The sequence below is a fragment of the Clupea harengus genome, chromosome 6, assembly GCF_900700415.2.
Source record: "Clupea harengus chromosome 6, Ch_v2.0.2, whole genome shotgun sequence".
Lineage (NCBI taxonomy): Eukaryota > Metazoa > Chordata > Actinopteri > Clupeiformes > Clupeidae > Clupea > Clupea harengus.
The window spans coordinates 13,525,557-13,668,199 of NC_045157.1; the positions used below are offsets into that span (position 1 = coordinate 13,525,557).

At 42.2% G+C, this 142,643-nt stretch overlaps 10 protein-coding genes and 1 pseudogene across 14 annotated transcripts in view; 7 read left to right on the forward strand and 4 right to left on the reverse strand.

The window, feature by feature from the left end:
- Positions 1-14,307: 14,307 nt before the first annotated feature.
- si:ch211-107o10.3 (uncharacterized protein LOC407663 homolog) lies at positions 14,308-17,612 on the reverse strand. Of its 2 annotated transcripts, none has more exons than XM_031569079.2 (7): positions 17,317-17,612; positions 16,976-17,119; positions 16,641-16,832; positions 15,917-16,078; positions 15,250-15,366; positions 14,643-14,847; positions 14,308-14,485 (listed from the first exon to the last, which is right to left on the reverse strand). In XM_031569079.2, the coding sequence occupies exons 1-7, from the start codon at positions 17,399-17,401 to the stop codon at positions 14,389-14,391; spliced, it is 1,002 nt and encodes a 333-aa protein (XP_031424939.1). In that variant the 5' UTR covers positions 17,402-17,612; the 3' UTR covers positions 14,308-14,388. The 2 variants fall into 2 exon arrangements, with proteins under 2 accessions (XP_031424939.1, XP_012692046.2); XM_012836592.3 differs by having other exon boundaries at positions 16,976-17,116; positions 17,317-17,609.
- Positions 17,613-27,933: 10,321 nt separating this feature from the next.
- Positions 27,934-30,279, reverse strand: LOC105908071 (zinc finger protein 239-like). Its single transcript, XM_031568685.2, has 2 exons — positions 30,044-30,279; positions 27,934-29,594 (listed from the first exon to the last, which is right to left on the reverse strand). The coding sequence occupies exons 1-2, from the start codon at positions 30,276-30,278 to the stop codon at positions 28,720-28,722; spliced, it is 1,110 nt and encodes a 369-aa protein (XP_031424545.1). The 5' UTR covers position 30,279; the 3' UTR covers positions 27,934-28,719.
- A 7,080-nt stretch (positions 30,280-37,359) lies between these two features.
- psmc3 (proteasome 26S subunit, ATPase 3) lies at positions 37,360-45,740 on the forward strand. 2 transcript variants are annotated; one of them, XM_012836591.3, is made up of 12 exons: positions 37,360-37,463; positions 38,357-38,437; positions 38,533-38,658; positions 38,969-39,073; positions 39,368-39,430; positions 39,738-39,875; positions 40,151-40,294; positions 41,054-41,202; positions 43,838-43,934; positions 44,717-44,862; positions 45,254-45,335; positions 45,548-45,740. In XM_012836591.3, the coding sequence occupies exons 1-12, from the start codon at positions 37,428-37,430 to the stop codon at positions 45,656-45,658; spliced, it is 1,278 nt and encodes a 425-aa protein (XP_012692045.1). In that variant the 5' UTR covers positions 37,360-37,427; the 3' UTR covers positions 45,659-45,740. The 2 variants fall into 2 exon arrangements, with proteins under 2 accessions (XP_012692045.1, XP_012692044.1); XM_012836590.2 differs by having other exon boundaries at positions 37,363-37,469; positions 45,548-45,739.
- An 8,604-nt stretch (positions 45,741-54,344) lies between these two features.
- mtch2 (mitochondrial carrier homolog 2) lies at positions 54,345-61,061 on the reverse strand. The gene is made up of 13 exons (XM_012836575.3): positions 60,912-61,061; positions 59,816-59,900; positions 58,956-59,062; positions 58,003-58,026; positions 57,691-57,750; positions 57,160-57,217; positions 56,880-56,931; positions 56,660-56,719; positions 56,475-56,568; positions 56,327-56,374; positions 56,120-56,187; positions 55,613-55,688; positions 54,345-55,226 (listed from the first exon to the last, which is right to left on the reverse strand). Exons 1-13 carry the CDS (start codon positions 60,996-60,998, stop codon positions 55,140-55,142), a joined length of 906 nt encoding a protein of 301 aa, XP_012692029.1. The 5' UTR covers positions 60,999-61,061; the 3' UTR covers positions 54,345-55,139.
- An 8,790-nt stretch (positions 61,062-69,851) lies between these two features.
- LOC116220871 (low choriolytic enzyme-like) lies at positions 69,852-73,111 on the forward strand. The gene is made up of 8 exons (XM_031569837.2): positions 69,852-69,926; positions 70,132-70,168; positions 70,441-70,506; positions 70,742-70,894; positions 71,480-71,597; positions 71,992-72,170; positions 72,587-72,668; positions 72,979-73,111. The coding sequence occupies exons 1-8, from the start codon at positions 69,852-69,854 to the stop codon at positions 73,109-73,111; spliced, it is 843 nt and encodes a 280-aa protein (XP_031425697.1).
- Positions 73,112-76,886: 3,775 nt separating this feature from the next.
- On the forward strand, positions 76,887-80,516 carry LOC105908070 (low choriolytic enzyme-like). The gene is made up of 8 exons (XM_031569083.2): positions 76,887-76,967; positions 77,284-77,320; positions 77,593-77,658; positions 77,929-78,081; positions 78,666-78,783; positions 79,201-79,379; positions 79,809-79,890; positions 80,128-80,516. Exons 1-8 carry the CDS (start codon positions 76,893-76,895, stop codon positions 80,258-80,260), a joined length of 843 nt encoding a protein of 280 aa, XP_031424943.1. The 5' UTR covers positions 76,887-76,892; the 3' UTR covers positions 80,261-80,516.
- A 645-nt stretch (positions 80,517-81,161) lies between these two features.
- On the forward strand, positions 81,162-87,422 carry LOC105908069 (hatching enzyme 1.2-like). The gene is made up of 9 exons (XM_012836534.3): positions 81,162-81,236; positions 81,612-81,615; positions 82,383-82,454; positions 82,716-82,868; positions 83,060-83,177; positions 83,749-83,927; positions 84,108-84,189; positions 86,966-87,090; positions 87,278-87,422. Exons 1-9 carry the CDS (start codon positions 81,162-81,164, stop codon positions 87,289-87,291), a joined length of 822 nt encoding a protein of 273 aa, XP_012691988.2. The 3' UTR covers positions 87,292-87,422.
- A 91-nt stretch (positions 87,423-87,513) lies between these two features.
- LOC105908068 (low choriolytic enzyme-like) lies at positions 87,514-91,912 on the forward strand. 3 transcript variants are annotated; one of them, XM_031569081.1, is made up of 9 exons: positions 87,514-88,008; positions 88,328-88,370; positions 88,641-88,706; positions 88,913-89,065; positions 89,692-89,809; positions 90,458-90,636; positions 91,072-91,153; positions 91,503-91,665; positions 91,791-91,912. In XM_031569081.1, exons 1-8 carry the CDS (start codon positions 87,934-87,936, stop codon positions 91,633-91,635), a joined length of 849 nt encoding a protein of 282 aa, XP_031424941.1. In that variant the 5' UTR covers positions 87,514-87,933; the 3' UTR covers positions 91,636-91,665; positions 91,791-91,912. The 3 variants fall into 3 exon arrangements, with proteins under 3 accessions (XP_031424941.1, XP_031424940.1, XP_031424942.1); XM_031569080.1 differs by having other exon boundaries at positions 91,503-91,912; XM_031569082.1 differs by having other exon boundaries at positions 88,334-88,370; positions 91,503-91,912.
- Positions 91,913-94,167: 2,255 nt separating this feature from the next.
- On the forward strand, positions 94,168-98,326 carry LOC105908067 (high choriolytic enzyme 1-like; the record flags this gene model as incomplete). Its single annotated transcript, XM_031569088.1, has 7 exons — positions 94,168-94,195; positions 95,688-95,753; positions 96,006-96,169; positions 96,739-96,818; positions 97,225-97,403; positions 97,882-97,963; positions 98,200-98,326. Coding segments are annotated over 7 exons (726 nt in total), but the record flags the coding sequence as incomplete, so codon positions are not given.
- Positions 98,327-107,281: 8,955 nt separating this feature from the next.
- LOC116220872 lies at positions 107,282-109,785 on the forward strand (annotated as a pseudogene).
- A 31,941-nt stretch (positions 109,786-141,726) lies between these two features.
- Positions 141,727-142,643, reverse strand: part of LOC105892644 (high choriolytic enzyme 1-like) — a 3,857-nt gene continuing 2,940 nt past the window's right edge. The window contains exon 8 of the mRNA XM_012818941.3: positions 141,727-142,266. Within this exon, the coding sequence (XP_012674395.2) occupies positions 142,134-142,266 (133 nt within the window). The 3' untranslated portion in view covers positions 141,727-142,133. The remainder of the gene's footprint in view (positions 142,267-142,643) is intronic.

Below are 142,643 nucleotides of genomic sequence, written 5' to 3' on the forward strand. Positions count from 1 at the left end.
GCTGGTACCACCTCTGGTACCACAGACTCTGAGGTGACCACCTCTGGTACCGTTGTTATTATTGGTACCATCTCTGGTACCACTGTGGCAGAATTGCTGGTACCACGTCTGGTACCATTGCATCTGTGCTCGTTGCAGATAAGTGCACTGATTGTGTCTTTTTTGTAATTTAGTGGTATTACTCCTCTCTATACCATGCCTGACTTTCACGATTGCACGAACTGCAATGGAAAAATGCCGATTGAGGACAGCCACACCCTCTGTCACACCCTCTGGCGTGCCTCGGCCCGGAACATGCTGTCGCTTCAAGGGCAGACTCGTCCAGCTGTCCAAGCTGTGCCTCATTCTCCACTCGCACCCTGTCAAGTCGAGTGAACAAAGTTGCTGGTGGCAATGGATCTGTGTCATCAAGGGCATCTTCTGATGGTGGTTCACAACGTTCACCCCAGGCAGCTTCATTTGAGACCAAAGTCGGTGAAAACAAGGAGTCTGCCTCACCCCCCTCTGGTAAGAAACACAGAAAAAGGAAGCATGAGGCATACGAGGCTCTGGCCACTACTATGACTTCTTTGGCTAAAGAGGTGTCGTCACTGGCTGTGAATCAGCAGGGGATGATGCAGCAGCTGACTGGACGCCCAGCCGCCCCAGACGAGCATTCTGCTGGTGTCTTTTCTTCTCACTGGCCTGCCCCTCGGGGGGCCACTGATGACTGTGAAGGTATTTCACTGATTGCATCTGATAATCTTGAAGACGATTACATTGGCAACCGAGCTGCAACATCCCCTCATCCTTCGGATCTGGGCTCTGACCAAAGCTCATCCTCACATTCTGTGCCCTCTGACGCTTCTGCTGCACTCTCTGATGATGAGTTCATTGGCCTAATGTGCAAAGCTGCTAGGCGTATAAAGGTGGAGATGCCAGCTACAACACAGGCCCCACCATCTCGGTTTGACAGGGCAAGAGATGCCACAAGTACACCATCTTCTCTCCCTGTGCTACCAGATTTTGTCAGGGAAATGACATCTGTGTGGCAGCACCCTGAAGCTGCCACCCCAACCATGAGGCAATGGGCACAGTTTGCCAACATCAATGGGGCGGATGAGGTAGGATTTGGTGCATACCCAGCAATGGATGATTCCATAGCTGCTCTTGTACTCCCGCCTACAGCCCTCGTGGGGAAAGATCCTTCATGCCCAAATAAGCAGTGTCGCACGACTGAAAAATGGCTTAGGAGGACATTTTACAGTACAGCCTTTGGTGCACGCCTTATGAACACTATATCCGTTCTGGCGCTGTATCAAATGGAGCTCATAGAGGACCTCTCTGCTGCCCCCGCACAAGAGGTGGTGAAGGAGCTAAGGAAGGTTTCAGAGGTGCTGGTTCACCTTGCTAGAGGAGCGGCACACTCCAGCGGGCGTTCCATTGCTTCATTGTGGATGGCTCGGCGACATCTGTGGCTGGCTCAGTCAAAGCTCCCAGAGCCTGACAGGAATACTCTGATGAAGCTGCCCCTCAGTCCTGGCTTTACCTTCGGGCCTGGAGCAGTTGAAATGCTCCACAGAGCTAAGGAGTCCAGGGAGTCCAAGAAACAGTGGGACCAGCTGTTGCCTAGACCCCCGCCGGCAAAGCGCCCACGACCCGGGTGGGGTCATGCGAGCGCTCATGCGAATGGCAACTCTGTGCCTTTTTCAAAGAGCCGGCCCAATGCGCGGGAGCATGTACAGAAACATCCTGCACACTCCTCCGCAGCTGTAAGCCATCGCCCTGGAACCTTCACCAAGCCCCGACAGCGTGGCGGCTACAACCCCCTCAATGCTCGTCCGGCGGCTCCACCACACTCTTCCTGACACTTTGTGCATGGAAACTCATGCGTTCAGCCCCGCCCAAATTGTGGCTTGGGAAAGTTGTTCTCCTGTTCCATGGGTACTTTCTATAATAATGTTTGGTTACCGGTTGCAGTTCAAGCGCCGTCCGCCCATGTTCAAGGGCATTCCTTTCTCTCACCAACCAGACCCACAGCGGAAACTGGCTCTTCAAAAAGAGATCGATACACTGTTGGAAAAAGAGGCAATCAGAAAGATAAAGCAGAGCGAACAGCAGAGTGGCTTCTATTCGAGCTACTTCGTTGTTCCGAAACGGGACGGTGGGTTCCGCCCGATACTAGATTTGAGACCACTGAACGACTACCTCCGGCCGTTACGTTTCAAGATGCTCTTCATCAAGCAGATTATCCAGTCAGTCCAGGTGGGGGACTGGTTCACGAGCATAGACCTGAGAGATGCTTACTTTCACGTCTCTGTCCACCCCGATCATCGGCGGTTCCTCCGGTTCGCACTAACAGACAGAGCTTTCGAATTCAATGTTCTCCCATTCGGCTTATCTCTAGCACCCCGCACGTTCACAAAGTGCATGGATGCAGCTTTGAGCCCTCTGCGCCAACAGGGCATCAGAGTGCTAAATTATCTGGACGACTGGCTCATTTGTTCACCATCAAGACGGCACGCCGTGTCGGACACAGCAGCGGTCGTAGCCCACCTGCAACAGCTAGGCCTGTCTCTCAATGTGGAGAAGAGCCAGCTGAATCCGTCACAACAAATCATCTTCCTGGGGGTAAGTCTGGACTCCGTCACCATGTTAGCAGGTCTGTCAGAGCAGAGGATTGTCAATTTGTATCAATGCCTTTCTCACTTCTCGGGTCAAAGCAGTGTCCGGTCCCACGATTGCCAGAGACTTCTGGGCCTGATGGCTGCGGCCTCTCAGGTGGTTCGCCTCGGCCTGTTGCATATGAGACCCATACAGAGATGGTACTTGTCCAGGGCACTCCACCCTGTGAAAGATCGGAACAAGTTCCTTCTGATAACATCGAGGTGCTTAAGGGCTCTCCACTGGTGGAATACACCCCAAAATCTGAGCAGAGGAGTTCAGCTAGGCAGGGTCTGCCGACGCGAGGTCTTAACCACCGATGCCTCCCTTTCAGGTTGGGGAGCAGTGTTGAACGGTGTGGGAGCTCAGGGAGTGTGGTATCCTCCGTGGGACTCCGCCCACATAAATGTTCTGGAATTAAGGACAATCTACCTATGTCTCTGCCATTTCCTGCCGGCACTAAAGAACAAACATGTACTAGTGCGGACAGACAACATGTCAGCAATAGCTTAATAAACCACCAGGGAGGACTGAGATCTTCAGCGCTACACAGAGTGGCACAAACACTCCTTCTTTGGGTAGACAAACATCTCTCCTCCATCAGAGCGGTACACCTTCCGGGCTCATTGAACTCTGCGGCGGACCTGTTGTCAAGAGGCCGTCCGCATCCGAGCGAATGGAGGCTGCATCCAGCCGCAGTGCACCTGATTTGGGCTCGTTTTGGGAAGGCACGCGTAGATCTTTTCGCCTCAAAGGAGTCGGCCCACTGCCCACTGTGGTTCTCCTTATGCGGAAACGAGGCTCCTTTGGGGGTGGATGCACTGGCGCACGTGTGGCCTCAGGGCCTCCTTTACGCCTTCCCTCCAACCTCACTCATCCCAGCAGTACTGGAGAAGACGAGGAGAGAGAACTTGGAGGTTTTACTGGTAGCACCACACCGCCACCAAGCGCCATGGTTTGCAGAGATTCACAACCTCCTGTCAGGGGAGCCATGGGAAATCCCTCTGAGGAAGAATTTACTATCCCAGGCAGGGGGGCAGTTGTGGCATCCAGACCCCTCTCTGTTCAATCTTTGGGTCTGGCCACTGAAAGGGACACATTCCTGGCTCAAGGATTGTCCAGCGCGGTGACACAGACTTTGCAGAGTGCTAGAGCTCCCTCTACAAGAGCACTGTATTCTTATAGGTGGGAGACGTTCAAGACTTGGTGCATACGCCGGAACGAATGCCCAAGGTCAGGTCCACTAACGTCAGTACTTGAGTTTTTGCAGGAACTCTTTGAACAGGGCAAGTCCCCTTCGACCTTGAAGGTATTTCTTGCAGCGATTTCAGCCTGCCATGAGCGTATAGATGGCAACTGTGGGAGCTAACCCCTTGTCCATACAATTTTTTTTTTTTGGCCCGCCACCACCCCCCCCTCTTCGGAGGACATCTTTATTTATATTCCAGTGTAGTTACAATTAAATTAAAGCCGTTCCGAAAGCACCCACCCCAGTACAGTGTGAGACATTTAAAAAAAAAAAAAAAAGACAGACCAGTACAGTGTGGAAAAAAAAAAAGAAAGACAGACAAGTAGACAGACCAACAGACAGGCAAGCGGACAGACCAGTAGACAAATACACAAAACATTATACAGTTGCGGTAGGATTGTTGTATACTTTACCAGGCCATGGTAATGGGAAAGCTAAGAGTTGACAGGGGAAGAGAAGGAATTGGTGGGGGAGATCTATTTGATTTAAGGGAGATGAGATGTGCCTGCATTGATGGGGATTGTGTTGAGGACTGCACGTGGGTGTATGTGAACAAAGGTAAAAAGTAAAGCTGGAGAGAGAAAAAGAGAAGAGGTATAATTCAGGGTGCATATGTGTGTATATGCGTTTGTGTGTGTGTGTGTCTGATTATGCATATGATAGCCCAATGAGATGGGAAAAAGGGGGAAAGAGATGAAACTGGAGAAGTGGGAGGGTGAAGGGGATGTGCGTGGTTTATGCTACGGCTGAATTTGTAGAAAGGTTATAAAAGGGTTCCATATGTCTTTAAAGGCACATATGTCGTTATTCTTCCTAACGTGAATTTCTTCTGTTGATATGTATTCTGATAATAGATTGGACCAGTGTTTGAGATGACAGGATGTTTTGGATAACCAGTTCTGGAAGACTATTTTCTTAGTGATAGCTAGAGAGACGAGTACTGGGATTTTGTGTTGAGACAGGAGGGGGAATTCTGAAGTGTCTCCTAGGAGGCAAAGTGTTGGAGACAAGGGGACTCTGCATTCCAGGATGGTGGATATTGTTTCAATAACGGTGGTCCAAAATGAGTGAACGGGTTGGCAGTACCAGGTGGCGTGGAGATAGGAGTCTGTATTCCCTGAAGTGCATTGTGGGCAGATGTCAGTGTCAATAAATCCCATTTTGTACATCTTACTACGGGTGAAGTGGGTTCTGTGAATGGTCTTATATTGTATGAGTTGTAGGTTGGTGTTGGTAGTCATTGCAAAGATGTTACTGCAGATTTGTGTCCAGAAATTGGGGTCGGGAGATAGTGCCAGGTCATTTTCCCATTTTGTTTTGGGTAGTGTTATTGAGCAGTTAGAGGTAGAGATGAGTTTGTATATATGAGATGTAACTTTTTTGGGTTGGTTCACGAGTTTTAAGAGTTGTTCACTTAATTCAGAGGGCTGCAATGTGTTATTGGTTATTTTCATTTTGAATTTGACTAAAGATCTCAACTGTTGGTACTGGAGAAATTGGTCCATCCTGATGCCGCATTTCATGATAATTGAGGTGAATGAGATGAAGTGATGATTTTCGAATATGTGATGGAGGTGGGTGATTCCTTTTTGGTGCCATTTGGGGAAGTAGATTAGCCTGACGATGTCATACTCATAATTCTAGTCAGAATATGTGTCTGATACCGCTCCAATGGGCTGTGATTATGGGGCGTGTTTCAACCGAACCAGGAAAAAAAATGCCTCTTCGCTCAATTGGATATATCTAGAACCAATCAGAGCAATGTAGCATGACCATAACGTAGACCATGGGGCCAGCTGATACATTAAACTTTTACCGGATCCCGTAGGAAGGAAGGCAAAAACATCTTTTCGATCGACAAATGCCTTGATCGCGTTTCTCTGTTCCTCTTTCAAAATGAATGTGCTGTCAATGTCTTCTAAAACAGACTTGAATCACCACATTTCAGCTCTCCAACGGCAGCCATGTTTGTTGAAAACGAACTCACCCCAAAAGCTCTTTGGTGACGTGGTTGATTACGTTACGGTTGATCATCTGTCCATCATCGTATAAAGCCCGCCTTGACAATTTGATTGGTACGGCAATGTCTGTCCGCAGATAATTTCTCCTCAATGGAGTAATGCCAGACCGAACTTCCCAACCAAAAAAAAGTGGGCGGGGCTAAGTTCGGTCTGGTATCCAGGCTAGAAGTAGATGGGTGCATTGTGCAATTGAAAGTCTGGATTGTGCCAAATGGGGGTGAGTCTGCATGGTGCTAGGGTAGAATTGGTAATTTTGTTGGTTTTCCACCAAGTTGTCAGAGTTGAGGATATTGTAATGTTGTGATAGAAATCCATTTTTTTTATTGACTGTGGTAAGAAGGGGATGTCTGTGATAGAAACCGGAGAGCATAGGGATTGTTCTAGGTCGAGCCATGGGTAGGTATGTGTGTGATGTTGAGTCCATTTGAGTAAATATTGTAGTTGATTTGCCAGGAAGTAATGTTGGAAATTTGGTGCTTCAAGTCCGCCAAAGCTCTACCTTGACCATAACGTGACCACCTGGCTGTAGCTCAGATACCGTAGCTGGCTACCCTGTCATCCTCTATCCCAATAATATATCTCCAATCTCTGTATACCCTGCTGTCGTATCCTAGCTTATGTTATATCTGCTCCTACTGCCTCATTACCTCCCTCTGTATCTCTCAACGTCTTTACCTCTATCTTTCTCTCCTCATCTTTCCGTATCATCTATCATTCTCTGTCTCACATTTCCACTTTATCTCTCATCCTCTCTAACATCACAATCTTTCCCTCTATCTTTCTGTATGCCTATGTGTGTCCTATCTATCTATGTTCTGTGTCCATACATGATAAGCGTCTTGTCTATCAATGTGCTGTGCTCATACATGTTTAGTGTTTATATGTGTATCTGGTTTATCTATGTTCTGTGTCTGACCAAGCCAGCCCGAAAAACCCATCTCAATGAAATATGTAATACTTTGATTTGATGAAGCTACTTCATGCTGATCTTATTCGAGATATCTGTGCTATTTATTTTTTACAAATCATATTTCAAAAACTTTGTCAACCTGCATATCCTTGTACATGTCATCCCTGCGCTATACGCTTCACTCCTACTCTCCCAATTCCCCTGCCCCTCCCCCCCCCATTTCTCAATTCCATGTGCACCTGTGGAACAGCTAATACACTCACCAGTGTATATATATACAACTATGCATACACTTAACCTTGTAACATGGAATGTACGTGGTTTTCATACCTCCTCTAAGCAAATCAAAATAATCAATCACCTTATGAAATTAAAGGCAGATATTTGCTTCTTACAGGAAACCCATTTAACAGACACAGAGCTACAACATCTCCATTTCAAACAATTTGACAAAATATTCTCATCTACATTTAATAGTAAACAGAGAGGAGTCTCGATCCTTATCAACAAAAACATCCCATTCAAACTCAACTCATCCACCACAGACCCAGAAGGACGATTCGTTATAATCAATATCTCAATCAATCAATTAACGCTTACTCTTGTGAATGTTTATGGACCTAACAATGATGACCCAGCTTTTTTCCATAACCTCTTCTCTCTGCTGAACAACTCAAGTAACCTTATTATAGCCGGAGACTTTAATACTGTTCTCATTCCGTCACTTGACCGATCACATAACCATAGCAACTCACGACTGGCACTCATCAGAAATAATTAAACAATACATGGTTGACTATGGCCTTGGCGATTGCTGGAGAGTGAGAAACCCATCATCAAAAGATTATTCATTTTTCTCCCCAGTCCACCAATCATCCTCGAGAATTGACTTTTTCCTGGTAAGCAACTCCTTAATTCAACATATCTCAGAAAACAATATCCACTCCATTATAATTAGTGATCAAGCCCCTGTGTCCCTAAATCTAGCCACCCCATCACAAACCAAACCCTCCGCAAGATGGCGCTTCAACTCCTCACTTTTAGATTACCCTGACTTCACCACTCTGATCAAAAGAGAGTGGGCATCTTTTCTGGAGATTAATGACTCTCCAGAAATATCCCCATCAACTCTTTGGGAAACAGGCAAGGCAGTCATGAAAGGCATGATAATCTCATACTCATCATTCAAGAAGACACTAGAGGAAAAAATTAAACAGCTAAGCAATCTACAGTCAACTATCCACTCTGAAGAAACACAAATCCAGCTAAGACAACTCAATGCACAATTGGACAGCATCATAAACAAAAAAACGCAGTTCTGCATCCAACAACTAAGATACGATAAATTCCATCTCAGCAACAAAGCAGGCAAATATCTGGCAAACATGTTACAGCATAAAAAAGAAAAATCACTTATTCCATCCATTCTCGATTCCTCAGGCAATGCTACTCAGGACCCGCAAAACATCAACAATATCTTCCGACAATTCTATAGTAGTTTGTACTCAGCCGGTACTGAACCCACCCAATCAGAAATCGACAGCTTTCTAAATAATCTTGACCTCCCCTCATTAACAACAGACCAAGCAAACTATTTAGACCAACCTATCTCTTCTGAAGAACTCACCGAAGTCTTACACAGCATGCCTAACAATAAATCACAAGGACCAGATGGATTATCAGCAGAGTATTACAAACATTTTTGGGATCTCTTTGCACCACTTTTCCTCAGACTAATCACAGACATCAAAACCACCTCCACTATTCCCACTCACATGAATACTGCAGTCATCACTCTTGTACTAAAACCCAATAAGGACCCAACACACCCCTCTAGCTACCGCCCTCTATCATTAATGAACACTGACCTAAAAATCATCACGAAAACATTAGCCTCCAGGATAGAAACAGTCATCCCTTCACTAATTCACCCAGATCAGACAGGTTTTATTAAGAACAGACACGCATCAGATAACATCCGCAGACTCTTCAATCTCATCAGCATTGCACAAAAACAACAACAGAAAACCATAATTCTATCACTTGACGCAGAGAAAGCATTCGACAAAGTAAATTGGTCTTTTTTATTCACTACACTCAGAAAATTTGGTTTTGGAGAGTCACTCATCCACTGGATAAGAACACTGTACACCTCACCAAAGGCCACAATCGCCACAAACGGGATAAACGCTGGAACAAGCTCCCACTCACACTCATCGGTCGAATTGCTGCAGTTAAAATGAAAACCCTCCCTCAGATCATATACCTGTTCTCGATGATTCCCACCACCCCCACAGCCAAATGGTTCAAAACTCTAGACTCTCTGACAACCCACTTCTACTGGAAAGACAAAAAAACAAGAATTGTTTTCACAACCCTACAAAATATGAAAGAACTAGTCCATAAAATTCTTAAAGGGAGCTCAGCGACTACGCCCAAGACGGCTTCCCTCTGTGCCTGCATGGCAACTCAATGTAGTCCTCCAGGCACTGACAAAATCTCCATTTGAACCCTTGGCAGATGTAGATATAAAATGGCTCTCTCTGAAGGTAGCCTTCCTACTGGCTGTCACGTCTGCTAAGCGCATTGGAGGACTCCACGCCTTGTCTGTGCATGCAGATTGTTTCTATGTCAAGCCGGACGGGGCTGGGATTGTGCTGCGTCCTAACCCAGCCTTCGTGCCCAAGATCCTCTCAGCCCAGAACTTGAACCAGGTCTTGAACCAGGCCTTGGACCCATTTCATCCCCCTCCCTTTGGGTCAGAGGAGGATGAAACATTGAATTGTCTGTGCCCAGTGCGGGCCCTCCTCTGCTACGTCAATCGTACGCAAAGTTTCCGGGTAACAGATCAGCTTTTTGTATGCTACGGTGCAGGTCAGCAAGGGAAAGCCATTTCCAAACAGAGATTGTCACACTGGGTGGTGGAGGCTATTAAGTGCGCTTATGAGCTGTCAGGACTCTCTGCACCAACAACTGCGGTGGCCCATTCAACAAGGGGTATTGCTACGCCGTGGGCTCTCCTGAAAGGAGTTCCATTGCATGAGATTTGCCAAGCAGCTTGCTGGTCTTCACCTTCGACCTTTGCCAGGTTTTACTCCTTAAATGTGACATCCCGCTTGTCATTCGGGAATGCAGTTTTGAGTTCTAACTGAGTATCCTACAGAGTTCCAGGTGGATGCTCTTGTGTGCAGCGTTCAATAAAAGCCTGAAAGACATTTCTTTGTCCTATCGTTATTGAACTCTGCTGGGTGGTCCGTCCTCCGCGACGTTGTGACATACATGTATTCCAGCCCTCTGGGCTAGCCGTCTGGCAGCCTTTCTTGACTGAAACAGAACGTTGGGTTACGGCTGTAACCTTGGTTCTGTGAAGGAAAGAAAGGCTGCCAGACTTTGTCGTCGCTCTGGACTTCGCGTTCAGGATTTATATGAGGACGATTGTGTGCCGCGCTCAGCTTTATATAGAGTGACGCGGCACACCTACGTGAGTATTGTTTTGATATAAGTCTTCCTCAGAAATCGCGCATGCGCGGATTATATTCCAGCCCTCTGGGCTAGCCGTCTGGTAGCCTTTCTTTCCTTCACAGAACCAAGGTTACAGCCGTAACCCAACGTTATTAAGTGTCCTTAGCTAGCTAATTAGCTAACGTAGCAACAGGATAACCATCGCAACCAGGAAACACAATTTACCTACAATTTAAGTTTAATTTCCAAAATTAGCTCACCAATAAAAAGCAGTCTTGGGTTCAAAGTGATCACAACCACTTGTGTGATGTTAAATGGCTTCACATAGACATAAAACAATCCCAAGAGAAATAATGGGAAATCAACGGAGCTGCCGCTGTAAGTTCAAAACCAAATTTATTCTTGAGGTTCCAAACATGTTCAAAGGAATTTGGCTTTGAATGTGAGAAGTCGATCGAGTTATCTTCTGTCCCGTCGCTTAAAGCATACCTTTTAGCTCCGGCATGGGTCTCCCATTATTAATCATTTCACGTTTGGACTGAAAGTCCAGTTTTGAGAACTGCTTCAGCGCTCGATGGTGTTTTGAGCCCTCACCGTCGTCTTCAAGGCAGCGGCTGCCTGGAAGGTGGTCCCGCCCCCAAAACTCTGATCCAATCAATGCGCTACCCACTTGGAGCGCATATTCAAACTTTCTGTTTAGCGCTCTCATTCCACCTCTCAACCAACTGTGAAAGCTCCAAATTTTCAAAGGTACGTAGCTAATATATTTATATTTTAAACATGAAATAGCTAATAGTGTTTGCTTTAGGGCTGTACATGTAAAATGGGCCGGCTAATGTTATCTTTACCATGCAATATGTTAACCATATTTAAAGATAGATTATGCTACTTTTAGCTGTGGTAATGTTATTTCAACCTGCTAGCTAGCTAAATCTGGTTAAAACATTAGGTAACAGTAAGCCTACAAAGTAAGATTAATTACTGTAGATTAATCACTGTATAAAATGGGCCGGCTAATGTTATCTTTACCATGCAATATGTTAACCATATTTAAAGATAGATTATGCTAACCTTAGCTGTGGTAATGTCATTTCAACCTGCTAGCTAGCTAATTCTGGTTAAAACATTAGGTAACAGTAAGCCTACAAAGTAAGATTAATTACTGTAGATTAATCACTGTATTTTAGTGATTGTTAATGGTTAGTGGTTATCTTTCAAATGACGTTGAGACTGGTTGACTTCCAGGCTGCTTTGGAATAAGGACAACTCTGAGGCAGCCACCTGTCTTTGGATAACTCTGAGGCATCTTGAGTAGTGTTGACTGCCGGGCTGCCTAGTCGTTGGTATACAGGTTAACTCACAGGCACGTCCCTTGTTTTCTCCCGTCTATTTGAATAGGACATGCGCAAATTCAGCGATTTTGATTATAAAAATGTTCGAAATGATTGGAATCATGCAGAAATTACACCTATACCACAGATTAGTAGAGAAATATGAATATTTATTTTATAATTTTTTTAATAAAATATTTTATTTAATTTTTTTTACTTTTCAAGATGACAGGCTCTGCCTCACCTGCCTCATATGACCGCACGTCCCTGGCTGCCAGTCTCACGCAAGCAACCACCTGCTGCCAGTGTGGGTCTGATAATGCAAGGGGCTGCGCTCGCTCTCTGTCTCTTACATCTCCACCGCCGAAACTAAAAACGTATAAACTGAATTAAGCGTGCACATGCACATGGCGGCCTCTGGATCTGCTAGCTGTCTGTTTAAATAACCAGTTTGACTGAAATACAAGGTAAAACGTAGATAAAAAGGTAAAACATTGGGGGTTTTTTATGGAGGAAATTAACACATACAGCTAAAACGACAGGTGATGTGTATGTTTAGGGGTTTGGGTTTGAAACGAATCTGCACATGACATTGACGTCTCTTTCAGTAAAATGCTGACTCTGTGGGCGACAACAGAATATAGCGATCTCTTTTCAATAATTTGTAGTGAATGAAATTACTAGTCAGTTAATTCAAAGTCATATGTTGCAAACACAATGGGCATTTTTATCTTGTGGCCATCCACAATGATCGAATCATGGTGGCTGATGCAAAGACATGTTAGTCATTGAGCTGACTTTTTTCGGGTAGAAGAAATGTGTTTACATCACATTATCTCCTTCCTGAATAACGTATTCGGATGCATCCCTATACTGCTTTAAATGTATACCATATGTGAGGTCCTATATGTCCTTGAATGTTTAGCGTGTGTATGTGTCGGTGACAGGGACACTGCTAATAATTAGGCTCCCTGACAGAAGTTTCAGTTAGGGCCCCCAGTGAGATTTTCAGATTCAGATTGTAAGGGTTTCCGAGGGCCTCTAGTGGTGATTGGGGATTTTCAGATTTGGAATACCCTTTTCCCCTATAAAAGTCTGGTTATTTAGCAATGTATAGCCTACTCAGTTGTATCGTGCAAGGAAATTGCATTGCATGCAGGCTTTGCCTAAAACTGTGGGTAATGCCTCAGTGATGTTGCGTGTCTTTTTGCTCTTTGTCCTTGAAATTTCCAAAGCTGTTTTAGTCTGCTTATCCTGCTTTTCATTCTTTTACTGAACATCTGGTGCCGTAACTTTATTTAGTTATTCATTGTTTACTAAGCAGGGGTTGGGTGTCCTCTTGAGTCTTGAGGGAGGCTAGTCACCTGGTGGTGGAACCCTTTCACTGCATGTTTGGTTTGCTGTTGGCTGTGAACTGCGGTCTGGTAGGTCCTGATGTGCGTATAAGTACTCAAAGGTCCCTCAGTAGTGTTTAATAAAACAGCAATAACTAGTCAAATATGAGACAAGAGACAGTATGTGCCTTATATTTATTTATTACTGACATTAATTTAATTACATTTATAAAGATAGTCGTTGCATCTACAGAAGATAGAAACATTTCAAGAGGATTCTAATATAGTATATGCTGCCCTCTACTGGAGTTCTGGGACAATCCAGATACATTCCGTTTACTTCACTAAACAGAAACAAATCAGCAATCTTCTAATTTCTTGTGTACGATTTTGTACTATTTGGCTCAGCACCAATATACTTGCTTCTTTAGACAAGAATAGCAATTAGTATAATTACTAAAAGTACTAAAATTATAAAATACATAAATAAGTTATATAGAGGGCATATAAATATTAGAGAGGCATGATAGGAGCATTTTAAAGTGCCAGCATTAAGGCTAACAAAGATATTGTGAGAATATCAAGTGATGTAGATGAAGTAGTATCACTACTTATTAGTATTTGCACATTAGTATACTGTATTTGCTGTAAGCAAAACAGCAAAGCAACAAAAACAAATCTTCTTACTGGCCTGCGATAACACTAAGGCTCACATTCACAAAGCATGTCGGGGGAGAAAAAGGTCAAAGGTGAAATTCTTCTTTGCCAATATCAGCTCTACTTGATCAGAAACACATTTGGACAAGGCTGGTTGTGACCATGAGACCAGGTTTAGAGGTATTTACAGAATACTCTTATCTGACCTCGCTGAAGAAGCTTGTAGTAAAGGGACATTATGTTGTCCTATTGAGAGGGGTAGTGGTAGCGAGAATACCAGCAGATCTTATCTGAGTAGTTGCAAGTGTAACAGACAAATTAAATGTTAAGTGAACTAATTCAGTTAAAAGTACATTATTTACAGTGTATTCCAGGATACACTGAGAGTCAGTTGAGGATGCGTTCTGACTGCCAACAAGCCTGGCTCTTTGGCATTGCAGTCAGGGTGCAGGTTTGGTACCACGGGTTTGAGGCCCTGTGAGGCCACTACGACATGCAAGTAAAATGTTTAAATGCAAGATAGTACTTCAGAGAGATTCCACACATACACTAATAACATGCATGCCATCATAGCATGGGAAGTCACTTTGGATGGTGTGTTTATAACGAATTTGGTAGTGTGTGTGTGTGTGTGTGTGTGTGTGTGTGTGTGTGTGTGTGTGTGTGTGTGTGTGTGTGTGTGTGTGTGTGTGTGTGTGTGTGTGTGTGTGTGTGTGTGTGTGTGCGCGCGTGTGTGTGTGTGATATAGAGGAAGGGAGGGAATGAGTGAGTGAGTTTCTTCTTAGGCCAGTCCCACCATTGAGGCACTGATGTCCCAGAGTTTCTTAGCTGCAACATCATCACATGCCTGGGGTGCTGCCTGCTTAGGGCCACAGTCACTGCAAACACACACACACAAATTAGGACATCTTCACCTGGAACAAAAAATACTTATCTGTAATAAATAAGATATAACATGAATGTCACCACATGTGTCTGTGTATGTCTGCTTATGTGCTTGAAGTCTAGATTAATAATCAGCGCATCTCAGCTTACCTGTAGTAGAGCCCGCTGGTGTTCTGCAGGCTCTCGTCCACGGCGCAGTAGATGGTGGTCTGCGCTCCCTCCCAGGGCGACTTGATGAGCAGCATGAGGGGATTAAAGAGCAGCCGCTTCCAGAGGGCGATGGTGGGCCACAGGTGCCGACCCAGCTCCGTGCGGATCACACCTGGGTGGAGGCTGTACACAGTCACACCTGTGCCTGTATGGGACAGAGACGGAGTTACTGAGGAACGCTCCATCTGAGTGAGTGAGTGAGTTTATGTGTGTGTGTATGTGTGTTTGTGTCTGTGTGTTTGTGTGTGTGTGTGTTTGTGTGTGTGAGAGAGGTTCTAGTGTGTCCTTAGGAATCTAAAGGCTAAGGATTAAGGATTCTCTAGTGTGCACAAGAGTTAAGTCGACTCATGTGTTTGAAAGGCAGCTGATTAAAGTGAGTCATATCCTCATACATAAAACACACACATCAATGGCTTGTGAACAACTGGCCCACATTTGTGTGTGTGAGAGAGGGACCACAAGAACCTGTGTGTGTGTGTGTGTGTGTGTGTGTGTGTGTCTGTGTGTGTTCGACAGGCAAAGGCACATATCTGTAGGACAGAGTTACCCTCCAGGCTCTTTGCTAGCTCTCGGCTGAAGAGCACGTTTGCCAGCTTGCTCTGCCTGTAGCTCTTCATAGGATCATAATCTCTATCCAAATTTATGTCATCAAAGTGAATTTCTCCTGGGAAGCCAAAAGAACATCCTATGTAAACCACAAGTTACAATGAACGCTGAGCAACAGCTACAATCTCTGAATAGCGTATCTGACAAAAAAACGAGTTACATTTCTGTACCAATTGAAACAGGAGTTGACATAACTAGAGAGTGAAGACCTCTGCCAAGGCCAAATGTCGTATCTCGCAACCTTAGTGAAAGTGAAACTAAAATCGTTGAGGCATCCCATGAGTCTCATCCTCTAAAAAATGTAATGGGTTCTTCCTGGGCCTATGCTACAACATTTCACCAAATTTCATGAAAATTGGGCTGATAGTTTTTGCATAATCCTGCTTACAGTCAAACAGACAGACAAACTGTTCTAGTAAAACATAAGCTCCTTGGTGGAGGTAATAATAAGCAAGTATATGAGAATAAGCAAAAATAGTCATTTGAATGAATAACAAATTCACATTCAGGAAACAATGATGGAAATTGAATTAGTGTACGACTAAGTAGAAATGTACATATATGTAGGACATAATAAGTTGTTGCAACATCAAACCCCTATCGAGCACCTTTCTCGTGGGCCAGGCTGGACACATTGACCACACGGCTGGGGCTGGACTTCTTCAGCAGGTCCAGCAGACTGTTGGTCAGAAGGAAGTGGCCCAGGTGGTTCACCCCGAACTGCATCTCAAAGCCGTCCACGGTCTGCCATTTTGGACACATCATGATCCCTGGAAGCAAACAGGTGACTGAGGCCATTCGGAGCTAACATGTAGCCACAAGGGTGATGGCAGCCCAGGCCAGAGATTTTTAAGATATTCTGTCCTTATGTTGCCATTTAAATGGCACTAAATCCAACTTCAAATGTTTACGTTTTGGCACAAACATCATGTCTCCTTTTGCCTTTGCTGTGGTATTTACAAAGGAAGTCTTGAGTCCCTAACACCAGTCTAGTGTTTGCCAAATTCTTGCTGGTACAACCACTATCTTCTGACCTTTCTGTTGCCAATGCCAAAGTAATAATCAAGACCACGTCTTCTAATGGTTTACCTCATGGAAAATGCAATGCTTCATAGACTTTTAAGCCCAGTATTTACAAATTTTTTGCATTTGGAGTGAGGTGAGACTACCCGGACAGGTAATATGCTTGAAAACATTTGCAGCAAAATCAACCCCTCGATGCAAGTCAAATTAAGTATTTAACTGACACTAAATCAAATTTTAGGTGCCAAGGACATCGGATCCTCCATGAGTAATTGTGCTTTTGGTAGCCTATGGGAGCAAGGAGCACACCTGCATTGTTGATGAGAATGTCTAGACGGTCCTCACTGGTCTTAACATCAGCAACTAGTGCACGCACAGACTGCAACGATTCCAGGTCCAACTGCTTCACTACCACGTTCCCATTCCCGCTCCGGTTCCGGATCTCGTCCGCAGCTCGGTTCGCTCGGCCCATATCTCTACACGCCAGGATAACCCTCGCACCTGGTTTTAGAGAGGTACAGGGAGCACAATAGTTTGTACTTATAGACTAGTCGTTGCACTGATCAACTGTACGCCTATAACTTCTTTATAGCAGCAGAATAATTCTGAGTTAATTTTAAGCACAAAGGTGAAACCGAACCCACCTCTGCCGGCTAAATCCACAGCTGTCTCCTTCCCTATCCCTGTATTTGCTCCGGTGATCAGCACCGTCTTGCCATCCAGTCTGGCTTTACTGCGGCACACGCCACCAGCCATCCATCTGCGGGTCGCGATAAGGCCAGTACCTACCACATTACAAGAGTTTGGTAGTTTTGCACAACAGACAGTAGACCGTTCAATACTCTAACTCTATAAGTAAAAGTTCAAAATCTGGCAATCTAGTTAGTAAGACATGTAGGAAAAGTAAATTCAGTTAGTAGCCCAGTTAAGACACGCTCATTGTTGAATTATAAGCAGAGAATCAGTCGAGGCAGAGGACGTTTACCAGCTATGAAGACAAATGCGAGTCCCGTTGCATGCTCCTTTAAAAACTCTTTCGCCTGAGAGTAGACTTCCATGGGATTTGACATTGCAACCCAAACAAATGAGAAAAGTGGGGAAAATGGCGTAATGCAATGTAAGAAGTTTTATTCTATTATGTGTCCGAGTAACTTAGGTTGGTGTGGATCAGTATTATCTGCAATCCCTCGAAAAGTCCTTCAAATTCGGTTTGACAGTAGATTATCACGAAACGCTGCCCTGCGATACGACTCAAGTTTTGTTAAATAATAAATAAATATGAAAGCGCATCCGGGTTAGAATGCATTCGTCCAGTCAGTTCCGTTCTGCTAGCAACGATAACCCACAATAACCCCAGGAAGTAAAACGAAACGAGGAAGTAAAATGAGTTTGTTGTATCAAATGAAAAGTTTTTACAACAAACAACCCTGTTAATCGACTGGGTAATATAAAAACCTTTTTTATGGAACGAGTTTTATTGTTGCATTTGTCCTAATGATCGAGAAAATAGTTAAAAGCGTGTTTGAAAGTTATAGCAGCCTATTTGTCATTATAAAGTCCTAATCTGTCTACTCGCTAGATCAGACTTTATAATAGTATTTTGTTATCTGTGCATTATATTACCTTGCTTTAAAACAAGGTAAGATATAGTGAGTTAATTTTAAGCGTACAGGATACTTTAATAATGACTAAGCTGTAGCTGAAAATTGACAATTAATCAAAATGGGTTCAAAAGGATTCACTGATGTTACAAAAGTATGATTTTCTTGTTTAAATATAGGGAACACTGACTAAACAGGCAATATCGCAAATATTGTAGTAAGAAACAGTAAAACACACAACAATCTGCTGATAAAAGGAGTATGTCTTCATTAAAGTTGGTTGAACATGTTCAGAACACTGTAAAGAAAGGGTAAAAAATGTTTAGCAGTAATTATTCTGGCCATTCACTGTGAAAAAACACTTGACACACAGATCACACAGGTGAAAAAGGATTATATCCAATGCCAGGGTATTGCCATGTGACACGTATCAAACTTTGCTGATGAAACTAAAGATTGTGTCTCAATGAAAGGTGGGTTGAATATGTTCAGGACATTCCAAACATTAAATAAAATGTGTGAAGTAGTTGTGAATTACGTCCCTGAATGCTCCACAATACTTTAAACATAGGTGATCAGACAGGCGAAATCTCCAACTCCACTTGCAGAAATGCAGCCCCAAACTTGCAAGGAACCTCCACCATGCCTCACTGTTGCCTGCAGACACTCATTATCAGAGGTGTAAAGTAACGAATTACATTTACTCACGTTACTGTAATTGAGTAGTTTTTTTGTGTACTTTGTAATTTTTAAGTAGTTTTTTAAATCATTAATTTTACTTTTACTTAAGTAGATTTTGACTGAAGTATTGTACTTCGCTACATTGGAAATTACATCCGTTACTGAGTAAAAAAAAAACATAGTTCAAGGCAGGAAACCAAAAGGCGTGAATCGCGCACGAGTGCAGTGGTGGATGCTACATAGAGTGGATGATGGAGTCAATGCAAGCCGCCGGTGCCGAGTCACGAAAGATAGAGGGAGGAAGATGATAGTGAGGACTACCAACAAGCTACGGACGACCAACAAGCTGAAGCACCGAACTTTCCACCAGTTGAAATTCAGTGGTGGAGGAAGTACTGAAGTTTAGTACTTAAGTAAAAGTACAAGTACCCAGGAAGATAAAAGTAAAAGTACTACATCAACAATCCTACTTAAGTAAAAGTAAAAAGTACTTACTTTTAAATTTACTTTAAGTATTAAAAGTAAAAGTACTCACGCAATGGGTTGTCTCTCAATGTCTAGGCTGTGCCATTTTGATAAAGAAATAGCTACTGGTAATAAATGCCTCTATAGATGTCACTACTAGTAATAATTATAAGCAACAACATGTGTTAATTGGAAAGGTTGGTGTACTTATTGTGCCTACCATCTGTAATACTGTTCACACTATATCTTACAATTCTGCGGATGACAAGTTATCTACCAGGGATTATTTGCAAAGTTAATACCATTAAGCCAAACCAATAAAGACACCATGTGCTATCTTTAAATCTTTTATTTAATTGTAAACGTGTAAAAAAGGGAAACATGGAACATGAAAAACAAATGTGATTGTAAAACTGGACAGAACAAGGCACGCTAGCTTGACATAGTTAACCTACCAGCTTTATCTTACCACTACGTTAAATATATAATGAAGGTCCAATCATGTTTTTTTTATGCTATTGCTGTATGTCAACATGCATTTCGCTAGATAACATTATAATATCATGTCAGTAAACGAATTAAATACATATATCAATATTCAAAAGTCAGGGACATTAACTTAGCATAGCAATCACTCTGCTTACCTCGATATGCTACTTTAAATTTGAGGGCGAATTATTGAAGGCTAGCAACTCCTTTTTTTGAGGGAGACAGGAAACGCATTGAAACCTCCAGGAGTCATTCTTGGGGCCTTTGAACTCGAACATATCTTTTAAATAGGGCCAAGGGTGGCTCATATCAGAGGGCTCAGTTCAGGCCGACTCTGGATCCATGTTGAATAGGCAGTAGTCAGGCTGAATGTTCAACTATAACAGGCAAAGCTACCGCTAGTGCTGCTGCCAAACGCGCACTCTGATATCATTGGAGTTGATAGAGCCACCTGATTGGTTTAAACTTCCAAAACAGCAACGCAATCCATAGTTTTGTGTAGGCAACATTTTGGCGAAACTATGTTCATAAAATGTAACGAGTAACAGCACATTGTAGAAATGTAGCGGAGTAAAAGTATAGATAATAGCTAAAAAATGTAATGGAGTAAAAGTAAAAAGTATGCACTATTATTTTTACTTAAGTAAAGTACAGATACGTAAAAATTTAGTAAAAAACGAAGTAAAGTAACGAAGTAAAAATACTTCGTTACATTCCACCACTGTTGAAATTAAAGAAGATGAAGAAAACTCGTGGCCACATCTCAGCAAGCAGTTTGCCTTCCAACGTAAAAGAGGCAACAGCTATATGGGCCATTCTACCGAATTGGAGCAAAGTCAGGTTGGAAATATTTAGAAAATTTGTATGTTTTATTCCCAAAACTTTGTCCATATATATATATATTGTACCATATCTAAAGTACACATATCTAGTAAATGAACCGTCAATTTTTATATTGTATTTTCAGAATGTGTTGGAATGTTTTTCCTCTCCCAAAAATTGTCACTACCGAAACATAGTAATAAACTATAAGAAAACGTATTATTATTAACCTGTTCAGATTGTGTTTCCTTCCCTTCTCTGAAGAGTATTTTTACAAATATTTCTTGAAGGTTTTCACAATGAAATCAATAAAAATGAAATTTTTACCAAATTTCAAAGTTCAATTTATACAAGTCATCAAAATCTAAGTGCAATATTTCTTTGTAAAATGCAAAATACTGATCATATTGATTCCAGAGTTGATGATTGATGAAATTGAACATACATTAAACCAATCAGTATCATAACATTTTAGTTGATAACTCAATATACTTTATTTTTTACAAAACATCCAGTGTTTCGGTAGTGACTGCACTGTTTCGGTAGTGACAGCACTGTTTCGGTAGTGACCACAGTATTTTGTTTGCAAGGTTGAATCATATTTCCTCAACCTTTTTGCTTAACCTTAACTCATACCATCCTTTAGGTTGGGAATATTAAAAACACAAATGTTTTGTGCCCTTTGCTGTCTTTTCCTCCATGATTTTCTGACCTTCTTTTGCTCCCTGTTGGATAAATCACTGATACATTTCAACTTTCCTTCTTCCTTTCGTTTCTTATTTCTTTCTCTTTCCTTCCTTAAATATTATTGGTGTTTCACTGGGTCATCCTTCACTCTTTGTCGGTATTCTCTCAGCCTCTCTGCTCCACTTTTTCCTTTTGGCTTTGGATTTGTCTTATGATTCTTTCTCTCCTGAACAATTTCAGATAGAAATCAGCATTATCTACATTTTTACCATTTAGTCCACATAACACATTTATTTCAAAATGATGGGATTGAACTACTTACCATTCCATTTTGTCACTACCGAAACGATCATGTCACTACCGAAACTTTACCATATGTTTTGGTAGTAACTGTTTCGGTAGTGACTGTTTCGGTAGTGACAATTCTAGCTAAATTTGAGCATAAATAAATAATTATAGCAAGCACATGGCTAGCAAACAAATCGTTGTAGAGGTGTACACACAAACAAACATAATACTTTGCATAAAACCCAAAAAAGTTTACTTAATTGAAGAAAAAAAGGTGTTCGGTAGTGACAATTCTTAAGTTTACACACTGATTTTCAGACTTTGGAACACATTTATATCAAAAGTATGGGATCTAGCTACTTACCAATCAGCCATGAGGGACAGGGATGCAGTATCACTGCCTGGTTATAAATGCAGGGGTGTGGCTAAAAAACAGGCTCAGCCAATGGACTAAAACTCCTGTGTTTTGGTAGTGACATGAAAACTATGGACATGATTTTTTGAGTATAGTTTTTTTTTTTTTTTAAATTAAACCCACAATAAATCTAAATCTTCCAAGTTCTGTTTAAACTTAATCGTAAAGGTCTTTGAAATTACATCATTGAACAAAATCAAAAAAATCTAAAAAGTGTTATTTACAGACATTGAAATTTAGATGCCAGGGTTAGGGACAGCTACTTCCCAATAGAAAGTACCCTATAAATGATGATTTTGTATATATTTAGCTTATCCCTATCTCAATTAATGTCTTGGGTTTAAATAGACCATAACATATTCTTAGTAAATATCTATGTCTGAATACTTAATTGTTTTGTAAATAGTTTTTATTGTTGTGGGACCACACTTTGCACCAATTCGGTAGAATGGCCCATATAATGCTGTGTAGGCTGTGCCTGCCCCGCAAGACAGAACTTTCTGCTTATAAAAATTGATCTTCAAATCTGCGCAAGCATGTGTTGGTAAGTACAGTATTTGTTCTTTTCCATTAGTAGTTCATACAGCGTTTTTGTTGTTTTGTTAGCTTTGCTCCATTAAGCAAAATATGTGTTTCATGGCACTATAGCCTAATTTTGGCTAGCACTTGCAACTGCCCTGAGTATGCTAACGTCGACGATAGGCTAGCTATACACTAGTGTACACCCCTTGTGTCCATCCTTGTGTTAACAGCAGTCATCCAATAGACTAATAATAATTCCATCCCTGTCTTCCATTCGTTTCAGGTCATAGCATTATTTTGTTCAGTCTCTCATATTGTGTTAAAAACTGCAGATCAGTCATCAGCAATGAAATACACCACATAAACTGATATTAGGCTAATCATTTGGCTGCCTCCCATGCCCTGAAACAGGAACGATGTGAATGCGTTCCATCTTTGTCAGACAGTTGGACAAGTCAGTGTCAATGTGTATGTCGTTTTCTGGAATTTATCACGATTAGTCAGATATTGATAACGATAAGTGGTGGCTTTGCAACGTGTGCGTCTTTCATGTTCATGCGCAGGGCTCTCGGTTAGAAAGAATTGAGGATTATGAATTGTGATGCATGTAGAAATAGAAAATAATGCTAAAATTCTGTATACTGTAGGTCTGTCATCTAGAGTAGCTATTTATAGCTATTTCTGTGTTATGATGCACTCTTGATGGCAGATCAATACTTAATTGTCAGAAATGTTGTTTGTGATTCTACAGGTCTAGTCTATGTCAGACAACACCTTGACCGGATGGTGGAGGCTGGAGCAAGTTGGACAACATTCATCAGATGAAGATGATTTATTTTCCTCAATGAAGTCCAGAAGGTCAGCAGGTACAGGGGAGTTAGAAGGGTACCTAGCCTGCATCTCAGTCAATATGGATCTGCTGAACTCCTTTCAGAATATCAAAAAACTGTCCCTGAAACTCAATACTGGCCTACCTGCCTCGGCCGCCTGCGAGCGACTCATTGCTGTTCACTGCAAACCGAGCCCGGATGAACTCTACTCACCTTGAAAATCAGCTGCTGCTCAAACTCAACAAGAAGTTTGTAGACTAATGCTCAAAAGGTGGACACAAGTAAAGTAACCTAAGTTTAAATAAACAGTGGGGCAGCGGCATTTTAACTTTTTATTTTAGCTGTCATGTGGTTCATGTCTTGAAATTTCCTCCCAAAAGTTATTAAGTGTTGTGTTGACATGTTTAATGTTTAATGTTTTAGGATTCTCCTTTAATTAAAAATAACTAGTTTTTGTATTGGATTTATGACCCCTTGTCCTTTTTTGCACTATATAGGAGTGGCCCCCATGAAGTTGTTGAAAGTAACTAAGTAACTTTTACTTCAAGTACATTTTAAATGAACAACTTTTTACTTTTACTTGAGTAGATTTTTAGATGGGTAATTTTACTTGTACTTAAGTAAAATTTCATCAAAGTAATTGTACTTTTACTTGAGTACAACATTTCAGTACTTTTTACACCTCTGCTCATTATTGTACCGCTCTCCAGCCCTTCGGCGAACAAACTGCCTTCTTCTACAGCCAAATATTTCTAATTTTGACTCATCAGTCCAGAGCACCTGCTGCCATGTTTCTGTACCCCAGTTTCTATGTTTTCGTGCTTAGTTGAGTCACTTGGCCTTGTTTCCATGTCGGGGTAGAGCTTTTTGGCTGCAACTCTTCCATGAAGACCACTTCTGGCCAGACTTCTCCAGACAGTAGATGTGTGTACCTGGGTTCCACTGGTTTCTGCCAGTTCTGAGCTGATGACACTGCTTGACATCTTCCGATTTCGAAGGGAAATAAGCTTGATGTGTTTTTCATCAGCTGCATTAAGTTTCCTTGGCCGACCACTGCGTCTACGATCCTCAACGTTGCCCGTTTCTTTGTGCTTCTTCAAAAGAGCTTGAACAGCACATCTGGAAACCTCTGTCTGCTTTGAAATCTTTGTCTGGGAGAGACCTTGCTGATGCAGTATAACTACATTGTGTCTTGTTGCTGTGCTCAGTCTTGCCATATATGACCTTTGACATGAAACTGTCTTCCACAACCTCATCTTGGTAGCAGAGTTTGGCTGTTCCTCACCCAGTTTTAAGCCTCCTACACAGCTGTTTCTGTCTCAGTTACTGACTGTGTTTCAACCTACATGTGAAATTGATGATCATTAGCACCTGTTTGGTATAATTGGTTGATCCTACACCGCACTATAATCATACAAAATCCCTGTCTTTGTGCAAGTGTACCAATAAGAATTGATGATAGTTTGAAGGCAAAGGCTAGTGACACCAAATATTGATTTGATTTAGATTTTTATTTTGTTCAGTCACTTTGTATTTTGTAAATTGATACAAATAAACATTTATTGTTTATATTTTTCAAAGCATTCTTAGTTTACAGCATTTTTTCACCTGCCTAAAACTTTTGCACAGCAGTGTATATAATATGATTCAAACAACTATCAGATTCAGCGTTTGGCATTTATTTGTATCAGTTCTAAGCTAAATAATTGAACGTGCCGAAAAGTTGTTGTGCGAGTGGCTACATAATCGGTTGTCGGTGTCGCTACACGATGGTAGTCCTTTGGGGGATAGTAGTCCCTCACATTGCGCATGCTCAGACACAAACGGTTTATGGAATAAGGCTCAACATAATCGCGCATGCTCAGACAACAAAACGGTTTACAGCATAAGGCTCAACATCAACATCAACATATCTGGCTTGTCTTAACGCATAATGTAGGTTTATTTAACGTAATATTTAATAATGTTGTAAACGGTTTAAACGTCAACATATGGGGCTTGTCTTAACGCATAATGTGGGTATATTTAATGTTATATTTAATTATGTTGTAAACGGCTAACAGCATGAGGCTCTACGTCAACATGCATGCGCGGCTTCGCTGTCGACAGCAGTCGACAGTGTCGCAAAATGATGCATGCGCAATGTGAGGGACTACTATCCCCCAAAGGACTACCATCGTGTAGCGACAGTCGGGTTTTGTCAGATGTTTGTTTTCAGCGAGTTGTCAAGCCACTGCCGGAAATGACGTGAATTGGCCAGTCGAATTAGCGTTAAAATACTGGAAGTGGAAACTGATTGTAAAGTGCGTTCAATTTTCAATTAGGATCAAATACAATTTCAGAGCAAATTAATTACATTTTATATTACATTCAGTTTCAAGTTTATTGTAATTCTGTTCCAAATTAATACATTACATTTCAAATGATGCCATTCAGATTCAGTTTTCCAATGGACTTATTGAAGTTAAACTATGTGAAATAAAAGTCAGGTTTTTAAAGCAACATTATGTAACAATTTTACCTGAAAAAAAAACAGCTTCATTAAAAAAAAAATGTTGGTGGTACACTGACATGTAATACAGAGAATGGCGCTTGTGGCACAGCGTGGTATTGCCCTATGTTACTTTGGTGGACAGGGTGCAACACCTCTCACGAGAACTACATAATGCTTTATGGCACCACCTCACACAACAACAGTTAGACCCATCTGCTAGCTATAAGAAGCTAGTGGCAGAGGACATCATGGCAGAGGTGACACATGTAATAATATTTGACAGTCAACATGCTTCTTTGGCTTTTGATGTTGTTCAGTTTCTTCATTCTTCAGCTTGTCAACAAATACACATGTGCCACTTTCCATAAGGTGGTCTCAAAGCGCGATATGTATTAACGACAGTGGTGTAAAAGTGAACTACACTCCACAACTTTAGGGGCTCAGTAGCAAAAAATACAAATTCTCGCATAATTTTTCGCTTTAATGTAATTATTCATGTTGAGTAATTCAAATATAAATGATTCAAACCAGATTTCTAGGGACACATATTTCTGGCCATAATCTATGGGCATATCCATCCACTGTGTTAAACAAATTGTAAATGGATACTCCTCTAATCAAGGGAAGATTTGTGATCAGATGTGGGTTCAAAACTTGAGGTTGTCAGGGCAACTTCAACAGAAACACATAATACAATCTCAATCTTTCGACCTGTGCTTTGGTCGTCTGCCTGTTTTTTGTTCCCTTGAACCTGCATTTCCTAAAGGCCGAAATATACTTCTATGTCTCCGTTACTCTGTGGTCACGCAGTTGCCGCGATGGACTCGTTTTCATTTGTGGTTCTCTGACGGTTGTGGGTGTTGTAAAGCATTAATACTGATGTATTGACGGATTGATGGAGTCGGAAAGTTAAAAAAATTGGGAGGTGCACGTCATGCCACGGAGAGGTGCTCAGAGAGGGTTTGCAACGTCGGAGAGGGCTCTCCGTGTCTCTGTGCGTCTGTAAACGGACGACCATAAATCGGCCTTAAGTAAAACTCACTTTTGCTCTTCGTCTGCTGAAAAGGGTGAAAAAACTGACAACTGACTTTCATTGTTGATTTATGGCAATGACCAAAAAGCTGCTAAATGAATGTATATATACTCCGACTGTCAATGCCATTCCTATGCACAAAATAGTCATGGGGTCTTGGGTTGAGATGACAACAAAGAATCAAAATGAGCCAACTTCCTTATTCTTGTTTTTGACAGGCTTTTGTGATCACATAATTTGCTCCTTACCTGTTGATGTTCTACATAAGATAATCATACATTTGACATCATACATACTAAATATCACACACCAGATCAGGCAAATGCATGTGCACTCTTCAGTTTCTTTAATCCATTTGTCAGGCTGGTCACCTCAATATAAGTAGCGATTTCTGAGTGATTGGAAAGGATTATAGTGTCAAAAGACAGATATGATATTACATTTTTTTAAACATTTGTTCAGGATAACATACCTGTTAATTTATAGACAAGGCAAAGCAAAGCAAAACATGTTTCTTTGTTTCTGTCATGTTCTGCTTGATGTGTTTTGAGGGCTCCTTTATTACTGAAGCTCTTTTCACAGTACACACAGTGGTAAGGCCTTTCACCTGTGTGGGTCCTGTGGTGAATTTGGAGGCCACATCATTTACGAAAACATTTCCCACATTGGGAGCAGACATATCGTTTCTGTTCATCGTGGATACGCTGGTGTGTTTTAAGGTGCAGTGGTAAAGCAAAGGTCTTGCTGCACTGGGTGCAAGGGTAAGGCTTGTCTTTTGCATACAAGGCTGAATGGGATGTTAGTTCTCCTAACTGCCTAAAGCGCTTGCCACATAATGTGCAAGGATAGGGCCTTTCCCCTGTGTGGATCCTCTGGTGTACTTTAAGACCATATCTTGAAGAAAAGCCATTCCCACAGTGTTGGCAGAGATGTGGTCTCTCTCTAGTATGCACAATCTGGTGTCTCTCAAGATGTTCAGACCTAGCAAAGCCCTTACCACATAGACGGCACTGATATGGCCTTTCACCTGTGTGTTTATATGAGTGGGTTTTCAAATCTCCTAGGTGTCTAAACAGCTTTCCACAGAAGGTGCATTCATAGGGCTTTTCTCCTGTGTGTATTCGCATGTGCACTTTCAGACTGCTTGAGGATGCAGAAAAATGTCCACACTCGGCCCACGGAAAACGCTTTTCATTTGTATGTACTGACTGGTGGTTTTTCAGTACACTAGCCTGTGAAAAACCTTTCCCACACTTTAAACACTCTTGAGTCTCTCTCCAGTGTGTGTTCTCAAATGTACTTTAAGTCTACCATGGCATTTGCAGGTCTTCTCACAGTATGTGCACTGAACTGGCCTCTGTAAAGCAGGCCTTCCACGTTTCTTTCCACTCTGACGAACACGATTGAGTTAGTATGGGCAGTATGGGCATCATTGTCCTTGATTGCAGAAGACTGCTACCAGAACTACCTATAAAAAGAGTTTTATAATTGATACAGCTGCTAAAAACATGAATGAGAGATCAACAGATGTGGACCTTAGGTCTTCCCATGGTAAAAGACTGGGGGAAATGTTTGACTTGGGGACAGAGAGCTGAGGCTAGTATAGCACAATTTTAAAATTGCTTTATAATCTGATGTTTGTGTCCATATTTACACAGACAGTGCTTACACATACCGTTTAACACACTTGAGGTCCAGTATAAAAGAGCTGCAATTTTACCACCGCTGCTGGAGCCCTGATTGCCCATAAGGCTGAAATTAGCAAACTCTTTGACACCCTGACACATCTAACTTCTTGTAAGTGCTCTGTTATTTAAATTGCAGGACACAGCCTTTGTCAGGCTGGTAACCTCTATACAAGTAGTAATATAGACATTTCTGAGTGATTAGAATGGATCATGGTGTCAAAAGGCAGATGTGGTATCACATATATATATATTTTTTTCAGGATAACATACTTGTTAATTCATAGACAAGGCAAAGCAAGGAAAAGGCGTTTCTTTGTTTCTGTCATGTTCTGCTTGATGGGTTTCGAGGGCTCCTTTATTACTGAAGTTCTTTTCACAGTGTACACAGTGGTAAGGCCTTCTGGTGTTGTTTGAGGCCCCATAATTTAGGAAAACACTTCCCACATTGTGAGCAGAAGTATAGTTTCTGTTCAGTGTGGATACGCTGGTGCGTTTTAAGGTGCGTTGGTATAGCAAATGTCTTGCTGCACTGGGTGCAAGGGTAAGGCTTATCTTCTGCATGTGAGGCTGAATGGGATTTTAGGCTTGATAACTGGCTAAAGCTCTTGCCACATAATGTGCAAGGATAGGGCTTTTCCCCTGTGTGAATCCTCTGGTGTATTTTAAGAGCATATGTTGTAGAAAAGCCTTTCCCACAATATCGGCAGAGATGTGGTCTCTCTCTAGTATGCACAATCTGGTGTCTCTCAAGATGTTCAGACCTAGCAAAGTCCTTACCACATAGACGGCACTGATATGGCCTTTCACCTGTATGTTTATACGAGTGTGGTTTCAATTTTCCTGACTGTCTAAACTGCTTTCCACAGAAGGTGCATTCATAGGGTTTTTCTCCTGTGTGTATTCGCGTGTGCACTTTCAGACCTCTTAATGATGTGAAAAAATGTCCACACTCGGTACACGGAAAACGCTTTTCATTTGTATGTACTGTCTGGTGGTTTTTCAGTACACTAGCCTGTGAAAAACCTTTCCCACACTTTAAGCACTCATAGGGTCTCTCTCCAGTGTGTGTTCTCAAATGTACTTTAAGTCTACCATGGCATTTGCAGGTCTTCTCACAGTATGTGCACTGAACTGGCCTCTGTAAAGCAGGCCTTCCACGTTTCTTTCCACTCTGACGAACACGATTGAGTTTCACTTTAGTATGGGCATCATTGTCCTTGATTGCAGAAGGACTGCTACCAGAACTACCTATAAAAATAATGAATGATTAATAACAGACACACAAAATTATTGTGCTCAACTTCAAATTAAATTGATAACTTTTCACATTGTTAACCATTTTCTTATCAAAATAGAATATATGCATTGCATGATAAATGTGCAACTTGCAGTAACTGTAGATAAAGGTGAGTTCCATTTTTACGTCGGCCACCACTTATAAAGTGATTGAAAGTGCATTCCTGAAAGCATTGAATTTAATGTGACTTCTATTTTAGGATAAATATCACAGAAACAACTGCTCAAAAATGACCCATGCACATGCGACACGTTTTGTAAGGGAGTTTCTGTTTAGGTAAGAAAATTGCACATATCAAATTTCATACATAACTTCCTTCCCACAATACTTTTAGGGTCATTAAAAAAACACATAGGTGAAACTGAACCAACCAAGTCCACAGCTGTCTTGCAGAACTTACCAAGGGTCTCCACATCCTGTTCTGGAGCCACTGCTTCCATTTCAGTCATCTTCTGTTTCTTTATAGACATAGTTACTCTCAGATTAGGCCTCTTATCTTCCTGTTTCATGATGGACATTCCTAACATAGTTTGCTCCTTTTGATTGATCACAATAAGCTTCTGGTCAGGAATATCCTTTTCTTGTTTAATGATGGCTTCTTGGTAACCGTGGGATGGTGACAAACGGACATCCATTTTGACTATAAAAGATAAAACGGATAAGAATTGTTTTTCAACAGGGTTGTGAAAAAAAATGACAAATTCAACAAGTAGCCCACTAGGTCCAGCTATTGCTGGCTAATAACTTATACAGCCAATTGGTTAAGCTTTCAGTAGTGAAGGACCCACTAGCAGACAACACAGCTCAAGGATCAGTGTTAGTTTTAATAAAGTCTCGTAAGTCAACAGGCAGGCAAGAGGTCAAAAATGCAACAGTCAAACAAAGTCCAAGGCAGAAGTATCCAAAACACAGAATCCAACAGGGTCAGGTCAAAAATCAGGCAAGGGTCAAAATCACGGGCAAACAGAGTACAGTAAGACTTACTAAGCGCTGGACCGGCACAGGTAACAAACTGGCACGATCTGGCAAAGACGGATAGGCACACCGGGCTTAAATACCCACAAACCAATCATAACAAACAGAAATCAGGTGTGCTTACAAAATGGCAGGAAATCAAACAAAGACAGCTGCCTGACAGCTCGCTTTCTGTCTCTCTCTAATGTCCTATCTGATTAAAGGCATCACCTGAAATAGTAAAGTAGCAAAACAAATCGCCTTCCATCCATGACATGCTTTTGGGCCCCGGTGCACTGCAATGTTATATATTATATCCGTGAATTCTATTTTGATTACAATGTGTAGATAACACAATCAACCAGTCAGCATTGCAGATATGACAAATCACAAAGAATTTAAGAATCTTAAAGAATCCAACAATAAAAGAAATCTAAGGATAACAAAAAATATTAGCTACAGAGGAGTAGGCTTCTAGACCTTTCCTTATAGCAGAAAAGATACCTGAGAGCAAGAGCAAGCGAGCAGTTAAACTCCAGAGACAGGGAAAAACAATAACAGGTAACTAAAGGTTGATCGTTTTGTGCAGCGTAACCCAAGTCAAAGCTCTCCGTGACAGTTAATTCATACGGTTTTGAAGAAATGCTTTTCTTTTTTTTGACTCCTGTCAGTTATTCTAATGCACTATGAATATTCTCCTCATGAAATGAACACTGGCACTCAGTATAAATATAGTATACCGAAGGCTAAGTTTTGTGTTACTACACCTTAAAGTGTTTGGTGGAGATAAGTTTTCTTTTTACCGTGTGTAAGTGTGAAAGATATGCTCTTCCTTTCTGCCCCTGAGGACTGCAATATGCATTTCCTAACAAGGAACATGAGAAACATATGATCCGGACAATGGGGACCTCCTTTAGGCAGACATAAGCCACAATGTGACATACATGGCAAAATTTACTATATGCCACCAACAACCGCAAAGTAATTCGTTGCAGACCTGTTAAGCTGCAAATTTGGAAACAAAAATATAAACAAGTGAAATCACTCCTTTTTCTTGGCTATGTACGTAGGCCTACATGGCAAGTTTTTATCACTTCTGCAAAGCAAATGATAACCAAAATAACAGTGAAATATATAGACCTATTTCAGTATCTTAAATTAGAATCTACGTCACCATAAATACTACAGTCTGACATGCAAATTATGATTGGCTTTTTAATTACGTTTATTTTCAACACTCACCGTCCTTTCGTACCAAGCGTCTTGTAGGAACAGTTTTATGCTGTCAGCAGTTTTCGCCCGCCCTTGCCAAAAAACGTATGTCCTGTTGCTTAAACAAACGTCATGAGGCTGGATGTGTAGATCTGAAGTTTATTGCATCTCGGTGTGTATCTGCTGTGCAGGTTGTTTTAAGGGCACCTAACTCCTCCTATAATTGTATAGCCCAGGCTCACTCCCAGACTGCAACAGACGAGAGAGAAGCAAAATGATTTGGTTGTGACACTCTTTTGCAAAAGATAAAGCGCTGAAATTCTGATTGCTGGTCTCTGTCTCGTTAATATTAACGTCTTTATATAAATGTATCTAACAGCAGGTGATATTCCTAGAGACTGTTACTTTTTGTCCTCTGTTTATTGAGAGGCTTAGCAGTTCTTCTGGATATGATGAACCATATTAAAACTTATATTTGAACCCTCCCTCTGTCTCTGGGCTTTTAGGGCCAAACCCCCATTTTTGACGGCAACCGAGGCTCGGTCCGTCACAACCTTAATTAATGCCACCTGTATTTGCCATTCACTGTGTGATATGTGTAATTCATCAGTACATGTATCATTCATTGTTTCCAGTATAATTGCTTAAAAAATCAGTCCCCCCATAAAAACACAACACGTGTTCACCAAGTTCAACAGCGCTCTGTCCATTCTTGTATACAGTGTAGAAAATCATGGTTGTAATACAGTAGTGTGGTGAACATGAAGTAGTTTTGCAAGAACGAGTGTCATGTAAAGTCAGTCAGAGAGGCCTACGTGCAGAGAGGCCTGTGTGCAGAGATGAAGGTCAGGCCAAACAGAGACCTGTTTTCTAAGAACAAGACTACACAGTTTCCACAGGTGCAGGCTTGCAAAGACAGCCAAATATTAATTAGGAAGATTTATGCATAAGGGGATGCAGAACTATCAAAGAGCAGCTAGAAGTTCCTAAGACAGAGCTCATATATCATAACCGGGAGTGGTGAAACTACTGATAAGGGCATACATGCTCATTAAAAGTCAGCATCTTGAAAGGTGCCTCTGCAATTAATGAGCAGAATATTCTGATTGGCTGAGCTTGGATAAAATGTATAGGTTTGAGAGAATATTCTGATTGGTTCAACTTGAATACGTTTTGGGTTTTTGATTGGAAAAGCATAGTGACGAAATGTGCCATTTAAAAGTTAGTGCACAGGTTTTTGAGTCAGAGCTGCTCCATGGACCACCACTCTCGATTTGAATGAAAGTCTGCAAGATTAAATAAACTTCAGTTCATCGCATTCGGCCTGCTGACTCTCATTGAAGTATCAACTCTAAGATTTGAAGAGGTTGTTTTCACTACAACAACAGCTCATTTTATACAACTCATTATTTCAGTTATGAGGCATAAGATATGCTAGTCATGAACTAGCAGATAGCTAGTTAGAGATTAGCGGGACCAGAGTTGCTCAAGGCATTATACCAAATCCGACAGAGCAATGCACTGTTAGTGCGTTTAAAACCAGATAACACCAGGAAGACAGGATGCTTCTGAATATGATAGATGAATATGGATGGAATACTGACATATTGCACTGGTCCAAAGGCGATTGCACCTGACTGGGGTGCCGTCCAAGAATAGCTACATTGTAACACTTACACTAATGTTACACACAACTTTCTTTCGTTTTCGTGTACCAATTAATCTGTCAACTGGTGATTAAGCACTTCTCTGTTGTTTTGACGAACGATATTTGTCTCCTCATTTTGTGTTTTGTTTGGCAAAACAGGAAAAAGATCATCTCCCTCATCCTCAGATTTCTCAGCACTCCCCTCCATCTCATGCAGACACAGATAAACCCAAAAAATACTGCTGTTCTGTGTGTGGCAAAACCTTCCACTTCTGGTCTCAGCTCAGGCTGCATCTGTTAACATACGTGATCTCATACGTCATACGTTATGCGTGATGTTCAGTATAAATGTTGCCACGCAAATAAAGTCTTTCTCTTTTCGGTCTACCACTAACCGATTTGAGCTGTGTGATTGATTTCCTCCGTAAATGATAAGTTTATCCCTACATTAGCCTAGTGCATCGGTTCCCAAACTGGGGTACGCGAAGTGGTTCAGGGGGTACGCGGGGAGAAAATGTAGAAATGCAGAAAACGGGAGGAATTCGCAGAATGTACTGTTTGAAACAGAATTGCAACTTTCAGACGGAAACATCATTTTGTGCATCAAAATCGCCCAAATGTCCCCTGTACGCAGCTGGAGATTAAATGTCTGAAGGGGTACGGGACTGTAAAAAGTTTGGGAACCACTGGCCTAGTGAGAATGGCTATGCCAACAGCATCATTGGGGTCAGAGGAAAGAAGCTATACTCCTGCTCACAGAGTTGGAAGTATTCCACTGTAGCGGAAAATGTCAAATGACCCCAGCGCACTCACACAGGTCAAGGCCCTACTCATGCTCCCAAGTGGCAAGAATTTCATTATTTGGGAGTTATCAAAACATTTTAGCATATTCACACAAGAGAGAGGCCGTACTTTTGTTGTCTGTGTGGGAGAGTTTCACTCAAGAGGCCATTCTCAAGCAACATCAGCGCATTCATTCAGTTAAATAGTGTGGTGGAAATCTGATAATAACCAGTCTAATGCTAGATCAGTCTTATAATTAGAGATTAGTGATACGTTTATTAGTCTTCTACAGAAGGATCAGAAACACACAGAGTGAACAGCAAGCAGTCTGTGAGAATCGGATGAATTCTCTCACAGGCAGTGTCTATTTAAAAGGGTTACAGAGATAAGAAGAACAGGGAGTATCACTCTGTTCCAGCACACTATATTCTCAAGGACAGAAAAAACAATCACCCCAGTTCTGCTTAATATTTCACATGACATTCTTTACACAATAACCCTTGCAATTAGAATAATTTCTAATACAATACTTTGCCATATATTGGTGTGATTTTATTTCTAATCTGATTGGTGTGAAGATGATACCAGGTTAAATTCCCTCACTGGCAATTTGCTGTATGTTTTCATGGAAGCCAAACATTCCTGGGCATTCTCCACACACCCACAGGACTCTTTCACTGTCCACTCAGAGCAGTACAACACAATTGTGAGAGGAGGCCAAGTGGGTGTGAACCTAGTTCGACTTCGATTTGACATTGAAAAGCTTTCCTGCCACCAGAGTCAGAGTAAAAATATAATGTGCACAAGCTAAATTGATATATAATATTGCAAAATGTGTATTGTTACAGAGATTTTCACATCTTAAATCATGTAATTCAGAGGAAGCCCGGATTCCGCTAGGGGCCGCCACTGAAGCCTGGGTACACAGCATTTTTTATTTTTTTTATTTCTCCATTTAATCTAGTACAGATCACCACATCCAGAAAGTTGCATTTCACACCAAGGGCCACATTTATTCATACCGCTGGGGAGTCATAGAACACCCTATACATTACTGAACAAATTGAGCCTATAGACAGTGTTGAATATATATATATATATATATATATATATATATATGCAGCACAGAGTTGTGAGTTAAACTTCCTCTATTATGTGACCTATTTAAAATATCTATGGATATGCAACACTTATTGCAACACACACACAGAAATACATACATTTAATATAAAAACAGTGGTGGATGGTGAAAAAAAGATGACATTCTAACATTCCTTATTTTCTGGATACAGCTCCAGAAGTGTATTAAAGAGAAGAAAACATTATATTTTCACGTTATTTACCTCTGACTTTGTAACCTTTGCCTCCATATCAGTTGGGAAGACATAGGAGAGGTAGCTGTATTTCTGTAGGCGAAGACTGTAGGCCTAATGTACGTGACTCTGTTTGGGCTTAATATGTAAATAAATTGAACTACTGTCTCGTTGTTTTTGTGACAATGACAAATAAAGTACTTTGAACTTTGAACTTTGAATATGAATTTAAAAGCAGAATCTTGGAATTGTGCAACATTGCAAGGTTGCGACAATACCACGCATTGAATAGCTGTCCGTGGGCTGAAAACAGCCGTCGGAAAGAAACTGTTCACATAGAATAGAATACAATAAAATAGAATAAATGATTCAATTTCACTCCCATAACAAGGGGGGCAATTTGTTGTTTGCCACAAAGATTTAAATTCATTAGTAAGTGATGAGTGTAGACCTAGGGCCACATGGGGCCGCAAAAACAGCATTTAAGAAAATATATTTGCCGGAAAAACATGCGTACCTCTGCACATGGTCTCGAGGTGGTGTCGTATGTGTAATATGCTCGTAGCTTGCTTGACTGTTCTCTCCCTTGTACGTCGCTTTGGACAAAAGTATCTGCTAAATGACAAAATGTAAATGTAAATGTAATATTTGTAATTTGCAGATAAGCGACATCAGGAGGAACTAACGGTGATGCAAGTAGGCTATATGGTTCATGTATCAATCATTGCATCCTTGCACACATAAGCCTATTACTGCCGTAACTGACATGGCAGCGTGCCAATAATATGAAAGTGATCACTTAACTTCAAGGTATATTTAACAGTACAGATGCCAATATTCAGATTTGTTTTGCAGCACTGTCAGGTTTTCAGTGTAATCTGAGTAATTGACTCATATTCAAGGTGCGATCTGTGAAAAAAGGGGCAATGTTTTTGAAAAGATTGTATTCATGAAAATACATCCCTCAGACACTAAGATAACTCTCACTCCAACCCTCTCTTGCCTTTTATTACTGTTTTCTTAAAGATTTAAACTTTTTAAGGCCTTTTCTCTTCCTGTGTAGGTACACCACCACTTGTTTCTATTGAATAGAACCTGTTTGTTTTCCCCCAAAAAGGGGTGTTGCCATTTTTATTTACGCGACCCCTGCTGTAATCTATATGTCCCCTCAGAAAGTTCCATTCTGATCTTGGTAGCCATCAGTTTCTGTTGTCTCCCTTTTCTTCCTCAGTCACAGCTTCTGAAAAGGTATTCCACCAAACAAAAGGTTGACAATGCCAGGGACTGTAGGAAATGATTTCTACATTCTACTGAAACTGCTCCTGTAACTGAAGAACTAGAGTAGCAAAAGCATCTGCTCAGTTATCACTTCCGCAGCAGCAGCAGCAGCCTTTGATACAGTGAACCATGGCATCCTCTACACTTGGACCCCTCCTATTTTCTATCTACACCACTTAAGTGAATTCGTTTGAGGCCTACTTAAATACTAAATATAATAATACTTTTGATATTTGGTATTATTATTATGATTATTCATTGTTATTTTTAATTTTAAATAGTTTTTGTATCATTCTTGATACTTTTGTTGTGTGTAATGTTTTGTAAATCGCTTTGGACAAAAGCATCAGCTAAATACCTCAACTTTAACCTTAAAACTACTGATAGAATGATTGAAAAGACTGATAAGAATTATCAAAGTCTCCTCTCTTCCTGTTCGAACCATCATTCCTCTATGAAAGTCTCAGTACCGTGAAGGCAAAGCTTAATGTATATGCCACACCAGTAGATGGCGAAAATTGGTCGTTTTTTGGAACTGGTTGCAACAGTAATAAGCCGAAAGAAGAAGCGCAAAAAGAAGTCAGAGAATTTCCAAGATGTCGTCGCTGAATGACAGATCAGTGTGGGATGAGGTGGAGGTTTGTTTTTATGTATCATATTTCATAAGATACAAAATTTTAGTTGGTTTTGTGTCTTATGAAATCCATGGGTTCCATACGCATTTGGAGTAATTCAGTCTGGTATTACAAAAATACTGATAGTATACACAATCTAACCCTGTGAAGCTAGCTAGCTTATTAGCTACCCGGTTTTCAGCATGACACAGGAAATTAGGTAGCATAGAGGCTAACATTGTTTTAGCAAGCTAATATCTAGCCACTGAGCTTTGTGACTAAAAACAACGACTTGGCTTCTTAAATTGTCAGACAGCGATTATGTACTCGTTTTGTCACCGCGACCTCTATAACTATTTGATGTGTCAAGTCAGCGGTATTGATTTAAGTAATATATGTAGGTTAGCGTGCTAGGTAACGTCAACAGTTTTAAATACAATGATCTGGTTTAACGTTAGCTTCAGTGGAACACTGACTAGCTGCCTGTAAAGTATCAAGGCTCGGGGTCTCGCTAGCTAGTTAGCTAACGTTAGCTTGACCCTTTATTACATGACTTGGTATAAAGTGAAGACAAAACGCCATAAAAGTGGACGTAGTGTGTGTTATTTCCTTTCTTCTATCATCTTCTATAATGATGGTATCAGCAACTCCCTAACTTAACTAGCCAAACAGCGTCTTCAGGTAGATCTGTTCTAACGTTAGCTACGTTACCTAGCTTTCGTTGTATTTTCAGCAGGGTTCGTTAAACTCAATCTCACCAAGTGCCATTATCACATATACCAACAGACATTTTATTCTTATTGAATATTTAGTGTTCATTTTGTGATTTAACGTTATGGACGTTTTGGTTGCTATTTGTGTCATCTGGAGTTTTTTCAGGTTTAACTTATGTGTGACTTTTTTTTTTATAGGATGGCATTGGGGAGGAAGTCCTCAAAATGTCCACTGAAGAAATTGTTCAGCGGACGCGTCTTTTGGACAGTGAGATCAAGGTAGGATAGCTGAACTGCTCCTAATGTCCCACGAGTGATCGTCTGCATGTGTGTCAATTTGAAAACTCTCAAACTAAATCTAAACACCTTTTCAGATCATGAAGAGTGAGGTCCTAAGGGTGACCCATGAGCTCCAAGCTATGAAGGATAAAATTAAAGAGAATACAGAGAAGATTAAAGTCAACAAGACCCTGCCGTACTTGGTCTCCAATGTTATTGAGGTAATTGTTGGTTCATACCTTGTCACTGACCTCTCAATAAAGATGCATTTAAACATGTTTCGAATCTATAGTATTTTGCAAAACATATTTTACATAACAATTATTACTATGAATACAAGGACACATAGTAAGATTCATACTGTATCCAGATTGTGTTATTTGCACCTTCACACTCAACACACTCTTTTAACTTCTTAAATAGCTTTGCTACCATTCCTTCATCCTAAGCAATTGGGCTAAAACAAATATATTTCCACTGGGGTTGGCGTGCAGAGTTAATATTGAGCATAACACCCATTGTAATTGGCAGCTGTTGGACGTAGATCCCAACGACCAGGAGGAAGATGGAGCCAATATTGATCTGGACTCCCAGAGGAAGGGGAAATGTGCTGTCATCAAGACCTCTACGAGACAGGTGCGTCTTCATGACACTCAAGCGCAATGTCATGTGTAATCAGTCTGTGTCATCAACGAAGCATAAACACATTACACTGGACATGCTGTCAGTAGTTAATACACATCTGGGAACCAAACTAGTGGCATTTACAGTGTGAGGATGGTGCTCCATTAATTTCATGAAAGAAGTCCTGCGGTTTTATTCGTAGTATTAATAGGAGTTTGATTTGTCTGTTTAATTGAATATATGACTTCCACATTAGGTATTCACTTGTGTTTGTCTGTATATATTTATATATATTTTCCCTTATAGACATATTTCCTGCCAGTCATTGGTCTGGTGGATGCCGAGAAGTTGAAGCCAGGGGACCTTGTGGTAGGTATTTCATTTCAGGCAGAGAAGCTTTTGTTGGTTCCCATTAATACTTTTTGTTTTTCTTTGCTTGCTCTTGTCCTATTCAAAATGAAAGGCTTTTCCAGATTTTAGCCTCTTTTATCCTGATACCAGCGCTAATGATTTGGTTACCAGTGACATTGTCAAAAGCCCCTTGTTTAAAAAAAAAAATTAAATAAGAAGAAGCACTGAATTGAGATTTTAGGACCAGATTCAGGGAACAGTGCTTTATCCAGAATGTGTTAAATTGTGGCTTGATGGTGATGGAGAGTTGTTCGTTGGCACACAGGGAGTGAACAAGGACTCCTACCTGATCCTGGAGACCCTCCCAACTGAGTATGACTCTCGGGTCAAGGCCATGGAGGTGGACGAGCGCCCCACTGAGCAGTACAGCGACATTGGAGGCCTTGATAAGCAGATCCAAGAGGTACACTAACAATACTTAATCCCATTCCTGAACTGACTAGATAAATCAAAAACGTAACAATAAATAGCAGTAGTGGTGAATTGGTAATGAACTTGGTGTGGTTTGTGGCGCTGTTAACCATCCTCCTAGATTGGAAGTTTGTATTTTACAACTGAACCTAAAGTCATGAAGTTAAACCATTATCAGCCAGTAGTTCCTGAAAACATGCCTGAGTTAAAGGTGAATTATGTTTGTAGTTGAGACTGTTGTGGTGACTGTGTGATTGTTCCCTATAGTTGGTGGAGGCCATTGTGTTGCCTATGAACCACAAAGAGAAGTTTGAGAACCTGGGCATCCAGCCGCCTAAGGGGGTACTGATGTATGGTCCCCCAGGAACAGGAAAGACTCTGCTGGCCAGGGCCTGTGCTGCCCAGACTAAGGTAAGACGTGATGTGTTTGTGTGTGCGAATGGTGAGTGTGAGTGGTTTATGTGTTTGCGGTGGATGTGTTTGTGTGTGTAAGTGGTGGGTGAACGAAGAAACATTTAAGCTTTTCAGGATGTCTCTTTCTGAGATGCCAGGTGTAGGGATGGCAGTGGAAATTAACTCTGACACTATATATATTGTATGTGTTACTGGAAAGAGAACTAACACAGCAAAAACAATAATAAAAAAAACAACCTCTCTAGCCCCATGATTACAGAAACTACAGGTAAGTAACCATAGGCCCATTTTGATTACTGTAGATAAGCTTGCAAATATTGTCACAAAAATAACTTTAACATAATAAAATAATATGTTCTTAAAGTTGTGGTTAGAAATATTAAAAAAAAGTTTTTCAGGTATTTCCAGAAGTTTTCCCACATGTGTGTCTGATGTTCTGAAATTCTCAATCTTGAACTGGAAAACGAGGCGATTTATTCTAATAACTCCAAGATGAGGCTGTAGACCTAACATCCAACTATCCATACAGCCCAAAACATAATGCCAACAGCACGCAGTGGGAGAAATACAAACTTAACGGAACTGGCCACTGTTTTTCTAGAGGTCGCAGGTCATACCTGTGCAATATGGCTGTAGCTGAGCGTCTTCACTGGTGTACCTACCTTATAGATCATAAATGTATGTGTGGTTTTGTATATAAATGCTTGTTCATATGCTCTTATCCTGAACCTCTGTGTCTTGTTTTTCCCTTTTAAGGCCACCTTTTTGAAGTTGGCGGGTCCACAGCTGGTCCAGATGTTCATTGGTGATGGTGCAAAGCTGGTCCGTGATGCTTTTGCTCTGGCCAAAGAGAAGGCCCCATCCATCATTTTCATTGATGAGCTGGATGCTATTGGGACCAAAAGGTACAGTTCTGTATGCTTACATACATGCTTGCTCTTGTTGAGCAGCTGTTTTGCTGCAGGTATTAATGTATAGGCCATTTATACTTATTACATGCATTTATATACATTTGACATTCAGTCCTCTCGTATTGGTAATGAAGGTTTGTTTGGGATGGAGTTGGCCTGCTAGGACCTTGATGGGAAGTGTTATAATGAAAGCCCTGTATCAGAGCTGCCAACATACACGATTTTGGCGTAGCAGATACGATTTCCAGGCCCCAATTACGCTGCTACGCTTGACTTGAATATCCTACGCATTACCCAACAAATCGATATGATTATTCTAGCAGGCAGCCACGTGCATGGGTTGACATCCAACCAACCCTAAAGCTCACATATAAGTCGTATTATGATTCGTCCCTTGCGTCGGCAAAGAGCTAATAGGATCGGCCGTACTTAATTTTTTAAAATCCCGTCACTACTTTTAAAAGGATGCTATGCTGTTTTGTAGTTTAAGGATTCCCGCTGTTGATGAGGAATTCTATACATGTAGACGAGTGACGTGAGGTTCGTGGCTGGTCAGGCACTGACTTACAAATATATGAACCCTATAGAGTAGCTTAAATCACCATTCAATTGGCAGCTTGCACATTGACTACTGGATGTTTTTCATATTTCATATCAGCATTCTTTACACCCACATAGGTAAGGTACATACAGTTGGCAGCTGCTAGCTTGTGATGAACTCGTGTTAATATCTGTGAATATGAACTCTTTCATACGAAGTTGCACAGGCACCCTGAGTTTTTTTTATTTCTTTTTTTACCTTTTCCCATTATTATTTTATAAGTTAAATCGAGGATACCATAACATCAGCTAGATAACTAGCTATCATTTTATGCAAATTGGACTCTTCCATTTAAATCGTTAATGGTTATGTAAAGTGTCCTTAGCTAGCTAGTTAGCTAGCATAGCAACTAGATAACCTTATCAACCAGGAAACACAACTTAAGCTGCAAAGTTTAATTTCTCAAAATCAGCTCACCAATAAAAAGCAGTCTTGGGTTCAAAGTGATCACAAGCACTTGTATGATGTTAAATGGCTTCACATAGACATTAAACAATCCTCAGACAAATAAGGTGAAATCAACGGAGCAAGGGCTTACTACTCTGATATCAATGTAATGTTAGCAAATGAGGGGTGAGCAGGCCCTTGCTAATATTTAGTCTCCGGTGTTTGTCCAAAGCCAAATCTATTCTTGAAGTTCCAAAAAGCAATTTGGCTTTGAATATGAGAAGTCGATCGAGTTATCTTCTGTCCCGTCGTTTGAAACAAACCTTTTAGCTCCGGCATTGGTCTCCCATTATTTATCACTTCACGTTTCGAGTAAAAGTCCAGTTTCCAGGCCCTCGCACGCCCCCTTCATTGAGGCATAGGTACTGTTTGCCTCCCCTCTGCTTTTTCACTGCGGTTTTTTGTCAGATCAGCAAGACTAAATAGGTTCTACAAATACGTGAAATACGCTACCTATTCTATGGATAGAAAGGACATATAATAAAAGTGTCTACAAATATAACAGTGGTGACGAACAATGACAAAGCAAAAGTCATGCGCCCAACCCAGTTTGTGAGGGATTGCACAATCTGAGATGAGACGCAGCTTGTCGCTGCCTGCGTGTCTCCTCTCTGTTTGAACAGGACAAATGCGCAAATTCAGAGATTTTGATTACAAAAATGCTTAAAATTATTGGAATCATACAGTAATCAAAAATATACCACAGATCAGTAGAGAAATCTTTTTTTTTTATGTTGAACTCTGCTCTAATGTTCAGTGCTTAGTGACCACCATCTGACACTACAGTATCAGCACTGTATTTGGTAATTCAGTATGATTTCATGTGTTTGGGTAATAAAACACTTTTTTGTGTATGTCTGTGTATAATTTTGTGCAACAGTACAGGGAAAAGAGTAAATTATACACTCACAATACTGCAGTTATTTTGCAGAAAAACATGTCCTAATACGACCTAGATTGCATCTCAGATCACGTAAAGTCTCTGGCTTCTGGGGGCCTCGGCGCCCCCCAGACCCTCGCTTCGCTCGGCTTGCTACTACTTCAGAAAATACAATGTTGGCAGCTCTGCTATAATAACATGGATTAACACACTCATAGTATTATTACCTAGTTACCTAGGGATGGCTGTTGTGCATGTTTCTGTGCTATACATGTGGTACAGTGAGTGAGAAATGCATTAGTTTGGCCTTCCTGCCTAGGCTGAGATGACACCTGTGTTTACACAAACGTTCCAAGCTCTTGTAGCCTTTTGAGGCCTAAGAAGAAGGGTAGGGGGAATGTAAGATGTGGATAGTACGCGACTAATAATTACCTTGTTTTAGGCAGATGTGGCGTATATGTTTTGTGTGAGACTTCAGTAACATTTTTAGGGAGCTGAGCGGAACTCAAGAACCATTTCAGTGCACAACTGCACCTGAATCTCTACACTTGCTGCTCAGTCTTTGTATGATTTCAGTCAATTTTGACAATCTGAGTGGGTTGATTAAAAAGAGTCGCAGCACAACAATCTTACAAGCCCCCTCTTGTCAGGCACCTGTGAGGACGTATCTCAAATAGGCCACCTTTCCTCTTCTCCTGTAGGTTTGACAGTGAGAAGGCTGGTGACCGTGAAGTGCAGAGGACCATGCTGGAGCTTCTCAACCAGCTGGACGGGTTCCAGCCCAACATGCAAGTCAAGGTAGGTACCTGCATTCAAGCCTTATGCATACCCAATTCCCACTCGTCATGGAGGACTGAGTGGGAATGAACAATAGTTGTCCTTTCCGTGTCTCTTATCTGACACATTAATGTATTTCATATGTGAAAGGGGCTATAAATAGCCTCGATCATTTATCGTAGTGTTCCCTAGTTCTGCCCCCGCGATTAAAGAAACCGTTATAAACATTTAAAGATCGTAAAACCTTTAATCAATCAACCTTACATGTTTCGGTAGCGGTGGGTGTATAGATTACGACTGGTATCTGGATTGGATATCAACTGAAACATGTTCCCTGTTTTTTCGCTGTTGTGTCTAACCACACACACACATATGGCCGTTTGATACATGTGTCCTCAAATACATTTACAGTGAAGGTATACCCTTCAGCTCAGTTTTATGGTAGCACTGTGTTGTAACAGTTGAACTACTGCTAAATGCTAAGAGTGCAAAAACAAAACAGGAAAACATTTGTGTAACTACAGGATAAGGTCTATGTGGGCCATCCAGACAGGGTAGGTGCATGTGAGGTTTGCTTGTAATGTACTACACGGACAGGGTAGGTGCATGTGAGGTGTGAGGTTTGCTTGTAATGTACTACACGGACAGGGTAGGTGCATGTGAGGTGTGCTTGTAATGTACTACTCGGTATGAAACCAGATTTCACATCCTGGATTTTATTGTGCTTGCGTGAAATACAACAAAGCCTGGTCTGGCTGTATGCATGTTCATCACCCTGGTTTGGATTGGTCCTCTGCCTCCAGGTCATTGCTGCCACAAACAGAGTGGACATCCTGGACCCTGCGTTGCTCCGCTCTGGACGTCTGGACCGTAAGATCGAGTTCCCCATGCCCAACGAAGAGGCGCGTGCCCGCATCATGCAGATCCACTCGCGCAAGATGAACGTCAGGTAGGCTCAAGCTGCCCTACGGTCACGTGAAGAAATGGGGGGGGAGTTTTGTTTGCACAGGCGTCATCACCCTTGGCAAAGGTCACACCCTTATGTGATTCATGTACCAGCACAGGAGTTCTGGGAGATTCTTGAATTGTATGTATTTATTTTAGCTCACCAGATCCCAACTCCATCATGACATATTTTATCAATCTGAAGATTTTTCATGTTTTAACACGTGTGGTACATACATATGGTACTTCAGGTTTTATTTCGTAGACTGTATTGACATAGTTAATGTTTCAAGTCCATCGCGTGCAAAATGGGTTTTCATCCAAAGACTACAAGTGTCTATCTGGTGTGTGAGGTTCATTACACTTAGAACACCATTTCCCCTCTCCTCATCCAGTCCTGATGTGAATTATGAAGAGCTGGCCAGATGCACAGATGACTTCAACGGTGCCCAGTGCAAGGCTGTGTGCGTGGAGGCCGTAAGTATACTTTTACTCCTGCCACTATATCATAAGGTGCACATAAACCATTAGGTCACCAAATGTACAGTATGCCTGCCACACAAGGCTGTTGGCCGCACATTTAAGTGAGGCACTCCTCAAGTGCTTGTCTGTGCTTTCTGTCTTCGGGTTGCAGCGAATACTAGTATACATGCCCAGATAAAAATCATGTTGTCATTCTGTCTGTCCAGGGTATGATAGCGCTTCGCAGGGGAGCTTCTGAGCTTAACCATGAGGACTACATGGAGGGCATCCTGGAGGTGCAGGCCAAGAAGAAGGCCAACCTGCAGTACTACGCTTGAGTCAAGGGATGGCGTTCGGTGTCTGTATGTGTGTGTGTGTGTGTGTGTGTGTGTTTGCATTTGTACGAATGTGTGTGTGTGTGTGTGTGTGTGTGTGTGTGTGTGTGTGTGTGTGTGTGTGTGTGTGTGTGTGTGTGTGTGTGTGTGTGTGTGTGTGTGTGTGTGTGGTGGTGGTGGTGGTGGGGGAGGTTGTATCAAGCAGCCAAGTGTCACTCACATTAGGTGATCACTGGTCCTTGAATTGACAGAATGACCTTTTATAACCTTGTGGGGTAGTTCCCACTCTTGTGCATGACACAGAAGTGTTTCAGTGTACCAGTCCTTACTGTATTTGGACTGGACTGCTTTGAAAGTGACTGGTATGCCATCACATTAGTCCTTCCATTGATATAAAATAAATAAAACATTTTTTCATTGGTATGGCAGCCTGTTGTTTTCTTGCTTTGCCCGTTCTTCTTCGTCTGGGCAGAGTTGTACTCAGTGACCCATTTGTCTCAGAAAATGACATAAGAGTCTCTTTCCATAGTGACTGGGCAGCAGTAGTAGTGGTGAAATGAAGCTTCATGAAACCTTGAAGCTTTCCAGACAGATCTGTTGAAAAGTCGTTAGTTTATTGAGGCTTCAAATGCACTCTAAGGACACCTGCTGGTCAGTGAAAATACGGTGTAGAAAAGATTCTCGGGACAGTGAACTTGATATTCTATACATCATGGTCAAAGGCCTGCTACAATAACATGCATACACACAAGTATGGTGAAAAAATAAATTGGTTAATTTTAAGTATTTATGCTCAATGTAATTCCATAATGAAATTGAAACAGTTCATTTGATCTAGCCATCAGCCCTGGTTTCATACAAATATTGAATCTTTTATAGTAGACTGCACTCTGTGACAGTGGCGTTGTCGCTCTTCATGTGAAAGATCCCGTTTAGTTTCCGAACGTTATGAATTTTAATACGTCGCTTTGCATAAAAACGTCTGCTAATTATCTTTACTGTCATCTGCAGCAATGAACTCCATTACTACCTGTCTTTTGGTGATAAATAAGTGGATGAGCAATAATTTCTTAAAGTTAAACAAGGACAAAACTGAGATCCTACTAGTCGGCCCTAAAACAAAAAGAGAAATGCTGTTTAATACTCTGGGGAAATGAACTCCCTTGATTAAATCGGAGGTTACAAGTCTTGGTGTTATTTTAGATTCAAATTTAAGCTTCAAGTCTCACATTAACAAGGTGACGAAAACATCATTTGCTGAAAAACTGATTCATGCCTTTATTTCAAGCCGGCTTGATTATTGTAATGCAATCCTTACTGGCCTCCCAAAAAAAAAACAACTGAGAGACTTTAGCTCATTCAAAACTCTGCAGCTCGGCTATTAACCAGAACCAAGAGGAGAGAGCACATTGGTCCAGTTTTAGCTGCTCTGGACTGGCTTCCAGTAACTTCTAGAATTGACTTTAAGGTCCTTCTCCTAATATACAAAGCCCTTCATGGGCTAGGACCAAGTTACATTGCAAACTCACTAGTCAAATACTTGCCTTCAAGAACACTACGATCATCGAATGCTGGTTTATTGGAGGTTCCCAGCAACAGCCGTAAGAAAATCGGGGACGCAGCATTTGTCAATTACGCCCCAGTGCTATGGAACATACTGCCTATAGACATCAGGGAAGCCAGCTCGCTTAACATCTTTAAAAGAAAACTAAAAATGTACCGCTTCACATTGTTATATTCTTTTCTATATTCAGTCTATTATACTTAATTCTAAAGGGGTGGTGTAGTTGGTTGTTGCAATCAATGAAGCTGGAGCGGTTCGGATCTGAGCCAAGATATTTATTGTGGCAGACAAGAAATATCTCTAAGTACTTTACTGAGTCTAAGTATTCTAAGTCTAAGTGGAACAGAGCTCTGAGAGTCGCCGTGTGTCGGGGTCTTCAGGAGATGGATGTCCGTCTCTCTCTCCGCGAGCTGAAGTCTGAACGTGGAGCGTTGGGCACCACCTAATTTAACTATGGGTATTACGTAAACGGACACAAATGTATAACAATTCTTCTGACACGTACACTCGTACACATACATGGCCATGACAGTCCATCAATGTCCTTCAGCCAGGTCTAGGATGGTTCACAACATATACATTCCACAGCGGAGCTGTCTCCGGGTGGGTCGGCATATGGCCTCCCTCCATTCTAACACAACCAAGAATGTGGGCCCCCTTCGGATCAACAGGACGAGGGCCATATACAAGCTTTTAGGAACATAGGAAATATCACTGGAATCTAAAAACATTAGCCTTTAACTAGCTACCACTTCGCACGATATATACAGTACCAGTCAAAAGTTTGGACACACCTTCTCATTCAATGGTTTTTCTTTATTTAAATTTTTTTCTACATTGCTGATTAATATTGAAGACATCAAAACTATGAAGGAACACATATGGAGTTATGTGGTAAACAAAAAAAGTGTTAAATAAACCAAAATATGGTTTACATTTTAGATTATTCAAAGTAGCCACCTTTTGCTGTGATGACAATTTTGCACATTTGGCATTCTTTCAAGCAGCTTCACGAGGTAGTCACCTGGAATGGTTTTCAATTAACAGGTGTGCCTTGTCAACAGTTAATTTGTGGAATTTCTTGCCTTCTTAATGTGTTTGAGACCATCAGTTGTGTTGTGCAGAGGCAGGGTTGGTGCACAGTTCTATACAGTAAATAGGCCTATTCGACTACAGTTCTAATCCATATTATGGCTAGAACCACTCAACTAAGTAAAGAGAAACAACAGTTCATCATTACTTTAAGACAGGAAGGCAGGGGCGGCGCCAGGGGGGGGCTAGGGGGTGCTCTAGCTCCCCCTGGATTAGCCATAGCACCCCCAAGAAAATAATGGTTTATTTATTATTGTTATTTAATTTCATTCTGCGTTATTTATTGTGTGATAATAATATTTCACTCACAAAAGAAAACAATAACAGATTGAAATTAACAGATTGTTTTAGACACAGAGCAATCATTCTGTCATAACCTTTGACCCAATTTTCACGTCGCACGCGTGAAAGTTGACGTTACTGGACAGTTGAAGGAAAAAGCGAGCTAGTGCCTGGTAGTTTCAAGTTAACATCAACAATGCATCGGTTTTTGCTACCTAAATGTCCACGTTTGGAAGAACGATTAAAAAAACGAGAGTGACGTAGAAGAAGAAGAAATGCCAGGGGTATCTGGTGTGGATTCTTAAGGAGAGGAACGTTGTGGTCAAGGAGGTCAACCCTCCACCACTACTGAGGGTGCTAACCATGGTGCTAGCAGCATCAGTGACATTAGCATGAACGCTCAGGATGGTCCGAGAAGACCAAAACTCCCAAAATATCCACCTCGCATGTTTGGAGTCCAACAAAGGAGTTTTTGTAAAAGCTGGTTGGAACAATTTGCGTGGTTGGAGTACAATGTAACTAAGGTATTGTTGCTGTATAACATTAATGAAAGCTGTCTGATTTGTTGCATGCTTTGATTGCCCTGTGTCGCTAAAGACTCGTTTCTGTTGATTAGCAGCGAAGATGCCCTTTTTTTGCCGAAGATTTGAACTTTTTGCCTTTTTCCTCTTTTTTGTAATTTTTTTGGAGCCGCCTTAAAAAAACAGAGACTCTTTAGCCTAGGGCAAGCAGTCTGTCTGTGTGCTATACATAAGGTTCTATGTGATTATTGATGATTGTGAACTGAAATAATATATACCTTTTAAACGCATTTCTGACTCCTTGACTGTTTTAATTAATTTCACTCTGTCTGACATGGTAGTGGTCACCTGGCGCCCAACTTTAACCCTCACTACCAGAAGTTTTTTAAAGTAAGTTAAGTATTTGGGATTGCGGACTCTATAACATGCTGTATGCCTTTTGTCAGTGACCGTCGCGGATGTGGGCGTCCGTCGGAAGTAGCCTAGATAATGATAATAATAATAAAATCGGTTTGTTTAGCGCTTTTCATGGACCCCAAAGACGCTTCAGAGAGCAACCATGTAAACACATGATAGACGATATGGTGGGGAGTTGTTGTAGTAGTAGAGAACCATGTGACACACAGGCCATCACCCTCATTTCATAGCACCCTCGCTAAAACGCCGAGCTCCCCCATAGCACCTGCAGAAAAAAAATGTCTGGCGCCGCCACTGCAGGAAGGTCAGTCAAGCCGGAAGATTTCAAGAACTTTGAATGTATCCTCAAGTGCAGTAGTGAAAACCATCAAACGCTATGATAAAACTGGCTCTCATTAGGACCGCCCCAGAACAGGAAGACCAAGAGTTACCTTTGCTGCAGAGGATAAGTTCATTAGAGTTACCAGCCTCAGAAACCGCCAATTAACTGCACCTCAGATTAGAGCCCACATAAATGCTTTGCAGAGTTCAAGTAGCAGACACATCTCAACAGCAACTGTTCAGTGGAGACTGCGTGAATCAGGCCTTCATGGTGGAATTGCTGCAAAGAAACCACTACTGAGGAAGAACAACAACAAGAAGAGACTTGCTTGGGCCAAGAAACACAAGGAATGGACATTAAACCAGTGGAAATCTACTTTGGTCTGATGAGTCCAAATTTGAGATTTTTGGTTCCACCTGCCGTGTCTTTGTAAGACGCAGAAGAGGTGAGTGGATGGTTTCTACATGTGTGGTTCCCACCGTGAAGCATTGAGGAGGAGGTGTGATGGTGTGGGGCTGCTTTGCTGGTGACACTGTTTTGTGATTTATTCAAAATTCAAGGTATACTAAACCAGCATGTAGCAAAGCAAAAGGTGGCTACTTCTAAAAAGATCTAAGAATCTAAAATATATTCTGGTTTGTTGAGCATTTTTTAGTTTACCACATAATTCCATATGTGTACTGTACAGTACCAGTCAAAAGTTTGGACACACCTTCTCATTCAATGTTTTTTCTTTATTTTTAATTTGTTCTACATTGTAGATTAATATTGAAGACATCCAAACTCTGAAGGAACACATATGGAATTATGTGGTAAACTAAAAAATACTCAACAAACCAGAATAGATTTTAGATTCTTAGATCTTTTTAGAAGTAGCCACCTTTTGCTTTGATGACAGCTTTGCACACTCTTGGCATTCTTTCAATCAGCTTCATGAGGTAGTCACCTGGAATGGTTTTCCAACAGTCTTGAAGGAGTTCCCAGAGGTGCTGAGCACTTGTGGCTGCTTTGCCTTCACTCTGTGGTCCAACTCATCCCAGACCATCTCAACTGGTTTTAGGTTGGGTGATTGTGGAGGCCAGGTCATCTGACCCAGCACTCCATCACTCTCCTTCTTGGTCATATAGCCCTTACATAGCCTGGAGGTGTGTTTGGGGTCATTGCCCTGTTGAAATACAAATGATGGTCCCACTAAGCGCAAACCAGATGGGATGGCATGTCGCTGCAGAATGCTTTGCTACATGCTGGTTTAGTATGCCTTGAATTTTGAATAAATCACAAAACAGTGTCACCAGCAAAGCACCCCCACACCATCACACCTCCTCCTCAATGCTTCACGGTGGGAACCACACATGTAGAAACCATCCACTCACCTCTTCTGCTTCTTACAAAGACACGGCAGGTGGAACCAAAAATCTCAAATTTGGACTCATCAGACCAAAGTAGATTTCCACTGGTTTAATGTCCATTCCTTGTGTTTCTTGGCCCAAGCAAGTCTCTTCTTCTTCTTGTTCTTCCTCAGTAGTGGTTTATTTGCAGCAATTCCATCATGAAGGCCTGATTCACGCAATCTCCTCCGAACAGTTGATGTTGAGATGTGTCTGCTAATTGAACTCTGCAAAGCATTTATGTGGGCTCTAATCTGAGGTGCAGTTAATTGGCGGTTTCTGAGGCTGGTAACTCTAATGAACTTATCTTCTGCAGCAGAGGTAACTCTTGGTCTTCCTGTCCTGGGGCGGTCCTCATGAGAGCCAGTTTCATCATAGCGTTTGATGGTTTTTGCTACTGCACTGGATACATTCAAAGTTCTTGAAATCTTCCGGCTTGACTGACCTTCCTGTCTTAAAGTAATGATGGACTGTTGTTTCTCTTTACTTAGTTGAGTGGTTCTTGCCATAATATGGATTAGAACTGTAGTCGAATAGGCCTATTCACTTTATAGAACTGTGCACCAACCCTGCCTCTGCACAACACAACTGAGGGTCTCAAACACATTAAGAAGGCAAAAAATTCCACAAATTAACTGTTGACAAGGCACACCTGTTAATTGAAAACCATTCCAGGTGACTACCTCGTGAAGCTGCTTGAAAGAATGCCAAATGTGCAAAATTGTCATCACAGCAAAAGGTGGCTACTTTGAATAATCTAAAATATTAACCATATTCTAGTTTATTTAACACTTTTTTTGTTTACCACATAACTCCATATGTGTTCCTTCATAGTTTTGATGTCTTCAATATTAATCTGCAATGTAGAAAAAAATTTAAATAAAGAAAAACCATTGAATGAGAAGGTGTGTCCAAACTTTTGACTGGTACTAATAATAATAATAATAATAATACATTTTATTTCACAGCGCCTTTCATGTCACTCAAGGACGCTTTACAATTTAAAACAGGAGCAAACAAATAACAAAACAATTAAAATTAAAAGTGCAAGTAAAAACAGCATGGCAACTACAGTGAGGATGCAATCCTGAAAAGGTGGGTTTTGAGAGAGGATTTGAACTGAGGGAAGGAGTCAATGTTTCGGATGTCAGGTGGGAGTGAGTTCCAGAGTTTGGGAGCAGAGCGGCTGAAAGCTCTGCTCCCCATGGTGGTAAGCCGGGCAGAGGGGACAGTTAGGTGGATGGAAAAGGAGGATCTGAGGGAGCGGGTGGAGGTGGCAGTGTGAAGGAGGTCAGACAGGTAAGGAGGGGCAAGGTTGTGGATGGCTTTAAAAGTATGAAGAAGAATTTTAAAGTTGATACGGAAGTGAATTCGAAGCCAGTGGAGTTGCTGTAGGATGGGGGTGATGTGGTGGAAAGAGGGGGTGAGGGAGATGATACGAGCAGCTGAGTTCTGGACCAGTTGGAGCTTATGGAGGGATTTCTGGGGGAGACCAAAGAGGAGAGAATTACAGTAGTCGATACGGGAGGTGACAAGGCTATGTACAAGAATAGAGGTGGTGTGGGGGGTGAGGGAGGGACGGAGGCGATTTATGTTACGGAGATGGAAGTAGGCGGTGCGGGTGGAGATGTTGATATGAGATTTGAAGGAGAGTGAGCCGTCGACGATGACACCCAGACTCTTTACCTGGGGGGAGGGGGAAACTATGGAGCTGTCAATTGAGAGGGAAAAACTGTCAACTTTGAGTAGAGTGGATTTAGTACCGACTAAAAGGATTTCGGTTTTATCACTGTTAAGTTTGAGGAAGTTTGAGGTGAACCAGGTATGAAGTGCAGAAAGGCAATCTGTCAAGGATGAGGGAGGAAGAATGGAGTACTGAGTACTGTTTTTGAGTACTGTATATATAAATACTTTTAATTTAATTTAATTTAATTTAATTTAATTTAATTTAATTTAATTTAAATCTCTACTTGTGATATTAAGGGGTTAGATTAAATATATCTCTGCAGTTTTATTTTCTATCTTCTGCTATGCATTTTATGTATACAATTTTATAATTTTTTTTTTTTGCACTATACTATTTTTGAGTTATGTTTCTTTGATGTCTATTATGTGCATGTCATTTCTTTGTGCACGTTATGTATTTGCTGTAAAGCACTTTGAGCTGCATTCTTTTGCATGAAAGGTGCTATATAAATAAAGTTGTATTATTATTATTATCTGTATGCCCTTCAGACATGGTAGAACAGAGGGCAGTTAAAGTGCTTTTGGATAACTGCTCAGCAGGGCAGTGATGGGGTTTTTCAGACCGGAGAAAAGGGGGTGACCGTAATTTGTTAAACTGGACAGGGGGGCAGTGGATGTGCTTGTGTGACGAGGGGGGGAACCCTATTTGTTTTTATACAACGTTTTGGTTAAAAAAGATTGTTATTATTTGTGTTGTGAGTTCGAGATGGGAATTGTGACATCTTATAGTCGAAGCGCCTCGCCAAAAGTGAACCCCTTCTCGAAGCAGTGGACTCAAACGAGGCTTCGAACGTCACCACTGACGTTATTTCGCCAAAACCACACGGATATCTGGCTGGAAGTGCTTGACGTTCTCGAAACACGCTTCAATGCCTCGCTGTCAAAGGCACCTCCACTACTGGTCAGCCATTCGCTGTGCAATGAAGGCCACCTGGAACAGCCTTTCAGATTGTGTAAGAAAGAGACGGACTGAAACTCATAGCTTGTCCATCAGTCGCCAGACTTGAATTTCCAGAGCTGGTTTGGTCAACTGGACAGAAAGGTCGAGAGGTGGCTAATTAGTTAATCCAATTAATGAACAAAAACATATTTCATAAATGTTGAAAATCAATTCGATTTGGATTATTTTTTTTTTCATCAATATCTCACAGCGACTGAAATTTGCAACTGAAGTATTGGGACACGGAATTGTTGACCAGTGCTCACCTGGTCACCTCAGTACAGGAAACCATTTATCATCTACATATATTAATGTAGCTTTCACTGCATGCTTCTGCATGAAAAAAAGGTCTATTGAATGACAGATATCCCATACAATACATCCAGTGCAAACAAAACCACACACAGGACATGAAAATCCCCAAAAATGCAGTTTATTTGGATCAATCAGAATGAGCTCAGTGTTATGACATCTGATTTGAAGACTTCATCCAGGCATGGACTTGCACCTCTTAATAATTACTTGCACAACATATCAGCTTCCACTAGACTGACAGCTAGTGAGTGACAGAGTCGCCACATGGGCCCTTGTCTGGGATTTCAGCATGAAAACATTGTACACCACAATACTCACAATCAGGGCGGACTGGACAGCCCCCCACCCTCTTAACGTTAGACCAATAACATAGCTACATGCATTTATTTCCTTGGGTGGGGGGGGAAACATCTTGACTATCCAGGTCAAAGAACAAAAAAAAGTTGGTCATCTGGGGGAGCCAGGCGTGCATATCTTTGACAATCTCTCAGGAACTTCTTACCGAGCGCCAGATCCTAGGATTGGGGGCAGGACTGTGCCAGTCCTCGAGTGCTAGCCCCGACCCTCTGTGAAGCTGATTGACAACTTTGTCATTCTGTAGCCCCTCCCATTTCCCCACAAGTGAGATACCCCTGTTTCATTTAATCATTAATATAAATCTAATTATTAAAATAAAGCTCTTCACATTTCCAATGAAAGCAGCTCGAGTTGCGGTGAAAATGTTTTCATTTACTTGTAGGCAGACTTGACAGTTTGTTGTTAAAAAAAAAAAAACAACAAAAAAATAGTCTGTTATTGTAAACAAGTGCATACAAAGGATTAGAGGGTCCACCTCACCCACCCTGGCCATCATCATTTATATTATTACAATAAAATGCTATGCCGTCAACTTCTGGTTTAAAAAAATCTTTTCTGATCGATGGCGTACGTCTTCCCTGCAGGTAGCTTCCTGAAAAATAAACTGTTGCCTCGGCTCATATTTCCCTGTAGATTGAAAACAGACAAATTGACAGGATGAGTAAGAGCATTCATCTTATCTAATGTCAAGGCTCTTCTGTACTTTTGAATATGTTTTGAATGAAAAATTCTCATTTGTTTTGACTACATGCTATCGTCCACAAGATGATTGCGTATAAAAATGTACAGCTTCTGCCCTGAAACAGTGGTTTTCTGAGAAGTGTAACAATAAAGTACTATACAACGAAAATACAACAGTACAACTCGCCTTACTACACAGTATTACAGTGCTACACAACTATACTACACAGAAAGAAAAGTACAGCAATGTACTGTATTGTAGAAAGTGGTTATAACTTTAAGTTAATGTTGTAAAGAAGCCTAGTGGCTTTGCAAGTGATTGAGATACTGACCTCTAGACTGAGGTGTCTCCAGCAGTCCACCCATGTTGGGTACACAGAAGCATATGGGGGGAGGCCACCTGCAAGACTGCAATGCAAACACACAAAGATGGCAGACCGTTTAAAAAAAAAAAAAAAATTATAAAATAGACTGGCATGTTGAAAACCTTCTGTTCATTTTAAACAATGAACTTTACCTTCTTGACATTATTCATTTGTAAAAAAGAATTGCAGGTATATAGTTTTAATATATTTGTCTATTGTGTTCACAAACGTAATCATTTCTTGTCTTTACGGCTGAATTTACACAAACAAAGCGAGAGCATGCACTAGAGGCCCTCTTATCTTCTGCAGCACTGTGCTGATTGGCTTATTGCCTGACTGCCCCGCCCAATTACTAACTGAAGCGGAGGACTGCTGGTTATCACTCCATAACCAGGAAGTGGATATTTCATTGAGTATATTGAACATCACACCTGCATAGAACTGAATTTTCCAGTGTCCTGCTGCTAGTCTTACCTGCAGTTGTTAACAGCCATTAGGTTGGACACCAACACAAATGGGTATGTCAGCATACTGGCAAAAAACTGGAGAAAAGGAGGACAAATTAAGAGATGCAATTAGTCAATAAAAAAAAATTCTCCCTCCTCCAACGATACTCTTCTGCAGCACACACTTATGACACATACAGGAGCACAATGCAGAGTTTGAAAAACAAGCACTCACCCCAGTGACGGCTTGTGAGCAGTTTTTTATTTCTCCGGTGTGGCTCATCTATGACGAGAGGCAGAGGGTCAGTCTCTCAGAAGTCTTTCAGAACAAAGAGTCAAAGACCACTGTGACAGAGCGCGTACGTTATGGATGAAGGACTTACCGAGTCATCAATAGCATATGTGTTAATGAGATGGGCGAGCATGTTGCAGATCCACAGGGAGAGGACATCACCCAACAGACGAGGAATCAAGCCACTAGGAAATAAAAAATAAAAAACACTTTTTGCATTGACCTCAAGACCATTTGTGTACTGACAAATTTCTCATCTACAGTTGAGCTACATACGCGAAAAATCCCAGAATGCCTTCTTCTTTGTAGATTGTTACAACGGAATCAAACACACCGCTGAGGAGAACAAAAAGACTGTTAGTTTCTTATACGTTTTTTTTTTTTTAAGTTTAATACATATAATTGTATTGTTCATAGATGCAGTTTATCACAATAAACAATGCATTTCAAAAGTCTTCAAAAGATTTCAATATAAAAACAATGACTGTACACACACCTGTATTTGGTTTCTCTGCCAATGAACTGGACCATGCATCTCAGGGTAATTACTTGAAGCAAAAAAAACATAAATACATTTTCTTTTTAAAAATCCTATCAATCCAAATCTGATACATCTCATTGGTATGGCAAACCTACCACACCATTTAGGGAAAACCTTAAAAAAAACACTTAACTACGGTTAAATAAGTGACAAACTTGGTATCAAGTCATTGAATTGGTGTTCCATCCCACAGCTAAGCTAAAGAGCCAGAGAAAGCAATCAGCATCAAAGTTACCATGGAAGGGGTGGGTGACGATAGTGGCACAGGAGCGAGCAATCATCTCTCTGGTAGTCTGGGAAGAGGAAGGGTGAAGCGAGGAGAAGAAGAAGAAAAAAAAAAAAAAAAAAAGAGGAGGGAAAAGCATAATTCTGTCAGTTCTGTCACATATGCATGACACATATGCATGCATATTTTCAATATTACATGTATTAATTTAGTACAGTGGTGGTAAGAGTCTTTGCTACCGCTGTATACACCATCAGATTTGAGGGGCCGAATTGGAATCACTTCTGTACATAAATAAGCAAAATGTGCTAACTGGGCAGTGAACTGAACTGAACCATGGAAACTTAATAAAACCTAACCGGGATGATTTTCAGCATCATCAATGTGTCGTACGGACAAATAGGCAATAGATTTTACAGTAAAAGCAGCCCCTCATTTGAGACATCTCCACTATGGAGTAATTAAAAATATGAAGCAGAGAAATGTCTTTACAATTCATGCAATTTGATTTATTTTATTTTAAGCAACTATTGTACTCACCTCATTCACAACATGTTGAATGGATCCTTCCTCTTCTTTCTGATTGCTGCTCCCAATTATCTAAAACATAAATAATAATAATAATTAAAAAAAATAAAATAAAAATCGCAGAATTAAGACCTGTTGTCAAATAACTTGCATGAAAAAACATTTCTCTCTCAGGGATTGCCTTTCTACTGATTTAACATAGCATGATGAAACAGGACTTTATGAGACAAACAGCAACAGAAATGTAACTATACCAATCTCCTACAGTGAGTACAAAATACTAGTGTGTCATGTATGTTAAGGACTGTTTTTGTTCACACATACCTCATATTTACCCTCCTGGCATTTCTGAAAAACACAATAAAAGTAACATTAAATTCAGAGCAATCGCATCCAACAAAGCTGCCTCATCTGCTAACCATGTGAGGCATCGGTTGTCTCCTTATTTAGCTGCTGGTGGAAAGTGAAAGGGCATTTCAAGTTGGGTAAAGGGGACAGATATATATACCACCAACTGTGGTGAGTATTCTGCATGTCTAGCTGCTACATAGCCACATACTGTCATGTCAAACAGCTCTACAGTACCACAAAAACAAATTAATATTACTATACTATTAATGTGTCATTATGGAGATATGATTGTGGAGGGGATGCTAATACCTATTCTGGATGTGAAAGCTACTTGAGGAAATATAATAGCCTTCCTACACCACTCCCTTGAAACAGGAAGAGGATACGGCTTTTATCTTTGCTCTTCATGCAGGTAATTTCAACCTAAGTTATTTTGGGGATAGGCTTTTCCAATACATGCTTTACACAAGATTTTTTTTTGTGACAGTGCTCATCAATGTAATTTCAGAAGACAGGGTCAACAGTCGCAATGGTCAGTTAGATTTCAGTCCAACACCCATTGCTGATGAGACCACCTATGAACGCCCCAAAGAGGGACCGGAACTCGGTCCCCAACATCTCCGATGTATACTTTTCACCCAAACTTCTACGATAGCTAGCCAAATAGACAGCCAAACAGTCCAGCCGATATAACCTTAAACCCCTCAAAACAGAACAATTCCGGACAACTCCAGAGCATACTGGATATACTGTAGTGATGGGTGAATAATGGAGCACAGAGACAGCCCTCCAGCTTCACACACAGTGGTCACTCTAAGCCAAAACATGATTGAAGCAATCAACTGAAAGGCCTAAGGTTCATTCCCACTTTAATAAACAAGTAACATTGAACAAAAGTGTCTGCTAGAATGTTAACCAGGCTCTACCTGCAGGACACGGCTGTGAACGATTGTGCCGATGGTCCCCGCACAGAGTCGCGGTGCTAAGCCGTTGAACAGGCCTGCTTTGCCATCAATCTTCACAATGTGTTTGGCTAAAGGGAAATTAACATAGAAAGGTTAGGAGAAATAAAAGAACAACATACAGCCATGCACAACAACAAAAAGCAATTGCTAACAGTGAATTGAGGGTGACTTCACAGTTTTCCTATAAGGAAATAAGAGCAGGTAAACTACCTTATCAGCCCTTCTGTCTACTCAAAAGAAAACCACATTCCACAGAACCAACAATGGCTGTACATTGGGCCTGAATACTGGCAATGTATGTATAAAACACTGGTCTGTTTTATTGAAATAAAATGTGGTTGCAGAACTGTAAAACCTGTTCCATGTGACAACATGAATACTGACAATCACAGATAAGTACTTCACATCTATCTTGAATCTCAACACTTTGTTTAACTAAACAACTTTAAATATAAAGCAATACAATCATGGTACAGCATCACAATTACATAACAGATTATGAAAAGTTGCCGTATGATTTGTATTAGGCTATGTCATCATCTCACACACGTTTGGACAGTATAGCCTATATTTCAAGTACACAGCTAAAACACACTGTCTATGGAGAAAAATCCGGAATGCCCATCATACAAGTCACTGGATGTAAATATGAAGTGTGAACGATGAGTAAGGAAATTATGGCTAAACAGAAGCTCTGGTCCTTACCGAATGTCTGTTACAGGTTATATATACATATAACATATATATATATATATATATATACACACACACACACACACACACACACACACACACACACACACACAGTCGACGGTCCTTACCATAAGCAAAGAGTCCTGGCAACTGGTACACCTGTCGACCAAACAAATTTCTCCCTAATGAAGGAGGAAGAGGTTCATGTCCCACCTGTAATAGACCAGATTGGTTCAGAGACCAAAGATCATTGATTTCACATCTTTACTTAAGCTATTTCTTCAGAGTTCTCTACCTAGCAACGCGCAACACCCGCACAAGATATATCTTAATTTGACAACAATGTTTGTCAAATAAATCATACAAGTAAAACGAGTCAAAACACGCAATTTGCTAGTTAAAGGTTTAAAGACCGTTAAATTAGAAAGTTTGAATTCATAGTAGCATGTCAATCTAAATAACATCGCAAGATTACAGGCGTGGGGTCAAGACTTTCACTGAAAATAAGGACACCTTTAATAATATCTTGCAACAGAACTCAACGCCGTCAGGGCTGTGTGTTTGTTATCACTGCCAGTACGCATATCGCTAACTAGGTATGAACACAGTATTTGCAAACTTTATACCCCCTAAATAACCTTACAGTGGGCCAAAGGACACTTCCTGAAAAACTCGTTAGCTCAGAAGCAATTTCATGCTAGCCTGCAAGAGGTCCTGGGATGGAAAGATTAGCTGTCAAACATATCTTATAATCGTCCGTTCCATTCTAATTGAACAGGGACTTTTGAAGTAGTTCATGTCAAATCAAGATGATGTGTGGTCTACGTTAAGCTAATTAGCCAAACCCCAGTATTTCTGTTGAGAATCCACAAACCCTTGTACTCTGACCTTTAGTGACGTAAAGTGGGAAGCCGGCTAACAACCTAGCCAACGACGAAAGGCATACAGTTAGCGTGCTACCAAGCTTTTACGTTGAAAATGCCACTTTCTTGAGTACAAGCTCAGCTTTCAAAGAGATGGTGCACTGTTCTACTAATCTAATTTAGGCCTGACCACAAAATGTGTATAATGTCAAAAAGGTTTGCAAACAGGTTAGCTAATGAAAACCGAAAGTAGCGAGCTAAAAATTAGCTGACAGCGGGTCACCGTAAACACTTTTGCATCTGCTGACATGTTGTGCTCGTTTGCGAGGACCGCAATGCTACCGAGCAAGCACGGTCTTACCTGCACTAGAACTTTGATGTACATGAGAGGGTGGGAGAGGACAGTCAGTCCAGATCCCAGCAGAACTTGGCCACATGTGTCCGCCATTATGGAGACAATTTACAATAACCTCCTCCTCCTCCCGTAGAGGGAAGGAACGGATGAAACGAGAATTTGTCACGTGACATGAGAAACAGCCTATATCAGGTGATCAGGGAGGAAGACGAAAAGATGGCGATCTGTTTTTACTGTCACTACTGTGACTCTCGCCTTATAACCTAAATGCATCCAACAGGTGGCAACACATTATCACTATGTGCCCATCACCTCCTCACATTTCCTGAATATTCCACACGTTTTGAAATTTAGATAAAATGCCGTTAACTAACGTTAGCTGTACATTCTGTCTGCACCCCCAACACAGAAACCAGATTGAAAGATGACTTTTAGCACTTCTGATTGGGACCCTTTTCAGATACAGTAATTCGTATCGTAAGTGTTTGTTGCATTCCAGTAATTGCTCCAGATTGAGATTTATTTATTACAAAAATCGCGCTATACGATGTTGTGTCCAACAGATGCTATACAGCAAAGTTATAAATCGTGTGGATTGGAGATATGTCCAAATGTAACTAGATTAATCGCATGTACAGTGTGAGGTGTCAGCCACTGATGAAGGGTGTGTGCAGCCCTGGCCCAGCAGGGAACTGATGGACCTATGCTGTCCATGGTGCTGCCACATTTCAGGCTGATCAGTGTCCAACGTGGATTTCTATGCTTGGGCTACACTTGTCTAAAAGTAGCTTATGGAAGTCGACTGGAAGCTTGTAGTTTTTAGTGTTAGCATTTGAAAATCCTATGGAAAAAGGAATGGGTTTTTGCAAAATTGGTGAAAATAAGATGTGAGGTAAACAACGCCAGTAGAAAACCTAGGCAAGCAGTTTGGTGAGTTAAAATGTAGTTATCGGTTCGTCTTTTGTAACGCACTATTGTCTTGTCTCGTAAAAATAAAGATGTTGCTACCAAAATGCTAAACAGAAAAAGAATGGACAACATCGCGTCCCTTGCCCAAGGCAACACCAGGGACTCTAGAGTGAGATCCATGGTTACAGACAACTCTGAACTCACGCCCCATAGTTTCTTATGAAACGTAACGTTAAAGCACTATAGCGCCTGAAAAATCTGATTTATTTTACCAGATGTGGATTCATCCCCCGCATACAAAATGGTCGACGATCACTCCCACACGCTATTCTATTATTTACATGTGCAGCTCTATGACATCATGTGTGATGTTATCAGAATCCATTGTGACATCAAAGAATTCTTCTTGACAAAAATGGAACACACAAACGGGCATATCAGAGAACACACGCACGCACACAGGGAAATTGTCAGCACAGGCCTAAAGCAATTTGACGATTGTGCAGTCATACAGAGCTTGGAGGTCATCACTCTTAAATTCCATCAATGACCTGAACCTGTCTGCAAGCGAGAATTCGATTTGCTGACAAAATGGCTGGGCAAAGAATCCTCCACTTACGTCATACGGCTCAGATCAGTCCACATAGGGAACCCCAATGCGGCCCGGCAGATGGTCTGGGCGCGGCTGGAGGAAGTCTACTGTTTTCCAGAGGCCATTGAGCAGTCTCTTCTTAAAAAGCTAGACAACTTTCCCAAGATTTCCAGTAGGGACTACCACAAGCTAAGAGAGTTAGGAGAACTTCTAATGGAGCTGCTCTCTGCAAAGGCAGATGGGTATCTGCCTGGGCTCATAGTGTTAGACACAGCCCGTGGCATTAACCCCATAGTGGAAAAGTTACCCTTTGGGCTACAAGAAAAGTGGATCTACCAAGGGTCAGAGTTCAAAAGCGAACACAAAGTTACTAACCCTCCGTTCTCCTTCTTCATTGATTTTGTGTGTCTGGATGCAAAAATAAGAAATGACTCGAGCATTAGTCTGTCAAGCGTCAGCTTCAATCCACATGACAGGCCCACACCTAAATTCAAAAAAAAAACGGCTGTGACCGTGAACAGGTCATCAAAGGCTGCTGAGCTTGCTGTAAAGGACGGCGGGGAGGGAGCAGAACAGGAGCAATCCATTAATGTCAGCACAAACTGCATAGAGGTCTGTGGAGAAGGCCGCACAGGAAGATCATGTGCAAAGATTTGTCTTGTCAAAGTTTATCCACACGGGAAGCCACAAGAATGTATGCCATGCTCGATGATCAGAGCAATAGGTCATTGGCCAGGTACGACCTTTTCGACCTTTTTGGTGTTTTATACACTGAAGCGCCATACTCTTTAAAGACCTGTGCTGGTGTAGTGGAGACGAGCGGCAGAAGGGCTAACGGTTTTCGTATAGAACCAATTAGTGGTGGCAACAGCTTCGAACTCCCCACTCTGATTAAATGTAATGAAATACCGGATAACAGGGCCAAAATACCCATGCCTAAAGTGGCCATGCAACATCCACATTTAAAGTCCATTGCATCACAAATCCCACAGCCGGATCCAAATGCACACATCCTCCTTCTGCTAGGCAGAGACATGCTCAGAGCACATAAAGTCAGACAACAAATCAATGGGCCTAACAACGCCCCCTTCGCCCAGAAGCTAGATCTTGGCTGGGTGTTAGTTGGTGAGATGTGCCTGGGAACTGCCCACAAGCCAAAAGTTTACAGTGCAAAGACTAATGTACTGGAAAATGGACATCCCTCATTGTTCACTCCATCAAGGAGTTCTCACATACTATGAAAATCAAAGCAAAGGAAAAAACACTAGGAGATCTTGACTTTCAGAAAACAAAAGATGACAACAAACTTGCTCTTTCTATAGAAGATGAAAAATTCTTGAAAATTATGGACGAACACATGTATAACAGCTGGGTCCTGTCTTTTAAACATCCCAGGCCGCACCTCCCGAATAATAAAGAACAGGCCCTCAGTCGTCTTTCCTCTCTGCGCCGCGCCCTGGAAAAGAAACCAACAATGAAAGAACAATTCATAGGCTTAATGCAGAAAATATTTGTTAATGATCACACAGAGGTCGCACCAACGCTTCCAGAAGACCAGGAATGCTGGTATCTACCAACCTGAGGCATATATCATCCCAAGAATCCTGATCAGATCAGGATCAGATCAGGATCGTGCACAACACTACGGTGTTTCTCTGAACGACGTCCTACTGACCGGGCCAGACTTGAATAACAGCCTGATAGGCGTCTTGATCCGCTTCAGGAAGGAGCTCGTCGCCATAATAGCAGACGTCCAACAGATGTTCCACTGTTTTGTGGTAAGGGAGGACCACAGGGATTACCTACGGTTCTTATGGCATCGTGACAATGACTCCTCAAAGGACCTCATAGAATACCGCATGAAAGTCCATGTGTTCGGCAACAGCCCTTCTCCTGCAGTGGCAACATATGGACTGAGACAGGCTGCAAGAGATTGTGAACAGGAGTACGGCGCTGCTGCTGGGCATTTCATAGAGCGCAATTGTGTGTGGATGATGGGCTCGCCGCAATGCCCACAGAAGCCAAAGCCATTCACCTCCTTCAGAGTGCACAGGCCTTGCTATCTGAGTCCTATCTAAGGCTTCACAAAATTGCCTCCAACAGCTCTGCTGTCTTGAAAGCCTTCCCCAAAGAGGATCATGCTAAAGAAATAAAAGATCTCGACCTCAATGGAGAAACACCACACTCACAACGCAGCTTTGGACTTACCTGGGATACCGTTACAGACACATTCAGCTTCTAGGTGTCAGACAATGACAAGCCATACACAGACTGTAAACAGCCTGTATGACCCGCTTGGGTTTGCAGCTCCGGTGATAATCCATGCAAGGCTTTTGCTCAGAGAACTCTCAGTGGACAGCATTGAGTGGGACTCACCTCTCCCTGAGAACAAGAGGATGGAGTGGGAAACATGGCGTCACTCACTTAAGGACCCTGGACAGCTCCACATCCCTTGGGCCTATACAACACCATCTTTGTCAAAGGCCAAAAGAAAATAACTCTGCATATTTTCAGATGCATCCACCAAGGCAATTGGCGCTGTGGCCTACCCTACAAATCAAGGGAAACAAATCTCTGATGCTTCGCAAAGAGGCAAGGATGGACTTGCCGGATGTGGAAAGTAATAGAGAAGGAATTAAATGGCAGTGTGAGGCAACAATCAAAGAGGGATTTAGAGAAGAAAAACATAAAGAAATTGTATTAGTTAATGAGGCTGTCGTTGGCTCAGAGTGTGGTTACATATTCAGTGACGCTAAATCAAGTTGTCAAGTTGACTATGAGTGTGAAAGTGATTATGTCTCCCCAAACAAATCAGCTACTTCCTCCGCTCAAGAAGGTTTGAAAAAGCTGAGCTCAGGAAGTATCCAAAGAAACAGAGACTAATAAGGGTGTTGACGCTAATAAGGCTGAAACTCGCTTGAGTGACTCGGCTGATGGTGAAGACAAAGATACTGAGGATTATGATACCTTTCCAAGGTGCTCCGACAGCAACAATGTTGGAATTGTTGGGGGGGGGGGATACAAAAGGAGAAAAGATGCAAGAGAACTGGGATGTCTCTTGCTCGGGTGACTCGCATGATGGTGGTAAAGATGGATATGTTGAGGATTATGATCCCTTTCAGTAGACCTCCGACAGCACAGACATTGAAATGGACACAAACCATGATTTGAAAAACCTGACTGGTGATGATATGTCTGGGGGAAATACAAAAACAGAAAAGATGCAAGAGAAAGATTTTTCTAATGGTGAACATGACTACACAGATAATGATGGCTGGACTATCCATAGCTTGAGTGACTGTGCTAATGATGTAGAAAAATATGTTGGGGATTATGATACCTCTCCATTGGGCTGCAATAGCACAAATGCTGACATGAACCCATACCATGATTTGGGAAGCCTGACTGAAGTGTCAGAGTTAGAGGTGGAGGAAGGTGAGGAAAGTGAAAAGATGCAAGAGAGATATCCTTCTGATGGTGTGTGTGAATGCACATATGATGAAGGCTGGACTGTTTCTAGCTTGAGTGCCTCAGCTGATGATGTTGGAGATGATTATGATTATGATACCTCTCCGTGGAGTTTCGAAAGCACAGGTGTTGAAATGGACACAAATATCTGCAAAACATGAATGAACATGCCAAGTCAGAAGAAGGGGTACATGGAAAATGGGAGAGGATGCGAGCAAGATATCCCTTTGATGGTGACTATGAATGCAGAGGTGATGAAAACACCAAAAATGGAAATATCGTCCATTTTGACAAAATAGAACAGGGTGGACACAGTGAGACCCATGAAAATGGGCATTTACCTGGCCGGTTGGGCCAAGGAGATTGGATTGAGTCCCACATCCAGGATGGGACACAGTCTAAGAGCAGTCCCACATGCCTGAAAAATAAAAGGAAAATTAAAGGAGAAAGGATCACAGAGGGTGAGCCAGCCGAGGACAACAGTTCCTGCATCGAACAGGAAACAAAGGGAAATGCAACAGGAAAAGGTATTTGGACTTTTGCAAAGAGCCCACAAAAGTTCAGGTACATTAGATGTTTGGATGTTGCCATAAATAAAGTCCTGAAAGAACAGGAGCAACACGGAAAACTGACTGCAAGAGAAAAATGTAAGTTATGCATGTGCTTTTGGATTGATCGATACTGATATATAACAAATATATATTATATACTGTATATAAATACAGACATGGCACAGATTAGTACTTTAATGAAAATACAGCAAGTCAGACTTTACAATCAACTGTCTGCACAGGTATTGGAAAATCCTCTGTAAGCAGAGCCACCTGACATGTATTTCACTGTCCATACATGACAGTATACTAACATTCACTATTATCCCCTGGGGGATCTACGTACACCATTCCTGTGGTAACAGTGTTTTTACTCTAGCTCTGTCTCAACTTTGGGTAAGACCATTAGAATGTGTTTGTGTGTTTCTCCACGTATTAAGCAATTTATGTGGTTATGTCTGGCTTCGAAATATCTTCTTTGAGATACCCAGTAGTATAGATAGAATAGAACATATATAGAATATTCTGAAGGGATACATTACTGAAGTGTTTCCATTGTTTTCATATCTCATTGAAGTTGAAGTAGCTCTTTAACATTGTATTCCCCTGTTCTAATGCTAATTGTGTTGCCCTGTTCTAATGCTCATTGTGTTGCCCTGTTCTAATGCTCATTGTGTTGCCCTGTTCTAATGCTCATTGTGTTGCCCTGTTCTAATGCTCATTGTGTTGTGTGGTTCTAATGCTCATTGTGTTGCCCTGTTCTAATGCTCATTGTGTTGTGTGGTTCTAATGCTCATTGTGTTGCCCTGTTCTAATGCTCATTGTGTTGCCCTGTTCTAATGCTCATTGTGTTGTGTGGTTCTAATGCTCATTGTGTTGCCCTGTTCTAATGCTCATTGTGTTGTGTGGTTCTAATGCTCATTGTGTTGTGTGGTTCTAATGCTCATTGTGTTGTGTGGTTCTAATGCTCATTGTGTTGCCCTGTTCTAATGCTCATTGTGTTGTGTGGTTCTAATGCTCATTGTGTTGTGTGGTTCTAATGCTCATTGTGTTGTGTGGTTCTAATGCTCATTGTGTTGCCCTGTTCTAATGCTCATTGTGTTGTGTGGTTCTAATGCTCATTGTGTTGCCCTGTTCTAATGCTCATTGCGTTGTGTGGTTCTAATGCTCATTGTGTTGCCCTGTTCTAATGCTCATTGTGTTGCCCTGTTCTAATGCTCATTGTGTTGTGTGGTTCTAATGCTCATTGTGTTGTGTGGTTCTAATGCTCATTGCGTTGCCCTGTTCTAATGCTCATTGCGTTGTGTGGTTATAATGCTCATTGTTTCTTGCGTTTTCTGTTTTCAGATCTGAGGCCTTCTGCTCAGATAACTACCACTAAGTCTGCTCAGACTTCTACTCAATTAATTTGTTTATTTTATGAAAATACGATTGTAATAATAAAATAATATGAAATATGAAAAGTGTTGTGTCTGTGTTATATAAATGGTAATCGTAGTACAAAGAATAAGGTTTATTTGCGTGTCTCTGTGTGTTTGTCTCTCTCTGTGTTGGGGTGTGTGTGTGTGTGTGTGTGTGTGTGTGTGTGTGTGTGTTAAATGTTATCTCAAAGTATGAAAAACAGTGCAGAAATCATAATATCAAGTAAAATAAATGATAAATAATTTATAAATAATAAATAATATAAATTAATTCCAGTGGTTTTATGGCACAAAGAACTGTGTTTTTTTTAAGAAAATATATTTAACATATGAGAACTTGAGATTCCATATTATAAAATAGCATTATTTCAGACATGATAGCATTTTAAGATTTTAAGATGTGGGTTAATTAATTGGGGAAAGCAAATTATAGAAGCAAAAGATAAAACTAATATCTAAGTAATTCAAATATTTTTGAAATATAAATGTATTTTTGTAACTTCCTATCTAAATATATATATTCATATTACATTATATGTTCATATTAGATTATTAGTTACCATATTTTTCTTCATTTTTACTCTAGCTTGCGTGCATTGCTCTATTGCAGCAAAGTTTATAATTAATTGAGTCAACATTCACTGGCATATGTGACAGATCCAAATTGTGGTGCGGGTGGGGTATTTCAAAAGTTTTGCCACAGGCTGAGTTTTGAGGAAGTCACTTCTCTGAAAGGCTTGCAACAAGGCTACAGTGATTGCAGCAGTCATAAAGAGAAGTAATTAAAAGCATATAAATAAATTCAGCATAGCTCTGTCTGTTCATTACCTGACATAAATGACTGTTGTGTTTGCATTTGGAGTGCATTGTGTTATAGGTGTGGAATTTAGACCACATTTTCGTTTCCCCGAAGAGGTTGCAAATGGGCATTTTGCAAGACATCTGGTAAAGAAGTACTCTGTTTTATTACAAAATGCTTTTGAAACCCTCCCTGGTGGTTTGTGGTAATCTGTACTTTTTCATTTTTGCACGAGAACCGTGTCTGTCTGTGTCTGTGCATGTGCATGTCTGTGTGCGTGATGTGTGTGCATGTCTGTGTGTGTGATGTAAAGGTCTCTTCTCTGTAAGTATGTTGAAATCTAGAGAAGTGTAACAAAATGGGAAATGATTATCTTATCATGAACATACCAAATATATTAAACATACCAGTGATATTCCAATGCAACATCACTGGACATTATGGTTAGGATTAGGGCTAGCCTTTAGGGCCTCGCTTAGGAGAAATGTGTCTTGGGCATCTGAGAGAGAGAGAACGCAGTGTCTCCACATACACATGTACAGTCACACAACAGTTAACATTCAACATTCAGCATTTAACATTTTATTGCATCCATCACTTTTCTGAGATGGCTTATGACAATCAACTTTAGCACAATGTAGCAGAATGGTTTCCATGCATGTAATCTACCTTTCACATACAGTAAATGAATAATTGACATGCATTGTATGCTTATACAAAGTAGTTTTACATGCTTAATGCTTTAAAAAAGAATACCTTTTTAGCAATTATCACATGTCCACCCCTTCAACTATACACTTGTTAGTAGATTATCTGGTCAGATCATTTATGCAACTCTACACACTCCTGCACCACTAAACTATACACATTCAAAAATCTTTATTGGTTGTTGGACCAATGCTTATTCCTTACATTCATTTTTGACCCTGTATTTTCTAGTTGTTGGACAATTTGTCTACCATGGGAAGGGTAGATTGTACATTTTCACAGAGAAAGAGACAAGAGACAAACTAAGAATGGAAAAACGCAACTTCCTTGTTAGGTTTTTTACCCAAGCTTTGCCGCATGAATAAAATAATTTTAACCTAACCTGGTTTGCCACAGGATCCTCTTGTGTGCCAGCTTCAAAGCTTTTCTGCAGTTCTCACCCATATAAACCTGAGTTCTTCTCTCAGAGTGACTGAACCATTTCATCGGGGACTGGTCATGGCAACCTCCACAGTGATTCTGCTCGTCTGCCTACTGGGCACACTTAACACAGTCCAGTGTCAGCACGAAGAGGTAAGGGGCCTAAACTCTCCTGGAGCTTCGTGAGAGCAGGGATGAAGAAAGTCTCATTTTAGATTATCAGGGTTTTCTTTGGTGACTGATAACAAACAGTTAATGGAACTTCATGACCCAATCTGAGAAATATATTCTTGAAATGTTTTTTCTTGTAATTAGATGTATTGCCATCTGTGTGTTTCTAATATATTTGCAATTGCAGGCAAATCCAGAGGATGTTGAGAACAATGGCGAAATTGGTGAGTTTTCCCCCCACAAAATTTGGCACATATCTTACATTACAGGATATAAATGAATGTAATATTTGAATCCATAAGCTTTATTTAAAATAGTGTATAGGGTTGTGTACTTTGTAGTATTTTCGGGAGAGGTGTAAATGTAAAATGGAAATGGTCTGTGTCAAGAACAACACCCAGTCACTGAATCATTTAACTGTTAAGGCTAAGATCCTTGAGTCATTGTAGATGGGTCCTGCATAACCTGAAGTGTTTTATGGTATTTCATGCTCTAGACAGCATCCCTGTGGAGGAAAACTACACAGTGTCCGCTCTAATCGAAAGGGCCAACAAGAATGCAGGTAAGGAGGTGTTGCAGCTCTTAAAAGAACATCAGCAATGATGTCAAGATGTCACACCATTAATTAAACATACATAACCATATGTAACATAAACATAATATATAGAAGTATCACTATAACCATTTTGAGCACAAATAGACCTATTCATTCTGATGGAGTAGACTACATGAAATGTCCCATAATCTATCTCTTCTCATTTAATTGCTTAATTGCTGAATTCTATTTAATTTTCCAGGGCAGGAACTTGATGATCCGGAGATCGTGGAGGGTGATATTGCCGTGTACACTGGGCTCCAGAACGCTGACCCTTGCACCTCCCGTGGCTGCAAATGGCAACGCTCCAGTAATGGCAATGTCTATGTTCCATACGTCATCGCCAATCAGTTCTGTAAGGAACATGTGTTATTGTACAGGTATTATACTTCTTAAAGGTAGCGAATTGCTCCTCCCTGTCCATTCAGTGTTTGCGCTCAGAAAAAGGTCCGGTGTTCGCACACAGTCCTGGCTCTGTAAATGGGAAACAAACATAGTGGTTTGGACCAAGCCATAAAGAATCCCAGGCAATCAACATTTGATTTGATTTTAAATTTATATATCAACAACCTTTAGCGAAACCTAAACCGAATCACAATCTACCTTTACGCAATGTGGTTTTATTTTTTTATGAGAAACCACTGGTTTCTCAATCTATGTTTTCTCATAGATTTTTTCTCTTAGACTTCTCGCAGTGTGTTCAGGATCCTAGCTGAGCCTTAAAGGTTGTGTTCAGTCCTAGTGTGAGCATACTTTGGGACCCGACAACTTTACATGTGCAAGATGTGTGACTACTTTTAGCGACAAACATATCAGTCATAGCCAAGTTTCCAAAGGAGGTAAGGAGTCTCTAAATGCGAGAACATTTAATAAAACTCTATTTTCAGATATGATTGTGTATTTTTAAAAGATATGTTTTCTTTACTGTTTTTCCCTACAGCCCAAAGGGAGAGGGCCATCATTGAGAAGGGCCTGCAGTCTTTTGCCCAGTCCACCTGCATCCGCTTCACAAGACGCACATCGCAGAAAGACTATGTTAACATCCAGTCACGCTCAGGGTATTGACAACATAACAATACAATGCAAGACCTTAGAAGACCCTAAAATTGAGCTTTTAAAATTTTTGAGCAAGTTGTAGTTGAAATTAGCCAGGATTCCAATGCCTTTATTAATTATTTGTTGAACTTTGTTATGTCAAGAGTTTTGAAATATAAACCAGACTTTATTAGAAATATTAATGAAAAACCATCCACGATTAGTCCTTCCTCAAGCAGTCCTCAAAAGTGACATTTGAAAGGAGGGTGAATGCCCATGTGTGGTGCAATGTATAGCACTGCCATGTCAGAAATATTGGCAAAACATTTTTGATAGTTTAAATTCATAATTGAAAAATTGAAAGGATGGGCTGTTGTTTCCCACTGCAGTAATGTTTGAAACTTCTGCTGGCTTCAGGTGCTGGTCCTACGTCGGGCGTAGAGGTGGAGAGCAGGTGGTGTCCCTGGCTAGGAGTGGGTGTGTTTACCACCAGGTAGTCCAGCACGAGCTGCTGCACGCCCTGGGCTTCAACCACGAGCAGTGTCGCAGCGACCGTGACTCACACGTCCGTATTCTCTATCAAAACATCATCAGGGGTGAGCAAGACCTGCTGCTGCCTCCCCACAGAATTATCAACCAGCAAAATGTGTTCCTTGCTTCTTTCCCTTATTATAACATACTGCTATGTATTTTTTTAATTCTGGGAAGGAACTCTAGCTCTAGCCGGGTAGAATGTAAATTGTGTTGTTTTATTATTGTTATTGTTACTAATAGTAGTACACATGTGCTTGACAACTGAATACAGTGAATCATATTAATTAGATTAGATTAATGTCATACTTCAAAAAAGAATCATTGATAACCTTGGAGCCAGATGATGTCAGCTGTGTGCCATCTTTGATTTTGATTTCATGAGTACAGAATTGGAGAATAAGTCTCAAACAAATGCATGTCATGGCAGTCAGTTTGTAAATTACATGTTGCAGGTTCACTAGACATTGTTTTTTCTCAGGACTAGAGTACGCCTTCAATAAGATTAATACCAACAACCTGGGTACTCCCTATGACTACGGCTCAGTCATGCAATACGGTCGGTGAGTTTTGAGCCCCACACTCCTTAAGGAACACCAATACAGGCACATGGGCATACAGTATATGAACAAGTTTACTTTCTCTCTCTCTGTGTGTGAGTGTGTGTGTGTGTGTGTGTGTGTGTGAGAGAGAGAGAGAGAGATAAAGCAAGAAAGAGAGAGTGAGAGACTTCCACAGTATACACACAATCATGTTATGGATAATTCAGGTTTAGTCCTGGTCACACAATAATGACCATGAATAATGATCATGATAATGAGACGTCAAACAGTGCAGTAAACCCCTGACTTTAAACATTGATGTGCCTTTCAGGTATGCCTTTTCCCGCAACAGGCAGGCCACCATCGTCCCCTATCCCAACCCCAATTCGGTCATCGGGAAGGCCTCCCAGATGAGCCGCATGGACATCATGCGAATCAACCGCCTCTATGGATGCAGACGGTAGCATCATTGCTCACCCCACGGCCTTACTGCGGTAAACCATTAAACATCTGTATTCACAGTATTAGTATGTGGAGTTGTGAGTATGTGGAGTTGTACTGTATTTCAAGAAACTTTCAAGAGATGAGCTGCTGCTTTTTGCTTTCTGTTTTTCTCCAGAATGAAAGGCGCCATAGCTGGCAACATGAACACATCGCTCTAGGCCTTCACCATAAGAAGTGGCTTTTCCAGCTCAATTGCATAAATGAATGCAGGATGTTTGAATAAACAGTTTAATTGTGTGAGTTTGTTACTAGAATGTTTTGTAGTCTAATACTACAACTACATTACCCAAAACCTTTATAGCATAAAATTATTCAATTGTAAAGCCTTTAAGCTGAAGCCAATAAAGTTGCTTTAAGTGAAATCTGTCGCTGAAGTTCATGTTTCCAGTCTCATTAGTAATTTGCTTCTTTTGTCATGCTATATAAATAGGAAAAAACTACACCCATATCTTGTGAAGATTTGGAATATAAATACAATTCTTTGCATCGCAGGTCAAACACATTGGTTAAGACACAGACTTAGGCTACATACATTTTCACAGTATTGTATTCTTCACCTCTCTATGTATGCAGGGATGGAAAACCTCCAACAGTGGCACTCCCCAAAGCGTTACCTCAACCACTAATTATCCCTAACAGCCTAAAAAGGAGTCGCTAAACTCTGACAGCAGTTTGTCTTCAGAAGTTTTGTGGATTTTCTCCGACATGATTTAAATGTCGTGTGACTCAGGTTGTAGGGTCGCTATGGCTGGGTTTAAATTAGTAGAAGTGAGGGTTCAGGCATCTATTACTGTATATCTCACTGGATGAGCAAAACCAGAGATCAAAGCAGCATAAATATTTAATTTTCATTGGTTTGTTTGGTGTACAAAATGCCATTGCGTTTTTCGTTGTCTGCATGATGAAGAAGGCAAAATACGTCATAAAAATTTTATAATTTCAAAATGCACGGTACAGTTTATATTCATCAAGGAAATGATACACGCTGCGTATTCCTTCAACTCTGTCATTTTTTTAACTCCAATAATAAGAGAAGTATATATTTATGTTAATCACCCTACTGTTAAGTATTTATAGAATGTAGATAATAATGCTAAAATCAGTACAGAGAAGAATACATTAATTTAATAAACAATAATAATTTTCTGTCTATCTCCTTTATTACCCTCAGAATGGTAAGTGATCTTTTTATCCATGGAATATTCTCTGTGGAAGGCCAATGCTGTTTTGATGATACAGTATGTGACATATCCAAATTGTGGTGTCGGTGGAGTATTTCAAAAGTTTTGCCTCAGGCTGAGTTTTGAAGAAGTCACTCATCCAAAAGGCTTGCAACAAAGCTACAGTGATTGCAGCAGTCATAAACAGAAGTAGTTAGAAGCATATTAATTATTACAAAGTTTATCATAGCGCTGTCTGTTCATTACCTGACATAAATGACTGTTGTGTTTGCATTTGGAGTGCATTGTGTTATTATAGGTGTGGAATTTAGACCACATCTAACAACTTTCTCCAGCTAAACAGTAGCAAAACCGAAGCCCTTCTTGTTGGCACTCCACACCAGGTTCAGTCATCCTCCTTAACTCATCTCACCTTCGACAGCCAGGTCATCCCCCTCTCCTCCACAGTCACTAATCTCGGAGTTAGGTTTGACCCTCACCTGACCTTTAATGACCATATAAAACACCTGTGCAAAACCTCCTTTTATCATCTAAGAAACATCTCCAAACTCCGCCCCACTTTAACCCTATTAGATGCAGAGAAGCTTGTCCACGCCTTTATCTCCTCAAGACTGGACTATTGTAATTCGCTTTTCTATGGGATCACTGGCAAGAACATCCAGAAGCTGCAATACATCCAAAACAGTGCTGCCAGGATCCTGATGAGGGTCCGGAAATATGAGCACATAACACCAATATTACACTCACTACACTGGCTCCCTGTCTCTTTCCGGATTGACTACAAAGTCCTTATACTCACCCATACATGCATAAATGGGCATGCACCTCCCTACCTGCAAGAATTAATTACTCCCCAAACCTCCACCTGCACCCTCAGGTCTTCAAACAGCTCGCTCCTCCGCGTCCCCAAAACCAAGCTCCGCACCATGGGCGACCGGGCCTTTTGCTCGGCAGCGCCACACTTATGGAACAGCCTCCCGGACCACCTAAGGGCAACGCAGACGCCGGACTCCTTTAAAGCTGGACTAAAAACATTTTTATTCAGGAAGGCATTTCTGGCCTTGTGTTAAATCGCATGTTAAAATGTTAAAAGTTTTCTATTATGCTTATGTTAATTCATTTTTATTTTATTGTATTATTATAGTTAGTTTTTAATATGTTGGCACTCTGAGATTCTTTTGAATGAAGAGTGCATTACAAATAAAATAAATGATTATTATTATTATTACATCTTCATTTTCCCCAAGAGGTTGCAAATGGGGATTTTGCAAGACATCTGTTAAAGAGGTACTCTGTTTTATTACAAAATGCTTTTGAAACCCTCCCTGGTGGTTTGTGGTAATCTGTACTCTTTCATTTTTGCACGAGAACCGTGTCTGTCTGTGTCTGTGCATGTCTGTGTGTGTGATGTAAAGGGCTCTTCTCTGTAAGTAGGTTGAAATCCAGAGAAGTGTAACAAAATGGGAGATTCTGATGTAATCATGAACATAGCAAAGATACTAAACCTACTAGTGATATTCCAATGCAGCATCACTGGACATTATGGTTAGGATTACAACTAGCCTTTAAGGCTTCGCTTAGGAGAAATGTGTCTTGGGCATCTGAGAGAGTACACATGTACAGTCACACAACAGTTAACATTCAACATTCAGCATTAAACATTTTATTGCATTAAATATTGCACAATGCCCTACACTAAGATGCACATTACCGCCCCCCATTGCCACCCCAATACACATTTCACTGTTAAAATCAGGCATGAGCTCATACTTTTTGTAAAGGATGTGGTTTGGGTTGCAGCTCATTTCAAGACCCTGCTTTCTAACTGTCTCCTCAAATGTCTCCTGTACAGAAGACATACCAATCATTTTTCCATATTGCACATCTCATGACGATGAATTTGGATAAAAAACAAATTGATCTCCTTGGATTATTTCCCCCCCAAAATAAATAAATTTTTCAGTTCAATCACTTTTCTGAGATGGCTTGTGACAATCAACTTTAGTACAATGTAGCAGAATGGTTTCAATGCATGTAATCTACCTTTCACATACAGTAAATTAATAATTGACATGCATTGTATGATTACACAAAGTAGTTTTACATGCTTAATGCTTTAAAAAAAGAATACCTTTTTAGCAATTATCATATGCCCACCCCTTTGACCACATAGATTATCTGGTCAGAAGTTCATGCTACATTTATGCAACTCTACACACTCCTGCACCACTTAACTATATTTCTACTTTCACACATCTTTATTGGTTATTGGGTCCAATGCTTACTCGTTACATTTATTTCCACACAGTATTTCTAGTTGTTAGACAATGTGTCTACCATTTGAAGGGTAGATTGTACATAACTAAGAATGGAAAAATGCAACTTCCCTGTTAGGTTTTTTTACCCAAGCTTTGACGCAAGAATATTTTTTTTTAACCTAACCTGGTTTGCCACAGGATCCTCTTGTGTGCCTTAGCTTCAAAGCTCTTCTGCATTCCTCACCCATATAAACCTGAGTTCTTCTCTCAGAGTGACTGAAACAGTTCATCAGGGACTGGTCATGGCAACCTCCACAGTCATTCTGCTCGTCTGCCTACTGGGCACACTTAACACAGTCCAGTGTCAGCATGAAGAGGTAAGGGGCTTAAACTCTCCTGGAGCTTCGTGAGAGCAGGGATGGAGTCAGTGACCTGATCTGGCCCTGACTGAGTCAGATGGGGTCCAGTCCTGTTTCAGCATCAGTTGTTCTCTCGGATGCTGGAAGGAAGCTGATAGCATACTGTGACTTCACAGAAAGTCTCATTTTAGATTATCATGGTTTTCTTTAGTGACTGATATCAAACAGCTCATGGAACTTCATGACCCAATCTGAGAAATATATTCTTGAAATGTTTTTTCTTGTAATTAGATGTATTGTCATCTGTGTGTTTCTAATATATTTGCAATTGCAGGAAAATCCAGAGGATGTTGAGAAGAATGGCGAAATTGGTGAGTTTTCCCCCAACAAAATGTGGCACATATCTTACATTACAGGCTATAAATGAATGTAATCTTTGAATCCATTACCTTTATTTAAAATAGTGTATAAGGTTGTAGTATTTCCAGGAGAGGTGGAAAAAATGTAAATGTAAAATGTAAATAGTTTGTGTCAAGAACAACACCCAGTCACTGTATCGTTTAACTGTTAAGGCTAAGATCCTTGTGTCGTTATAGATGGGTCCTGCTTAACCTGAAGTGTTTTATGGTATTTCATGCTCTAGACAGCATCCCTGTGGAGGACAACTACACAGTGTCCGCTCTAATTGAAAGGGCCAACAAGAATGCAGGTAAGGAGGTGTTGCAGCTCTTAAAAGAACATCAGCAATGATGTTAAGATTTAAACACCATTAATTAAACATACATAACCATATATAACATAAACATCATTTATAAAAGGAGCCCAAGAAAATAATCCAAAGATGAGAAGTATCATAGCTATACCCATTTTGAGCACACATAGGCCTAGCCATTCTGATGGAGTAGACTACATAAAATGTCCCAAAATCTATCACTAATTTGTGAATTGCTTAATTGCTGAATTCTATTTAATTTTCCAGGGCAGGAACTTGATGATCCGGAGATCACGGAGGGTGATATTGCCGTGTACACTGGGCTCCAGAACGCTGACCCTTGCACCTCCCGTGGCTGCAAATGGCAACGCTCCAGTGATGGCAATGTCTATGTTCCATACTACATCGCCAACCAGTACTGTAAGGAACATGTGTTATTGTACAGTTATTATACTTCTTAAAGGTACAGTCTGTTATTCTAACCCCATACACTTTTTGTAAAATGTTGCGAATTGCTCCTCCCTGTCCATTCAGTGTTTGCGCTCAGAAAAAGCTCCGGTGTTCGTACACAGTCCTGGCTCTGGAAATGCCGGTAAAACAAACATAGTGGTTCGGACCAACCCATTAAGAATCCCAGGCAATCAACATTTAATTGGATGTCGAACTTATATATCAACAAACTTTCGCGAAACCTAAACCGAATCACAATCTACCTTTACGCAATGTGGTTTTAATTTTTTTATGAGAAACCACTGGTTTCTCAGTGTATGTTTTCTCTTAAAACTTCTCGCAGTGTCTGTTCAGGATCTTAGTTGAGTTTAGCCTTAAAGGTTGTGTTCGGGCCTAGTGTGAATAATTTTTGCGACAAACATATCAGTCATAGCCAAGTTTCCAAAAGAGCTTAGGAGTCTCTAAATGCCAGAGAACATTTAATTAAGCTCTGCTCTATTTTCAGATATGATTGTTTATTTAAAAAAGATATGTGATATGTTTTTCCCCTACAGCCTCCCAGCAGAGGGCCATCATTGAGAGGGGCCTGCAGTCTTTTGCCCAGTCCACCTGCATCCGCTTCACAAGACGCACATCGCAGAGAGACTATGTGTACATCCAGTCACGCGGAGGGTATTGTGCCTAATAGACAACATAACAATACAAGACCTTAAACGACCCTATAATTGAGCTTTTCAGATTTTTGATCAAGTTGTCGATGAAATAAGCCAGGATTTTAATTCCTTAATAAATAGTTTCGTTGAACTTTGTTATGTGAAGAGTTTTGAATTAGAAACCAGAATTTATTATAAATAGTAATGAAGGAACCATCCACGATTAGTCCTTCCTCAAGCAGTCCTCAAAAGTGACATTTTAAAGGAGAGAGAATGCCCATGTGTGGTGCAATCTATGGCACTGCTAGGTCTATAATATATTGGCAAAATATTTGTTATGGTTGCATTTTGATTATTAAATTCATTATTGAAAAATGTAAAGGATGGGTTGTTTTTTCCTACTGATGGTAATGTTTGAAATTCCGGCTGGCTGCAGGTGCTGGTCCTATGTCGGGCGTAGAGGTGGAGGGCAGGTGGTGTCCCTGGATAGGAGGGGGTGTGTTTACCACCAGGTAGTCCAGCACGAGCTGCTGCACGCCCTGGGCTTCAACCACGAGCAGACACGCAGTGACCGTGACTCACACGTCCGTATTATCTATCAAAACATCATGAGGGGTGAGGAAGACCTGCTGCTGCCTCCCCACAGAATTATCAACCAGCAAAATGTGTTCCTTGCTTCTTTCCCTTATTATAACATACTGCTATGTATTTTTTTTAATTCTGGGAACCACCTCTATCTCTAGCCGGGTAGAATGTAAATATAATTGTTTTATTATTGTTATTGTTACTAATAGAAGTATTACGATTACCATTGCAATACATTGACACATGTGCTGGACAACTTAATACAGTGAAACATAATAATTAGATACTTAAAAAAAAAAAATCATTGATAACCTTGTACCCAGATGATGTCAGCTGTGTGCCATCTTTGATTTTGATTTCATGAGTACAGAATTGTAGAAGAGGTTTTAAACAAATGCATGTCATGGCAGTCAGTTTGTAAATTACGTTGCATGTCCACTAAACTTTGGTTTTCCTCAGGACAAGAGCACAACTTCAGGAAGATTAATACCAACAACCTGGGTACTCCCTATGACTACGGCTCAGTCATGCATTACGGTCGGTGAGTTCTGAGCCCTGCACACCTTACGAAACACCAACACAGGCACATATGAACAAGTTTACTTTCTCTCTCTCTCACTCTGTGTGTGTTTTTGTGTGTGTTTGAGAGAGTGATAGAGAGAGCGAGAGAGAGGGAATGAGAGACTTCCACACAATCATGTTCAGGTTTTGTCCTGGTCACATAATAATGACCATGAATAATGATAATATTTCATGATAACTACTTCCTGCCTTTCAGGTATGCATTTTCCCGCAACCGGCAGGCCACCATCGTCCCCTATCCCAACCCCAATGCGGTCATCGGGAAGGCCTCCCAGATGAGCCGCATGGACATCATGCGAATCAACCGCCTCTATGGATGCAGACGGTAGCATCATTGCTCACCCCACAGCCTTACTGCGGTATACCATTAAACATACATATTCACAGTATTAGTATATGAGTATATGGAGTTGTACTGTATTTCAAGAAACTTTCAAGAGATGAGCTGCTGTTTTTTCTCCAGAATGAATGGGGCCATAGCTGGCAACATGAACACATCGCTCCAGGCCTTCACCATAAGAAGTGGCTTTTCCAGCTCAATTGCATAAATGAATGCAGGATGTTTGAATAAACAGTTTAATTGTGTGAGTTTGTTACTAGAATGTTTTGTAGTCTAATACTACAACTACATTAACCAAAACCTTTATGGCATAAAATGATTCAATTGTAAAGCCTTTAAGCTGAAGCCAATAAAGTTGCTTTAAGTGAAATCTGTCGCTGAAGTTCATGTTTCCAGTCTCATTAGTAATTTGCTTCTTTTGTCATGCTCTATAAATAGGAAAAAACTACACCCATATTTTGTGAAGAATTGGAATATGAATACAATTCTTTGCATCGCAGGTCAAACACATTGGTTAAGACATAGACGTAGGCTACATACATTTTCACAGTATTGTATTCTTCACCTCCCTATGTATGCAGGGATGGAAAACCTCCAACTGTGATAGGCACTCCCCAAAGCGTTACCTCAACCACTAATTATCCCCTAACGTGTCTCGTGGCTGCCAGCTATGAGAGTGATGTGTATATAAACACTCCTCTCAGTTACACTCACGGCAGGTATTCTCTCTACACGGTAGACAGAGGGTGAACGCTACTCTGTGTTTTCTGTGCTTACTATACACAAACATTTAAGACCTAAAGAGGAGTCGCTAAACTCTTCAAAAGTTTCATTAGTTTTCTCTGAAGAGATTTAAATGCTGTCGGTGTGCCTCAGGTTGTAGGGTCGCTATGGCTGGGTTTAAGTTCGTCACACCTTTTCTGGCTGTGTTGTTGGTCTCGTCTGTCTGGACTGCGGATCTAGAGGTGAGGGTTCAGGCATCAATCTCACTGGATGAGCAAAACCAGAGATCAAAGCAGCATAAATGTTTCATTTTCATTGGTTTGTTTGGTGTACAACATGCCATTACATTTTTGGTTGTCTGCATGATGAAGAAGGCAAAATATGTCATGAAGTTTATATTCATCAAAGAAATGATACACACCGCGTATTCCTTCAACTCTGTCATTTTTTGAATTTTCCAATTATAAGAGCAGTATATATGATATATTATGTTAATCACCCGACTGTTAAGTATTTCTAGAATGTAGATAATAATGCTAAAATCAGTACTGAGAAGAACAAATTAATTCAATAAATGTCTTTTTCTGTCTGTCTCGCATCTCCTTTACCATCCTCAGAATGGTAAGTGATCTTTCTATCCATGGAACATTCTCAGTGGTAGGCCAATGCTGTTTTGATGATAAACCATCTAAAGATACACTAACCAGCTGAAAATTGTTCAAGACCGCTTTAGTTACATCTTTGACTTACCCTCTTAATATTTGTTACACATTTCATCAATCAGGTATTAAGAAGAAATGTTGTTGAAACCTACTCCTGCTTTCGTCTTTCAAAAAGCAAACTGTCTGTTTAGACTGTGTAAATATACGTGAAAGTAATGTACAGTACATTAAAGTAACACTATCCAACAATTTAACACTTTTTGAGGATACGGTTTTATAGACAACTAGTTTTGGTACCTTCCTCAAATTCATTCTCAAACACATAGCATATGGGCAAAAATAGAAGAAAATCTTTCCAAGCATGACATTGCTAGCTATACTGCCAAAAGACACCAGTTAGTGTGTTGGTAAGCTTCTATCAGTGTCAACTGGGCTGTTAGTAGTGTTTGCAAGGTTTTTGCATGCCTTTTAGGTGGTTAGCTTGCTAGTTTTGGAAAAAAAATCCTTATTGCTGCTTTAAGTAACTAAAGAAGTGGCTGTGTAATATAACCTCCCATCCCTGCTTGTCTCCATATTGGCTTCAAAACTTCAGAAATCTCCTTAGCTTCATGTGCCTCGTTGAAATACTGGATGTTTTACTATGCTACTTCTTCACTTGCCTCAAAGAATTCACGTCAGTCTACATATTTGCTTCTGTCACTGTTGTCTCTCTTTTGTGTTCTGCAGAGATGTCTGAAGAGGAGGCCTCTGAGGATCTGCCTGTCTCTATGCAGCTGCACAGGGCTAACTTTGGCCTGAGTGAGTCAGACCGACACACAAGACCTGTCAATTAATGCTGTGTGGTGATAAATTACAAATGACAAAATAGTTTAAGTCTCAGTAAGTTACTTAACGACATGCAACGACAAGCACTATCTCCATAGTCTTTAACAATGCTAAATATATGCTGACAGCTTTGCTCTAAGGTAACAATAAACAGCACCACACACATAAAAGGTTGCATAAATCATGGCAGGCTTTGAATATTGTGTTTACGTGAAACGCCTATTCAACTCACAGTACATGCTGCTGATGAGCCCCCCCTGGTGGATGATATTACCATGGACTTTGTGACGGGCAGATTCTCTGACCCCTGCACCTCTCGAGGCTGCATGTGGCCAAAGTCCAAGAACGGAAAGGTCCAGGTGCCCTACTACATCAGCAGCGACTTCTGTGAGTGGCCTCAGCCAGGATAATGTGAGATATGAACACCACATCCAAGGAATACTGATAAACAAATCAACAAAATGGTAATTCACTGTTGTTAATAATCAGGAACTACAGGCTGGTGATATAAATCAGTTCATCGCTGCTCTTAGAGGTAATTTAGCTGCTTCCATTGCTTCCCTGGCCGTCCCCCACAGCTCCTCGTGAGAAGGCCATCATCCAGCGCGGCCTGGACTCTTTCGCCTCCTCCACCTGCATCCGCTTCAAGCCCCGTTGGGATGAAAGGGACTATTTGGGCATCTACTCCAAGAATGGGTGAGTAGTAACATCATGGAGTTAGGAAACACACAAACAAACCCAAACCATCATGCTCCTATGTAGGGCTGAATGATTAATTGCATTTGCGATTTAATCGCGATATGATAGAACGCGATTTTCTAACCGCAACGTTCGCGATTAAAAACGTAGTCTTCTTAAGATGGTAAATTTTGCACAGTGTTTAAAAAGTGCATGCCTTGTGTTTATTCTTACAATGACTTTGTTTAAATTACTAAAATGCACAGTGGCAAAGCCACCAATTTGTTGTTCTTGATTCTGTAATGAGCAGTTAAATAAGAATGTAAAATGTGGGAAATAATATTTTACACTAAATGTATCTAATATTGTGTTGGTCATATTTAAATCATTCATTACGATTTGTTGGGAAAAAAATTAGGATAAAATAAACAAAATCGCTTAAATCGCAAACGCAATATTGGGGGGGAAAATCGCAATTAGATGTTGGCAATTTAAAAAAGGGGAATTTAAAAAGATATGTAAAAATTGAGAAAATGGCCAGTCCCCAGAAGGATACTTTCAAGTGTATGTCCCGCTCTCTGCACCCCAGATGCTACTCCTATATTGGCCGTCGTGGTGGTCAGCAGATTGTCTCTCTGAGTCGTAAGGGCTGTCTGCACCAGGGCACCATCCAGCACGAGCTGCTACACACTCTGGGCTTCAACCACGAGCAGACCCGCAGCGACCGTGACAGATATATCCGAGTGATCTGGGAGAACATCATCGATAGTACTATATCCTCTCCAAAACGAAATAGCACAGGCATCCTTTTCTGTCACTGTTTTCATCATTTTTTGAACTGGTAACTGGACCTTTACCATGTTAGTGGCTTGCAGCTTGTACATTGAACCAGCTGAATTAGAATAAACAGGGACCACATTATCTTTATGTATTCATATATTCACACAGACAAGAGGCACAACTTCAACAAGATGAAAACTCTTAACCAGAATACCCCCTATGACTACAACTCAGTTATGCAGTACCACAGGTCAGTTCTTCTTTCTTTTATTTGTTCATTTCTTTTTTGATTGATTGATTCATTCCAGCTGAACACACAGATGAATGTTGCTGTACATCAGTTTGTTCAATTCATTCATTCTGTAATTTAGTGATAATTTTTCCTCCAATCAACTATCTTTGTGTATCTGTAGCCTGGAGCGTTTACAATCTGTACTGCATTCCAAATTCTAAATATTGGAGAGCATAGGACACGGAACCTACACGAACGAGCGCAACATGAAACTTTGACAATGGCAAGCGACGACGTTATAAGTAGTACACTATAAGTAGATACGTTTGCAGTATTTCTGTTGTTTTTAAATTACAAAGCAGCTCATGTGAATCTTGTACTCTGTCAGTGTTAGCTAAATACACGGCTGGCTATGTACGTTAGCCAAAGCTAAGCCTGTTATCCCTACAAGCCCACTGCTCTGAAAATAGGCTAGACACAGAAGTTGGAGTTACTTCTTTCCTGGCCCTCGATAATGATAACATATTGCTCAATTAACAGATAACGTATACATTATTTCACAAATATTTCGGAGAAGAAGCCTACTGTTCTTCCTTGTTGCAGCCCAATGCAGAGCTCAGTTATGAAGTACCCTCACCAGTGATAAGCCAGTGAGGGGGGCAGGTCAGGTGCTACGAGACGCAGAGGGCGGAGAGGATGAGCTAGCTAGAGAGAGGAGGAGGGGGAGGAGACAGTGCAGACCTTAGTGGTACAAGAAGCAGAGGATCTAGAGCAGGGGTCGGCAACCTGCGGCTCCGGAGCCGCATGCGGCTCTTTAGCCCCTCTGCCATGGCTCCCTGCAACTTTACCAAAAAAATAAAATAAAATAAAAATTATATTTCGTCAACTAAACGAGGGGCCGCAATTGCGCTACCGTGAGCCGCGCGCTGGACTCCTAGTCGGGGGGGTGGGGGGTGGGGGGTGGTGGAGGGAGTGAATGACAAAGCTCCGTTGATTTTTGGCCTCTGCATGTGGCTAATCAGTAGGATCTAAATCTTTAACTGGTGGTATGTGGCATCAGGAAGTACATGCCACAAGCAGGAGGCGGGACATGCCAGTAAACCGCCAATCAGCAGCTTTGCCCATTGACAGCCAAGTGCACGAACGAATACTGAGCGAGAAGTGTTTACAGGATTAAATTAAAGTTCGTAGTCAAAATGTTATTTAGCTGCAAGCTAATAAATGTTGTGGTAGACCTACCGTGTGTTGAATATTAAAGTTTCAGTACGTATAACATTATAGTTTGATGAACGATAACAAGCTCCTTTTACAGTCAAGTAGGCTATTGCTTTTACCATATGCATTTGGAGTCCTGTCCATCTTTGGATCCACATACTTATGCGAGCAGATTTTCTCAAATATGAACTATGTAAAATCTAAATATCGCTCGCGCCTCACAGATGTTAGCCTGCAATCCTGTGTAAAGATGAAAGTCACGTCCTACAGCCCCGACATAGACAAGCTCAGCAGTGATGTTCAGAAACAGAAATCACATTAAACAGGTGAGAACACTATCATTTAATGATTTGCGGCTCCAAATGATTTTTTTTTGGTGGGAGAGATACCAAAATGGCTCTTTTGATACAAAGTGTTGCCGACCCCTGATCTAGAGGAAGAGCAACAGAGAGAAGAGAGGTCCTGCATACCAGTTAAGTTAACATGACTGAAATCAGTGGTCAGTGATTGAAATCCGTGAATTTTTTTTTGCCTTCCCCACTGCCCATACACACAGAAGACAACATGTGCAAACATATTGTTACATTTGCGAGGCATTACAACAGGTCTTTTTCACCTCGAGATAAGATGTTCAGTGATGCTGAATATTGAAACATCATTGACTATATTAGCCTAAAACTGCTACACAGACCTAGTGACGTATAATATAGTATAGAAGTATTCAACATATAAACTAATAGCATTCGTAAATTGATTCAATTTAAAGTAATACTTTTCCGTTTCTGTAGTATATTTCTGTCATACTAGTTGTTTACGAGGTAGTAAACACCCGTGGCCCGTTGCACATCTGGTGTGACTGATAGCAGTACATTAGCGTGTGTTCGCATGAAGCTAGCCAGCTTTACTTGTGATCACTTCACCGACTGTGTCTCAATACTCGCTGCCTTGATAACCCAGCAGTAGGCTACACGGGCCACACAGTATGAATGTGAGTACTGGAATGTTGAAATTACGCACCAATCCCTACTAGTCGCCATGATAAATTAGTTAAGGTTAGCTAACCTTAGCTTAAGCTCCATGCTGTTCCGAAGAAAATGAGTGAACTCCGTCTTAAACCTTCTGGGCTCTTAGCTGTTTCCATCTTTCAAATCCATTTCTAACATTTACTCACATTTTACTACTTCTATGGTCATGAAGCTTTTTAGAGGGATGACGAGGCTTTTTTGGTCAGGTAGAATCAAACATTGTCTGTTGGTCCAGTTTGTGTGCATTCTTTCATTCTTATCTGGCAGTCCAGAGTGATAAAGGGGTACTGGAGAAATGGGTAAAGGGTGGAATCGCACAGGCCAAAACACAAACAGACGTGCCGATCTGTAATGGAAATTTAAAAAGGAGAATATACTGGCTGTAGCATTGTTGTCGGAGAAGCCAATTTTCAGTTTAGCATGTTTCGTTAATTTCTGATCACATATCATATTAATTTCATGATTTAGTACAGGAAATGTATTACATATTTGTCCTTTAAACATATCATTTTTAAAATGTGTAAATTTGGTCTTTGTGTCCTTGATCATTTCAGGTTCGCTTTCTCCAAGAACAAGAAGCCCACCATGGTGCCCGTCCCCAACAACGACGTGGAGTTCGGCAAGGCCAGAGAGATGAGCAAGAACGATATCATCAAAGTGAACAGACTTTACAAATGTCGTGAGTAGAAAAAAACACTGAGTTTGTGTGTATGTGTGTGTGTGTGTGTGTGGAGGGGGAAGTGCATTGTGTGTTTTGACATTGACAGTGCAGGTTTTAATTTTCCAAATATACATAAACTGTATGTGATTTTTTTCTCTGCCCTCTGTCACTTTCTTTTCTTTCTTGACAATGTTTTTCTTATCAGATAAACGTAAATAACGATGAAAGAATATCCTGAAGAACCCTTGAAGGGAAAGTATTTCCTTCTGTTGGGGAGCCACATGAAGGTTGTGGTCTTTACTTCCACTCAGTCGCTCATCTGTCAATAAAATCACAAACCATGACAGTTATCATGTCTGTTGATTATTTAGTTCACACACCACTGTAAAGAGGAAAATAGCTACTAGTTTCATTTTATGACAAATGTTTAAGAGTCTCTTGTGCAGTTAGTAGAGTATCTGGTCAGAAGTTCACAATATATTTATACAACTCTACACACTCCTGCACCACTAAACTATATTTCTACATTCACAAATCTGTATTGGTTATTGGTCCAATGCTTGTCAATGCATTTATTTACCCCAGTATTTGAGATTGTTGGACAATTTGTCTACCATGTGAAGGGTAGATTGTAAGGTTTCACTGAGAAAAAGACAAGAGACAAACTAAGAGGAGGACATGTTGCAAGAACTTATACTTATTTGTGCAACATTACAACTTCTAACTGTCATTATTACCGTAAGATGGTTTGCCACATGATCCTTTTCTGTAACTGAACTTCGAAGCTCTTCTGCATTCCTTGCCCATATAAACCTGAGTTCTTCTGTTGGAGTGACTGAAACAGTTCATCGGGGACTGATCATGGCAACCTCCTCAGTCATTCTGCTCGTCTGCCTACTGGGCACGCTTAACACAGTCCAGTGTCAGCACGAAGAGGTAAGAGGCCTAAACTGTCCTGGAGCTTCGTGAGAGCAGGGATGAAGTCAGTGATCTTATCTGGCCCTGACTGAGCGCATACCTGAGTCAGATGGGGTCCAGTCCTGTTTCAGTAGTTTTTCTCTCGGCTGCTGGAAGGAAGCTGATGGCATACTGTGACTTCACAGCAAGCCTTATTTTAGATCATCACGGTTTTCTTTGGTGACTGATATCAAACAGTTAATGGAACTTCATGACCCAATCTGAGAAATATATTCCTGAAATGTTTTTTCTTGTAATTAGATGTATTGTCATCTGTGTGTTTCTAATATATTTGTAGTTGCAGGCAAATCCAGAGGATGTTGAAAAAAATGGCAAAATTGGTGAGTTTTCCCCCTACAAAATGTATCACGTCCCTTACATTACATAAATGAATTTAATCTTTGAATCCATAACCTTTATTTAAAATAGTGTATATGGTCCTGTACTTTGTAGTATTTCCAGGAGAGGTGGGAAAAAATGTAAATGTAAATTGTTTGTGTCAAGAACAACACCCACAGTCACTATCATTTAACTGTTAAGGCTAAGATCCTTGTGTCATTGTAGATGGGTCCTGCATAACCTGAAGTGTTTTATGGTATTTCATGCTCTAGACAGCATCCCTGTGGATGACAACTACACAGTGTCCGCTCTAATCGAAAGGGCCAACAAGAATGCAGGTAAGGAGGTGTTGCAGCTCTTAAAAGAACATCAGCAATGATGTCAAGATAGAATTAAACACCATTAATTAAACATATATGACCATATGTAACATAAACATAATATATAGAAGTATCACTATAACCATTTTGAGCACACATAGTGTCCCATAATCTATCTCTTCTCATTTAATTGCTTAATTGCTGAATTCTATTTAATTTTCCAGGGCAGGAACTTGATGATCTGGAGATCGTGGAGGGTGATATTGCCGTGTACACTGGGCTCCAGAATGCTGACCCTTGCACCTCCCGTGGCTGCAAATGGCAACGCTCCAGTAATGGCAATGTCTATGTTCCATACATCATCGCCAAGCAGTACTGTAAGGAACATGTGTTATTGGACAGTTATTATACTTCTTAAAGGTACAGTCTGTTATTCTAACCCCATACACTTTTTGTCAAATTTAGCGAATTGCTCCTCGCTGTCCATTCAGTGTTTGCGCTCAGAAAAAGGTCCGGTGTTCGTACACAGTCCTGGCTCTGTAAATGGGGAACAAACATAGTGGTTCGGACCAAGCCATAAAGAATCCCAGGCAATCAACATTTGATTGGATGTCGAATTTATACATCAACCTTTAGCGAAACCTAAACCGAATTACAATCTACCTTTACTCAATGTGGTTTTATTTGTTTATGAGAAACCACTGGTTTATCAATCTATGTTTTCTCTTAGATTTTATCTCTTAGACTTCTCGCAGTGTGTGTTCAGGATCCTAGTTGAGTTTGGCCTTAAAGGTTGTGTTCAATCCTAGTGTGAGCATACATTGGGACCTGACAACTGTATATGTGCATAATGTGTGAATACTTTTAGCAACAAACATATCAGTCATAGCCAAGTTTCCAAAGGAGGTAAGGATGCGAGAACATTTAATAAAACTCTGCTCTATTTTCAGATATGATTGTGTATTTTTAAAAGATATGTTTTCTTTACTGTTTTTCCCTACAGCCTCCCAGCAGAAGGCCACCATTGAGAAGGGCTTGCAGTCTTTTGCCCAGTCCACCTGCATCCGCTTCACAAGACGTACATCGCAGAAAGACTATGTTAACATCCAGTCACGCCAAGGGTATTGACAACATAACAATACATAACAACATCAGATGGCTGCTTGTTTGCGCTGGCTTACCTCCATGACCCCTCCCCCCTCCCCGTTGCAAGTCTTGAGTTCTGTCATGTTGTAAAATGTATGTGCTTATGTGCTGAGGTGTTTTTTCCTGCTCCCACACTGTACTCCTTTAGGAGCATAGTCTGGGGGGAACCCTTTTTTTCTCTCCTCCCTTTCCTCATGTTATGCTGCAATTCTTCCCTTAACCTTGTCTTCCCGTCCTGTCTACCCCCTTGTCAGTATATGTATGGACGGGTGGATTGCCATTTTCGCTAGTTTACTATGCGACTATGATTCCAATTCCTTTATTAATACTTTTGTTGAACTTTGTTATGTCAAGAGTTTCGAAATATAAACTAGACTTTATTAGAAATATTAATGAAGGAACCATTCCGATTAGACCTTCCTCAAGCAGTCCTCAAAAGGGACATTTTAAAGGAGGCTGAATGCCCATGTGTGGTGCAATGTATAGCACTGCCATGTCAGAAATATTGGCAAAACATTTTTGATAGTGGCATTTTGATTATTACATTTATTATTTGAAAAATTGAAAGGATGGGCTGTCTCCCACTGATGGTATGTAATGTTTGAAACTCCGGCTGGCTGCAGGTGCTGGTCCTACGTTGGGCGTAGAGGTGGAGAGCAGGTGGTGTCCCTGGCTAGGAGTGGGTGTGTTTACCACCAGGTAGTCCAGCACGAGCTGCTGCACGCCCTGGGCTTCAACCACGAGCAGACACGCAGCGACCGTGACTCACACGTCCGTATTATCTATAAAAACATCATCAAGGGTGAGCAAGACCTGCTGCTTCCTCCCCACAGAATTACCAACCAGCAAAATGTGTTCCTGGCATCCTTCCCTTATAACATACTGCTATGTATTTTTTGTAATTCTGGGAGGTAACTCTATCTCTAGCCAGGTAGAATGTAAATTGTGTTGTTTTATTAATGTTATTGTTACTAATAGTAGTGTACCTATTACCATTGCAATACATTGACACATGTGCTAGACAACTGAATACAGTGAATCATATTAATTAGATTAATGTCATACTTAAAAAAAGAATCATTGATAACCTTGTAGCCAGATGATGTCAGCTGTGTGCCATCTTTGATTTTGATTTCATGAGTACAGAATTGGAGAATAAGTCTCAAACAAATGCATGTCATGGCAGTCAGTTTGTAAATTACACGTTGCATGTTCACTAAACATTGTTTTTTCTCAGGACTAGAGTACGCCTTCAATAAGATTGATACCAACAACCTGGGTACTCCCTATGACTACGGCTCAGTCATGCAATACGATCGGTGAGTTCTGAGCCCCACACTCCTTAAGGAACACCAACACAGGCACATGGGCATACAGTATATGAACAAGTTTACTTTCTCTCTCTCTCTCTCTCTCTCTCTCTCTCTCTCTCTCTCTCTCCTTCTCTCTCTCTCTCTGTGTGTGTGTGTGTGTGTGTGTGAGAGAGAGAGATAAAGCAAGAAAGAGAGAGTGAGAGACTTCCACAGTATACACACAATCATGTTATGGATAATTTAGGTTTTGTCCTGGTCACACAATAATGACCATGAATAATGATCATGATAATGAGATGTCAAACAGTGCAGTAAACCCCTGACTTTACACATTGATGTACCTCCTGCCTTTCAGGTATGCCTTTTCCCGCAACCAGCAGCCCACCATCGTCCCCATTCCCGACCCCAATGCGGTCATCGGGAAGGCCTCCGAAATGAGCCGCATTGACATCATGCGAGTTAACCTCCTCTATGGATGCAAACTGTAGCATCATTGCTCACCCCACAGCCTTACTGCGGTATACCATTAAACATACATATTCACAGTATTAGTATGTGGAGTAGTGAGTATGTGGAGTTGTACTGTATTTCAAGAAACTTTCAAGAGATGAGCTGCTGCTTTTTGCTTTCTGTTTTTCTCCAGAATGAATGGCGCCATAGCTGGCAACATGAACACATCGCTCTAGGCCTTCACCATAAGAAGTGGCTTTTCCAGCTCAATTGCATAAATGAATGCAGGATGTTTGAATAAACAGTTTAATTGTGTGAGTTTGTTACTGGAATGTTTTGTAGTCTAATACTACAACTACATAGTAGTACTGTCCGATGGCGCTTGTGTAGCGGCCGTGGAGATCTCGTGCAGGAGATAGTTTGTATACTATAGCCTGCATGGAGAATACCAAAACAAATTCCTCGTATCTGTATACATGGCGAAATAAAGTTGAATTGAATTGAATTGAATTGAATTGAATTGATAAACCAAAACCTCTAAGGCATAAAATGATTCATAAAGTCAATAAAGTTGCTTTAAGTGAAATCTGTCGCTGAAGTTCATGTTTCCAGTCTCGTTAGTTATTTGCTTCATTTGTCATGCTCTATAAATAGGAAAAAACTACACCCTTGATCTGGATTATAAATACATTTCTTTGCTTTGCAGGTCAAACACATTGGTTAAGACACAGGCGTAGGCTACATACATGTTCAGTGTACACTGTGTTCTTCACCTCCCTATGTATGCAGGGATGGAAAACCTCCAACAGTGGCACTCCCCAAAGTGTTACCTCAACCACTAATTATCCCCTAACGTGTCTTGTGGTTGCCAGCTATGAGAGTGATGTGCATATAAACAATCCTCTCCGTTACACTCACGCCAGGTATTCTCTCTACACCAGTGGTCACCAATCTTTTTTGGCCAAAGATCACAACCTCTGCCGTGGTGACAGGCAAGATCTACCTATTGAGGCGTTGAGAGAAAAAGACTGTCCAGACTCCAGACTGTACTTACAACGTAACTTTTTATTTAGCCTAATTGTAATTGAATGAAATTAAACATTTTTGTCCAGCTTTCAAATTGATGTGACCAAGAACACACTAAATCACTTAATTTCAGTGCAACTTAAAAAGGAAAATATTTGTTAACCGCACACAATATGAACAAGAAGAAACACATTTGCAATGAGCAGGCTGGATATGAACTGCTTTATTTATCAACTGAAGTTACAACACAACACTGACAATCTTTGTTTTCAGATCATTTGACAGTTGTTTTGAGGCCCCCATGTTGCCACTCTTCAGAGGAGAATCAAGGAGAAGCACATCTTGCAATTGGCTACCTTAGATAGTTTTTCTAATGATCGAATGCACCTTTCTATGGAATTGAAGGTTTAACAAGCTAATCAGACTAATTATGTGTTGCAATTATTCAGTATTGAGTAGTTACAGGTATTTAAATCATGAAAACGATTAGGGTGCCTAAATATTTGCACAGCCTATTTTTCACACGGTAGACAGAGGGTGAATGCTACTCTGTGTTTTCTGTGCTTACTATACACAAACATTTAAGACCACGTTCAAGGGATACAGCCTAAAGAGGAGTCGCTAAACTCTGACAGCAGTTTGTCTTCAGAAGTTTTGTGGATTTTCTCTGACATGATTTAAATGCTGTCGGTGTGACTCAGGTTGTAGGGTCGCTACGGCTGGGTTTAAATTTGTCAAACTTTTTCTGACTGTTGTTGGTCTCGTCTGTCTGGACTGTGAAGTGAGGGTTCAGGCATCTATTACTGTCTATCTCACTGGATGAGCAAAATCAGAGATCAAAGTAGCATAAATGTTTTATTTTCATTAGTTTGTTTGGTGTACAAAATGCCATTACGTTTTTCGTTGTCTGCATGATGAAGAAGGCAAAATACGTCATAAAATTTTTATAATTTCAAAATGCACGGTACAGTTTATATTCATCAAGGAAATGATACACACTGCGTATTCCTTCTACTCTGTCATTTTTTGAACTTTCCAATAATAAGAGTAGTATATATTTATGTTAATCACCCTACTGTAAAGTATTTTCTCGAATGTAGATAATAATGCTAAAATCAGTACAGAGAAGAATAAAATAATTCAATAAACAATAATAATTTTCTGTCTATCTCCTTTATTACCCTCAGAATGGTAAGTGATCTTTTTATCCATGGAATATTCTCAGTGGTAGGCCAATGCTGTTTTGATGATAAACCATCTAAAGATACACTAACAAGCTGAAGATTGTTCAGGACCGCTTTAGTTCCACCTTTGACTTACCCTCTTAATATTTGTTACACATTTCATCAGTCAGGTATTAAGAAGAAATGTTGTTGAAATCTACTCTTGCTTTCGTCGTTCAAAGAGCAAACTGTGTTTGTTTTAGACTGTGTAAATATACGTGAAAGTAATGTACAGTACATCATGGATTAAAGTAACACTATGCAACAATTTGACACTTTTTGAGGTATGGTTTTATAGACAACTAGTTTTGGTACCATCCTCAAATACATTTTGATAGCATATGGTCATGTGAAGGACAGATACACACCTGTGTCTTTGCTATCCAGGATATGCCCTATGTAGTTCTGTATACCGGGCTGGAATACCGCCTGCAAAAATGGCTGAAAGTGAAGCAATATTAAACACATCGCACAAGGTTTATATAGACAGAAGTTTAGCGTTCAGCAGGGATAATCACGTGGTGGATTTCTGACGTCCGAGGCAAGGATGGAAGTTTTGCAAGGTCGGAAGAAGCACAGTTCGACCCTTCTTATCACCTCTGGTCTAAACATGCTCTTGTACATATGCAGACTAAGTGGCACCTAATATTCTAAGTTACACACGCACACAGAAAAGCCATGTTCCTGCTTTCATAAGTACATGATTCATATAAGGTAATTAATAATACAAGGCACTTGATTATTATATTCTTAAGTCATTAACAGTGTTTGGAAATTATCTCCATCACACGTCAGTCTACATATTTGCTTCTGTCACTGTTGTCTCTCCTTTGCGTTCTGCAGAGATGTCTGAAGAGGAGGCCTCTAAGGATCTTCCTGTCTCTATGCAGCTGCACAGGGCTAACTTTGGCCTGAGTCAGACAGACACACAAGACCTGTCAATTAATGCTGTGTGGGGATAAATCTCCAGTCTTTAACAGTGCTAAATATATGCTGACAGCTTTGCTCTAAGGTAACAATAAACAGCACCACACACATAAAAGGTTGCATAAATCATGGCAGGCTTTGAATATTGTGTTTATGACTTTGAGACGGGCAGATTCTCTGACCCCAGCATCTCCCGAGGCTGCATGTGGCCAAAGTCCAAGAACGGAAAGGTCCAGGTGCCCTACTATATCAGCAGCGACTTCTGTGAGTGGCCTCATCTGTGTGGTCAAGGAGACCAGGAATCCACTGTTGTTTAGAGCAGTTATAAGCCCCTCCCCACACACCAGAGAACAGTTGAGTCTCACATGGATCCATAGCATGAAAGCTGTGATGTATTGGTAATAGCATTGACACACCACACCAGTAGGGGATGCTATGCTATGTTTAATAGTAGATGTATGCAATAAGAAATAAACCAGTGTAGAACTATAACCAAATGTGGTCGGTCGTCACTCAGAGTTGTCTTGCATACTGATGCTATATAATAGTGAATAAGTACACTATAGTTGACTAGGAAAGTCATTACAAATTGGCGACGAGAAAGGTAACCTACTCATGCCGTCGAATGAGGAAGAGAGAGACGTGATTGAGCCCCAACGCGATATTCAAGAGGGAACGAATGCGAAAATGGCAGCGCTCATCGGACACATTGATGCCTTCGATGAAGCCACGGAGCAATGGTCGACATATGTCAGTGCTAATGATGTCCCTCAAGCGAAACTTGTGGCTGTATTTTTGAGTGTAATGGGAGCCACTACGTGGTGACTGATAACAAACAGTTAATGGAAGATCCTTGTGTCGTTATAGATGGGTCCTGCATAACCTGAAGTGTTTTATGGTATTTCATGCTCTAGACAGCATCCCTGTGGAGGACAACTACACCGTGTCCGCTCTAATCGAAAGGGCCAACAAGAATGCAGGTAAGGAGGTGTTGCAGCTCTCAAAAGAACATCAGCAATAATGTCAAGATAGAATTAAACACCATTAATTAAACATATATAACCATATATAACATAAACATAATTTATAAAAGGAGCCCAAGAAAATAATCTAAAGATGAGAAGTATCATAGCTATACCCATTTTGAGCACACATAGGCCTAGCCATTCTGATGGAGTAGACTACATGAAATGTCCCATAATCTATCTCTACTTAATTGCTTAAATTTCCAGGGCAGGAACTTGATGATCCGGAGATCGTGAAGGGTGATATTGCCGTGTACACTGGGCTCCAGAATGCTGACCCTTGCACCTCCCGTGGCTGCAAATGGCGCAGCTCCAGGAATGGCAATGTCTATGTTCCATACGTCATCGCCAAGCAGTACTGTAAGGAACATGTGTTATTGGACAGTTATTATACTTCTTAAAGGTACAGTCTGTTATTCTAACCCCATACACTTTTTGTAAAATGTTGCGAATTGCTCCTCCCTGTCCATTCAGTGTTTGCGCTCAGAAAAAGCTCCGGTGTTCGTACACAGTCCTGGCTCTGTAAATGGGAAACAAACATAGTGGTTCGGACCAAGCCATAAATAATCCCAGGCAATCAACATTTGATTGGATGTCGAACTTACATATCAACAACCTTTTGCAAAACCTAAACCGAATCACAATCTACCTTTACGCAATGTGGTTTTTAATTTTTTTATGAGAAACCACTGGTTTCTCAGTGTATGTTTTCTCTTAAAACTTCTCGCAGTGTCTGTTCAGGATCTTAGTTGAGTTTCGCCTTAAAGGTTGTGTTCAGTCCTAGTGTGAATAATTTTAGCAACAAACATATCAATCATAGCCAAGTTTCCAAAGTAGGTTAGGAGTCTCTAAATGCCAGAGAACATTTAATAAAACTCTGCTCTATTTTCAGATATGATTGTGTATTTTTAAAATATGTGTTTTCTTTACTGTTTTTTAGTCTTTTGCCAGGTCCACCTGCATCCGCTTCACAAGACGCACATCGCAGAAAGACTATTTGTACATCCAGTCACGCTCAGGGTATTGTGCCTAATAGACAACATAACAATACAAGACCTTAAAAAGACCCCTAAAATTGAGCTTTTTAGATTTTTCCGTGAAATAAGCCAGGATTTGAATTCCTTTATTAATACTTTTGATGAACTTTGTTATGTCAATAGTTTTGAAATAGTAGCCAGACTTTATTGGAAATAGTAATGAAGGAACCATCCACGATTAGATCTTCCTCAAGAGGTCCTCAAAAGTGAAATTTTAAAGGAGGCTGAATGCCCATGTTTGGTGCAATGTATAGCACTGCCATGTCAGAAATATTGACAATTTTTTTTTGATAGTTGCATTTTGATTATTAAATTCATAATTGAATAATTGAAAGGATGGGATGTTGTTTCCCACTGATGGTAATGCTTGACACTTCGTCTGGCTGCAGGTGTTGGTCCTTCGTCGGGCGTAGAGGTAAAAAGCAGGTGGTGTCCCTGGCTAAGAGTGGGTGTGTGTACCACAAGGTGATCCAGCACGAGCTGCTGCACGCCCTGGGCTTCAACCACGAGCAGAGTCGCAGCGACCGTGACTCACACGTCCGTATTCTCTATAAAAACATCATCAAGGGTGAGCAGGACCTGCTGCTGCCTCCCCACATAATGAATTACCAGCTAAATGTGTTCCTTGCTTCTTTCCCTTATACTGCTATGTATTTTTTATTCTGGGAAGCACCTCTAGATCCTGCCAGGTAGAATGCACATATAATTGTTTTACTATTGTTACTAATAGTAGTATTGATTGAGGCATATATATATTTTTTTTATTATTGTAATTGGTACTAATAGAAGTATTACTATTACCATTGCAATACATTGATACATAGACACACAACTGAATATAGTGAAACATATTAATTAGATGAATGTCATACTTCAAAATAGAATCATTGATAACCTTGTAGCCAGATGATGTCAGCTGTGTGTGCCATCTTTGATTTTGATTTCATGAGTACAGAATTGGTAAATAAGTCTCAAACAAATGCATGTCATGGCAGTCAGTTTGTAAATTATGTGTTGCATGTTCACTAAACATTGTTTATCCTCAGGGAAAGAGCACAACTTCAGGAAGATTAAAACCAACAACCTGGGTACTCCCTATGACTACGGCTCAATCATGCATTACGGTCGGTGAGTTCTGAGCCCTGCACACCTTAAGGAACACCAGCACAGGCACATGGGCATATATGAACAAGTTTACTTTCTCTCTCTCTCACACTTACACACACACACACACAAACTATATCATGGATAGTTCAATAGTTCAGGTTTTATCCTGGTCATATAGACATAAGAATGAATAATGAAATGTCAAACAGTGTAGTAAATCCCTGACTTTAAACATTGATGTACCTTTTGCCTTTCAGGAAATCCTTTTCCCGCAACGGGAGGCCCACCATCGTCCCCATTCCCAACCCCAATGTGGTCATCGGGAAGGCCTCCAAGATGAGCCGCTTTGACATCAAGCGAGTCAACCTTCTCTATAAATGCTAACAGTAGCATCATTGCTCACCCCACAGCTTTACTGCGTAATAGCATTAAACATACATATTCACAGTATTAGTATGTGAAGTTCTACTGTATTTCAAGAAACTGTCAAGAGATGAGCTGCTGTTTTTTTGCTGTCTTTTTTTTCCAGTATGAATGTGGCCATAGCTGGCAACATGAACACATCGATCCAGGCCTTAACCCATAAGAGGTGGCTTTTCCAGCTCAATTGCATAAATGAATGCAGGATGTTTGAAAAAACAGTTTAATTGTGTGAGTTTGTTACTGGAATGTTTTGTAGTCTAATACTACAACTACATAAACCAAAACCGTTATGGCATAAAATTATTCAATTGTAAAGCCTTTAAGCTGAAGCCAATAAAGTTGCTTTAAGATAAATCTGACGCTGAAGTTCATGTTTCCAGTGTCATTAGTGATTTGCCTCATTTGTCATGCTCTATAAATAGGAAAAAACTACACCCATTGTTGTGTATTGTTATTCAATTGTGTTTGTTCCCTCGGGGCATCCGTAATGCCCCACTGGTAACCCGCATAGAATGCTGGTTATAGTTGTCCGATGAAATATACAGTAAAAGAATGCCCGCTATTTCAATCACAGTCTCATGTCCTATCATTACTAGTTATATAAGTATAGAGTGTGCTATATAACAAAACTGGCGACGAGGAAGAAACGTTCTCACGTTTGTGTTATTATTTTCGGTGAAAAGTCCGAGTTTAATACTTTTTTTTTTTTCGTGTGAAAAAAAGACGCAAAGAAAACAAGGAGGTAGCTGAGTGAAGCTAGCTAGCTTCCAACGGCACGTCAGCAACTGAGGGAAAGTTCGCCGCGGGAGATAAAGAAATCTTCGCGAGTGTTGAGAGAAAAAGGGCAGTGAGTAAAAGTGAGACAATGACTGCACTGATTGGAAATATAGGACCATTTGATGAATCTGTGGAACAATGGAGTTCTTACACAGAACGTTTTGAGTACTTTGTGTTAGCTAATGGCATCAAAGCAGATGTGATTGTGCCAACCTTTTTGACTGTCATGGGAGGAAAAACGTTCAATCTACTGCGCAGCTTAGTAACACCTGAAAAGCCTGGTGACAGATGTTATGATGAAATAGTGGCTACTTTGAAAGCACATTATTCTCCCAAACCACTGATCATTGCTGAGAGATTCAGATTCCACAAGAGAAATCAAGAGGAGGGGGAGTCAATCTCACAGTTTGTGGCTGTGCTGAAACAGTTATCAGAACACTGTGAATTTGGACGTTCTCTAAATGACACTATACGTGATAGGTTAGTGTGTGGCATGCGCAGTGGGGCAATTCAGAAACGCCTTTTGGCAGAGAGTAACTTAGTATTGCAGAAAGCAATGGAAGTGAGTACTTCAATGGAAATGGCAAAAAAAGATGCACAGCAGCTAAGTACATCAACCCAAGTGCATACCCCGCAAACAGGGGACGTCCCCAGGACGTTAACAGGACATTCGCTACGTCCCCAATCGTCCCCAATTGGTCCCCGCCACAACGTTCGCTAGAGGACGTTACCAGAACGTTTTTGACGTTCGTAGCAAGTCTACGTTTGGTCCTTCTCTGACGTTCGCATGAGCCTTAAATCGGACTTTTATGGAACGTTGTAATTTGGTCTCTCAGCACACGTCCCCAGGACGTCCTTCAAAAACGTCCCCGTAACCTTTATCTGTGGTCCTCTGCGTGACGTTCGCATGAGCCTTAAATCTGACTTTTAGGGATCGTTCTGATTTGGTCTCTCAGCACACGTCCCCAGGACGTCCTTCAAAAACGTCCCAGTAACCTTTACCTGTGGTCCTCTGCGTGACGTTCGCATGAGCCTTAAATCTGACTTTTAGGGAACGTTCTGATTTGGTCTCTCAGCACACGTCCCCAGGACGTCCTTCAAAAACGTCCCCGTAACCTTTATCTGTGGTCCTCTGCGTGACGTTCGCATGAGCCTTAAATCTGACTTTTAGGGAACGTTCTGATTTGGTCTCTCAGCACACGTCCCCAGGACGTCCTTCAAAAACGTCCCTGTAACCTTTACCTGTGGTCCTCTGCGTGACGTCCGCATGAGCCTTAAATCGGACTTTTAGGGAACGTTCTGACTTGGTCTCTCAGCAGACGTCCCCAGGACGTCCTTTAAAAACGTCCCCGTAACCTTTACCTGCCTGACGTTCGCATGAGCCTTAAATCTGGTTTTTAGGGAACGTTCTGATTTGGTATCTCAGCAGACGTCCCCAGGACGTCCTTTAAAAACGTCCCCGTAACCTTTACCTGTGGTCCTCTGCGGGACGTTCAGATTCGGTCCTTCAAAAACCTCCCACTGACGTTCGCATTCGGTCTTTCACCTCTTTTAACAAATAGCGTAACTTCTATACTTTTCAAGCGCGTCTGTGAAACATGCTCATGAACAGGGGCGGCGCTAGGGGGTGCTCTAGCTCCCCTGGATTAGCCATACTACCCCCAATAAAATAATGGTTTATTTATTATTGTTATTTAATTTCATCCTGCGTTATTTATTGTGTGATAATAATATTTAACTCACAAAAGAAAATGATAACAGATTGAAATTAACAGATTGTTTTGGACACAGAGCAATCATGCTGTCATAACCTTTGACCCAATGTTCACGCCGCACGCGTGAACGCTGGCGTTACCTCACAGTTGAAGGAGAAAGCGAGCTAGTGCTTGGTAGTTTCGAGTTAACATCAACAATGCATCGGTTTTTGCTACCTCAATTTCCACGTTTGGAAGAACGATTAAGAAACGACAGTGACGCAGAAGAAAAATAAATGCCAGGGGTATCTGGTGTGGATTTTTAAGGAGAGGAACGTTGTGGTAAAGGAGGTCAACCCTGCACCACTACTGAGGGTGCTAACCATGGTGCTAGCAGCATCAGTGACATTAGCATGAACGCTCAGGATGGCCCGAAAAGACTCCAGAAATATCCACCTCGCATGTTTGGAGTCCAGCAAAGGACTTTTTGTAAAAGCTGGTTGGAACAGTTTGCTTGGTTGGAGTACAGTGTAACTAAGGTATTGTTAGCTGTGTAACATTGATGAATGCTGTCTGATTTGTTGCATGCATTGATTCCCCTGTGTAGCCGAAGACTCGTTTCGGTTGATTAGCAACAAAAAGGCCCTTTTTTCCCTAAGATTTAGAGCCACCTTAAACTGTCTCTGTGCTACTGTATGTATACATAAGGCTCTATGTGATTATTGATGATTGTGAACTGAAATAATATATACCTTTTTTAACGCATTTCTGACTCTGACTGTTTTAGTTAATTCTATCTATTATTCCAAGATTCATTTCACTGTCTTACATGGTAGTGGTCACCTGGCGCCCAACTTGAACCCTTACTTCCACAAGTGTTTTAAAGAAAGTTAAGTATTTGGGATTGCGGACTATAACATGCTGTATGCATTTTGTCAGTGACCGTCACAGATGTGCACATCCATCGGAAGTAGCCTAGATAATGATAACAATAATGCAATCGGTTGGTTTAGCGCTTTTGACGCTTCAGAGAGCAAACATGTAAACAGATCATAGACGATTTGGTGGGGAGGTGTTGTAGTAGAGAACCATGTGACACATAGGCTATCACCCTCATTTGATAGCTCCCCCATAGCACCTGCAGAATCATAACAATTTTCTCTCCCTCAAGTTTTTATGTAACCATTTCAGTGGATTGATTATTCTAAGGATTGACTTGTGTTAACCCATAATGGTTGACATTCACATAAAATACAAAAATGCAACTGGGGTCAATCACCAACAAGAATAACATCAAAGGAAAATAGACATTTTTAGCAAGCTATTATGTGCGTTGTGTTCCAATGGGGCAAACATTTCTGGCTGGTTTTGTAAACAAACAAAAAAAACACTGACCCTTAATGCAGCTATAAGAACTTATACACATCTTTTAACAGACTAGGAAATGCACATTATACATACAACCTACTACCTTGTGAGTTCAGTAACAGAGTGTGTGTGTGAAGGTGGTGGTCTTAATTAAATGCAATACAATACAATATTCCTTTATACACTTTATTAAACCATGAGGGTACATTTTCATTTTCAGGTATAGTAACACAAAGCTGTATAAAATTAAAACAATGGTAAGATCTGGGGAAAAAAACCTTGTGCAGGTTGCCAACCGCCTAGAAGAAATCATAAAAGTAAAAATGAGGTGGGGATGGGAGTGTTTTGTGTAGGGTTCAGACAAACCTACAGCCATATCTACTGACTCCGTGTGATTCACGCATCTATCAGTGAAGTAGGTGGAGGTGGGGATGGAGTGAAGGGTGGCAGAGGCAGGGGTGGCCGGGATGAAAGTGAGGGTAGAGTGATTCCCCCTGAAAAACAGAAAATGTGTCCCAAGTCCCCTGCCTCATCAAAACCTAAGGACATCACCTTCATAAGTGGAATAGCAACACAACTATGTACACTAATGCAGGATTGTCTGGAATGGATGGGCAGATCCCTATCAGTAGAAGTCCGTTGTGTAACCCTGCTAAGGCCATGGTGTGAAGCTATTTTCAGGGTACTACGGTTGCAACAAATTTAACCAGAAGGGGGCCTGGGATGGAAGAATGCTCTACCCAGAGATGGACAGTGTCACCTTGAAGACCAACCAGTCCTTCAGGGAGTGTTGGCAGCCCGAACACCACCATGAGAGCATATCTCCCTTTTGCAGCCTGCCAATTGATATGGTCCATTCTTTCCCAGCTGACTATATGCACCAATGCTGCCTAGGTGTAATGGAGAAGCTGCTACTCCTGTGGACAAGAGGAAAGACTGAGGTCAGACAAACACCTGAATGTAAGTAATTCATATATACAAATGTGGCCTCTTCAACTATCAATAATTAGCCATACTAATATATATTAGCTCAACTCTTGCCATATAGTGGTTCAAAATGTTTTAGCGGTCTTACAAATACACACGTCAATTTTTTCTTTTCTTGCCCTGCAGTCGATTTGCAAGATGACACATCTGAAGGTAACTAAACAACTAGAATGAAAGCTACCTACATAATAAGTACGAAAAAAAGGTAAAATATTGTAAACTGCATTTAAACTGATGACACAGATGAAAGAGCGGCACATCCGCCTATGAAGAGGTCAAGGCCTTCGGGCCTACCCAGGGCTCCCCAATGTGAGTATAACACTGGAGAATATTTCTACATATGACTTAAACATATTTAGCTCCACCCAGCTCCCTCCTTTCTGCCTATGTTTTTACAGTTACTGAAAGTCCCCGGCAGCCCCTGGACATCCAGGAACCTCAAAGTAATAATCGCATTACATCAATGTTTTGAAATAAATTCTCATTTGTGGGAAGTTATTTTAAATTCAGGTTGGTCATGTAATATTTTTTTTGTCTTTACAGCTGTAGAATCAGAACCCATTGCTGGTGTAAGCACAACGCTACAACGAGAACGTAAATGTGCAGCAGGACTATTTAATTAGTCTGATATGGGGGCAAGGTCATGAAAAAGAATGCCAAGTGAGGGGACGGAAAAAAAATCTGAAAATTTGTAATAATAACTACATATACAGTAATAGTAGACCTACAACAACATATTGTATTTTGTAAATGCATCACAACAGAAGTGCATGAGGGCATAGCCAATTTCAAATAACAAGGATATTGTCTGGCCTCGTGCCGATAGCCCCACTCTCACTGTTTCAATAAGAGATTGATTGTTTTAACATACATTTTTACACCACATTTTAATTATTTCACACAGAGGTCAGTAATATGTTCGATGCATTTGAGCAGAGGATGGTGTTTAAGCTTGAAAAGCTGCACGAGGGCTTTGAGAGGAGGATGCTGTTGAAGCTGGAAGTGATGCAAGAGGGCTTCAACAGCATCCTCACCAAAGTGGTGGACCTCCTGGAGGGCCAGGGCTACAGGCCAGTGGCCAAAAAGGTACAAGACCTTTTGGAGCGGCCACTGGAGACCCTGGAGGAGATGGTCGAGCTATGCCACAGACTCCAGGCAGATGCCCCATACAAAAAAAAGATTGTGAGAACGATTCATTCCACATTTTCTCACCTGACTTCTTTCCTGATATGGCATTCTCATGACAGATCTTTTGATTTTTACAGATTCAGTACTTGAGTCTGCAGGCTGGGATGAGCATCGGAGATGGAGTGAGGCGAATGAGTCGGCAGCAATGGACTGTGGGGTCTATTTAGTTATAAGGGCAGAAAGGGGAAACTGGCGTTTCAGGATCTGCAGATCAGGCATTAATAAGTAAGTATGGAGTAGGTCATATTTACATAAACCCATCAGTGTTTTCACTCAGCCTAATTAATCCTTTTCCACTGTTGCCAATCTTGCAGGAGCATGTCATAAGGCCTACCCTCAAATTAAAGGCAGGTGCGTGGAGGACTGCATAGCAGCCACTTTAAAACACGCTCCTCACCGTGGCCAGGTGCGCTTCTCAACACATTCAAAAATAGATAATTACATTAAAAAAACATGAAATAAATGAGTGCAACGTAGGCCTAATGGAAATTACTTGTTGGACTATTGAAATGTCCACATTAGCTTTTCTAGCTAACTGAAGTTTGCTCGCTAGTTACATTTACATTTAGTAATTTAGCAGACGCTTTTGTCCAAAGCGATGTACAAGGGAGAGAACAGTCAAGCTAAGAGCAATAAAAACCTGGTATAACAATAAATACCACTTTACATAAGAAATAGAAAAACGACATAGAAAAGAAAAGGAAGTGCGGGAATGTAACTGCTGTAAGTGCAAGTTAAGCACTAGTCAAGGTGCTAGTTGCTGGCATATGCTTAAGTATTTGCTTTTGATACACTAGTTAATACACTACACAGTCTTCTCTCTATAATGTAGTCTATAATTCTTACCTTTTAAGTGGATTCTGATTTAAGGTGTTGTCCTCTTCTTTATGCAGATGCCCACATGTCCGCCCGTGGACGAGGAGGAGGACGAATTGGAAGCGGAAGTGGAAGACGAATTCCAAACTTGAAGATTTTATTGTATTATGAATTGTTGAATAAATTATGTTTTATCCTGAATATGTCTTTCTTTTAGCTTGGAGAAAATAAAATAGTATAAGTCTAGTACAAGTCACAGCGACAGAAACAAATAAAAATAATAATAACATTAATAATAAGTGCCATATAAGGCGACTAAAGGTCGTCAATAAGCACAACTAGCTTTCCTAAAACGGTAGTTACCCCAACGTCCCTGCTACATTCGCGGTGCGTCGTTTGAACGTCCTTGAATAACGTCCCCAGGATGTCTAAAAAACATTTCCCAGACGTCACTGCAATGACCTCGGGACGTTCTTTAAACGTCGTTGAATAACGTCCCCAGGACGTCTAAAAAACATTTCCCAGACGTCACTGCAATGACCTCGGGACGTTCTTTGAATGTCGTTGAATAACGTCCCCAGGACATCTAAAACACATTTCCCAGACGTCACCGCAATGACCTCGGGACGTTCTTGGAACGTCATGCAGAACGTCCCCAGGACCTCTAGAAAACTTTTCCCAGACGTCACCGCAATGACCTCGGGACGTTCTTGGGACGTCCTGCAGAACGTCCCCAGGATCTATAGAAAACGTTTCCCAATTGTCACCGCAACATCCTCGGGACGTTCTTGGGACGTCCTGCAGAACGTCCCCAGGACCTATAGAAAACGTTTCCCAATTGTCACCGCAACATCCTCGGGACGTTCTTGGAACGTCGTGCAAAACGTCCTAGGTTTGTCAAGGGAACCATACACATTTACGTTTTTGCAACGTTCGGAAAGACCATTAGAGGACGTTGAGGGGACGTCATTTTGCTTACAGGGTAAGGTGTCTACAGATTTCAGATACAAAACTGTAGGTGTCAAGCCATGCTATCGCTGTGGGAAACCAGGGCACCAAGCAGAGGAGTGGTGCAAAGACTTAGACTGCAGAAGTTGTGGCAAAAAGGGTCACATTGAGCGTGTATGTAAAAGCAAAAAGGGACATTCAACCAAAAATACTGAACAAAGGAAAAGTGACTTCAGGCAGTACAAAAAGAAAGTGCACAAACTGGCATACACAGAGGAAGACCAAAGTGACACCCCATCTGAAGGGGAAGAGTCTGTGCATTTTTTGTCTTTTTCAGATGATGGGAATGGATACTGGGTTACACCGCTACTGGACGGAAAAGCAGTACGGATGCAAGTGGACACAGGAGCAGCTGTATCCTTGGTGTCTGAGGTTGTATACAAGGAGAAACTAAATCACCTCACACCGCAGCCAACGAAGATCACGCTGAAAACGTACACTGGTGAGACTGTACCAGTGAGAGGAATCGTGACGGTAACAGTGAAGCTCAACAAACAGGAGGTAAAGCTACCACTCTACATTGTGAAGAGCAGTCAGCCAGCTTTGCTAGGACGCACGTGGCTGGAAAAGATCAAATTAAACTGGCAGGAAGTTGAGGACATAAACCTACCAGGAATATTGAGGAAACATGCTGAAGTGTTCAAGGGAGAACTTAACAACAAACAAGGCTGACTGCAGTCAGTTTTTTATTGCACGCACAACTCACACGTGTTATATATATATGGAGACGACCAGGACACACTCTACACACACACGCACACGCAGGCCTGAGGTCGCCGTGAATTTTTGCTCTGCCTTTAACCCATCCCGGATCGTCCCTCCTCCAGGATCCTCTCTCTTCTCAGTGCCCGGGGACCAAGTGAACCGTCCGTCTCGGTCAGGGACGGACAGGATTGTTCTGTTCTTTTTGCATGTTTTTCTGTTGGGGTTATTAGCGGAGGAAACCCCTTGTGAACACGGGGAGAACATGCAAACTCCACACAGAAAGGCCGGGAGATAGCCCACTTGAGCACTGTGCACTCTGGGGAGGACCTGCCCCCCAGAGCCAACAGCGCCCCATGCTAGTAGTACTGGTAGTATGAAGGACATTACAGTTAAATTGACAGTGAAACCAAACAGCAAGCCCAAATGCTTCAAAGCCAGGCCTGTCCCATACGCCATAAAGCCAAAAGTTGAAGCTGAACTGGACAAACTAGTCAAGAGTGAAGTACTGGACCCAGTAAGTGTTAGTGAATGGGCTACACCAGTTGTTCCAGTCATGAAGAAAGACGGATCCATCAGACTTTGTGGCGACTTCAAAGTCACTGTGAACCCCGTCTTGACAGCTGAACAATATCCATTACCCCTCATTGACGATCTGTCTGCTGGTTTAGCTGGAGGACAAAAATTCAGTAAGATAGACTTATGTCAGGCTTATCTTCAGATGCATGTTGACGAAGAGTCACAAGAACTGTTGACCATAGTGACTCACAAAGGACTGTTCAGGTACCGGAGGCTTCCTTTTGGGATCACCTCAGCCCCGGCCTTGTTCCAGAGAGCTATGGACCAGATACTGAGTGGGCTCACCGGTGTCCAGTGTTACCTCGATGACCTTCTCATCACAGGTAAAGACGAACAGGAGCACCTGAGAAACCTTGACGCTGCACTACAGAGACTGGAGGAGTACGGACTGCGGGTCCGGACAGACAAATGTGAGTTTTTCCAGTCTTCAGTTGAGTATCTGGGCCACATTATCGACGGTGCTGGGCTGCACAAGGCACCATCTAAGGTAAAAGCTGTTGAGGAAGCTCCATCCCCACAAAATGTGATTCAGCTGCGATCATTCTTGGGACTACTGACGTACTACGCAAAGTTTGTGCCGAATCAAACATGCTAAAACCACTGCATGAACTTTTGAACAAAGCCACACAGTGGAAGTGGTCAGACAGATGTGAGGAAGCTTTTAAGGCAGCTAAAAGAGCCTTAGTCCATTCAGAAGCCCTCACCCACTTCAACCCCGACTTGCCATTACAGTTAGCGTGTGACGCATCGCCTTATGGTGTTGGTGCTGTGATTTCACACATAATGCCATCAGGTGAAGAAAGGGCAATTGCTTTCGCATCACGGACTTTGAGCAAAGCAGAGAGCAATTATGCACAGATAGAGCGTGAAGCACTCTCTATAATCTTCGGAGTAAAGAAATTCCATCAGTTTCTGTTCGGAAAACGATTCACGCTGCTAACAGACCATAGACCACTCACCTCCATCTTTGGACCCCACACTGGAATTCCATCGCTCGCAGCCAACCGCATGCAGCGATGGGCATTACTGTTGTCTGCTCACCAGTATGACATCAAGTACAGAAGAGCTGAGCAGCACTGTAATGCAGACGGCCTCTCAAGGCTTCCCTTACCTGTCACACACACAAAGCACTCTGAGGCTAAAATCTTCTACTTCAAGGAAGTGAGCAACGCCCCAGTTACCTCAGCCCATGTGAAGAAGTTCACCCGCACTGACCCAGTGATGTCTGAGGTCATGGACATTGTCACTCATGGGAGAGAAAGAGAGCTGTCAGACAGCCTAAAGCCTTACCTGGTGAGGAGGAACGAGCTCACAGTTCAGGCTGGATGCTTGTTATGGGGTTTTCGAGTCATCATTCCGCCGCCACTGAGAAAGCAGGTGCTTGAGGAACTCCATTCAGGGCACTGTGGCATGGTGCGAATGAAAGAGATTGCGCGCAGCTACTTTTGGTGGCCAGGCTTAGATGCAGCTATCGAAGACAAGGCCAAGTCATGTTCTGCATGTCAAAAGATGAGAAACATGCCTCAGCTAGCGCCACTACACCCATGGGACTTCCCAGAGGAGCCTTGGCAGAGAGTCCACATAGACTTTGCAGGTCCACTGGAGGATCGTATGTTCTTAGTCGTAGTTGATGCACACAGCAAATGGCCAGAGGTCGCCATAATGAATAAGCACTTCATCAGAGAGAACCATCGAAGAGCTACGGTCCATCTTCAGTCGCTTTGGATTGCCCATGCAACTCGTTAGCGATAACGGCCCGCAACTGGTGTCTGAAGAGTTCCAGTCATTCATGGAAGCAAACGGAATCCAGCACATCAAGTCAGCTCCCTATCATCCCGCCACGAACGGCCTAGCGGAAAGATTTGTGCAGACGTTGAAGCAAGCTCTAAAATCATCACAAGGAAACGGATCGCTCAACAAGCGCCTAAGCACCTTCCTGTTGACCTACAGAAACACCCCCCATGCTACAACCAAAGTGGCCCCAGCGTCAGCCATGATGAAAAGACAGCTGCGCACACGGCTCGATCTTCTGAGACCACTGAAGACTAAGCAGGTCGTACAGACACAACAAAGAGCACAGGTGGAGAGACGGAGCAAGGCAAAAGACAGAAGCTTCAGAGCTGGAGAGAGAGTTCTTGCTCGGAACTACTGTAAAGGTCCGAAGTGGATACAAGCAACAGTTGTCACACAAACAGGCCCTGTGTCCTACACAGTTCTAACACCAGAGAATATCCTCGGGAGGAGACACGTGCAGGGCCGGCGATTGCTATAGGCGAACTAGGCGACTGCCTAGGGCGACAAATGGGTTGGGGGCGCCCTCTAGTGTCGCCCTTGGACCTACTTCCCATGAATCATAGTTAGAATAACAAGCAAATAAAAACATGTTTATTAATCATGATCATCCGAGGGCGCCCCTTCAGCCATACGTTTACTTCAACCTGATTTTTAGATTGAATTGATGGTTATTGTCGATGGGGGGGGGGGGGTTGCGTTAAGTTACGTTACGTTAGTTATGTGAGGCCTCCTGCACACTACCAGGGTGGGGTGAGCCGTGAGCGTGTCAGCTACGTGACATTCGCAAAAATGAAGCGGTCAAAACCATCTGGAGCACAGGGACGAAAACGAAGAAAGGAAGAAGAGGAAAAGAAAGCCAAGTATAGAGGTAAGTCTTCTCATCTCAGCCATTAAGGTGTCAAACGAAATACATGTAGTATTGTGCATCACCTAATATTGGACGTTTCATTGCTGTCACTTAGGCTAGCTATAGCTAGCTAGCGACTGTTATTTGCTAATTTGCTACGTAGGTTATTACTAGCAACGTAACTTCACTGATAACCTACATGGATGTAAATGTCAAAAGACCAGTATCTGGATAACGTATGCTAGTTATGAAAAGTACAGTTGCTGTCTACATTCATTATAAATTGCATAAGTTCTGTTTAGTGAATTCACAACTAGCAGGTGCATACACACACAGTAACCATTTTGGGGATAGTGGTGGTGTTCACCCTTCTGTACAGTTCCTCCCCAGGAATATACTAATAACATTTTTGTTTTAAATTGGCCAGATGCACTCAGGCAATTTTTGCAGAGGCCGCTGTAGAAAGGACGCCTGATTTGCCTCCCTCTGAACTTTGTAAGTAGCCTACACAACTAGTACTACTGTTGCTGTTTTTGTTATTGTTATTATTATTAGCAATTATTACTTTCATAATCACATCACATTAATACTACTAATTGTAATCAGTAGCCTAGTATTATTTAGCCTTGTGGCAGTAATTGTAATATATCTACTACAAGTTACATGGTCAGAAAAAATGTATTTGTACAATGCAACTATGTGGTAGGATGATAGAAATGACCAAATGCAACTGTGTAACGAACAGCATGGATGAACTCTGTGTTTAAATACAGCTGCAGGAGAAGGGACATCCAGTAGTACTCAAGGGGCCAGTAACACACAGCCTGCATCAGGTGAGTCTATTTAATAGTATTTATTCAAGCCACATCCATACTTTAAAGTACAATAGAAACATGTTAGCATGTATTAAATACAATAGCTTGTTTTCTTAAAGAAGTTCAACCACATTCATGATCATTTCATTTATTATATTAAACACCGCTTGTCTGGCTATACAATATGCTTGAATACAGGTGAAGGTGAAGGGACCTCCAGGACCACCTCAAGCACTCAGGGCACCAGTGAAACTACACTGCCGCCTGCAGACACCTCACCCTCCACAATTCCTGCTATCCAGGGAGAACCTATAGATCCTGCTGACTGGCCAGCCCTCTGTGATCTGGTAAGGACAGAGTTAGTTTGCAGAGGACCATACCAGACCAGTCCAGACTTTACATTTCCAAAAAGAGATGATGGGAGAAGCTGCCACCACAACCACTTCTACAGGAAATTAGTAAATGGGGAGAAAATCAAGAGAAGCTGGCTGGTATATTCAAGGAAAAACAATACTCTGTATTGCTTCTGCTGCAAGCTCTTTTCACAGAAAAATGACCACTTCATTAGGAGTGGCCTAAATGACTGGAAGAATTGTAGTGAGGTATTTGAGATATTTTGTAGTGGTACGTACAGTATCCATAAAAGCACTTTTGCCTTTGACAGACAGCTATATTTATTTTCCGATAATGATATTTTCGTAATGTTGCCATTTCGTGACTTGAAAACTGATTGCAATGGGCTCTGTAAGTAGACGATGGGTAGACTCAAAAACGATCCGCATACGGATGTAATTCTAGAATGTTGATTGGTTAAGATTTTGCACGCGAGTAGAACGTTCACGACAATGCCAAATAATACGGCTCACTTACTTCCAGCGATTCCGCTACTTTGTTTTATACCAGATGCCTGGCGGAGCTGCCAAAATGTACAAATAATGACGTCCATCGCCTGTGCAAATCGTCGTCAAAGGCACCCAGTAGCAAACTGGAGAAGGGTTTTGAAATGTACGCCTCCACGAATACGAAGATACTGTATCCTGTCATTCTTGTATTTTTGTATCTTCACGGTTAAGTAGCTAGTTGTAGCCTAATGTGTGTAATCTAAACATTGCTCTACCACAGCGATAGTATCGTTAGCAGGATAGGGAGGATTACTTTAAAAATATATTCCGATACAAATGGAACATTTGCAAATGAAGACAACAGAAAAGAGACATCAATAAAATGGCTTTCACTTCAGCGTATTCTGTAAGGGAACAATAAACAGCACCACACACATAAAAGGTTGCATAAATCATGGCAGGCTTTGAATATTGTGTTTACGTCAAACGCCTATCCAACACTTGTGTTCTACCCAGCATATGCTAGTGGTTGATATTACCATGGATTTTGAGATGGGCAGATTGTCTGACCACTGCATCTCTCGAGGCTGCATGTGGCTAAAGTCCAAGAACGGAAAGGTCCAGGTGCCCTACCAGTGGCGGCTCCTGAAAAAATTCTCAGGGGGGGCAATTTTTTTGATAATGATTAAGGCGACCCATTCAGTAGGTACATTAAGTTAGCTGATTAACTCATACAGCAATACCTTTTTGTCCACTATTGGCAGCACACAACAGTAATATGTCCCCTCTTGCTACATAGCTAGAGTAGCAAGTTACAGGTGGAAAGCTATGGAAGAAAGTTGCATCCAGGAGCCTTCATAAGCAAACATGATGTGGCTCCACATTAAATTATCCCATTTTTTCATTATCCACGTGTCTCAAATGTTGTATGATGTAACATAGCTTAACAGGACACATGATATGTCCAGTAACAACATAAAGAAGGGGTAACATATAAGTTAAAACCAACAATATCTATTGACTGATCTTGAAAGTATTGGCTTACAAAAGCAAAATAAGTCATCACATAAAAAATTATTCAGTGTTAGTGCAAGAAGCGAACTGTGAAACACACTGTGCAACCTATGAAAAGTGACAGTGGTATATTGAAATACAGACCGCGTTAGCCACTTCACGACCGCAATTTTCTTTCGTTCCAATTCTTGGATGTAGGATTTCCCTCCCTTTGTCGAAACCTTCATTGGTCATTTGGTCTAGGAAGTCCTAATTGTTTTGTTGTCAATGTATCTTCATTAGTACGCCGACTAAAAAGGAGTTTCTGTCAAAGAGCGAATCGAGTTGTTGCACTGAACAGATGCCATCTTGACAGAATATGCCTCTGTCGAAAGCTGTATGACGTTCGTATAGGCTTTTACGTCCATTACTTATGACACGACATGGAGGGGCGAGCCCTCCCGGAAGCCATAGAGAATGCATTGAGAGCTCTGTTTTGTGAAAAAATGGATTTAAGATGGGAGTCAATGGGAGAGGTCTGGGGCGATTTTCATTTCGCCCCAAATCGCCCCAGAAGGGGCGGGGCCATTTGAAGCACGACTTTAGGCTGACTGAACGACTGTTACCTGATTCGACAATGACATACAGAGGCAGATCAGACGGTCTAGTGGTAGAATCCGACAGAAAAATAAGTATTACATTTAAATTTACATGTCATTTACGCGACTTACAAGGATATTGCGTTTATACATCAGGAGTTTTTTTTTTTTTCCCTTTTCTCCTAGGCAGTGCGTCGCCTCAATCACCCTTATGGACGAGCCGCCCCTGGTTAGGAATATAGATCACTTCGGCTCTGGAGCAGTAAACAAAAGTCTCCCCTGTAATCTCAGACTACGATTAGCAGGAAAGGTTAACAACAGGCTAATTAATAAAATACAATACTTAAAAGACTAACAATACAATATTTATTTGTTTGAGTGTTGTTGTTTAGTGCAATGGGGGTGTATGATCGTTATTGTCTATAAAGGAAGGCATTGCAACGGAAAAATCTCCCGTTCATCGTGTCCATTCGCGCCCCAGGTAAATAAATAAACTAACGACTTCCACACACAAAGACGTCATGGGGTAGGCAAAAAAACGTTACTCCACCCACTGTTCTGGCGTTGAATCGCTTTGCAACACGCACAACCCTTGGGGAACCTAAAGGAACCTTAAGGAACTATAAACCAAAACGAGTCCCTCGATGCAACTGCGCGGCCAGCTGTAGTTGTAGTTGCAGAGGTGTAAATTTCCCTTTAGGCACAATGACTCGTGCTCCCCAGAGCACACACCCGTTCTGCACACTTAATTCATTTTTTCTAACATTGTATGCCCTGAACTCCTCTCCCTCCATTTCTTGTGGCCACCCCTTCTGCACCATCTCTCTAACTCTCGCCAGCACTGCATCTCTGTTAGTCCATGATCTCACTTGGTCAGCTGACACCAGTGTAATGTCCGAATTCTCCAGCATGAGCACTCTCTCCTCTGGTCCTTCTGCTTTTTGCACCTCAGGTAATGGCAGGCGGCTGAGTGCATCAGCATTTCCATGATCCTTCCCTGGTCTGTAATGGATCTCATATTTGTATGCCCGTAACGTCACCGCCCATCTCTGAATGCGTGGAGAAGCCATCTGGGGAACTGCTTTTAATTCATTGAACAATGACAGCAGCGGTTTATGGTCAGTCACAATTGTAAACCTACGGCCATAGATGTATTTGTGGAACCTCTGAACTCCGAAAATAACAGCTAAGCCCTTTTTATCTAACTGAGAGTAATTGCGCTCAGCTTTGCTCAGTGTGCGAGACATGAATCCTAGGGGCCTCTCTGCTCCATTAGGCATTTTGTGAGATAGCACCGCTCCTACACCATATGGAGATGCGTCACATGAAAGGATTATTTCCTTTGTAGGGTCATAATGGACCAAGACTTCAGCGGACTGCAGTAGTCTCTTTGACTCTTCAAATGCAGCTTGTTGTTCTGCTCTCCATCTCCACTCAGTGTCTTTACACAGTAGCTTGTGCACAGGAGCTAAAACAGTTGATAGGTTGTGCAGGAACTTATTGTAATAGTTTGGAAGACCCAAATAGGCCTTTAACTCTGTCACATTGGATGGTGGTGGTGCATTTTCAATGGCTCGTACCTTGTCTGATATTGGGTGCAGGCCCACTTTGTGGCCCAGGAAAACCACTTAATTTGCCATGAACAACTTGCTCCTCTTGAGTCGTAGCCCTGCATCCTGTAGTCGCTGCAAGACTACTTTCAAAGTGTGGAGGTGCTCTCGGTCATTTCTGCCCGTCAGCAGGATGTCATGCAGTAAAATCGCCACGTGTGGTATCCCCTGTAGGACTCCCTCAATCGTGCGCTGAAAAATAGCCGGGCTGGAAGAGACTCCAAAAGGTAAGACTTCATAGGTGAAAAGCCCCTTGTGAGTATTCACCATCACAAACTTCTTTGACTCCTCATCTAAAGCAATTTGATGATAAGCATGGCTCATGTCTAACTTACTAAATATTTCTCCCCCTGACAGGTTTGCAAACAAGTCCTTGATGGAGATAATTTCCAAACACTGTTAATGACTTAAGAATATAATAATCAATTCTTCCGACCTTGCAAAACTTCCATCCTTGCCTCAAGCGTCAGAAATCCACCACGTGGTTTTCCCTGCTGAACGCTCAAGTTCTGTCTATATAAACCTTGTGCGATGTGTTTATCATGGCTTCACTTTCAGCCTTGTGCTGGGAGTGAGCCCGATTGCAATTGTTGTTTGTCTAATAAATATACTTATATGCAGCTCCGGAGTCCTGAGGTAACTAGGGTGAATTTTCACCTAACATAATTGGGGGCTCGTGTCCGGGATTCCAACAACCTCATCGACTCTCCACACTGGGCTAATCATCAGGACCTGAACCGTCTAAAGACCTCCAACTTGAATTGGAATGAGGGCAGGCCTGCCAGCGAGGAGAGCCGAGAGTGAAGGAATTGAATTAGACTATAGGGGTTGGACTCCGAGCTGTTTGTGAGTATATTGTTTGTTTGTTGTAAGTGCACGGTAGTATATGGTTATTGTTTTTTTCGGTTTTGTATACACTTTTCTTCAAGTGGGGTTTGAGACTAACTTTTTGCATGTTTGCTGCGGGGTGTAAAGGGGAACAAAGATTCGCAGGAGAACTTTTTCCTGTATGCCTCGTGTGTTGAACAAATTGCTAAAGTTAGAGAGACTCCTGTTTGTAGTTTTCATGTTCTTGGAGTGCTCAAGGCTGAATGCTATATTCCTCTTCACCTTCCTGTAACACTGTAAAAAGGATAAATGGAAGGGTAGCGTTCATTTTGGAAACGCTAAAGGTTATAAGTAAATAGAAAGCCTGTTGCCAAAATAAAGGTTAGCGCGCGCTAGATTGATTATAAGCACTCTTCACCTTCCTGTATAAATGGAAGGGTAGTGTTCATTTTGGAAACGCTAAAGGTTATATATAAGAGCGCTGTACACCTCCTTTAGCGAAGGAAGGTGTCATCTGAAGTTGAAAACTCTCTAGGCCTATTTCTCCGGATATTTCTGTATATTTTCCTGTTCGCCTTGTTTGAAGGGAACAAACTTCTCAATTTCTGTTTTCCTGTAGGATCTCCTGATAAGCCTCTGGGTGCCTTAGCAAATAGGCTAGCAAGGGGTATAATCCTAAGTGAGATAATACTACAAAATGGGAAACAAGCAATCTAAAAAAGAAAAAGACATATCCCAGTTAGAAGGAGATATGAAACATATGGAAATACAAGCAAATGCTGACTGTGCAAACATACTGACGAACTTTTACCATGGGTAAAACACAGATAATTGTAGTCATAATTTATGTAATTAAAGACTCAGCATTGCGATCTCAAGAACAAACTATGAGAGTCTGAAAATAGAAACATAACTAACCCTAGTGTGAAGAATAAGATAAAGGTAATTTAAAAGCAGTTATTATTAGAGGTATTGTAATGAACTCTGTTTACTGGCCGCAGTGGGTACGCCCCGCCAATGGATTAATTATGACAGGCTGCAGGTGGGTGAGACACCTGTTGCCTGTTAAGGTTGTGTGATTGTTCCTGGAGTGGGATATAAAAGACAGTCTGAATCTGGGCGCAGGAGAGAACGCTTGGCAGCACTAAGAAGAGAAGCCCTAACCTTCTGTGGACTATTGTGAGATCGTGTGTTAGAGTTCAGGGTGAGTTAGCCCCCGGCCGGGGTTAATGGCCAGTCCCCTCCCCTAGTTTAATTCGGCCATAGAGAGGCTCAGTTGTGTTTGGGGTAGTGTAAATACGGGTGGTTGGGTTGTATGTATTTGACTATAAGTTGTAATAAACGGTAAAAGTGTATTCTGTGTTTTGTGTATGATTAACTCCTCCTCCGATAATATAATCATATTACACTGGTGGCAGCGGTGGGATCGGAGGAAGAGTTATTCAACACTATGCAGAATCCTGTAGATCCTAGTCGGCAGCAAAATGCTACTGAGTCTCGTTTGCAACCCACAGATGGTCGACCGCCAGGCACCAGTAGTGCAGCGACCGCACAACACACCCCGATGCGTACGACCGCAATTTCGTCACGGCCTGCATTTATGCCTGATAACTTTTCAGGTCGGGATAGGGAATGGGAAGATTGGGCGGAACAGTTTGACATGGCGAGCGACATAAATGGGTGGAACGACGCCAAGAAATTGAAAATGATGGCTTTACTACTGGTCGGTAGAGCCAGAGAAATTTACCGGGGATTAAGCCCAGCGGCGCGTACTGACTATAAATCGTTGCGGGAAGCTATGGGGAGACATTTAGGCCCCTCCGAACAAGTGGATTGGAATCGGGCCCAGTTACACAGTAGGCAGCGTACACAAGGGGAAAGTGCACGAGACTTCGGTAATGCTTTGCGAAGATTAGTAGAAAAAGCTTATCCCTCGGTTGATTTCAACACACGCGACATGCTGGCCAAAGACCAATTTATCGCTAAAGTCGGCAGTGGAGATGTACGGGTTCAATTGCGAAGCGCAAAACCTGGAAATCTAGAGACCGCTATGGATTTGGCCTCCGAATTCGAACAGATAAAATCATTAGAGAAAAAGGAAACTGTTGCAGCTTTAAAAATGTTTTCAGCCGAAGGGCCACCTGATGGCATTACCCCTGGTGCGATGTTTACTGAGCTGCGTAAATTGCAAGAAGAGGTATGTGCATTACGGAGCCTGGTTAATCCAAGCGGAATGAATGTAGCAAACCATGGCGGACAACAGCGAGTAAACCCTGGTGGGCGTGGTAGGGGAGGTCGTTGGCGTCCAGAGGGAGAGGGCCCATCTAGAGCTTGTTGGGAGTGCGGTTGCACTCGCCATATGCGGCGTGATTGTCCGTATGTGTCGGGAAACGCAAGCGGGTGGCGCTAGAGGGCCAAGTCACCACCCCTGTTCATAGTGGCCCTGTTGGATGTGCTGTTAAAATCGGGTCTGGGTCAGGGTTATATCTTGAGGGACATGTTCATGGACAACCATGTAAATTATTGGTTGATACAGGAGCCATGGTTTCCATACTAAGCAAATCTTTATGGTACGACCTTGATCCCCATGCTAAATTGGCTCCATATAGTGGTAGTGTGAGGGCCGCAAATGGTAGCTTGCTGGGGGTTTGGGGTATCTGGAGTACAGTGTGTGAATTTCACAATTTAATTTTAAGCTGTGATTTTTTGATTGTAGACGCGTCAATACAGGTGATTTTGGGCACCAATTTCCTGTCGCGATATCAAGCTATAGTCGATGTGGGTAAACGTCGTTGCAAGCTCATGGGGAAGGATTTTCCTTTAGTTTGCACGCTGAGTACAGATGATGTTAGCAAAGTCACACTGGCAGGAGATATTACTATTCCTGCGCGGGCAGAGGTCCTCGTAAACGGCAAAATCGACGGGCTCTATGAGGGATCTGATGTGGGCATGTTTGAGCCTAATAACATCTTGTCTGAGCGGTATGATGTCCTGGTTGCGCGGGTCATCGCCAGCCCAGCCCCCGAGCAGATTCCTCTTCGTGTCACTAACATGTCTGCCGAGCCCATTAAATTGCACAAGGGTACACACGTTGGTAGTTACGAGGTGGGTGTGGCCGTTTTGGAGGAGGGTGGCAACACTCCCTGCTCGGAGGACAACAAAAATGGTTGGAGTGTAGACTCTTTGGCGGCTGCTCTAAAACTACCAGAAAAGGGCTTGACTAGTGACCAATACACACAGGTTAAAGAGATCCTTTGTCAACACCTCCCTGAGTTTAGCACAGGTGATGCAGACTTGGGCCGTACTCACCTGACGCACCATCATATACACACTGGGGATAATAGGCCTGTCAAGATGAACCCTAGAAAAATCCCAGTGCATTTTGAAAAAGAGGTTGAAGCTCAATTAGAACAGATGCAACGTCAGGGGGTCATACGCCCCTCTCAGAGTCCATGGGCCGCCCCTGTGGTCCTTGTGCGTAAGAAGGATGGGGGTTTGCGGTTTTGCGTCGACTATCGGCGCCTCAATGATCTCACGGTTAAAGACGCATACCCCCTCCCCAGGATTGATGATACACTAGACGCATTGGGGTCTGCTAAATGGTTTTCTACACTGGACTTAGCTAGTGGCTTTTGGCAACTGGAGGTTAATCCACAGCACAGAGAGAAGACCGCTTTTGTCACTAAACAGGGCCTTTGGGAATTTAACGTTCTTCCTTATGGCCTTACGAACGCGCCCAGTACATTTCAGCGCCTAATGGAGCTAGTACTTGGTGGGTTACAGTGGATAAAGTGTCTCGTTTATTTAGATGATATAATTATTTTTGGGAGGACGTTTCTTGAGCACATCTCGCGCCTGGGAGAGGTATTGGGGCGGTTAAAATCTGCCCAGTTAAAACTCAAGCCTGCCAAATGTAACCTATTCTCTCGAGAAGTGACATATTTGGGTCATGTAATTTCTGCAGAGGGCGTTTCCACAGACCCGGCAAAAGTCGAAGCTGTGTGCTCGTGGCCTACACCCGCTAGTGTTCACGATGTTCGGAGTTTCCTGGGGTTGGCCTCATATTATAGGCGCTTTGTGGCTAATTTTGCATCTATAGCACAACCTCTTCATAAATTGACTGAGAAAAAGATCCCCTTTCACTGGACGAACGAATGTCAGCAGGCCTTTGACATTTTGAAAAATAAATTAACTACAGCTCCTGTCCTGGTATATCCAGAGATATCCAAGCAGTTCATTTTGGACACAGACGCCTCTGACCGTGGCATTGGGGCTGTGTTGTCTCAAATGCACGACGGCCAGGAGCGAGTTATCGCTTACGGCTCCCGGGCATTGTCTAAAGCAGAGCGTAATTATTCTACTACTCGGAAAGAACTATTGGCTGTCGTCTATTTCACCAGACATTTTCGCCATTACTTGTTGGGGTGTGAATTTTTATTACGAACGGATCATAGCTCATTGCAGTGGTTGCATAATTTCAAAGAACCAGAAGGGCAGGTTGCCCGATGGCTAGAGCAGTTGTCATCTTTTCGTTACAGTATCCAGCACAGACCGGGGAAACGTCACAGTAACGCTGATGCACTATCTCGCTGTTTGGGGGAGCGCGAGGTGGGCGAGGTCCGTGTGAGTGACCCTGAGTTTGAGTGGGAATTGCCCACTATACAACGTAATGATTTAATTTTACAACAGGTGATCTCTGCTAAGGGAGAAGGCGGTAGCTTTGCACCAAAGGAATGGACTGCTTGCCCCCAGCTAAAACCGTATGTGGCTCTTTGGGGTAGGCTTCAGTTGTGCGGGGGAGTACTGACATTCATTGAGGAGGGGAAAGCTAGTCGCGCCGTCATACCAGAGCCTATGGTCCCTGTAGTATTACAAAGTTTACACAACAGCAAAACTGGGGGTCATTTGGGGACAGAGAAGCTGATGGATAGAGTTCGGACACGCTTCTTCTGGCTTGGATGGGCAGAAGGCGTAAAGATGTGGTGCAAAACTTGTCCTGACTGCGCTTCAAATAAAATCAGCGGACCGGCACGCAGGGCGCCGTTACAAACCTTCCAGACATTCCGACCCTTCGAAAGGGTAGCTATGGATATATTGGGTCCTCTACCCCAGTCAGATAAAGGTAACCGGTACATCTTGGTAATTGCTGACTATTTTACAAAATGGGCTGAGGCTTTTCCTATACCCAATCAGGAGGCTAAGACTGTGGCTGAGGTATTTGTTACGGAGTTCGTGTTGAGATTCGGCGCACCCCGCACCTTACACACAGACCAAGGGAGGAATTTCGAATCTGAATTGTTTCGGCATGTTTGCTCTCTACTCGATATACATAAAACAAGAACTACCCCATATCATCCCTGCTCGGACGGGCTGGTAGAGAGGTTTAATCGTACTTTGACCACAATGCTTTCAAACTTTGTAAACTCAAATCAATCTGATTGGGACGTGATTTTACCATATGTGATGATGGCGTACCGCAGCAGTGTTCAGTCCAGCACCAAATTTACACCTTATGAAGCTGTGTTTGGCCACCAGATTGTGTTGCCAGTTGACTTACTGTTGAACCGGGGTGGTGAGTGTTATGAAGGGTTGAATGGGTACGTTAACTGCATGAAACAGAAGTTGTGCTCAGTGGCAGAAGCCATACAGAGACACCAACAAGCAGCATCAGAAAGCCAAAAGGGGTTTTATGATTTAAAAGTTTCACACCAGTATTATGAGCCTGGGGAGAAAGTGTGGGTGCGGGACCAGAGAAGGAAGAAAGGACAATGTCCAAAGCTTAAGAAGAAGTTTAGTGGCCCTTATTTAGTTTTGGAGAGGCTCTCTGATGTTCTTTACCGGCTTAAGGGGAGTACTGGGGAAGCAGTCGTGCACTTTAACCGACTAAAGCCCTGTTATGATAATCAAAGTTTAGTCCCTCTCAGGGCAGGCGCCCAAGAGGGTGATGGACAATCTGCCAGAGGTCAACCCAGTGGGAGCGGACTGCTACAACAGGGGAGATTCATTATGCCCCCCTTGCCGCCACCAGTCTTGGTCCAGCCAACACCTGCGGACACATCGAGGGCCCCTGTCGTGGGGGGAGACCAGTCTGCTGAACGGGCCAGCTTGACCGAGGAGGATCATCCCTTTACATCAGCAGCTGAGCAGCAGGGAGAGCAGCACCAACCGAGACCCCCGCATGATTCTGTTCCAGGAGGTCAACAGCAGGCCCAGCCAGTGTCTGAGGCTGGAGGGCTTGAGCCTCATGCACAGGATACTTCAATGGCTGTGGGTCCCCCTTTACCACAGAGACAACAGGGGGCTGAGCCAGCAGCAGAGACTGGGGAACTTGGGTCGCCTGCACGGGATCCTGCTTCGCTGTGTTCGGAACCTTCCCGGCCCCAGAGGCAACGGAAACAACCCGGATGGTTCAAAGACTTTGATGTGGATGTAAATAATATTGGACGCGAGGGCGCCATCCTCTTCAAAGGAGGGGGTAGTGTAATGAACTCTGTTTACTGGCCGCAGTGGGTACGCCCCGCCAATGGATTAATTATGACAGGCTGCAGGTGGGTGAGACACCTGTTGCCTGTTAAGGTTGTGTGATTGTTCCTGGAGTGGGATATAAAAGACAGTCTGAATCTGGGCGCAGGAGAGAACGCTTGGCAGCACTAAGAAGAGAAGCCCTAACCTTCTGTGGACTATTGTGAGATCGTGTGTTAGAGTTCAGGGTGAGTTAGCCCCCGGCCGGGGTTAATGGCCAGTCCCCTCCCCTAGTTTAATTCGGCCATAGAGAGGCTCAGTTGTGTTTGGGGTAGTGTAAATACGGGTGGTTGGGTTGTATGTATTTGACTATAAGTTGTAATAAACGGTAAAAGTGTATTCTGTGTTTTGTGTATGATTAACTCCTCCTCCGATAATATAATCATATTACAGTATTAAGAGAAATACATAAAATAACTTAAAAAATGGGAAAAGGTGCGTCAAAATCAGAAGACGTACATGATAATGGCAATAAGAGGTGGTTTAAAATTTCAAGAAGAAGAAAATTGTAACACTGATTTGAAAATGTTTTTACATTATTGGTTGCGCCAAACAGAGCAAAGCTTACGTTAATGGTGGCAAGAAAGCCAATGATTTTTTGTTTCGTTTTGTTTTGTGTGACTGATTACTTGAATTAGATGCCCAGAACAGTAAGGTTGTAAGAAGAAAGAGACATCTAAAAGCAGACTCTGAAAACAGGAGAGATATTTAAAATACAGATTATGTTTCAAAAACATGCCCTACAAACTTATTAGGAAGAGATGTGATGTGGGTTGGGCATTAGAATTGTTCCAACAATACATGCCGGACTGGTAGAAAAGAATGAACCAAACTATTAAAAGCAATTTGAGAATCTTAGAGTGAAATTAGTGAAATTAGTGAAATTAAGCATGCATGTTGTTATCACTGTTTGAAATGATGTATGGAAGAATCTACACTGCCTCAGCACTCAAACTATTTGCTGAAACAGACGAAGAGATTGAATATACATTTGCAGAATTTATGTCAAAGATGATGTCGAAACTAAATGCACTCAGACTTCTCTCCCCTACACAGGAACACTGTGAGGCTGAATTCAAGGTTGGACCAGGAGATTGTGTCCTAATCAACAGCCTCAAAAGAAAACACTGCCATTCGCCCAAGTGGGACAGACCATAACAAGTGCTACTGTCAACACCTACCGCAGTCAAAATAGCTGAGAGAGCCACGTGGATACTTCTGGCTCAATGCAAACGGGTAAGCCTGCACACGGCTGAGGCAGAGGAATAAAGATCATCTTTCTTTGCTGTTTCCAGGGTGTGCCCACTGTGACAGAAGACCAGCCTACAAAGGGGTTTAGATGTTTAGATTCTATTCGTCTCAACCGCTGCCAGAAGATACAGTACTGTCCTGGGGGATTAGAACCTAGTGGAAATTGTGGAGTAAAAGGTCTCTTCCTCTGCAAGGTCATGGGAGGTTACGGAAAGTGGGCCAAAGGATGTGGGGGACTCTTAGCAACGACTGTAGGATTTTACATTGTTGTTCTAGTAACATACTTATGAATGATACAGCAAACACAGGCCCTGGACGAATATCCACGATGGGACCTGGCTAAAGATCATCCGTGGTGGAAATGGGTAAATCAGACCGTCCGAACGCACATACCACAAGGTGACTGTTTAGTCTGTGCAGGGCCCAGGGTGCCGACCAAACCACTCCTGGCGACGCCTGTACCTTATGACATAGATCACTGCGACAAAGAATTTAGAGAAACTGAAGCCTGGAAGAAACATGTCAACTTACTCTTAGCTATCAAGTGCACGTGTAAGATGTGCCATCTAGGACACCTCGTGTCGTAGAAAAGAATGTTCACATCTTCCTGCCCAATGTAACTACATACAACAGCCAATGTGTTCTGCAGAATGTTTGCTGATGATGGGAAATAGGGTGTTTAATGATACAGCTATACAGCATGACTGTTCACATTTTAACTGGCCCTACATGCCAGACAATGCTGCCCCACCTCCACACATTATTAGAAAAGATGCTCTGTTTGAATGCTATTTAAAACCTGGGGAAAAGAATGATGCACACCTAGGACACTGGACACAATGTAAAACCATTACACATGTGATTGATAGTGGGAGAGAAATACAGTTAAATACTTCCACTGAATGTAGAAAAGCGGGGATGTGTTTGAATGGCAGACTTCTTGAAGTACAGGATATAGCCATAGCTGATGAGTGGGGATGGTGAATTAGGAGCTACACTGCCTGTGGGTTGGTCTGGGCCTTGTGCTAGAACAATGTTGGTACAACCTTTTCAGATTACCCCCAGGTCGAAGACTCACCAGTACCTGAGGCATTCCAGACCACTACAAATCCTTGAACCCAGCAACCAATGGCCTGGCATCTACCCTCTGCCCCTGGTGCGTCATCGGAGCACGCACACACAGATTGGATTAACTTCCTTTACTACGCTGAGATGAAGTTCCAAAACCTGACCAGAGACGGACTACAAAAGATCAGAGAAGAACTACACGCCAACTCCAGGTTAACGCGGCAAAACACAGCTGTGCTTGAAATTCTCACTGCCATGAATGGAGGCATTTGTGTCATGCTTGGTACTGACCAATGTTGCACATATGTCCCTGACAACACCCGAGATGGGAAAGACTTAGATCTGATCCTACAAAAGATGCAAAAAGTTGTCCAACAGAATGCCTGATGGGAAACAGGGCCTTCAAGGACACAGCAAAGAAACCTTGTTTGAATGTTAACTGAAGCCTAGGCGAGCTAATGACACACACACAGTCGACACCCACTATGTTGGCCTACAAATGCAAAGTATACAAATGTGTGATGAGAAATATGATGACATTTTAAATGATTGACTTATTATGATATGGAGTGATGCACAGTAATGATCTCTGTTCCGAAAATCCATGTGATGAAGCTCAGAGTGATGATTTTTAGGTTATCCATTGAAATTGATAATTGACGAATTAAGAAAGATGATTTGTGATTTTGATTGTGATTTTGAATTATCCATTGAAACGGATAAAAGGAGGGACTGATGGAGATCATTTCCAAACACTGTTAATGACTTAAGAATATAATAATCAAGTGCCTTGTATTATTAATTACCTTATATAAATCATGTACTTATGTAAGCAGGGACATGGCTTTTCTGTGTTTCTGCGTGTGTGTAACTTAGAATATTAGGTGCCACTTAGTCTGCATATGTACAAGAGCATGTTTTAGACCAGAGGTGATAAGAAGGTTCGAACTGTGCTTCTTCCGACCTTGCAAAACTTCCATCCTTGCCTCAAGCGTCAGAAATCCACCACGTGGTTTTCCCTGCTGAACGCTCAAGTTCTGTCTATATCAACCTTGTGCGATGTGTTTATCATGGCTTCACTTTCAGCCTTGTGCTGGGAGTGAGCCCGATTGCAATTGTTGTTTGTCTAATAAATATATGAAGCCCGGGTATAACCTGAGGCTATTGTAGTTCTATATAATTAAAGATGTTATACCTAAAGTGTACAGATGCTAATTAAATAACTCTTGAGAAAACAATAGGATATGGTTTAGCAATTAATGTTTACAAAGTTCCAGTTATAAGTTAAAATAGCAAACTAGTGTAGCTTGGAGTCAATCTAACGTGCTAGTTAGGTGAAATGGTCAACAGTTGGTGGTAGTGTCCATCACTCACGAATAGTGACTCCCTATTGGTTGAGAGGCGGGATCTAAAAAAAATAGAGGAGAGAAGAGAGCTCTCGAAATAGTGTGACTAGTTAAGACGATACCGACTGCGTCGAGGTAACCCTTAAGAATATAAAAGCGAAATTAAGAAGACTACTACAGCAGTAGTTAGAAGGTTGATCCACTTTTAGTTTTAGTGTACCTAAGGTTTTTTTGTTGTCATTCAGCCAACGAAAGGACACAGTATTTTATGTTTGGTTGTGAATATTAGCTAGCTTGCTCAGCATGGTGAACTGTTAGCTAGTGCTAGCTAATCTAGTAGAGGAGTACTGAAGTGAATACTGTGTACTGCCGTCATTTTTGCAAACGAACGTGCTGTGGTTCCTTTGAGGCAGCCTACGTGGGAGCCACGCCACTGAATAGCGCTGCTAGCTACCAGGACCGTTAGCAGTTCCATTCAGCTACGTGGGAGGACCAGTTTGCCAGGACCGATTGGCGGCCAGCTACGTTGGATTGCAACAGACAGACTGGATGCAATATCAACGGTGCACGCTGCACAAACGTGGTGGTCGTGAGTAGCCCTTATTGGGCGCAAAAGAACACAGTTAACAGGCCTGCAACGGGGGTTTGAACTGATTATTTTATTTGTTGTTTTCCATGCCGGCTTTTGTATTTTCTTTTATATCTGTATGCATGTCCCTGTTTGTAAGAGGTGACTGTAATTTCACGTGAACACATGCCTAAAGTTTTGTTAAACTAGGGAGAGTTTTTGACAGTTACTATTTTGTGTGGCGTATTATTAGCTCCCTTATTGATAATTTAGTTTCAACTGTAAGTTGCTGTGTTACTGCAGTTCATTGATTAGGGAGGTTGCTATTTTCATTATTGACCTAGTGCCCATATCAATTGAGTTTGCTATACATTTCTTCAATATAGTCTAAATAGCCTAAACATAACAATCTTATTTGTGGTAGGGAATCATTATTATTTCAAATACATGATTATTTTTGTTAAATAAATTCTTTGTAAAATATTGTAAAGGTGTTATGGACTCCACTCACTTCAATTAGTTTACATTTATTCAGGTGGCACAAAGTGAACTCAGGTAACAGCCGAGTCTTAACAGGGAATTGACTCTAGGGCTACATATACTTATATGCAGCTCCGGAGTCCTGAGGTAACTAGGGTGAATTTTCACCTAACAGTCCTCTATCCTGGGAATCGGGTATTGCTCAAGTTTTGACACTCTGTTAACAGTCAATTTATAATCCCCACACAGCCTCACAGTATTGTCGGGTTTCAAAACTGGAACCAGAGGAGCAGCCCATTCAGAATATTTGACTGGCTCTATAACATCCTCTCTCCGCAATCGATCCAATTCAGCCTCAACCTTTGCTCTCATTGCATACGATCCTGGTCTTGGTTTGAAAAATCTGGGTGCTGCTTCCTTGTCCACATAGAGTTTTGTTGGTGGCCCCCTCAGCTTACCCAATTCCATTTACATTTACTCATTTAGCAGACGCTTTTATCCAAAGCGACTTACAAGGATGTATACAATTTTTTTTACATTTACACTGATGGCACAGTGCACATCAGGAGCAATTAGGGGTTCAGTGTCTTGCTCCAGGACGCTTCGACAGGGAATCGAACTAGCAACCTTCTGATTACTAAACGACTTCTCTACCTCCTGTACCACTGTCGCCAAGCGCCACTCCTGTAGCGCCCCCTAGTGTACAGCTGACTACGCCACCCCTTGAACTAAATCTGTCTGTGCTATTGCCAGAGCAAGGGGAACTCTGTCCCAATAATCTGTACAGACACAGGTTCTTAGAAAAGTATAAAAATTAGGGCTGTCAATCGATTAAAAAAATTAACTAATTAATCGCACATTTTGAAATTAATTAATCGCGATTAATCGCAATTAAAACTTTTTTTTCTTCTTAAGACTAAATCTTAAATAAATTAACGAGTAATCACTTCATACAGCGTGTATTTTAGACACTTTTGTTTAATTGTATTTTTTTTTTAACACAATGGTGCCCCTCGACGGTAAATCGTAAGAATTTCCCCTGAAGCAATTTGAATCACCTCACAGCCCACTGTCCTCAACTATGTTGATGGGCCGACAGTCACCGGCAACCCAAATGGCAACCTTTTCACGGACTGGTCTAGTTATTTTCCTAGAGAAGTCATGGAGTGTGGGTTGGCGATCATCTAACCTGGGACTGCTTTCTGTCGGGTGCTTTGCATTAAGGTGATAGCTAAATTCACCTTGACAAATGCTACATACAACTTTAGTTTTGTCGGTTGTTCCGTCATTTTGGCTCTTAAACAGAGACTTTCCGCCCAACAATCCCTCAGCTCTCTCCATCTTGAACTACCGCAGTGGTTCTCAAACTTTTTCTGTCATTCCCCACTTTGAACAAGGGGGGCTATTCAAGCCCCACCTGTCCCTCATCGCTCCCATAAAATGGTAGGCCAAGCCCCCTACTTACGGGCTACATTGCCCGAGGGGACACAGGTTCAAGTCTGGCCTAATGTCATTTCCCAATCCTCTCCCCACCTCTTCTCCGCCTCGCTTCCTGTCATAACTTCATGTCCTATCCAAATAAAGGCATTAAAAAAAATATATATATAATAATAATATATTTTTTTTTTTTAAGTTGCATTAATTGCGTTAAAATATTTTATCGCTTTAATCGCGGCCGCATTAATCGCATAGATTAACGCTGACAGCCCTAATAAAAATACAATCTTTTATTAATACATGGTCTAGGTGTTGTTTTGGTTGGTCAACAGGTAAGTATAAAATACATAAACAGTAAATAAAGGGAGGGAATCGCCAAGCTAACGGCACAGGAGCCAGAGAAGACAATGAGAACCACCAATAGAAGGGTTAGGGTCCCAATATCACACGTGATCACTGTCTATAGACACACTGCAACTAAATGTCACTCTGATAAACTTGATTTAAGGACTTTAGACTTTACACTTCACAGCAACTTCCTGTCACACGTCTAAGCTACTCATTGAGTGCAAGAGGGGGAAACTAGGGAGATTGCCTTCTCAAAAGGGCCCTGTATGTTACCCTGGCTCCACCACCACCGAGGCTGGCTACACGAGAGGAAGGGGGGACAAAACAAAGGAAAAAAAACCACTCTAGCCTGTGATGTACAATACCTGCACTCTCACTTACAATACTAGTTACAATCACAGGCTAGAGGAAAAACAAACCAAAAGCTTGTGAAGTTATAATCAACACCACAATCATACATGTAGAGAACAGCAACTAACAATTCCCATTAAACACGTCTGCCGCTCACGTTAGTCAGTGAGGAACACTACGTTTGTAGCAGGTACCCCACGGCAGCCACAATACCCAGCGGGTGCTGGTGGAAAAACTAGTGCTGTCAAACGATTAAAATATTTAATCGCGATTAATCGCATTTATGTCATAGTTAACTCAAAATTAATCGCGATTAATCGCAATTTTTTATCTATTCTAAATGTCCCTTTTTCCATCATTTTATTTTTATTTTAATGCCCTTATCAACATGGAAAAGTGGATTGGCTTGCTTTATGCAAATGTTTTATTTTATTGAAAACCAACATTGCCAAACAGGGCGGTACAAAATAAAATTATAAAGTGCACATTTCAGGTAAACAAGGACCCAGCAAGGAATCAGCCTAAAGTGCAGTTAAATGATGCTTAATATTTTCAAGTTCAAGTTTGCTGGGAACATAGCAGTCAGGCCTCTTATTTCAGAAACAATGAACCATAACAGTTAGGTTACCAATAAAAGGTAAGCCTACTACTTCAGCCAGCTGCCTGTTGACATTTTCGGACAACAGTGAAGCTTGCTTTTTTTGCACAACACAACTTTTAAAAGTAATCTTTCCATTCAGAAGCTTTTTATCATCCATTTCGCCGTATCGCGCTCATCATTCACTCAAACCGTAACGTTAGCATACTACACAGTTTGCGAGGCCAAAAAGAACGTTAATCTAAATATATATATATATATATATTTAAAGAAAAATTCGCGTTAATCTCGCGATAAAAAAATGAACGGCGTTAAAATGGGTTTGCGTTAACGCCGTTAATAACGCGTTAAACTGACAGCACTAGGAGAAACAAATACAAATGTTACAATCCGTCAGTTAAAAACAGTGTACGACAACAGTTATGCTTGGCGTTACATTATCGTACCTTGTATAGGGAAATGGTCACGCAAACACTGGTAAAACACGGTTCGGTCAGCGTCTGCTCCCACACACAAACGCTATTAAAACAAACATTCCTTAGATTGCTAACCGCAGAGAAATCAGCATTAAGAAGGTGTAAGGACCCCAGGTGTCTATATATACGCCTACCTCTAAAGCATTTAGATGGCCTACCAGATGCCCACTCCACCCCCCAATTAGTGACGTGATTGGCACTAGGAAGAGAGCGCTCAGAGGAGAGAGAGACTAACGGAGCATTCACACGCTTCGGTTGGAATGCGTTGCGCCAACGGATGGCGGAGGAGGAGTCTGGCGCATGGGGTTCTGTTGATACCAGAGACGTTATAGTGAGATTGACAGGTCAACAAACCAATCACGCCACTAGCAAGCTGCTTATCTTGTAAGCAGTAGCATGCTAACATTAGATAGGATTTGCGAGGTGTGTGAGCACCCTATCAGACGTATTTTTCAGTTACAATAAAGGGGTTTTTACATTGTACACTGTCTATTTCTCGGTAAGTTTTAAAAAATCTAAGCAAAAAAAAGTCAAACAAACAACTTTTGGGTACAAATACGACCATCTACGGCAGGGCTCTTCAATTAGTTTGGAGCTGGGGCCGGTTCATGAAACTGAGGAAAAGTCAGGGGCCGGAGGATATGAGTAATCACGGTAACAAATAAAGAAATTACAACAACATACCGAAAGAGTCAATATATTCTATTTTGTAAGTGCTTAACAAAATATGCCCAAGAGGCCGCATAGGCCCAAGGATTCAAAAATCAAACCAGGTGAGCAATAACCAAGCCATATTAACAGACAATTAGAGAAATGCAATTAACTAACAAAAACATGCACTTCATTGTACATAGCTGTACCAACACAACCTTACTGGTCATTATCCTCAATATTTAAGATTAAACTGATTTGAGTGACAGACAGAATCAAATGTATCTCCACCAACAAAATGCATTGTATGGAACTGAATAGAATTGCAACAACTTAAAAGTGCATGGTATTCTATCAAGGAAATGTGTTTCAAATTTGATCACTCAGTTCAGGTGAACTGTATCAGTTGTTAAGAATTTACTGGCAAACAACTTCCAAGTGCACCAATTTTTTTTTTTTTACTATTCTGCCCCCTCTTCTGTGTGTGTGGCGTGGTCACTCTAGCCTGCTACATTGGCTCGGCAGATAGATAACAGTTTCCCCAAGAGAAAGTCTGAAGCTTGAAGTTCTTTTCAAACCATTACTTAAGAAGCACTGTAAAACTGAGCAGACATACAGAATACATCTTAGTAATCTCATATCGTAACATTCGTTTCTAAAAACAATCACTTAGCATTGCATGTTTAACTGTGATAGAAACTACGTTAGCTTAATGCTTACTTATAGGAGAAATTCCATAGAGACCGCGCTAGCGATTAGCATATTCATCAAAGTAAACAATTCGAACAAATTCGGTTCATTACAAGTGGTTTTTCACAAGAAGTAATGTTTCTAAGTAATAACTGAATGAGGCTACCGGAGCACACTCCGGGGGCCAGTCCAAAGCAGCTCGAGGGCCGGAGGGCCACCTATTGAAGAGCCCTGATCTACGGAGTTTGGTCGCCATCTTTTTTTTGTTGAGCTTGCCGCTTTCTAGACGTGAGCATATACGGGATCTGATTGGCTAGCGCCTGTACCCTGACGGATCAACGCATTCCAACGGAAGCGTGTGAATGCTCTGAAAGGGACCTAATCCTAGCCTGGTGCACAGAATACACTCCTTAAACACTTCCTCATTTTGTGTTAGCACATCTTGCAATGTTTGTGCTTTTGCGCCCGTCTTATTGAGCTCCATTCTAAGCCCAGATCTTTAATCCAGCCTCTCCCAAGCAGGTTTGGTGCAGTGCCTGGCACTACCACCAGCGGCAAGTCTTTCCTTGTTTTCTTGTGTTTCACAGCGACAGTCACAGTTCCTAATATTTCCACTTTCTGTCCCGTATACGTCCTCAGTTTAATGGGACCATCTGCCAGTTCTGGCCTGATTTTCCCTGACCACAGCTTTTGGAAATCCGACTCATTCATTACTGTCACCCCGCAACCTGTGTCTACTTTCAAACTTGGTTTTCTTGTCATTAACTGTCAATGTCATGGTGAGAGGTGCAACTTTTGGGATAACAGTGTCTCCTATGCTCTTCATCACAAACACATCCTCTTCCTCTGATTCACTCTCTTCTCTACCACTGACATGATGTGTTCTCTGGGTTTTCCCCCATTTTCTTGTCTGCTGTTTTTCCCCCTTTTTATCTAAGGATACATCCAGTGAGAGTCTAGACTTACAGATTTTCTGAATGTGCCCTGCCTTACCGCCTATGTGGCACTTTGCCGAGATGAAACGACAGTCATTGGACATGTGTTGTTCACTGCCGCACCTGTAACATGCTCTGCGGTGCTCTCTTCTAGTTTCTGATCGCGCAGCAGCCATTTTGTGCACGTCCTGGTTGCTTGCAGACGAGGACTCCGACAACTGAGTCTGCAATTCACGCACGTCTTTGTTGGCTGCTTCTATCGCCAGCACGATTTTTAGAGCATTATCAAAGGTTAGCCCAGTCACTGAAAATAAAGGCGTTGTATCTTTTCCTCTCCAATCCCACACACCACTCTATCTCGCAGCATTTCGGTGAGCCGGTCTCCATATTGGCAGTCGCTCGCAATTTTCCTCAAAGTCGCAACATACTCCAACACAGTTTCCCCTGATTTCCTGGCTCTGGAGAAGAGCTTGAAACGCTGAACTATTTCATTGGGTTTTGGATTGAAGTGTTCCTTTTAATAGATTCACGAGGTCGTCATAACTTTTATCTCCTGGTTTAGCAGGACTGAGCAAATTCCTTATTAAACTGTACATCTGGCTCCCCACTGAGCTTAACAAAATAGCCCTCTCTGGCTCTTCAATTTTATTGGCATCAAAAAAATGTTGCAGGACTCCACAATACTCTTCCCAAGATTGCTCCTGACTATTGAACGGTAACGTGCTTCCTACCAAACTGGCCATGTTGCTCCTAGAAGTTCACGTCGTCCTTTATCCAACCGTTTGGTGACACTTTTCCACAGAAGCTTCTTCACTGTGCTTTTATCCTCGTCAGACACCTGTCCATCAAGAGATCAAGGATTAAGACAGCTATCTAAGAATTCGAACACAGCCTAAATCCGCAGTGCGAGACCAACAACACAGCCAGAAAAGGTGTGACAAACTTAAACCCAGCCATAGCGACCCTACAACCTGAGGCACACCGACAGCATTTAAATCTCGTCAGAGAAAATCCATAAAACTTTTGAAGACAAACTGCTGTCGTGCTGCTGAGTTTAGCGACACCTATTTAGGCTTTATCCCTTGAACGTGGTCTTAAATGTTTGTGTATAGTAAGCACAGAAAACACAGAGTAGCGTTCACCCTCTGTCTACCGTGTAGAGCAGACCTGGGCAAAGTGCGGCCCAAGGGCCATTTGCCCGTTGGCTGTCCCTGTGCGGCCCGCGGAGGTCAATTGTAAATTAGGAATCAAACCTAAATACCTGTACTTATTATACCATAGACGTATATATGTCTATGTATTATACGGCTCTTCAGAATGTTCCAAAAAGTTCTGTTGATTTGAATGGGCCGTCCCAACGTTCGCAGGTCTGTCATTTCTTTTTATAAAACAATTGGGTTCTATTGAATTATTTAGCTGTTTCTGATTGGAGGAGAGACGTTCCATGAGTTGGAATATCCCAGGACATCCCAACTCGGACTTTTCACAGCTAATAATAAATCACTCCGCGATGAAACATTCTATAGCATGTTGATACAATTAAGCGATAACCGTTAATTCAAAGTTCTTATAATTCCAAAAGACGTTGACAATGGAAATTACATTTTTTTTAATCAATAACTTCGTGTTTAAATGTGAATTGGTTGACTATAAAATTGTTTTATAAAAGCAATATAGTACTCGTGCGAGTGGGGTAGGTAAGGGATATTCCCACGGGTGGTGTTCGGCCGTAGCCACAACACCCGTGGGAATATCCCTTACCTACCCCACTCGCACGAGTACTATATTGCTTAAATATTCACTGCTGCGAAAAATGTATGACTGCTGTCATTGGCAACAGGTTACGTGCTTCTAATTCACATTTTTTATATCATTCCGCAACGCAAGTAGTCCAGTCATTTATTGTAACTGAAAGTCATTCAAACTTGTCAGAAGGTGGGTTGCTTTGCATTTGCGTGAAGAACTAAATGGCAACAAAATCATTAAAAAGAGGTATTTTGGAGAAATGTCTTCTATTGTTTTGGCAAGTAACCGTATAATAAGCGGGATATTTTTTTATTTCCGTAGGCCTATTCGTGCGTGTGGGCGTGCCTGCGACCATTTTCGCTGATAAAAATTGATATTACTATTAATTTGTATACTTATACTATTGCATTGCAAGCTTGCTCTCGTGTGTGTGTGTGTGTGTGCCATGTGTATTGATCGTCTGGGAACACCTAATACTGCAAAAACATGCTCATTTTCAAAATCGTTTTGGTGACTGTTGATTAAATAATGTTGCCGTTTTTACTATGCCTGCACCACATTTTTTTGATAGCCTAAATGCAACATCTACTCTTACCAGTAGCAGTTAATCAAAACTGTAATGAGCAGGTTTTGCTATGTAATGAGTGTTCAGACAGGCTTGAAGTTATACCTAGTAAATGGTCTCCCTTATGCCTTGGTCTCTGGTCCATTCATTATTAATATAAGTTCCTTATCGCAGTTCACTGCGATATAACAGTATGGTACATGACGTCAGTCATGGCTACAAATCAAAGCATTTATCTATTCACGCCTGAAAGGCCGCGAGATCTGTCAGCGCGCGCTCCTGGCCCCGCCTGCCAGGAGTACTATAATATCATTACGCGCCCTCAGATCTGCCTCTTTTGAAACTTCGCAAGACGGAGTGAACATCTCCGAGCATATCTCAAACGCTCTACCACAGTCAAAAGAGTTTTGTGTGCTTTCGCTCTCTACGGGTTGGTGAGTTATCCGGGTTCCTTAACCCTCCCTAGCTCAGGGCGCTACAAAATTCATTGGCTTAACTTAATTTTGAAAGTAGTGGCTGCTATCCTGGCTGCCTGGCTGGCTAAGTCTCTGACTAGCCTGCTAGCTTGCTAACAACGTGTTCGTTGCAGATAGTGTGCTTGTGTTTTAACATTCTTCTCTACTTTCAGATTGATAAAAGATGGCCAGACACTACCCCGACTGCGGTCACGTCCGTCCCAAGGGCGACCGCCACCGTCGGTGCGTGACCTGCCTAGGCAGGGACCACGCGGAGGGCGCGCTTTCGGGCAAAGCCCCTGTCTGTTCCATCTGTGCTAGCCTCCCGCTAGCTAAGGCTACCAGGCGCCTTGCGTTCTGGAAGCGCAAGGACGCCGAGGAGACTGCACTAGTTCCATCCGGGGCTGACGCCCCCGTAGGAATGAGTGCGTCTTCAGCCTTGGACTTGGTGAGCGTGAGCAGTCGCCTTGCAGCGGCAGCTCCGCTCCCGGGTCTCTCCCCGTCTCCGCCGCCTGTCAGCCCTGGGGCTGCGGGCAGCGAGGCTGAGGAGCTTCAACCAAGCGGTGTCCAGCCTGAACTCGAGCTGGACATCAGCCTGGATGATGATAGTCTGCTAGACTTCTCCGATGAGCACAGCTCAATCGCTGAAGCAATGCAGACGAGCCATGACGTGAGGATGCGGGTGGAGACACCTCCTACCTCGTCTCGGCTCCTGGGCCAGCAACTCCACGAGGTTGCGCTGAGAGCAGCCAGCTGCCTCGGGCTCCCTCTCCCTCCCCCTCCCAGTGTGCGGTCCTCGCTGCTGGACGGGGAGTTCTATGCTGGCTCCGCCGCGTCAGTTCCCAGCTGCATCCCCTTTTTCGAGGAGGTGCACGAGGAACTGCAGGCGACATGGGCGATACCCTACTCGGGCCGAGCCCCAGTGCCGGGGTTCGCGCCCTACATGCAGCTCCACATGGCTAAGGAGAGGGGCTACCTCTCCTTTCCTCAGGTGGAGGATGCAGTAGCGGGCTATCTCTCGTCCGCATCCCCCACGATGCGTCTCGGCCAGAAGCCTCTCCTGCCCACGCGGGTGGGCAGACACCAGGCTCAGCTGGCAGAGAAGTCCTACTTGGCTGCAGGGCAGGCTGCCTGCACGACCAATACGGCTGCATTGCTACAGCGCTACCAGGCAAAGCTCCTGACTGAGCTTGCCTTGTCGCTGGGGGAAGATCACCCGTCTGTGGCAGAACTCCGTCGCGCGACGGATCTGTCGCTCAGACTAACTCGGTGCACGGCACAGGCACTGGGGAGGGTGATGGGTGCCGCGGTGGCTACCCAGAAGTCTCTGTGGCTATCACTGGCTAAGCTGTCAGACAGAGAAAAAGCACCACTCCTCGACGCCCCGGTCTCTGTCCAGGGCGCCTTCGGGGAGGCAGTGGTCACAATGGCTGCCAAGTTCGAGGAACAGCAGAAGAGCAGAGAGGTATTCCAGGCTTGGATGCCTCGCTCTAGTGGCACGGGTGAGACGTCCTCCTCAGGACACACCACACCCGCACCGGGCCAGAAGAGAAGCGGGTTCCGCTCGCCAGCGCCTCCAGCAAAGGTATCCACCGGGCGAGGCTGGCAGAGACACCCTTCCGCCCTCCAGCGCAGCCTGCAGCACAGCGGCCAGCTGCGCACCCTGCCCAGGGCGCAGCCCAGGCTCCCCGGCAGCACTCCGCTCGCCGCGGGCGAAGCAGAGGGAGACCTCAGGCTTCCTGATCGTGACAGTCAGCCACTCGTCACGCAGGGGGGAGCGGTGGAGTCCACACCACCTCCACAGAAATCAGCCCGTCGCTCACATGTGGAAATCATGTCCAGCACGGTAAGCAGGTTTTCACAAGCACCACAATCATATGTCCTAACTCCTGTCCCAGATGGCGCAGTGCCCAGGCATGCTTGTGCAACTCCCCCCGCGATGCACACAGTGCAATCGCACCCCCAAATTTTTTTCAAAAACATGAGGGGGCAGCCCCAGATCTCGTCTCCCTCCCTAGGCGGAGTGGGTGTAGATCTAGGCTTAGACTCATTGACCATGAGCGGGTTAGTCCCCGACAAATTCAACTCAGAGCACAACCTCCCTGGTTGTGCGGAGAGTTGGCGCGCATGCGCAGTGTCACCATGGGTGAATCACAAAGGGTTACGTGCTGCAATTCGCCCGTTCCCCTCCGCCATTCAGCAGAGTGATACAGTCTGTGATGCAGCGAGAACAGTCTCACTTCCTACGGGAAGAAATAATCTCCCTGCTCAGAAAGAAGGCTATAAGCAGAGTCCCTCCCAAGGAGAGAAATGCAGGCTTCTACAGCCGTTACTTCCTCGTACCCAAAAGAGACAGGAATTATCGGCCAATATTAGATCTACGTGTGTTAAACAAAGCCCTCATGCCGCTACGGTTCAGAATGTTGACCCCACGCAGGCTTGTGCAGTTTATAAGGCCAAACGATTGGTTTATCACGATAGACTTAAAAGACGCGTATTTCCACATTCCGATCCACCACAGACATCGGAAATATCTGAGGTTTGCGTTCGGAGGAATAGCGTACCAATTCAACGCACTCCCATTCGGCCTGTCCCTAGCGCCGAGGGTATTTACAAAGTGCGTAGAGGCAGCTATCGCCCCATTACGTCTACGCGGCTTACGCGTTTACAATTATTTGGACGACTGGTTAATTGCTTCTCATTCAAAGGCTGCAGCAGTGCAGGATGGCCATCTAGTGGTGGCACACCTGTATCGACTGGGCTTTGTTCTAAACAGAAAAAAGCGTTCTCTGCCCCAGGCAAGTTACGCATTTTCTGGGTATGATCTTAGCCTGACCTCCATGGAGGTGGAGTCTGTCTCAAGAACGGATAAATGCTTTAAAACATGCGTGCGCCAGTTCCGACGGGGACAGTCAGTCTCGTCGCTGCGCTGCCAACGCCTGTTAGGGATGATGGCGTCGGCCGCTATAGCGCTACCGTTGGGGATGTTGCGTATGCGGCCATTCCAAATATGGTACCTGTCTATGAGTAGTGGTGTCCTCCAGATGCAGGAAAGCCCTGGCGATCTGGAGAACCCCCTGGTTCCTCGCCGCGTCAGGCACTATGGGCATAGTGTCGCTTCGCGTGGTGGTGACCACAGACGCTTCCACCAAAGGCTGGGGAGCTGTCTGCGAAGGGAGAGGCGTGAACGGTCTCTGGTCTGTGACAGAGGCCGCGTCTCACATAAATGTGTTAGAGCTGCGAACAGTAGTCCTAGCTCTACAACACTTTCTGCCCAGGCTGAGTGGTCAGCATGTACTAGTGAGGACGGACAACACTGCGACCTTGGCGTATATAAATCGCCAGGGCGGAGTGCGCTCCCCGTCATTACACCATTGGGCGACTCGCCTGCTCCTGTGGGCAGCGAGGCACGTCCTGTCCCTCAGGGCAGTTCATATACCAGGTCACCTCAACTACGGTGCGGACCTGTTATCGAGGGGCGATACTCGAGCAGCAGACTGGTGCCTTCACCCACAAGTGATAGGTCAGATCTGGGTGCGTTTTTTCAAGGCGCAGGTGGACCTGTTCGCGAACAGGCAGAACACCTGCTGCCCGCTCTGGTTCTCGCTAGGGGGCGACAATCCCCCACTAGGCATAGACGCGCTGGGCCACCAGTGGCCAGCTCTACCCCTATATGCTTTTCCCCCGATCCCGCTCCTCCAGCAGGTGCTGTGCAGGATTGCGGACGAGGGCAGGGAATTGATATTGATAGCCCCCCACTGGCCCAACCAGCCGTGGGCGGCAGATCTGGTCAATATGTCAGTGCAGCAGCCTTGGGAGCTGCCTCTACGGAGAGACCTCCTAACGCAGGCACACAGGACAGTGTGGCACCCCCATCCGGAGTGGTGGCGTCTCAGAGCCTGGCACCTGAAAGGTGCAGGCTCATAGCGTCAGGCTTGTCGGACGCGGTGGTGGCTACAATACAGAGTGCCCGAGCTGTATCAACACGGGCTCTGTATACGCTGAAGTGGCTCGGTTTTGAGTGGTGGTGTGCTGTGCGTCGGCACGACCCCATTAACTGCGCGCTGGGCGTTATTCTAGAATTCCTTCAGCAGTTGTTTGATGAGGGGAAGGCGGCTTCTACTCTCAAAGTGTTCGCCTGGCAGTCACCCGCTAGCGTCACGCTTTATGGCGGGGGTGAGACGGCTCAGGGTGCCAGAGAGACACCTCATACCCTCTTGGGATCTGCTAGTGGTGTTACGTGCTCTCACAGGGCCTCCGTTCGAGCCCCTGGAGACAGTGGACATAAAGTTTGTCTCTTTAAAGACCGCGCTGCTGCTGGCGTTAACGTCAGCAAAACGCGTTGGTGACATGCAAGCCCTGTCAGTCAGTCCATCGTGCCTTCAGTTCTCGATCGCTGCTGACAGAGTGGTTATGCGACCTAATGCTGCTTACACGCCTAAAGTGGTGGTAACCCCATTCCGCAATCAGGTGATTGAATTAGCAGTTTTCTCGCCTCCTCCTTTTGCGTCAGCAGAGGAGGAACGTTTGAATAAACTCTGTCCAGTGCGCGCTCTCCGCTGTTACGCAGAGCGCACTAGAGCTTTCAGACAGTCAGATCAGCTATTCGTGTGCTTCGGTGCACGCGCAAAAGGCAGACCTCTATCAAAACCGAGCCTCTCCCGTTGGATAGTAGAGGCTATCGTGTTGTCTTATAAGAGCTTGTCTTTAGATCCCCCGGAGAAGTTGCATGCGCACTCTACGCGGGGGGTCTCGTCTTCCTGGGCCTTACTAAAGGGCGTCTCAGTGGAAGATATTTGCAAAGCTGCAAGCTGGAGTTCTCGCCACACTTTCATTAGATTCTATATGTTAGATGTGGCTGAACCTAGTTTTCTTCATAGCGTTCTGCGGGCAGGCGATCTCTGAATCCCTTGGCCTGAGAACGATATATATGATAAATGTGTTCATTAGTGTCTACATGTTATGTTGCACATGAAACATCCCAGGGTTTTCTTACGGGCGCAGGATCACGGATCCCTGTCGCCTATGATAAAGGTGGCCCTGTTAAATTCATGGTGTTCTGCAGGCAAGCGATCTCTGAATCCCCTGACCTGAGAACGATGTATATGATAAGTGTGTTCATCGGTGTCTACATGTTTGTTGCACATGAAACACTCCAGGGTGGTTTCCTACAGGCGCAGGATTGCGATCCTTGCCGCCTATGACAAAGGTTGCCCTGTTAATATGTTCACCGCCAGCGGCCGTATGAACCTCTATGAGGGCAAAGGCTTCAGTAGAGCTGGTGTGTGTAATTGGCTGCCACTGTATTATCACGCGGGAATGTATAGGGTCCCATACTGTTATATCGCAGTGAACTGCGATAAGGAACGTCTTGGTTACTTACGTAACCTCGGTTCCTTAAGCAGGAACCAGATATAACAAAGTTGGCGTGTACAGTGTTACCTTGGATTGATTGTCTTGCTCAGTTTCTTTCCAAGGCAGATCTGAGGGCGCGTAAATATATTATAGTACTTCTGGCAGGCGGGGCCAGGAGCGCGCGCTGACAGATCTCGCGGCTTTTCAGGCGTGAATAGATAAATGCTTCGATTTGTAGCCATGACTGACGTCATGTACCATACTGTTATATCTGGTTCCTGCTTAAGGAACCGAGGTTACGTAAGTAACCGAGACGTTCTATAAAGTACAAGACAAAAACCATATAATTTAATGTTTTTTTATGAAGAGAGACAACTTATATTGAGCAGAATTGAGTTCAGCCTATTGGTCCGACCCTCCACAACAGTCCCACTATCTCATGTGGCCCCTTGGGGAAATGAATTGCCCACCCCTGGTGTAGAGAGAATACCTGCCGTGAGTGTAACGAAGGGGAGTGTTTATATACACATCACTCTCATAGCTGGCAGCCACGAGACACGTTAAGGGATAATTAGTGGTTGAGATAACGCTTTGGGGAGTGCCTATCACAGTTGGAGGTTTTCCATCGCTGCATACATAGGGAGGTGAAGAACACAGTGTACAGTGAAGATGTATGTAGCCTACGTCTGTGTCCCTGGGGACAAAGGCCTGTTAGACTTTTTTAGGTAGCCGGACATGCCTTGATGTTTTTGTATATTTCCTCTAACTAAAAACATTGATGCACAAGTGGCATCTACCGGTATGTAGAAGATTAAAGGTTTCTGGGGGTGTTCTTTTTATGACTCTAGGACAAAAACTCACAGAGCTTTAAATGCATATGGACAACAAGAACAAACATTTAAATATCCCTTCACAGCGATATGGTTCCCAGAGGGACCAAAAAATGTGTTTGATCTGTGATGCAAAGAATTGTATTTATATTCCAGATCTTCACAAGATATGGGTGTAGTTTTTTCCTATTTATAGGGCATGACAAATTATGCAAATAACTAATGAGATTGGAAACATGAACTTCAGATTTCACTTAAAGCAACTTTATTGGCTTCAGCTTAAAGGCTTTACAATTGAATAATTTCATGCCATAAAGGTTTTGGTTGATGTAGTTGTAGTATTAGACTACAAAACCTTCCAGGAAGAAACACAGAATTAAACTGTTTATTCAAACATTCTGCATTAATTTATGCTATTGAGCTGGAAAAGCCACTTCTTATAGGTTAAGGCCTGGAGCGATGTGTTCATGTTGCCAGCTATGGCCCTATTCATACTGGAAAAAAACAGAAAGCAAAAAAACGCAGCTCATCTCTTGAAAGTTTCTTGAAATACAGTACAACTCCACATACTCACTACTCCACATACAAATACTGTGAATACAGATGTTTAATGGTATAGTGCAGTAAGGCTGTGGGGTGAGCGATGATGCTACTGTTTGCATTTATAAAGGCGGTTGACTCGCATGATGTCCCAGCGGCTCATCTCGGTGGCCTTCCCGATGGCCACATTGGGGTCCGGAATGGGGACGATGGTGGGCTTCCCGTTGCGGGAAAATGCATTCCTGAAAGGCAAAAGGTACATCGATGTTTAAAGTCAGGGGTTTACTGCACTGTTGGATGTTTCATTATCTTATGTCTATGTCACCAGGACAAAACCTGAAATATCCATAACACGATGTGTGTGTGTGTGTGAGAGAGCAAGAGAGAAAGTAAAATAGAATAGACTTTAATTGTCATTGTGTAGTAGATACACTCAACGAAATGAGCTTGTGCAACCACAAAAAAAAACAATGCTCACATCCACATACACACTAAAGCACATTAAAGCATGCTTGCATCCACCCACGCACTCACACATAAATATATTAAAAACATAAATTAGGAAATCGTCAAGACATCACATATTGCACATCCCTGAGTCCCATATTGCATTGCATAT

Bases quoted from the DNA above. Each gene is read 5' to 3' on its own strand.
- LOC105908070 (XM_031569083.2), top strand. From the start codon at position 76,893: ATGGCAACCTCCACAGTCATTCTGCTCGTCTGCCTACTGGGCACACTT. The intron at 76,968-77,283 runs GTAAGGGGCTTA...TTGCAATTGCAG, and splicing joins TCCAGTGTCAGCATGAAGAG to GAAAATCCAGAGGATGTTGA. The intron at 77,659-77,928 runs GTAAGGAGGTGT...TTAATTTTCCAG, and splicing joins AAGGGCCAACAAGAATGCAG to GGCAGGAACTTGATGATCCG.
- LOC105908069 (XM_012836534.3), top strand. From the start codon at position 81,162: ATGGCTGGGTTTAAGTTCGTCACACCTTTTCTGGCTGTGTTGTTGGTC. The intron at 82,869-83,059 runs GTGAGTGGCCTC...CGTCCCCCACAG, and splicing joins CTACATCAGCAGCGACTTCT to CTCCTCGTGAGAAGGCCATC. The intron at 83,928-84,107 runs GTACTATATCCT...ATATTCACACAG, and splicing joins CTGGGAGAACATCATCGATA to ACAAGAGGCACAACTTCAAC.
- LOC105908068 (XM_031569080.1), top strand. From the start codon at position 87,934: ATGGCAACCTCCTCAGTCATTCTGCTCGTCTGCCTACTGGGCACGCTT. The intron at 89,066-89,691 runs GTAAGGAACATG...TTTTCCCTACAG, and splicing joins CATCATCGCCAAGCAGTACT to CCTCCCAGCAGAAGGCCACC. The intron at 89,810-90,457 runs GTATTGACAACA...GGCTGGCTGCAG, and splicing joins AACATCCAGTCACGCCAAGG to GTGCTGGTCCTACGTTGGGC.
- mtch2 (XM_012836575.3), bottom strand. From the start codon at position 60,998: ATGGCGGACACATGTGGCCAAGTTCTGCTGGGATCTGGACTGACTGTC. The intron at 57,218-57,690 runs GTGAGTACAATA...TCCTCTTCCCAG, and splicing joins TTCAACATGTTGTGAATGAG to ACTACCAGAGAGATGATTGC. The intron at 56,375-56,474 runs GTAAGTCCTTCA...CTCTCGTCATAG, and splicing joins CATATGCTATTGATGACTCG to ATGAGCCACACCGGAGAAAT.
- si:ch211-107o10.3 (XM_031569079.2), bottom strand. From the start codon at position 17,401: ATGTCAAATCCCATGGAAGTCTACTCTCAGGCGAAAGAGTTTTTAAAG. The intron at 16,079-16,640 runs GTGTGCTCCTTG...GTTTGCTTCCAG, and splicing joins CATTCTCATCAACAATGCAG to GGATCATGATGTGTCCAAAA. The intron at 14,486-14,642 runs GTAAGCTGAGAT...GTGTGTTTGCAG, and splicing joins ACCAGCGGGCTCTACTACAG to TGACTGTGGCCCTAAGCAGG.
- psmc3 (XM_012836590.2), top strand. From the start codon at position 37,428: ATGTCGTCGCTGAATGACAGATCAGTGTGGGATGAGGTGGAG. The intron at 38,659-38,968 runs GTAATTGTTGGT...TGTAATTGGCAG, and splicing joins TGGTCTCCAATGTTATTGAG to CTGTTGGACGTAGATCCCAA. The intron at 43,935-44,716 runs GTAGGTACCTGC...CTCTGCCTCCAG, and splicing joins AGCCCAACATGCAAGTCAAG to GTCATTGCTGCCACAAACAG.
- LOC116220871 (XM_031569837.2), top strand. From the start codon at position 69,852: ATGGCAACCTCCACAGTGATTCTGCTCGTCTGCCTACTGGGCACACTT. The intron at 69,927-70,131 runs GTAAGGGGCCTA...TTGCAATTGCAG, and splicing joins TCCAGTGTCAGCACGAAGAG to GCAAATCCAGAGGATGTTGA. The intron at 72,171-72,586 runs GTGAGCAAGACC...GTTTTTTCTCAG, and splicing joins CTATCAAAACATCATCAGGG to GACTAGAGTACGCCTTCAAT.
- LOC105908071 (XM_031568685.2), bottom strand. From the start codon at position 30,278: ATGGATGTCCGTTTGTCACCATCCCACGGTTACCAAGAAGCCATCATT. The intron at 29,595-30,043 runs GTAAGTTCTGCA...TTATTTTTATAG, and splicing joins ACAGGATGTGGAGACCCTTG to GTAGTTCTGGTAGCAGTCCT.